Here is a 103,846-nt window from a genome sequence, read left to right as displayed (position 1 = left end):
ATATATATAGGTAGATAGACAGATAGATATAATTTTTTCCTACCCACCTAAAATGTAATCCTACCTAACTACTGTAACTCACAGTGCCAAAAGCTGAACCCTTGATCTGAGATGACTAGGGGAACCTTATGAAGTATTTAGGTATTCTGCTTGTATATCACACGCCACTAAGGAAAAGTGTGGCCAGTCAGAGTGCGCGATTCCTAAAGGCAGGGCTAAATTGTAACTGTACACCAGGTAATCAAAATGGGTAAAGCAAAGAAAGCAGCCAAACAAAGAGAATACTAAACAGAGAGCTTTTATGTTTGAATTTGGCGCCCTCTGATGACATCATTTTGTACAGCCACACCTCCTGGAAGAAGCTGTTTTATCTCTGGATAAATATGTAAATCGTTGGGGCACAGGTACATACAGGGAAAAAAACAATGAGTCTATTGTCAGGGTCCAGGTACCGAACCCCGACAAAGCCACTCACCTGAGTATCCGCTTCCAGCATCACTGCTTCTAAGCGCGCGTCCTCAACAAACTTTATGCGTCCCCGAATGGAGACGATGGGGAACGCGCTTGGGTGACGTCACCCACGGAGGCGGGGCATCCACCGAGCGGCAAGTGATCAGTGCTCCCATTTATTGTGCCGAGTACCGCTGTTTAGTTTGTTGTATCCTATCCTCCTATATTCTCGTGTACCGAACCTGGCTATTCCCTTGACTCCACTGACCTCCAGAATCCTGACCTTGGCTTCTAAACAGCTCTCTCTGATTTCCTGTGTACCGACCCTGGCTATTGATTCTGGACTACGCTGATTTCCGTGACCCTGACCCCGGCTAACGTGTACTGGACTACGCTGCATTTGGTGATCCTGACCCTGTTTATGCTCTTTCAACTGGGGTTTTCCTGCATACCGGACTCCTCCATCTCCCAAACCTTACATCTATACATCCTCCATACTGCAGAGCAGCATTTTATCTGGGCTAGTCAGCAATATGTAAAAGTTATTTGTCCTGGAAAACATTGATGATGTGGTCACCCTAATGACCCCACACCCTTGTGTATTGCTTTCAGCTAGCCCCATATTGTATATTTATCCCACCATCCGCCTCCCCTTCAGTACTGATTTATGTGATGCCCCCAGCTTGTGAATTAATGCTCCCAGACTCTTGAACCCAGATTGCATCCACAGGACCTGCCCAACACCCATATTGGAAGCAAACAGCCTCCCTGTGCCATGCTCCTCCCAACTTACACATCCATGCTATCACACACACATTCATTCATTTGCTCATCCACAAACATGCATTCACTCATTCATATACTCATTCACAGATATTCATTCACCCATACAAATATACTAATTCATTCTTAGATATTCACTAATTCACAGATACGCATTCCCTCATTCACAGATACTCATTCATTCCCTCAATCACACATACTCGTTGCTATGTGCAAAAGAGACCATCAAAAAGGTTGGTGAGCTTACGTTCTGTTTAGTTTAGACCCTGAGTAGTGAAGAATTTGTATGTTAGTAAGTGTTCAGATGAGCTAGGCTTTTGTTTATAGGGAAATTGTGTTCTGTATAAGCCTGTTAAATTCTGCATACTTGGATTACAAATAAATTGTGGTTGATCACCTCACCGAGACTGTGGCTTTACTATCCTAGAGGACCGTGCTGTTTGGTGCCCTGTGTGGGTGCAGGATCACAATATATATATCCTTGTGGGAAGTTGGGATAAAAATTGTGATTTAGAATGGGATGTTGCAACACATATTTTCAGCCAGTTGGTCCTCAGTAATAGTGGAGTTGCTTTTTCAACTTAAATTAGATGCTCATTGTCCAAGATTACAAAGACAGAAAAAAAACAGACAAAACCATCTCCAAAGCAACTACAACACAGTATTAAGTTTGAGCAAAGTATCAGATTTGGGAAAAAAACATATATGAGAATAGCATCTGACCTTATCCATTTGGATCACCATTTGGCTGCCTCACTAAAACAAAATGTGGGCTACCTGCAGAATGGCTGAATATACATTACAGCTTTTAGAATATTGCTTCACACATTTTGTTTGGATGTTTAGAGAAATACACATACTCTTCTACACAAAATTAAACACCTTATATGGAGTCCCTTGAACCAGTAGTTCCCCATCATCTTCCACAATAGCCGTCAGATTTCTAGAACAGTCCACTTCGTACTCATAATGGCAAAGATAATTGAAATGGTTTGACTGTATCACATCCATTAAAAAAATCTGTTCATTGTTAAATTAATTATTGCCTTGACTCCTCTGATGTCAACAAGCCAGAAAAAAACCCACAGTTTTAAATTATTTCTTGTTTACATATCAATTATGCTTTGTTTTACAGGATTGAACATTCTCTTCAATGTGTCCTCACTATATACAGTATGTATATATGTGTGTATGTATATATAAATATATATATATATATATATATATATATAATATATATATATATATATATATATATATATATATATATACTTAATTTTTAAATACATAATATTCACTTAGCTCTTTGAAGTAAAGACCATGATTGAAATATGATTTTAAAAAAACAGCTGAACTGGCAGTTAGTTTTCATTCTTTAATATTAGACCCTGCTGCCAATATATATTAATATTAAACCCTGTTGACAATATATATTAATATTAGACCCTGCTTAAAATATATATATATAAAATATTAGACCCTGCTGACAATACATATTATATATAAAAATTGGACCCTACACACATTAACACACAGCTGCCGCCGGGTCCGTCCTCCTTCGAGACGCACGTCCCCGGCGAGTTTGAGGGATCGTGACGGGGCGCGCGCCTCTACGTCAAGAGAGCCGTTCGCGCATGCATATTCATGTCACTCTTAAAGGGACATATATCATTTTTCCTCCTCCCCCTAATTAGGAGGGTAGGAGGATCTGTATTGTTGGAGGGATATTTAAACCCTCATTTGGCACTACACCCTTGCCTGTGTTAGTGCCTTTTTGCCTACACTAGCATTTATCTCTCTGGTATTGACTCCTGCTTGAACCTGACTTCCGTTGTTTTGCTGCCTGCCCTGACCATTGCTTGTGACCCCGACGACTCTATTGCCTGACCCCTTGGATACCATTATTATTTTTTATTTTACTGTTCCTGTGTTTCACCTACTCATTACTCTCAGTGGTGAACGGTCTGTATGTCCTGTGCCCTGGTGGCAGTGCGTCCTCTCTCCACCAGGAGGCGCCTATTCTGCAGCGCGGTTCCAGAACCCGTACCTCGGTCGTGACAGGTTAAGATCAATTAAGCAACACATGGAAACAGCACTGCAGGTATTGATCAACTGAATAAGACATACAAACCCTGTATTTGCAGGTATGCATAAATAATGTATGGAAACATAGAATACGGGGGGTTGGGGGGCCATGGCCCCCTCTGCCCCCCCCCACCGACAAGACTGCAGGAGATTGGTATGTTCCATCACCATGACACAAACCATATACTCATTATAAGGTAACATTAGTGTGGAATGTATGGAAACTGCATCCTTACAGGGATTTTCAGAATGTTATAAGGACACACTTGTCTGAAGGAGTCCCACATTTTAGAGAATATTCTATTGATTTGTTTCAAACTGCACTACAGGATATTTAAGAATAGGCACGCTGAACTATCAGTTCATTATCAGTTCACTAATCACCTTGATTTTAGTTAAACGTAGTTGATTTTGTTAGCGACTACTCTCACAGACAAATCCAAAGCAGATAACATTTCATATAGTTGGCCAATTATTCCCCGATCATTACCCCCTACATGTACCACCAGGATATCTGGCTACTTCCCACCCTGGTTCATCTAGAAACCAATTACAATACATTTTGCCACACAAGCCTCAGATTCCCATCTAACTAATCACTACCTATGAGCCAGGAACACCCAGCTGCCCGTTTTGTGGTCTGGCCTCTGCCTTGCCGGCTGGCCAAAAGTACATAGACGTGCCCACAGATACATACTAAAATGTCTGAAACAGCTACAGAGAAACAAAACTATAACTATAACAACCATTCCCAATGAGTAAATGCAGCCTAACATAGGCATTAAAATTAGATTACTGCAAATATCTGAGAGAACCCTAACATGTTGACATCCCAACTAGACATCCCAATCTGGAAGTAATGGGAACCAAATTCCTTCTCTGATAAACCAAACCATCTGAGGCACCTCTGAAGAAGGGAAAGGAACAGAAAATAGTACAATGATGTTCCATCAGCATGAATCACAAAGGAACCATCTTCCACTGGCTGCATCCACAAATGCCTGTGAAAACATGCCACTGGACACAACTCACAATCAGGCAAAAGTTACCTATTAGCCCATCTTATCTCCACTTTTGTGGTGGCTGCAATGACCTGCAAAGCCGTGCCCTGGCTCCTTTTACTTTTATGTCGATGCCCTGACCCAATCTCCATTGAACAGGATCCCTCGCTGAGGTACCAGATGAACCTGTCAACCCAACCAAGACCAGGGAGCCACTGAAGATGTTCCCTTTCTATTGCTTGCATCCTTGCGTGACCCATGCAAACAAGGAGGGGTACGGAAATGGAGTACCCCAAATCTAAGAATCCAAATGCCCTGTTGTCTGCATAAAAGGAGATAGGAAAGGAAGAGTAAGCATAGTTGGAAAAAGACTAAATTGTGGCCATCCACCCCGATTGCACCATTCTAGACTGACCAGTCACAAGTGTTTCCCCCTGAAAGTCTGCCGCAGCCTGTTTTCTGCACCAAACACGAGTGCTCATCCTGGCAAATGGGGAGGGGAAGGAAGAGGAAGCAGAGAAAAGAATGGGGAGAAAACACAGAGGAATAGGGGGGCAAATGGAGGATAGATGCCTGGGAACAACAACTGGAGCTCTGGCAGATCCACTGTACTGCTTGTCTACCTAGAACACCTTCCTGGCACAGAAACTGAAATTATCAGGAGGTCTGGGCACCCTCCAGCTGGGGGTTCTAAAGGGAGTAGGAAAATGTAAAGACTTGCCAGTGAGCTGCACAAGTAATAATTCAGGATTCTGATTAATCCTTCTATGCATTTGGATGAAAAAAAGGTAAACTATAGTGTGACGCTTAGCTGTCATATCCCTGGAGTGTACCTTTGCTTTCTGTGGCAACAACCTATTGATACCTGATTTTGTGTCACATTTCTATAAAATAAATTATACATGAGTTATTGCAATAGTAATAGGATAATATATTTTTAGTTTTTATTCTTATTTGTGTGTATGTATGTGTAGGTCTTTGTGTGTGAGCATGGAGTGTGTTAGAATGAATGTGTACGTGTGTGTTAGTAAGTATGAGTAAGTGTGTGTAATTTGTGGGCTTTTACATGTGAGTGCCAAAGTGTATGTTAGAGATGGGGCAAGGGACACAGAAGGCACAGACAAGTTGTTTGGGGGCAATGATGGCACAGACCAGCTGTTGGGGGCCCTGGGGCAATTTTCCCACCAGGGCCCTGTGTTTTCTAGTTAGGCCCCTGCATATACCCTATTTCCCCATGTATAAGATGCTCCCATGTATAAGACGCACTTTAATTTTGGGGCCCGCAAATTACACTTCTATCATGCCCAGGTTCCAGGATGAGTGTGATGTTAGCTGTGCTGGAATCTGGGTATGCCTGGGCATGATAAGAGTGTTATTTCTGTTATGTATATTTAATATAGTAATCACACTCCTGTCATGCACAAGCAGCCAACACATGCACATCACTTTCAGCCGCCCTGTGCCCTGCCCCTCTACTTACACATCCATGCTATCACACATATTCATTCCCCCATTCACGCAGACTCATACACCGTCCTCCACCCTTACCTGAACTGCAGATCTTCCGGTGCCGCTCGCAGACTTTGTTTTCCTCTGTGTTGTTGGAGTGAACTCCTCTTGTCCCGGCCAGGGCAGCAGGAGCAGGAACGGAACGGAGTACATTCACGTGACTCCACTGGATTCTTGTGTCTCCTGGACAGAACAAGAGATGCTGCTGAGCAACACAGAGGAAAGCAGAAGAAAAAATCTACAACCACGGTATAAGACGCACCCTGTTTTTACACCCCAAAAAAAGGTGTGTCTTATACATGGGGAAATACGGTACTTGTGCATGCTGTGGTCCTATTTTTATTTTTTTCACTCCTATATTTACTATTGTGCCTCTGGTTTATGGATTTGTACATATCATATCTGAACATACTTTTTGTGTAATACAGTGTATCAAAAATATGAAAGCCCAAATAAACATAAAAAATTGAAAAGCAAACCCGGGTGCCAATTATCTCCTTGACCTCTGTGCCGGCCACTTATGCTGAAAAAACTGTTTGGTGCTCTTTGGTGGCAATTTACAGTGGAGTTTTATCCTTTCAGAACTATAGAAACCTAGTGTTAAACATCTTATGATAAAGCAGTTACCATGGGTGAATTATAGATGTTTTGTAGAAAGAATAAATATTGTTTGAGATCTGAGGAGAAATCATTAGAATGGTATACTGGCAGTATCTGTATATATGTATCTATGTTTTTAATATCTATTGTCCTATTTTTAAGCAAATCCTAAGCAACAGTAGAATTAATAAATGTCAAGTAATTTAAATGTATATATGAAATAGAATTTTAGTAATAAGTGTCAGCTCTTGTTAAACCTGATATCTATTGAAATGTTCAAGGTTTTTCACTTTGTGGCTTCAATACTTGTTCTGCATTATATTCTGAAAGATCTGCTATAGATGTAATAATAATGCTGACATTAAAATGTCAAATGTTAAACAAAAGCTCTTTACACATTGATTCCTTAGGACTGATATATGTTGATAGTAAAAATAATGTTTTATAATTTCATTGTTCTGATAATCCATGTCTGTAAACTAGAATTAATGTTAATTCTTACAATGCTTTTATATGATGTTTAATTTGTCTATGTAAGGTGCACATTTCTTGTATAATTTATTCGTGTGGTATATTGTTTTTCTGTAAAGTTTGTACAGGGCTGCATAATGATATAGTGGAAGTTTATGGGTGCAAGGGCCATTTAAGCAATGCAACACCTACGGATCCCAGTCAGGTTTGTTATATCTGTGGTATCTGCTAGAAACTGTACACTGACTTCCACTGGCCAGCATTGTCAGCACCTTCCATCTCCTTTTGCTTGCTTACCTCATAAGGTATTTCCTGAAAAGGCATTGTGGAGCATTCCATTGTCATGTTGTTTTTTCTTGCCACTCCTTTTACTTTTAATTAAGGTCTATTCACTAAGATGTCAAGTGGTCAGGGCTTATTTTATTTCCCCCACCGCATCGTGCAAGCTTGAGAGGTCCAATGCAAGAATTCATTTATGAGTTCGATGTTTATACATATATGTAATCACAATGTTTCCTTTTTTAGGCTGTTGAACTCACTGCCTTCAAAACATCAGGTATGTTCTATTTAACTGGAGTTAATTTTTTTTTTTAAATGTTAGACTGTAAAATGCAATTATTGTTGCCCCTTAACCATCATTCTTAACCAATCCCTTATCACAACTCCAGTATGGTGAGGTTTGGAACAGGTGGTGTTTTTTTTAAAGAAATCCCCATACTAAAATGTTTTCATAGCTGGAGAGGAAGAAGTATAGAACTGATGTGAGGTATGCTGTACAACAATCAATGTCTGGCTCAGTATATAGTGATTGGAGTTATGCTGTACCACTGCTTTGATGAAGTCATTGATACATTTGCAATTTATTTTTGCATAATGATCACTGTGGACTTGTGTTCTTTTGGGTTTTGTTATTATAGAAAGCTGTATTATCTGTCAATGTTATTTTGTTAAACGTATTTAATTTATTCAATACATTTTTATTTTAAAGTGGGGGTGCCACATATAGGATCCAGCAAATACCGTAGGTATGCCCTTGCACCGTCCACCCCTGTGCCAGGCTGAATATTTTCCCTTTAAATCCAATTCAACCCTGGGCAGAGAATTGTCCAAAGACTATGTCACCGCTCCCATGGCTTACTTTCATTTAATGGTCCTGGCTCAGCCAGTTAAACAGGCTTCCTTGAGTCTTTGGTGCTCAGGGAAGCTGAAACTCCAATGCGCGTGCATGCATGCATGCAAGTAGTGCATGTTGAAACACTTAGACCAGGATAAGTGGAGCGTCTGTACTTTGACTGTGCATGTGCAAGCTACGCAGGCTGCACAGTTACGCTCAGGCAGTGTAGTAACACCACTTATTGCAGGGGTGTCCACGTTTTTTCTGCAGTGGGCCACTTCATCAGAATTGTATACGTGCGAGGGCCGCACTAATTTTTCACTGTGAGAAAATATGGCCTTTAATAAAATATGCAGATTAAAATAAAGTAAATGCCACAAAACCTTTACTTTTCCTCTCACTGATTTCTGGGCCTAGAAAGTGTTGTGACTACAAATTCAGGATAATTAAAAATGAAATAGTTCTATTTATTCTAGGGGTGCACCAAAATGAAAAATCTGGACCAAAACATTCACGGTTCACTTAGCCAAAACTGAAAATGATCCCCCATCTTTAAAAATAATAATAAAAACTCACATTTTTAATAAAAGTAGGTAACACACCACAATTGGACAACAAAAATTAGCAATCACACTCCTATCATGCCAAGTCAGCCAGTACATGCTGGTACAGGGTGGCTGTAAGTGACGTGCAGACCCCATACTGCTGGCAGCATCAATACACAAGGGGGGCAGCTAGCTAGGTTTCAGCATGTACTGGCTGACTTGGCATGATAGGAGTGTGATTGCTAACAGCAATCACAGTCCCATCATGCCTAGGATCCAGCACTTACACATCCATGCTATCACACACACACTCATTCATATACTCATTCATTCACAGATTCATTCCCTCAATCACGCATACTCATTCAAACTCCCTCCCCACCCCCTTACATGAACTGCAGCTCCTCGATGCCGCTCACAGACTTCAGCAGGGGGCACGGCCTCCCTCTGCGTTCTCTGGTACTGAACAGAGGAAGCAGGACTGGAGCAGAGTCATGTGATGTCACGTGAACTCTGTGGAGTTCCGCTTCCTCTGTCCAGTACAAAAGACCCTCCCACAGGTAAGTAGCAGGGCTCTTGTTGTAGCAGGGTTTGAGGTGCGGGCCGCACCTCGAGGTCTCGCGGGCCGCATATGGCCTGTGGGCCGCATGTTGGACGCCCCTGACTTATTGAATACGAAGAGTGTGCACTGTATAGGTAGGCAAAGGTCATGTGGGCTTCTTGCTATAAGGCAGTTCCCGTCTACAGTCTCAATGAGCCTTTGTACTTCCTAATTTTAGTTCTTGTTTGCAGTGACAGTAACATTTTTTTAGATTGAGTTTCTGTATTCATATATTTATGTATGTAAAATTATTTGTGCAATATTGTTGTATTTTATAATTGCTGCCCATGTTATTTAATTTTTAGCAGGATCAGGCCAGGTTAACAATTTTTTAGAGTGAATAAGGCAAGGATTGCCAAATGTAGAGGATAACACTATCTTTATGAGTTAAATGTGATGTGTGGTTATTAGCATGCATGTGATAATAGTAATTAAGTTAGAACACTAAACCTATACAGTCCCAAATTATTTGAAGGTAATGGTATTAGCAAAATGCTACTAGCCGAGAGTAAGTCACTTGCCTGTACTTGTAGTTTTGAAAATGATTACATCTAACAGCTAAACCAATTAGTGATTCAAACAATTCAAAGAGTATTAAAACGGAAATTATATACAAAACGTCATCTCTGAAAAATGTTTTATAAAAGGCCCACTGATTCAGAGTTCCAGGCTTTAAAAGGTGTTTGAATATATCAAATTTTTAATCTATTTAGTACAACAAAGAGCATAGAGTGAAAACTGGTTGTCATTTAAATACTACACAATAAACAAAAGACTTTGCATATCTCATACCTGATCATCCTTGTACACCATGAAAATCCACTATGAATGAAAAACAGTGTATTAATGGTTAGAGCTCAGTGAAATTCTGAATATAATTTTCTTTTAAGGATAAGCACTCAACATAATATTCCAAGCTCCGCAATCACTGTGAAAGAGCTTCCCTCTATTGAACTTGTAAATTAAAATATTTCAGGGACAGGTAGTTCCAGGAAGTTTCCTGTGTGTATTCTAATTAATGCAAACAGCAACCAAATTTTAATTAGTAATGACAGCTCACCAGTGCTAATTTAATTAACTTGCAACACTGGGAAATGGGATTCATGCAAAAAAAATATCAGTAAGCTGTTAAAATAGAAGGCTTTTTTGGGAGAGGGGAGGTTGTGTGGATTTTTTTTTCAGCCTTGCCAGGGTGAATGTACTTTTCGCTCTATCTGAGGCCTCTAACCTAGCAGCACATAATCAACGGTGCATTGTGGTGGCTGTTGTAAGTGGTTAATTGAGAACCCAGGCATTAACATGGCATTAAAATCCAACAGGACCTTTTTGAATGCTAAATTCACTGCATAGCTTGGTACTTGATTCAGATTATTAAATATATTTATGAGGGGATGGCCTGGAGGTTGGTAGTAATAGGGGTGGAATTCACCTGCAGCAGGCTGCATCAATTTATTAGTTTGGCAGGACTTTTCCATCCCTGTGGTATTGTATATTTTGTTATGCTAATTTAACTTCTCATGTCTATTTTACCATTGGTTGTAAACCTGTGATACCATGCAGTTTAATTATGATGCTGTCAGAAGATGAGGACAGAAACTTTTGATCACTTACATACCATTGTTACTAGACTTGGACACCAGCTAAGTCTTTGTGTTCCTCTTCTGGAAAAAAAAAAATCTTAATTGGTGTACGTTCTTCATTTTCGTTTTTTTTCTCCTTTTTTGCTGTTTTTTAGCAGGGGTTAATAGGGGGTTAATGCGGTAAAAATACGCAGCAGATTTGACGCTAGGATTTTAAAAGTCCTTGGCGTCTTGAGTTAAAAGTCTGTAAGAGCGACTATTGGTCGCTGGCAGAGGCCTCCTCCTGCATCAACCAATGAAGGGCAGCTGCTCTTCATTGGTTGATGCCAGACGAGCCCCCTGGTGGGGACCAATAGAGTCGCTCTTACGGACTTTTAACTCAAGACGCCAAAGCCATTAGTCTCTGCAGGCTAAATTGCTCCAAGCTGTACCATGCCCTGTGCTTTGCCAGGTACAGCTTGGAGCAACTTGGCCTGGGGAGACTATTGGTCTCTCTGCTCCAGGAGTTAAAGGTCCATACGAACGGCAGCAGGCGTCAGGAGTTACAGGTCCATACAAACGACTCTATTGGTCGCCGGCAGGGGCCTCCTCCAGCATATACCTATATAGGTATAGGATGTCATACTATATACTATATTATAAAAGTCATGACTTCAGTGACTACTTTCACATCGATCTTATATAAACTATAAATGTAGAGCATGGAGTTCTGAGTTCAGTCATCTCAAAACATTGCAATAGCCAAATGATAAACAGTTAAGTCACTGCTTGTTTCTGGGCAAATACTAACAATTATGTAACACCTGAACCCAAATGCAGATAATACCGAAAACATTTGAACCTCTTACTATGCTTGCATAAATTGCCTGCATTTGTACAGTTGCAGACAGAAGACAAATGTACCATTGAAAGCTTTATCCAAGACTTTCTAAAAGGAGAGCCATGCATGCTTTATTTTTGTCTTTATTTTTATTAAATTATTGAAGCCCCCATTGTTGATTTATCAAATTGTAATGTACCATACTAGTTTTCCTCCATATTCAGTAAATATCGAGACTATGATATATTTACTGAAATATCACCATGGCCTGATTTATGTGGAAATAAGTAGAATCTGAATCACAAAAAATGGTCTATTTCAGGGGGATTTGCCTCCCATGTGGCCAAAAAAACCCAAAGCAATTATGTATCTAAAACATTATTTAGTATGAAAAACATCAAAAAAAATGTAGGAAAAATTAAGAAACAAAGTTTCCTCAGTTTCACCTATAAACAAACTATACGTAGGAAAAAACAAAAAAAACAAAATGTCTTTAGCTAGTTGTCCTGATTTTGGAAACGCCTCATACGCCAAGTATTTTCATGTGTTTTTGGTTATTACAAGGCTTAAATGACATGCATCACTGTTTCCAATTTTTTTTAAAAAATTGATATACTGGGAGTTGAGCCCAATAGCGACCAGAAAAGGCAAACCTGCTGAACAAAAGTATGTATATTTTGAAAGTTGACACACTTTTTATTTAATCACTTCAGCACCAAACTGTGCCTAACACTGCATTAAAAATAGTTTCCATTTATATATACACAGTATTTCAGTAGATTTATTTCCTGGGGTACGTGCAAGTACAACTCAACCTTCAAGTACAGGAATACTCCACATGCATGTTTTATTGACATTGCAGGGTTGAAATTGGAACCTGCGCATTTCAGGTTTTAAACTTGGAATTTTGACAGATTACTTTGTTAGGTCCATTTTAGACACATATTGGCACATTCGATTCAACATAAAAAATCACAATGTAGATATGTAAAACTATAAGTTCTTGATTTATATTCCGCAATATCTCATAGTTACGTTAAGATATCTCAAACCTGGAATTTTGACAGATCACTCTACTGGGCCCATGTCTCATGTGAGACACAGTAGAGGTCCCATATGTCAATTCAACCCTATAAAACTATATATTCCCTAAAATCACACCACTTCAAAATTTCAAAGGCACTCCATTTGTCTTTCTGGGTGTCAGAATCACAGAATTTTGAGGTTTTTGTTCTTCCTTTTCACATGCCAAGCATATTTTGGGAAAGTTGCTCCACGTTGGGCTATCTGGAACAAGGAAAAAAAGAAAACAAAAATATAATCTCACAATTCTCCTGAGCACACATGTATGTAAGATCTCAGTGTTACATGGTCACAAGAAACCCCTAAATCATGAGTGTGTAAAGTAGTAATTTTTTTCTGCAGTTGAACCAGGATACACACCTCATGCTTTTGGGGGTAACACTAAACATCAAAATAACCCCCCATAAACTATATATTTCCAAAACAGCACAAGGACCTCAAGGACCTTCTGGCCACTGCTGGATTTTTTACATTTATTTGTATCCAGTCCATTAACGCACTACATTAACCACTAATTACAGCAATTGTGGCATTGAAGTTGTTAACGCTGCATGGTTGCTCTCATAGGGCATTTCATCATTACAGAAATATTACTGTTTTGACACCGCACAAGCAAAAGAGGTCGCTCACGTTCTACCACCTGTACTTCTAAGACTATAAGTGATTTAACAGCCAACATTTAACATCTTGAAGAACAAAAAATCTCATAGCTTTATAACTGCCCTCTACTGACACATGTGGGATGGAAAAAGCTGTCCTGCATCCCATAAAAACAGACAATTGTGCTTCTTTTATACAGGGCCTCTTCTACACCTGCTCCCAGATTCACACCATTGTCAAATCTATTTCCTCCAACATGTCGTTTACTAAAACAAAAGCTTCAGGCCTAGTGTAGTGTTTTCTTTAGTGAAAGACTACTGATTGTAACACAATGTGTAATTTCCTGATGTTGTAGTTTATGAGGTGAAAATGATGGAATTGGCCACATGGAGAATGAAAGTTATGATATTTGAAGTGGCAGTTCTGCTGAAAGTGGAACAATCTCTTAAGGTACTCATTTCATGAGGTTGTAAGGGACAAAAAAACTAAAATAAATAAAGACTTTACCAACAAACAACAAACATTTAATTGTAACCATTCATACCTTTGTAACAAATATAGACAACTATATACAAGTTCTTGGCACCTCATTCCAAATGCTTAAAAAAAAACAAAACAAGATACATCACATGCCATTGGTAAACATCAAAATAAAATAAACCTTTAAATTGAAAACCCAAAGACTGAAAACAGTCTGGATGAATTGGGAGTAATCTAAATGTCGCTTCAATATCTACTTTAACCAGCAAGGCATCTTTCCCAATAACTCTGACCCACTTTAAAGCATCATCAAATGATGCATAATGCACTGAAAATGTATCCCTGGCTATTTCATTATTTAGAGAACCACCTTGAGGAAAAGATAGATGATGTATTAATCTAAAAGAACCTGGTTCATTTTTAGGTACGAAGCCCAGAGGGGATAGATGAAAACATGAAAAGGTGGTTTCATTAAAAGGCCCTTCAACCCTACCAAATTCAACTCTTTATTAATTTTAGCTTTACAACATCCTTATTATTATTTAAGATTTTTAATTATCAACCCAAACAAAACTTTCACTTTTATAAAACAGAACACTTTCCAAAAAAACGTGACAAATTATCTTAGCCATCTGTTTGTTTGGGTACCTGTCTAAAGAGGGGAGCAGTTTTGCTATTCTATTTGTTCCTACGAAAACATCTAAACGCCGGATGACTCCCAGCACATACTGTACATTTATGCCTAAACTTACATGAATTAGGTCATTTACATTGTGACTCATTAAAAGCCCAACAAATACCTTTCTGTCTAGGCTGCTAAGCAACACTACCCACAGATCTAAAACTGTTAACATGCCTCTGTGGTAACATAATACACATCCTTCATACCCCATGTAACATTTTTATGTACAGATAATGTCAGTCTCATCATAGTTAAACCACAGCCATAAAATTTTTATACACCTCTATCACCAGTGGCGTCGGCAGGGGGGGGCCATGGCCCCCCTACAGCATGCTGTGCACCCCCGTGTGCCCCCTCAATTGAAACGCCGTCTTTTTTTTTTTTATATATAGGCGCGGAGCCTCAGGGCCGTCTTTAATGCCTGCAGCATCCGCGGTGGGCCGGCCGAACTGGCCGGCCGATGTGGCTGTGACTCTTGAAGCAGTGGTTAGACACGCTGGCCGCTTTAAAATCATTAAGCGCCCAGCGTGCCTGCACAGTGCCGCACAGTGTCCTGTTCCGTGTGACTCCGCCCCCTTGAGCGGCACGTCACATCGTCAATGTGATGGGCCGCTCAAGGGGGCGGAGTCACACGGAACAGTTCCTCGTGACAGGTAGAAGAGCACGTTGGAGGATAGCAGCAGTTAAGGATGGCAGCAAAAACGTAAGTATTAAAAAAATTTAAAAGTTGGGGTAATAGGAGAAAGGGGAGCCATATTAACCTATACACAAAGGTGAGGGGTGGGTGGCTGGGTTCAATATACATGGGTCAGTTATTAACAATGCAAAGGGGGGCATCAATACACAAGGGAGGGGGGCTGGCTGGGGACATCACATAAATCAATACACAAGGGTGTTGGGGCATAATGCACAAAGGGGGCTGGCTGGGGGCACAAATCCACATGGGGCAATACACAAGGGGCATAATATACAAAGGGGGCTGGCTGGGGGCACACATCCACATGGGGCAATACCCAAGGGTGTGGGGGGAAATACATTAAAACCAAAGGGGGGCTGGCTGGGGCATCAATACACAAGGGGGAAAAACAAACAAACAGAAAACCAGTGTGGGAAGCATTTTGGATGTGGGTGTCAGCGTGGCAGAGCCTGTCCTGGTGTGTGTGTGTTTGGGGGGTAGGTGTGGCAGAGCCTGTCCTGGTGTGTGTGTTTGGCTGTCTGTGTGGCAGAGCCTGTCCTGGTGTGTGTGTGTGTGTGTGTGTGTGTTTGGGTGTCGGTGTGGCAGAGCCTGTCCTGGTGTGTGTGTGTGTGTGTTGGTGTTGATTTGGCAGGGCCTGTTCTGGTGTGTGTGTTTGGCTGTCTGTGTTGCAGGGCCTGTCCTGGTGTGTGTGTGTTTGGGGGTAGGTGTGGCAGAGCCTGTCCTGGTGTGTGTGTCTGGGTGTCGGTGTGGCAGAGCCTGTCCTGGTGTGTGTGTGTTTGGGTTTCGGTGTGGCAGAGCCTGTCCTGGTGTGTGTCTGGGTGTCAGTGTGGCAGAGCCTGTCCTGGTATCTGTGTGGCAGAGCCTGTCCTGGTGTGTGTGTTTGGGTGTCAGTGTGGCACAGCCTGTCCTGGTGTGTGTTTGGGTGTCGGTGTTGCAGAGCCTCTACCGGTGTCAGGGCGGGCTGTTTGGGGACAAAATTGGCTCACGCTGGGCTGTTTGGTGACAAAGTTGGCTCACTCTCGACTGTAATTTGTTAATGTTATCTTGGTGCTGGCCAGGTTCTATGTGGGCAGTGTGAACACCAGGTGAGCTGCATCCTGTGAGCTATGCCTGTAATTTAGGGGGTTTTATCTATACCGTTAATGCTTAGTTGTTATGTGATTTCCAGTTGATCTGTACCTGCAAAGCTGAGTTTCTGTTATTCTGTTGATCTGTATCTGCTATGCTATGCTTCCATACATTATTTATGTAAACCTGCAGGGTTTGTATTTCTTATTCAGTTGATCTATACATGCACGTGCTGTTTATATGTGTTGTTTATTTAATCTATACCTGAACTACAGGGTGTAAGTAAATGAGCGGTATGGTTTAGTGAATGAGGGGACAAAGGGATGATTACATTGAGGACCTCTCAATGTCACAGTGCAGTCAGAAGGACTGACTCTCACTGTCTTCCCCTGATCTGCAGTCAGTGTGGCAAATATATTTTTCTTGGTGTGGTAGCGGAGGGAGTGATTGCATGCAAGGGAGCATTGAGCGGGCCCAAGGAAATGCTTGGGTCCAATTTTTTCACTATAAAATATATTGGCAACAGGGTCTAATATTTATATATATATATATATTGGCAGCAGGGGCAAATATTTATATATATATTGGCAGCAGGGGCAAATATTTATATATGTTTTGGCAGCAGGGGCTAATATTTATATATATTGGCAGCAGGGTTTAATATTTATATATATTGGCAGCAGGGTCTAATATTAATATATATCGGCAGCAGGGTATAATATAAGTATATATCCGCAGCAGGGGCTAATATTAATATATATCCGCAGCAGGGGCTAATATTAATATATATCAGAAGCAGGGTGTAATATTTCTATATATCTGCAGCAGGGGCTAATATTTATATATATATTTCATATATATTTCAAATATAAATCATATTTCAATCACTTCAAAGAGATAAGTACATATGATGTAGTTAAAAATGCACGTTATATATATATATATATAGTATATGTACCGTTTTATAATTGGCCCCCCTACTTTGGTCCCTGGCCCCCCATGTGCCCCCCCTAAATATGAAAGCTAGAGACGCCACTGTCTATCACTGCATCTAGATGCTGTAAAAGACCCGCGCTCCTCTCTTTGTTTTTCACAATACACGCTAGCAAAAATACAGATAGCCTGCAACCAATTACTAAAAGATCTAAAAACTGGTCTATGTCTTTCTTCCTCCTTCTCATGGTTTATAATAATTCCTTAGAAGGTAGCAATAAAGACAATATATGTAAATACTCGTCATACCAAATTTCTTCTTTGACAGTCTTACTTAAATGAAAACAGTGAGACCTCGCAAGACATTATTTCTTTCATACAAGCTGCACTAGCAATATTAGACCTTTAACCAGCATTAAAATCATTATTCACCCAAGCCTGAGCTGGATTCTGGTATTGCATACGTCTCAAAACACCAACAAGCACTGTAACCGCACCATTTAACTTCTTCATATTAAAATCAGCATACTCGCCAACATCTTCACCAGTTCCACCTTCTGCTCTCAACAAATCCTCCTGATTACCGTCCTGCAGCTGTACAGACCCTGGAACAGCCTGTGCACAACGCCTGTCCAGCCTGTTCAGCTGCCTGCTGCAGCCCTCTCCCGCATCCAGTAAAGGCTTTCTCTGCTTGATGTCTCCTTCACCTTGTAGCGGGCCTTTTTTCCTTCTGTGCAGTCCTCACAACCCTTCTTCCAGGTTTGTCCCTCACTTCTGACATCACGCAGTAAAAAGCGCTAGCGCCAGAACATTCTTAGCTTACATAATCTTTCAATTTTTTTTATTTTTATATAACTCCTGACCTTTATATAACCCTTTTCTTATTCTCTTTATATAGACATTTGACCTCAACTTGCCCCCACAACCTCATATCACCCTGCCCTAAAGGTGCAGGTTTTTCATCCCATAAAAACGCAAGAAAAATACAAGGCAGATGACCAAAATCAGGGCAAATATCTAAATACATTTTGTATTTGTTTTTTCTTATGTATAGTTTTTCTAGGTGAAGCTGTGCAAACGTTGTTTCTTAATTTTCCCCACATTGTTTAGATGTTTTTCATACTATGATGGTTTAGAGTGAAATGCAATTCAGCAGCAGTTTGTGTGCTAAAGATTTTTTTCCTCCTGTGCTGGTTGGCACTAAAAGTTTAGCATTTATATATATAGAACTCATTATAAATCACAACCATTAGTAAACATATTCACCTAAGGAAACACTGCAACATCCAATTCAAAGCAGTTTGCATTTTTGCTGTATTGTTGAATACATAAATAGTTTTTGCATACACATATGTGCATATACTGTATATATATTTTTTTCTATTGGATATTATATAATGTATATATTTCATTTTTCAATGGTAAATAACAAAAAGCTGTGGGGAAATCGGTTAAATTATGTACTGGTCACATTCCAGTATGTCCTTAATGTTACGTTTTTTTGATGTTCTAGAGTATTTTGGTGTGTAATGCTTTGTTAATATCCTGGTCTTTTCACCCTCCATTGAAGACAAAATTGGGAAAAAGTCTCTAAGAATTAGATATTTAAAGATTTATATCTCAATAAACTGAGACTTAACTTTTATATTGAACAGAGTTAAATAAATGATCTTGCTTTGGATAAAAATGATTCAGTCTCTTTAGTGTGAGTTGTAATCCAACCTTAAAAATAAATAACTGAGTTGCAAATTAGCATTGTGAAAGTTTTCCAGCACTTGGAACAACTTGTCCTCAAATTCCTTCACTAACTTCTTTGACATTATTATAAGAGGTATTTCAACTGATGTCCTTCTACAAAGGCCCTAAAAGGAGCATTTTCATGAGCACTAGAAGACGAACAGAACCACCCTAGAATAGAATTAACATCAGGTGTTAATTGTTAAAAGGCAAATATAACTAGCATGTGTGATTTGTGTGAAGTGTATAGTTTCACAGCAGTTTTGAAAATGCATAAGCAAATGGGGTTTGCAGATAAAATTCATATAAATGGCAATGTCCCAAAAAGATTTAACAAAACAGAAAAAAAATTATTTGTCTCACTGTTAAAAAACAAAATACTGTCTGCGCTTCTCACCCTAATAAAGTTGGCAACAAATATATAAACATAATATAAATGAGAGGTTTTGGTTATATGAATTGGCCAAAGCATAATTAAGCTCACCCGCCACGTCAAGGCACACTCTCAATAGGGTGAGAACCTACTCTCACCTCCTACATAGTGGGCACACAAAGCAGTTTATACTGCTACCAAAACCAAATTAATGTGTTGGGGGAGGTGCAATTAAACCTCCTCCCATTTAACCCCTGGACAGCAAGCTGCAACCAGACTAATGAGGAGCCAACAACCTCAAATATGTGCAAACAGGGAAAAGAAAAAATGTCGGTGCGCTAAGCTAGTCTCAGGCTCAAATAATACAAATGTATAATATGAGGCCTACCAAACAGTGTGAGCATGCTGCAAATACAGTGTTGGCTGTACAATGTATACAAAAAACAAAATACTGTCTGCGCTTCTCACCCTAATAAAGTTGGCAACAAATATATAAACATAATATAAATGAGAGGTTTTGGTTATATGAATTGGCCAAAGCATAATTAAGCTCACCCGCCACGTCAAGGCACACTCTCAATAGGGTGAGAACCTACTCTCACCTCCTACATAGTGGGCACACAAAGCAGTTTATACTGCTACCAAAACCAAATTAATGTGTTGGGGGAGATGCAATTAAACCTCCTCCCATTTAACCCCTGGACAGCAAGCTGCAACCAGACTAATGAGGAACCAACAACCTCAAATATGTGCAAACAGGGAAAAGAAAAAATGTCGGTGCGCTAAGCTAGTCTCAGGCTCAAATAATACAAATGTATAATATGAGGCCTACCAAACAGTGTGAGCATGCTGCAAATACAGTGTTGGCTGTACAATGTATACAAAAAACAAAATAATGTATTGCTGACTAAGAAGATTTTGCTAAGCATTGGCAAGTAAATTAACATTATTGTGTTTTTTTTCTTCTCCATAGTATTCTGAATCAACCCAAACATCTCATTCATAGCATCTACAAGCAAAAGCATGAAAGTAGGAGCAATTACATACTATCAAAAGGAGCAGGTTATATATTGCAATGTGAATAGTAAGGAGATAATGTTTCATCTTAGGTCATTTTCTCTAGTTGCTTAGATGTGTTCAATACATATATAACAGAGAGGGAGAGATTTTGCATTTTTAATTTTATTACTGCATTATTGTATAGCATATTTTCTTTTTTGTCTGTACATATTCTGGTCAGTGATCATTATATAATGTATTTGCTTGAATTTAAGACAAGGTTTTGCTCTGAAATGCTCTGAGAAATACCCCTGATCTTATAGTCACTTTAATTTTATAATTTGACCTCAAATTGTGGTCTGACTTTAAGACTAAGATCCAGATCCCCGCTGCGCTGCAGGTGATCTGGATCATCCTCTCTGGCGCAGACAACCTCCTTTGCTGCCCAACACTTCAGCCAGGGCTTCTATGTCAGAGCATCGGCATAACATCACCTTTCAGTGCTCAGTCATAGAAGCCAAGTGGAAGTGCAGGGCAGAAGCAGAGGTTGTCTGCGCACATAGCGCCAGAGAGGATCCCAACCTCCGCTTCTGCCTGGCACTTCCGCTGGGCATTCTATGATGGAGCACATGACTTTCTAGCGCTCAGTCATAGAAGCCCCAGCGGAAGTGCCAGGTAGCAGCGGAGGCTGTCTACTAAGATCGCGCAGAGACGTTCACCGGGTGCCCCAACTAGACACTAGGGAGTCTGAAGCATGGGGAACAAGTCTGGGGATGCATTGATAAGTCTGGGGGGGCAGGGTGGCATATCGGGGGCCTGGCAGAGTGGCATAAAGGGGAGTATAAGGCATATCTGAGGGGGCAGTGTGGCATATCAGGGAGACGTCCACCCACTGCCATAGAAGAGGATCCAGGTCTTCTGCAGCGCTGCGGAGGATCTGGATCTTAGCCTATTTGCTCTGAAAAAAACCTTGTCTTATGTTCGAGCAAATACGGTATTATATAAAATGCTTTTTGTATCTTTTCAGTTGCATATTCATTGAACCGTGATGTAAATGCATAAAATGTCAAACTGTTTATTTTCCATTTGTAGTTGCGGTATGTGCACCTATGGGCATGGTGTGTTATATACATTATATGATCATGTTAAATATATCCCTTTATGAAGGATTTACCAGTAAAATTACATGTAAAATTTAAATAATTACTACATTGATGTGGGCAATTATTTTTTTTTCAATAATTGATACAATGGTATTAAAACATTTCAAATTATGTAATGTTTTCTGAAAATAAATTAGCAAGTCTTGACACACTTGTGGTAACTTTACACCGTGATTGGATCCTTTGGTTTTCTTTTAGTATTGGACAAAGCACATAAAACTGGCAAGTGTTCGTAATATATCATAATATATCGTTGTCTGGCATGAATGATAGGGCTATTATCTGGGTCAATTCAGGCTATCTTTCCCGGTCCCTTACAACGGTTAAAGATCAGGTCTTTTGGTCTTTGTCTTGCTTATGACCAATGTTCCCTCTAATTTTTTAGGTGGTGTGCGCAGAAAATTTTTCCCAGAGCCAAAATTTTGTGTGCACAATATGCTTCTGCAAATGTTACATTTAAATTGTTATTCTATATTTTTGGTACAGCTCGCTCATGGTTAATAACACTACATTATAGTGTGATCATATAGTATGTCCATTTTGCTCTGTCACACAGTCCATATAAAGCGAAGTTGGTGGAGCTGAAAAAATCACATTGCAAGCTATAAAATTCCACCCCTTTTGACTCTACTTCCATTGTCTATTGTAAAGGTGAAATTCTCACTGCATAAGTAAATTATGAGCGAATCACGAGTGGAGGCTCCAGGCCGCATAAAGGATTAAAAAAAAAAATAAAGATTATTTAAAAACAAAACAAAAAAAAACACTTTTATTAAAATTAGACAAAAAAATCAATAACAATATTAATATATATATATAATTGTTAACAGCAATCACACTCCTATCATGCCCAGGTTCTAGCATGTACTGGTTGCCTGGGCATGATAGGAGTGTGATTGCTGTTAGCAATCATATATATATATATATATATTAATATAGTTTTTAATACAATTTTGGCACTTACCTCTATGTCTGGTGGTCCTGCCCAAAGCTTCAATCCTTGTGGAAGCAAATCAATACGCTCTGTAAAAGGACAGCCAGCAAAATAATGCCCACAGATACATGGTACTTATTATTGCCAGACATGTTCACAAATGAACATCTTTAGTACCTTAACAAGTGTATTTTTACCTACATGGGCTTTTTGTGTAATTGACATGTATGTATGTGCATATGTATGATAAACTCACTAAGGGCTTTTCAGAAGAATATCTTGTTTCTGTCTCATGTAATATTTGGTTTGGCATATATAGGGGAAAATGTGTTTTCTTTTTGCATTTGTTCTTAGGTGACATGATGTACAGTTTGTCTTAAACTGCACAATTCTGAATTGCTTCATTTAACCTGTAAACAGGGGAAAAAATATGTTCCCACGCCGGGTAATCAAAAGGTCAAGGGACACAGTGTGTTAAACTCTAAGTTCAAAATAATAAGGTCCCATTATAGTAATAGATTGGTGAATAGATTTCACAATGGGTATAGCATGTGTTTGCTTGTTTAAGAGTTAATTTCTGTTAGTGCTTGTTGATCCTGGAAATGGCTGGCCTTTTAAATAGGCTTCACAAAGTGAAGCATTTAATTGACTGACACCTCCGCTTATCACTTCCATTAGTACTGAGTGGGGTTAAAATAAATTAATCACTAATGAGATGCCTTTAATGTAATAACACCTAAAAAGACACTTCAATATAGATAAATATAAATAGCCAATACATTTAATGATTTAATTACGGTAGGTGAATAGATGCACCTTCTTAGTATTGTAGATGTGATCCAAGGCTGCTTGAACATTAGGGTATGACCAAATGTAACTGATAGTGTCGTAAACATTGTCGGACCTCCACAAACATGAATAGCTGGATAATCTCTTTAGAAAATGGCTGAATATTTACACCACATCTATCTTTAAGACATATTTACATTTTTGTCCAGCTGTCTGCTCAAGTTCTTATTATATGTGGGGAGAATCACACACACAATCTAAAGGCACCAGGGCTGGCCCAGGACACTGCTGCCAGCGGCCAAGAATGAAATGCTGCTCCCCATACCAAAACCTCGCCCACATCCATTATGCTATTCATGATTAATATAGTCACTTTCACACCCCATTCAGGGGTAGAACTATTACAGTTGTAAGGGGCTGGCTGTTCTGGGGTTGCCAGGCAGTCCTGAAGGTCCCACTTGGGGAGACAAAGTCTCTCCATTTGTTCCAGGTACACCCTCTCCCCAATTGGAGAAACGGGGGAGAGGTTGTCCCAGTGGCTAAACCCATTTGCAGAAATGCACCAGGATGCCAAGTTCACGGATAACTGGAAGACGACAGAATAAAGAAGCAAGAGGCAAGAATAATGCAGAGAGGTGCAGAAACGCTTCTCTTTCTCCACAGATCTATACTGAAAGGACATGCCTTGGGGTGGCAAATTGCTTTCCCTGTCAAAAAGCTTCCTGGGTCCCATGGACCCACCGCAACCCATGTAAAGGCCTGTTCGGAAAGACACTGTATTTTTGTAATGTTAAGTGCTTTGTTGTATATGCTATGCAATTTTAGTTTGAGCATAATCTAAATTATTGTGTTGGTATGGGTTCAAAAAGTTGTTTCACAGACCACCAGATGGCCCTAGAAAAGCACCATCTTTGATGCTATTTATCCATCTAAGAAACTATTAAATATATTCACAGTAAATAAATGAAAAGGACATTTTAGTATATTTAATATAGACTTTATTTTGCATGGTTTGCAATCAACATGTGGGAGTGTTTGACTTTTGTGCAATATATTCATTCACATTTCAAAAATGATCTATCTCTAACCTTTTGTACATTAAACCAGACATAAAAACACTTAACATATTCTAGACTTTAAACTCATATGAGCAAGGACCTCCTAAACGTTTTTTCTATAACTCCAAACTGTTATCTGAACAGCCATGGAATAACAGTAAACATAGAACTAATGGCTGCACGACTGTGCATGGCAAGATCTTTAACCCCTTAATGACAAAGCCCGTACATGTGCAGGCTCAAAATGCACTGTTTTCAATGGGTTTAGGGACCCATTGTCCTTAAGAGGTTAAATACACTCCCTGGCCACTTTACACCTTGCTAGTATCGGGTTGGACCCCCTTTTTGGGTTCAGAATTGCCTGCATTCTAAGTGGCATACTTTCTACAAGGTGCCGGAAACTTTCTTTAGAGATTTAGGTCCATATGGACATGATGGCATCACGCAGTTGCTGCAGATTTGTCGGCTGCACATCCATGATGTGAATCTCCCTTTCCACCACATCCCAAAGGTGCTCTATTGGATTGAGATCTGGTGACCTTGGAGGCCATTGGAGTACAGTGAACTCATTGTCGGGTTCAGAAAACCAGTTTGAGGTGATAAGAGCTTTGTGACATGATGCATTATCCTGCTGGAAGTAGCCATCAGAAGATGGGTAGACTGTGGTCATAAAGGGATGGATATGGCCAGCAGCAATATTCAGGTAGGCTGTTGTGTTTAAACGATGCTCAATTGGTAGTAAGGGGCCCAAAGTGTGCTAAAGAAATGTCCCCCACACCATTACACCCCCAGCTTGAACTGTTGATACAAGGCAGGATGGATCCATGCTTTCATGTTGTTCATACCAAAGTCTGAACCTGCCATCTGAATGGTGCAGCTAGAATCGAGACTCATCAGATCAAGCAATGTTCTTTCAGTCTTCAATTGTCCAATTTTGGTGAGCCTATGCGAATTGCAGCCTCAGTTTCCTGTTCTTAACTGACAGGAGTGGCACCCGGTGTGGTCTTCTGCTGCTGTAGCCCATCTGCTTCAAGGTTTGAGGTGTTGTGCATTCAGAGATGGTATTGTGCATACTTTGATTGTAACAAGTAGTTGACTTACTGTTGCCTTTCTGTCATCTCAGACCAGTCTGCCCATTCTCATCTGACCTCTGACATCAACAAGACATTTTCATCCACACAACTGCCGCTCACTGGATATTTTCTCTTTTTTGAACCATTCTCAGTAAACCCTAGATATGGTTGTACATGAAAATCCCAGTAGATCAGCAGTGAATACTCAGACCAGCCCGTCTGGCACCAACAACCATGCCACGTTCAAAGTCACTTAAATCCCCTTTCTTCCCCATTCTGATGCTCAGTTTGAACTTCAGTATGCTCTCTTGACCACGTATACATGCCTAAATGCATTGAGTTGCTGCCATGTGATTGGCTGATTCAACAGATGTACCTAAAAAAGTGACCAGTGAGTGTATTTGTAGACTGTTATTTTCTTTATTTATTTTCACTTTGCTTTAAAGCTCATGTTATACTTTTATACAGAGAATAACTGAAAATGCAGTACAAGGGGCTTGTGACCAGAAGTTATGTTAGGTTATAAAAGAGGGAGCTTTGCTGACTTCATACCTCTTTGGTTGAATCTGCCACAGTGAATTGTTTCCCTCCAGTCCCCATAGTTTTTATTTGTCCCGTGTCATGATGATCAGAGCTGGATAGGGTACCTGAGGACTGGCATCAGTGCAGAACCTAGTTGTCTGAGGTTTGGGTTTCACTAACACAAGTAGATAAGAGCAGGGAACACCGTGCAGAGAAGGTTATCGCAGTGCTGTGCCTTTGTCAGTACATTCAGGGACCCCTGACACTCATTAAGATCACATCAGTAACTTTAAGCTAAGAAGTTTAACACCTGTTAACGTCTGGATGTAGTACCTCATGGTGTTTGGGTATGGAACCCAGTGGCAGGGACCAGATATAGGGATAGAAAGTCAGAGACATCTAAACGGAATGAGTAGGCAAGCTGTAGTCAGGAACAGTTCTGAGGTTGAGGTGGGCAGCAGGTAGCAAGGTCCAAAGAAGAGCAGAGGTCTGGTAATTTAGGACTCTGATGACACTGTGATGTCAGAGGGGGCGTTTCTTATGGCATCTGTCATATTGGATGGTGGAACGCAAGCTTTCGCCGGTGGAACTCATGCATCCACCATCTTGGCAGAAGGAGCGCATGCGTCTGCTGCTCTGGAGGACTTGGAGCTGTTGGAGTTTGGCGTTGAGGCCATCTGGCCGTGCGGTATGGAAGTGAGGGCTCCTGCGTGGGTCCTGAAAGTGCCAAGTAGGGTATGACCTTGAGTGTTGTAGGCCCGAGGTCCATGACAATACCTTAAACATGATCATTTCTCAGGGGAATTTACTAAGTAAAGACCAACTTGTCCACATGGCACAGCATTGCCAGGGTCCCTTATACAAAAGCCCCATACAATCTCAATCCATGACTTCTGGTTTTACAAGACACATGGCTCTTGTCACAATTGAGATGCCACAAAAATAAGAAAGTTGGATGCGAATCAGTTCAGTGCCATATGTCTACAATTTCTATTTTTCACTGTCTGAAAATATAAAAAGGCAGACGTAAATAAAGGTAAATAAAAAGGAAGCTAATTAACACCTTGACAGAAAACACACTCTGTAAAGAGTCATTGTGCAAGGAGGAAAAGATTCAGCTGGATTTATGACATTCATGCATGATAAACAATGGATGACTGAAATCATCAAAAGGTGTTCACAACTGTGCCTTTTCCTAGTTGAATAGCTGTATGTGTATGCCTTTGATGCTGTTTAATTTATGCAGGAAGGCAGGAAGTATCTATGTTTGTATGTATCTGAGCATGAATGTCTATGTATAAATCCATGTGAGCATGTAAGTGTACATGAACATGGATGTCTTATCCCCTAAATAAGGAGGACTAAGGTCTAGTGTATTATTTTTTAATACAAAAGAGCAATTTGTATGCTCACCATTAAATGCTCTGTGAGACCCATGTTAGTGTTCTGGATAACCAAGGTGCCTCTGAAATAGATAGAGAATGATACAACAGGTAGTTATAAAATAGCCAAGTTTAAAACATTAGAATCATAAAAACTGATGACCTCAAAGCCTTTATCAAAGTTTGCAGTAGTATTTTGTGTGTGTTTTTTTTACACACATTCTACATTAGTTATGAATTTACAGCTCCTGGTATATGCCGCAGTCAAACACCCAAATATGTGCTCAGCAACATCTCCTGGGTACAGGAGTACACCCCCATGCATGGGTTTGTCAGGGGCTGAAAGGCCACATGGAAAGTGTGCAAATTATTTCAAATTGGAATTTTGACATGTGGTTATTTGAGACATCTTTGAAGCTGGCCCATCCAGCTTAGCCAATCAAACCATGTTTGTATGAAAACTAGACACTCCATGGTATTTCAAATGCTGGTATTTTTTTCTGGTTATTTTTGTTTCGACATCATTTTCTGCCCATGTCCTATTTTTGGGACATTTTTTGACCTGGCCAATTCGATTTACCCCATCAAATTATATATTTTTTCAAACTCATGGGCATTTAAAACGCCAGTATTTTAACTCTTTCCATGCAAGGATTTTTGTGAAGACATAGCGCTAATTGTAGAACATTTTTTCTATACATTTCGTTGGACCTGGATGGTACCCCTGATGGTAATATCAGTGGGAAATTATTTTTACATGTTAACAAATTTCTTTAACTATTTGTTGTATTTATTTATTTTACTAATCACATTGTGATTAGTAAGCTGGGCTCCATTGGCTGGCATGCTTGAATGCAGTACCTGTAGAGACCCTCTTGAGAATTTGTTTATTTTTTTTAATGGGCGCCGTCATCTTGCAAGAGTCAATATTCCTAGCCCAAACTTCTCCTTATATAGAAAAATGAAAAGGAAAAAGAAATTGGGAAGAAAATAGGAGCTTTGGTTTCCCTTGAAATTTAATGTTGCTTGTGTTAAGTAAAGTTAAACGTTTACGGATAGCAAGTTATATTTGGCCCAAGCTTCATGTAGTACTAAGCTCCAAAAGCATTAAAATTAATGTGTAATGTCTGTATACAGTCCAGACAGTGCTATTTAGATGAGATTAGATTCTACTAAGATCTTTAGACTCAGCACTCTACAAAAGATGTGAGAGAGGCAGTTGCATCTTCAAATTCTTGCTGTATTTTGGAAATCACTTGTGGGTAATCAAAAATCTCGCTGGAGCAACATAGGGCCTCGAGGCTTCTCGAGGCTCTATATGATGTCTCTAACCTACACCTTCAGCTTCTCTATGCTGTTTCCGCCGGCAGGTGCAGGCCAATCTATCCACCGATGGACATGAGCATCTATCTTACTCCAGCCACCATGTAAAGTCCTGTTTTCATGATATAGATGAATTAATGAAAAAGGCTCAACAAGTGTAGGAGTTAAAGACGAGCACCACTCTTAAAATCTTTACAGAAGCTGATTTCATACTGATGATATAAATACAGGTGTAGGTATAAGCAATACTTGAGAATTACACAGGGGATAACTCATAACCTTTTCAACCACCACCACCAATTAAAACAATTCACCACATTAAAACTTTTTTTTGTTGTATTACCCCTAGCACCATATTTCAGCAGGGTAAGGGCCAATGAGAACAACCTGGGATTGGGAAAATGAACAATCAATAATGTCTTAAATTATGTGATTAGGGGCCATCTTGCAGAATGGCCTGTAAGCAAAAGAAAAAAGGTCACAATATCTGTTATACGTTGTCTCATATTTTAAACCAGCAATTATGCAAATATTAAATCATGATAATGATTTTTATACTGATTAGTGAGTCTTATATAGTGCAGCTGTAATTTATTCATAGTTTACCTTCTACAATATATTTGTAAACTTAATTTAAGGTGCACGTTCCACTAATCAATTGCAAGTTGTTTCCTTTCTTTATTTTGCAGTCACTCACTAAATTCCGCTTTCTTAAAATTGCTTTTAGACAGTAGTTGAGTCACCATTAACACATATTAAGGTTTCGATGGCATTAAATTTAGATGGAGGAGAGGATATATATAGAGAAGGGTCTAAGAGTCTGAGTCCATCATCATCAACTGGTTTTATTTCATCACTTATCAAAATGTAGTCAAATATTATAATTAGTTGATACGTATTATTCAGGAATACATTATTTAACACTGTGGCGGACTTGTATCTCTTTGTTAAATCTTTGTGTGAAATTAGCATTTATATGAATATCCACTTCCCACACCATTTACGTAGAAATTTTAAAAATATCCACGCATGTGAATTGTGTTTGTCCTTTAGAGATTAACATCTGATAGTTGGTTGATTGTACTAGTGCTCCTGTAAGTGCTCCTGCAAGTGCCTTTAAAGAAGGACATTATTTGAAATGCCATCTGTAACCATGCCAAAGATGCTTAGTGAAGCAATTCCAGTACAAACTGTTCTCCAAAACCAAGTAAACCTAAAGAGACAACACCAGGAGAAGACCAATATAGCAAGCTAACATCCTTATGAAGTAGAACAGCATCTGCATTCACAATTCAAGTGCAAAGCAGGAACGCCCTCCTCTAGTAGGCAAAAGCACAAAAAATTACTGGCAAAGTGCGGCCTTTGTGCAGAATGTGGATTCAGACTTTTTGTCTGACTTTTGTTTACTCTAATTGTATGTAGATGAATGTGACATGAGCTTATAAAAAGAGAAAGGGACTCAAGTTGAGTCTTTCCTACTGATATAGCATAGTTATGCCCCAAACTATCAAAGGTTTCATGATGAAGACAAGAACAGCCAAAAGTAAATATTCTGAGTTGTGCATCCATCAGTAAATGTTCAGATCCACCACGTTTTATAACTAAATGTTTAATTGAAAAAAAGAAATGTTCAATTGAAAGAAAGCCCTGAAGCCATAAGCGCAAGGGCAGCATGACTAGGGATCTAAGCAAGCTGTAGCCAGGCCATTCATACTATGCTGATATCCTCCATGTGAGCAGGAAAGCATAGGGTTAAGTAATGAGGGACAATGTATGGAACCGTATTTTTCCTCATTTGGGCATTAGTGTCTATGGCTGAACAAAAGGGTTCTTGTACTAGTTCAATGACTTGATATTGTTTTCCAAATCTCTAAGATTTCATGTACCTATGGATTTTACAACTACATTTTAGATGTTTTGGCAAAAACCTTTTATGTCATGACAGCAGGAGGGTCTTGCCAGAAAATGTAAAAAAGATCGGTTTAGCAGCAGGGGAAAGGAAACGTTCTACTTTTTCTACATGGTGGATTAATTGAAAGAAATGCTACTACAGCACAATGCTAGATCATGGCATACTGTATATTACCCTCTCTTCATGGCACAGCACAGTCAGGATGGATGGCTGAACTTATAGGGATTGTGACAGCACAAGCTTATGGTTTGGAGTTTGGGTTTGTGTCCTCTTATGGGTAGAGGCAGTCATAATAGCCTCTTCACGACACAGCACTGTCAGGATGGACGGCTGAACTTATAGGGATTGTGCCAGCACAAGATTATGATGTGTCCTGGTAGAGACACTTCTAATACTCACTGGTGGATGTGAGGGCATAGTGCTGCCCCCATATTATGCCCTCATGGGTAAGGAGAATGTCATAAGTATTATTTTATTTTGTGTCCGAGTGGTTATGTGCATAAATGTATGAAGTGAAGGTAGAAGGAAGGAAGTTGAGGATTCCACTATTACCAAACCCACAACATTAGCTACATGATCAAAAATAAAACCAGCAGGCATTGTTAGCAACGGGCATTTTAAAATCTGTTTATAGCCTTTGCAATTCATGGGCTTAAAATGGCAAAATCTAATAATGGCAAAAGTCTAAATAAAGGTTCATTTAAGGCACGGTCAGTATTGGCTAGGATTAATCCTTTGTAAAGTTGTGGCAATTGGAATCATTGAGGTTGATTTAATGTCCCAACTAAAATGAAATATGCAACAACAGTTGTAAGAACACCAAAGTAAGCAATTTGATGACCTGGCTAAACAGCAAGCAACAGCCGTACATCTAACAATATGAAGCACAGAAACTGCCCCATTCAAAGCACTGATAATCCTGAAAGCTATTCAATAAGGTGTGCAGCTTGTACAATGACTAACATGGATACATTTTTGCATGTGTACGTCAGCCCATTAAAACTTTTAGTCTAACCTTGCTAGAGCCAAGGTAAATGTAGACACTATAAGAGAAATTATGAAACATACTGCATTTGCGCACTAATGCAAAAATAAACTGCAGCAAGGACATTTGATCAGAACATACGCTGTGAGCAGTGAAAACTCCTTAACAACCAATGAGATGAAAGGAAAATGAGGTTGATTACAGAATGAGTATGGGAACTCTGAAAACCCTTTAACTGGCCATCTAGAAGTTATTATAGAGCTGGCAGAGAATACATTTGGGAACTTAGCCAATTGCTGTAATCAATGTTATTTTTTTCATCTCATTGGTGGTTAATTGGTTTTACCATTCTCACAGTGTGGTGATATAGTTGTTTCTGACTAGCATGTTGTACTTTACAATGCCTATATGATGCCATAAATGTAAAGTTGGATCTAATAATGTGTGTTTTGAGGGGTGGCAATCTCCTCATAAATTAGGCAGGGATATCTCCCTAGTACTATACAGGAGACCAAGCTGTATAACACCTGCTGGGATATCTGATCACTACTACTGCTGGCCGATCACATGCATTGTCATTGCCAATGCAAGTGAATGGGGACTTGCTTGGTGATTAAAATATGATCAGTCCAGGGGGATCAGAGGGAAGAGAGTGAAAAACAACATTTCTCCCTCTTCCCACAAAGGAAAATAATAATAATAATAACAAAGTGATATTTTTTTATGCAGAATAAAATAAATAAACATACGTTACATAAAATGCACACAATATCCCTAAAGGGATTTCTATCAATATTGCACTGAGAATAGTGCAAAGAAACTAAAATAGAATAATAATAAAAAAACTTATATCCTATTGCCCTAGCACTACATGTAAAAAGTATAACCCCCCAACTCCCGTTCACTGCCACCAAACCCCTTAAAAATACTACCCTATAGGGTACTTTGTATAAGGGATTGATGTGGTCCTCTAGAACATAAATTCTAGAACTGTATATATTTATATGTATTTATCATTTACCATATGATAGATGGTCATGAAACTGTAAGATAGATTTTGTCCTAATAATAATGTTTGTTGATTTGTATGTGCACAGTCCTATTTTTGGACACAGTTTTCCAGTGCCCCATGGTATTCGTTGTAGTTGTCTCCCAGCTCTTAATAACCTTTACGACCTCCTCTTCCACAGAAAACGTCTTTCACTTCTTGCAACACAGAAGAAGAGCGAGAGATGGCTACTATGGAGGGTTTGATAACAGGTACTGTGTATATTTTGCAACCTACAACATATTACTGAATGGCAGAGAAGCTGTACTGCTTCATGTAAACATATCAAAGATCAAAAACCTCAGTAAAAATATTCAGCAAAGCAACTATACTTTTAATTAAAACATTGTAAACTTAGCATTAGCCCGACTCTAACCAATACAAATGAAAAGAAAAATAACATTACATTTAGTTTTTAGCTTACTGAGTGCAAAGGGATGTTAATGATCTACCATTATATCTTCCACATACACTGTATTTTTTGTTGTTGCTGTTTTTTCCCACCATAAACTTTGAGACATTTTTTATTGACAAGAACAAAAACATAAGCAGATATGGTAATCATGTTAAAATGTCTTGACATATATAATATCACTCGGTTAAGATCCACAGCTGTATTAAAATAAATCTGAAATTTCCAATACTATAGGTTAAGTACACCATCAACTCCTCTTTTTACTTATTTTTTTACTTGACAGGCAGCATTATTAAAAGTCACTCTTTGAAAAGTCACCATTTTTGGATTGCCGTCAGCAAGCAATCTCTTCAGGCTATAGTCAGTTCTCAACGAGGCCACTCAAGCACGCTTGGCGTGAAGCATTTCAATTAATAAGTTGTTGCATGGAACTTCCCCGCTAAGGTGTTTGTGGTAAAGGTACTCTTCTGCTTGCATACTGATGGATCGAATTTCAGTTAACCTCAACAAGAGCAGGCGGTACTTGTCTGTACATTGAGGGTAGTGGCACATTGTGTATTCAAGGAGGGCAGAGTTGACTTTTTCTTGGGCGCTCTTGGCTAGGTTGTGGTTTTCAAGAAACTTTTCATCTGTTGGTAAAAAACAGAAACAGTAATTAGCCTATCGACGGTACAACAGAGGCATTACATGAGCCAATACGTGGCATGAATTTATGAATTAAATAGTACAGATTGTTTATCTGGAAAGCCGTTAGTTTGATCTCATTAAATCTACTTTTCTGTTTCTTCGAAGACCACATGATTTCTTTACTTAGTCACCAAATCGAAACAAATATTTTTGATCAACTATACTCAGGTCATTTTTATTAGAAAAAAACATTATTATTGAAAAATTTTTGGAAAAGCATATCAATAGCCCTAACAGTGATAGAAACCGTTTTCTGTGTCTATTTAGATGATCCATGTGGATTGTTAAAAACAAAAATTCTGCACTGACTGGTATACTGGTATAAATACTGGTGACGGCCCAAGTATGCTTACCTAGAAATCAAATGGGAGCTAAAAGGAGGGCTGAGCAAGATATTGGCCTCAATGAGAAGATATTATTGTGGAAATGGTAGGGAACCAATTGCCTCCAGCTGAGATCAAAGGACTGTATTTGAGCCAAATAGACCCTAGTTTCATTATTATGCAAGTATAGATACAGTGATGTGTACCATGCTAAAGAAATACATACCCTTGTGGAACTAACAGAGAACAATGAACAAGAATGTTTTAAAAATAATCCGTGACATAGTATTTCATAACAATTGATTATATGATAACACCACTATGGTAGGACCATACATGATTTTATGTCAGGGATCTCTCACACTGCCCTAAAGAGCTACATGCACAACAGCTGCTGTGGAACTACGAGTTCCATGATGATCATCCTGTGATTTCTACAAATATATAACAATATCTCTCAAGTAACATCTTAGGGTCTTCATAGGGATGGCTGAGCATTATTAGGGTTGTGATTACATGGCAACTGGGGAGCGCTACCTCTTTGTTGCAGGAAACCATATAAATTAAATCAATAAACTATAACAGATTGTTTTTCATGCGCTGGCATGCACCACTTTGTATAATTCATATAATGAGCAACCATAACCCAACGAAGGAAGGATAAAAAGCCTACATGCAAATTGTAACTAAGACAAGAGGAACACAGTACAAACACAATACACAGTGTCAAGGTAGCTGAACACTGAAACAAAAGTAACACATTAGTACATTCTGAAATATAAAAAACACTGTGAAAGTTGTCATCTGTAATTGAATGGGGAAATTTGTCAGAATAGATTGATCATTTATTTGAAATATTTCTTGATGAGACTAAGCAAGGCACGGCCTTTTTTTTCAAATTGTAAGCACAGAAATAAGCAACGTCCTCTTTTAGTGGAATCACATGCAAATTCCTGCATAATTACATCCTTAAGAATTAATTTATGTAACTATATACCCAAATCTATGTAAGGAATTGGTTAAAATCTGAATGCATTGCTTATATGCCTTATATGTCTCTTTTCTGTATATTTGACTCTCTACTATCAAACTCAGGCTGTCCTGAAGTGTACCTCGTCCTCATGTTTACTGCCCCACCCTTACATTGCAGGCTTTTGATAAATAAAAGCCAAACATCTTTATATTTCCTGAGGTTAATTCATAATAACCATAAAGACATTGCATTGATGAATTTCAATATAATACACAGGGCCCCTGATCAGCAGTCGTTTTCTAACTCACCTGATTCCCAGAGAGGCCCTATTCAAAATTTAATTGAATATGTGAATAATCTTTTCATTCTGTCAAGCCACAAAGAATGTTGGCTAAACAAAATTGATTCGTTTCATACAGAGGCAGCAAAGCAGTTGGTCGTGTCACAAAGGAACCCATCAGACATACAGACGTGCCTCGGATTATTTCATTGCCCTCAAGTGTTCTCCTCATTCAGAACTGCTTTTGTTTAGGTGAAGCTGTTAATAACTTGGAAATGGTTAGGGGAATGTGCTAGATTATAAAAGCCATTTCCCCCTTTTGCAGTGGTAGCACAGTGAATGCCAGGCATGAAATCGAATGACAGGTCAACCCATTAAGGCTCTATTAAGTCCTTCTACAGAATGGATGCTTACCTGAGCTATCTTCATAAATATTGCTGTTTTGAGAAGCGCCAATATTAATTAAAACACTTTACCTGCTCAGGAAAGAAATCTATTTAGCAGCACAAATAGGAGCCTCTCTAGTCAATGCCTCTGCTTTGTGTGGTAAATGTGGGAATTCTCTCGATCAAAGCAATTGTATCGTGAAGGTGAGATGAAGCCCAGCTTTGTACAGCTGAGCCTACATCTACAGATTAACGTGCAAAGAAGGTGAGGGGAGAAACATTTCAGTTCTATGTAATATTTATGCTACACAGACCTGTATCTTTCTATGCAAAGAATTACAATAGGGCATGGGAAGAAAAAATATGGAGCCATGTAGGACAGATAATTGCATTTGGAATGGAGACTAATGAGCAATAATATCTTTATAAAGGGGGCAAAGCACCTTTTGGGGCTACATTTAAGATCCAAAAAATGAGCACATAAATGACACACACACCAGTCGATACAAGTAAAATACACAAAGGGTTTCTGAAAATGGCCCCAAATGCTGAAATCAGAGTATCCCAATGGGTTACTGCCTTCCACCCAACCATTTGTGTCGTTTTCATGCTCTCACACACAATTACACATCCATTATTCCAGACACACACAATTACACATCCATGCTCACATGCTTTCGCCCTTCCAGTTTGGATGGGTCCTTTCTAAGCAATTTTTAACTGGTATGAGGAGGCAGGAACAAGGGGTCGCAGGGGTAGCATAGGGCCCCTAAGAGGCACAGGCCCCTGCTGTGACTGCTATAACCCCTTTAGTTACGCCACTGATTGGACGTATAGTTTGTCATAAATAATTCTGTAATTATCCATAATTATTATTTTTGTATACTAAATTAGCATTAGATCTAATAAAGAAATGTGATTATAAAATTCATTTTTATTTCATTATTCATTCTAAAAATTAAATTTAGATCATTAACATATGCCAAATTTAGCACCCATTGCAGTACCACATCCTTGTAAATAATAAGAAGGATGATAATCTTGAAAAACAAAATAATTGTGGCATAAAATAAATTCTATACAAAATAAAACTTTGCATGCTTGCAAATTAGAAAAATATCTTAAAACATATTAAACTGCTTATACTGCTTTTTGATGTGGTATTGAGGAGTAAAGGAACCTACCTAAGGAGTTACCCAAATATACTCACCTTTTTTCTAGTTTTCTAGATATTCCAAAAAATTATTTGTATCCTTTAAATATCCCTTTAGTTTACATACCATTTGTTGACCCTATCCCAAAATTGATAGAACATCCTTGGGAAGATTACTGTTGATTTATGTAATTTGGGTAGGTGATAAAATGTGGCTAATGTATGATATAAATAAACTAGATATTGACCTTTTCATTTAATAAATCCTGATGTATTTGCTTGGATCTTTTAATTTAACATATTTTTCATAATCACGTAAATGATGCTCTACTTCAGTAATACATTTTTTCCTATTTAGTGGCTTTTATTTCTGCAGTACTCTGATCAAAGTCAGGGCTGTCTTTAAATATAATGGACCCTGTTCAAAGCTCTGTTGTTGGACTCATAAATATGTTTTGCATGGACAGTACATAGTAACATAGTAACAGTAGATGCGAACCATTCGGCCCATTCACTCTGCTCAACCTCTGAATTCTTCCCTTGGCCTTATCTAGCTTAGCCTTAGCATATCCCCTAATTGCTTAAATACCTCCACATCTGCAGCCACATTGGCTTAAATTCAAACACACATACCACTCAAATGAATGCACTCAGTATTCTCAAAGAAACACACACCCAAGATATACACACATATATCACACATCTTGACCACACTCAACCACACACACATTGTCTCTCAGTCACATACACCGATCAGCCATAACATCATGACCACCTGCCTGAAAATTGTGTACGTCCCCCTTTTGCCACCAAAACAGCCCTGACCCGTCAAGTCATAAAGTCCACTAGACTTCTAAAGGTGTGCTGTGGTACACTCACTGGGCCATCCACGTGATGTGAAAGAAAACGTGATTCGTCAGAACAGGCCACCTTCTTCCATTGGTCCCATTCTATATTACAATCTGTCAGTCTCAAAAATTAAGGTAACAAAACAGTTACATTTCGAACAGTTACATCTCTAAACTGTTTCGAATGTTTACAGCCAATTACTTTAGCTGGGGTTGAAGAGATATTGCATCCTTTCACATTTCATTTATGTACCAGTTCCACTGTAAAGGCACAATTCTTATACTTAACTGCAGAAGAATATATCATTCTGGAAGCATTTTGCCTCTTTGTTATAACTCAGGAATTTAATGAACCAACTCATAAAAGTTGTAACTATGAACCCACACACAAATTACACTTCAAGGGATAAGTCATTTTCTTGACTGTCAGCTGAATCACTGAGCTCTGACTAATTGGCCTTTTATGAAGTGATCCAGGAAGCTTCAAATAGATCATAAGTACCTCACTACATTCAGGCTCACTGGAATGTTACAGAATGATGCTCTTAATTCAGTCCACGCGGCTTAATAAAAATACAGCTGCAATGTGTCATGTGCCATGAAAGTGTTGAGGAGCTAAACCCAAATTTATGAGCATCAACTCATAAGTATTGTTCCATACATAATAACTACTTATGTCCCTTGCAATTTTTACATTATGTGAAAGTATACATCTACTTTAGTAAGCAGTTAAAATGCATAAGAATGACAACTTTGACAATGTGGGTCAGCAGCATGTTTTTGAAGGGAACATCCCATAGAGGAACAATACATTACAGGCTTATAACACTGGGAGCACACGAGTACATAAACTTGCGCAACCAACAGACATTTTCAACCCATCGGTTGAAGAAGAATTCGTAGTTTTCTTTTTTTGGAGGGTGGGCTTTTTAAAAAAAAAAATATATATATATATATATATATATATATATATATATATATATATATATTTGAACTTGCATGGCCTTGCCCGAAATTCACCTAATATGTGGGCATGTGAAAAGAGTAGAGTCAAATGAGTTAGCTGCAATGGGTGGTGGACATGGGTGCAGCAATGTGCAAAAAAAACCTCCATTCAACACCAAGACAAGTGGTGAATAATGTAAACATACACACTATAAAAATCCAAAAACAGGAAATAACACTAATTAATGGGATTTATTAATCACAACATGCACTGTGAAAAAAAGAGAAATAAGAAAAGTAATAAGAATAGAAAATGGCATAACTAATTTTGGAGACCATGGGGACCATCCAGTCTACTGATCCACCCGACTTCTTCTTGTTTGATCATTTTTCTTAGCACTCACCACCCCAACTTTTACTTATTTACAGAAGTGAGCCCAGTTCACTAAATTCTTTCCTATACAATATAATAATTATACTTTTGCAGCATTATAAGAACTATACGATTTGCTTTTGACAGATTTGGGGCATTACCTTTTCACTTCCTATTGAAACTGTACCTTTGCCCCTCAAAACACCAGTTACATTGTTACAGCTGCAGTTAACTGAACTGAAGAGACAAACTGCAAAAAGCAAAACATTTATGTTGTTCTAATTAACTGTAATCTTGGAGAGAGAACCACCAAAGATGGCCATATGAACAGAAATCAGCTGACTGAGATAACCACTCGGAAAACACAGGTCCAGTATGTGTAAGACTAAATATGTATCTTAAGCGACCAAATTATTTTTACTTAGCAGTTTGAATTTTGAGAAACCTCCATGTGCTTATGGACATACATGGATTTTTCTCTGCTTGTCATGCCCTGAGAGCATAAGAAAAGTAGGACAAAAGGAAACACACTACTGTGAAGCTATCTCTGAGCCTGTGGTGAGATACCCTTCTTTTCAATGGAAGATTGATAAGAGCTTCTCTATCGATGCAAAGTGAACATTGTTGCCAACGCTTAACACCCAACCAGTCTGGTCAATAACACAAATTCTATGTGTCCCAGAAAGTACATTGCATTTTATCAAAATCCAAACTGCAGTGTCAGATTAAACAGTTATTTTTATGTTATTTAACATAATATAAAATTAATAAAAAAGTCAAGAGGGATTGTTCCAATGTATTTGTGCAAGTATGTTTTTTTCATCTTGCAAACAAAGTAGCTGAGGACAGGGAAAGTGGTAAATACATATGGAGGATTCTGTAGAATCCCTCCATGCATATGCAAGGGGAACCACATGTAAATTCAAAGGGTTAACTCAGCTTTCCCTGTTTTAAAGAGGCTCAAAAACCACATCTAGAAGAGAAGATCCGCCATGTTTACGACCCATTCCTGTCCCAAAATATATTCACAGTATATGAATGTATAGAAAAAATGTGCAAACAATGGATGCAGTCGATACGGAAATGCCATTTAATGTACCATATTTGCTCGATTTTAAGACGACCCTGATTATAAGACGACCCCCCAAATCTGAATATTAATTTAGGAAAAAAAGAAAAAGCCTGAATATAAGACGACCCTATAGGAAAAAAGTTTTACCAGTAAATGTTAATTCATCTAAACTATTTTTTTTTAATAAAAGCTATGATTGAGAAAAATATTTTGGTTTTATTTCCAACCTACCCCCCAGTAATGCACATCTGCCCCAGAAATGCCTTATACCCCCTATATGCCACTGTGCCCCATGATATGCCTTTTAACCCTCTAAATGCCACTGTGCCCCATGATATGCCTTTTAACCCTATATGTCACTGTGCCCCATGATATGCCTTTTGACCCCCTATGTGCCACTCTGCCTCCAGAAATGCCTTATACCCCTATATGCCACTCTGGCATTTAGAGGGTTAAAATGCATATTATGGGGAAGAGTGGCATATAGGGAGGTTTAAGGCATTCAGAAGGCAGAGTGTGGTATAGAGGGTTAAAAAGGTATTTCTGGAGGCAGAGTGGCATTAAGGGGGTTAAAAGGCATTTCACAGAGCACTCTGCTACCAGAAATGCCTTGTGCCCCCCATTTAACACTCTCCCGCCCCCCCAACCGGTGCTTCTGACTTCCCTGTCATGTAGCCGGGGCAGCGTGTAGATCCCACGCACTTACGCTGCAGCCGGAAGGAGGCGTGGCTAGCAGCGGGGGTTGTCTGCGTCCATCGCGCAGACCTTCCCCGATTGTCAGAGATCAGAGTTCCCCGCACCGGTGGGGCACCGGCACCGGTACGGGGAACTCTGTTCTGTGACAGCCGGGGAAGGTCTGCGCGATGGACGCAGACAACCCCCGCTGCTAGCCACGCCTCCTTCCTGCTGCAGCGGAAGACATCTACACGCTGCCCCAGCTACACACCGGGGACTCAGAAGTACCGGTAAGTGGGGCGGGGGGGAGATAGGAGGATCCAGGTCCCCTGCAGTTGCGGGGGATCTGGATCTTAGTCGTCTCATAGTCAGACCTATTTGAGGTCTGATTATAAGACGACCCCGATTATAAGACGAGGGGTATTTTTCAGAGCATTTGCTCTGAAAAAAACCTTGTCTTATAATCGAGCAAATACGGTACTTCTTAGTCATCAGTCATGATGGAATGTTTCTACTCACTGAAAATCTCTCTTTAGTGATTAAACTCCCTTTTGAATAAATGTGAGAACAATTCCTTTTGCCCGAAACTACTCTACATATTAGTATTTATATCACTATTTGGATAAAGTATACAATCAAAGTTTTATTTTTTTTAACAAAAAATATCGACAAATATTACTTTTATATTTTATATTATTTTGCTGCTTAAAAAAGCGGGTGACCTAAAATGCCCCCCTTAGAGAGTTCTGAAAAATGTTCAGCTCATTACTATCTCTTTTCACTTCTTAGCCTCATCCTCTTCACTCTGTTTTGTCTAAGCAGGAAACAAATGTGTTGAATAGTCTAAGCAGGATTTATCGGAGACTCTGCGGTGATGAGAAATCTCTCGTTCCCGTGGAGTGACAGTTTTAATGCAGCCCGTATGACGTACATTCTAATGGTTATGGCAGGACCTTATTCCAAAACTCACTGTCAACAGTGGTGTTATGCTGAAAGGTATCTTTATTTCCTCTTGAGTATGGATTTAGGATTAAGTGTTATAAACATGGTCTATTTTGGAACAAAAATTCACATTTGAATTCCCACAGAAACAAAATGCTACACATACAGACATGTATGAACACGGTGATATGGTTCCCAATAAGTTACAAAAGAAAACACTTAACTGATACTCAGCATACACTGCTTTCATTATTTTTTATTATTAAAGGGCCGCTTACAGCTCAGCCCATTTACACTATGGAGGCCTCCAAAGAATGTTTTCAAAGGAGCTGAGCACCTTTATGACACGGATCACTGGATCCCAGGGCAGCATATCATGTCTATATCATGTCTATATCATGTCTATATCATGTGACACAGCTTGTTGCATAAAGATAGCATATGAATTTTTTTCACACCAGATTCATTATTTTCTAGATATTTGAATAGGATGTAAGACTTTTATTTATCTTACTGAAGCCAGGGTTAATAAAATGAGAGCAAAACACATTCCTTCACATCTCCTATAATCATGCAAAATCCTAAGGTATATATAGTTAAGATGGCTGTTGTCAGAAGAATACACATAGACAGATTTCCGTACAATCTAACCAGGCTTATTTAATAATTTAAAAAATAGATCATTAGCACACATTATAAATATTTATGAATATTAACCAAAGCACACACAATCCTGCTAAACACGAAGGGCAGTGCATTAGTGGCCCCCAGCAATTAAGACATTAATCCTTTGAGTGTCATGAAATGTTAGGTATGCACTGGGCAACAATGTTACAGTGTTTTAAGTGTGGAGAAGTTACCATGGAAACAAACAGAATATTCCTGCTGATTGTTTCACATTTACTCATTACAAATATTAATCTTGGAACTCAAACAGTTAAAAAAACTGATTGTATGATTTTGTCTTCAGTTTCTGCGGAACTGGTCTATCTCTTTTTTTTTTAATGTTGTTTTCATGTTCTTGACAAATTACAAGTTGATGCCTCAAGCCTTTCTTTGTGTTAATTAACATTTAGTGAGTGAGCTATCTTACAGTGTCTGCAGACTAAGTTTAGACTCCACTATGTAATCGGCTCTCTGTCCTCCCACCGAATAATGGAGATAAATCCACAGCAGAGTTTTTTTCCTCACTAAACTTTATTTTCTTGGTTGGAATGCCCTCCTATTAAAATATCTTTGTTAGTATAATGAAACAAATTCATTATACTGTATTTCAAGCAAATTCACAGGATACAGCTTGATGATAAATAATATAGAATGTATTAACTATTATTAGCGCTTGACTAGGGATGACCCTAGGGATGATACCGTATATCAAGCAAATTTACAAGATACAGCTTGATGATAAATAATATAGAATGTATTAACTATTATTAGCGCTGGACTAGGGATGACCCTAGGGATGATACCGTATATCAAGCAAATTTACAAGATACAGCTTGATGATAAATAATATAGAATGTATTAACTTTTATTAGTTCTGGACTAAGGATGACCACAGCACTTTAAGGCCAGCAGCTCCAGGGTGGGTATGTGTGGTTGAACATTACATTTTTCCAGACATGTTTAGGTATTTCAAGAATTAGTTACTTTTAATGTCTAGATCCAGTTTATATTTTGTTATGCTCCTAGCTAGCTTACCCACCTCTTAGTTATTACAGTATATGCAACCTTTTTTCGGATATACAAAAGTTTGTTTATGCATAGAATCACACAAGAGACCAATCGCTCTTCACATTGAAAGTTCTCAGTTTTTCAGATCCATCTTGTACTCACCCAGACTGAAAAGTATAAGAAATTTGAGACAAACAAACTCCTGTCTGTCTACCTGTAGAGAGTGTAAAAGTAGAACCAACTCTTGTGCTCTCAGAACCAAGTTATTTAGAGTAGATCCAGCCTGAGAGGAAATGCTCGACATATCAATCTGAAAAGGGAGAAAAAAAAAAACAAATTAGTTTTTCTGACATCCATTTTCCCAAACAAAATTCTGCACTTTTTGCTCGTGTCGATTTTGGTTCTGCCCATGCTGATTTAGGTTCCATCAGGCTTCCAAGAAGGTTAAAAAAATAAATTTTGGAGGCGTTTAGAGGTTAATAGCACCCACTGTGTTCATTTTTATACACATAAACTCCAAAACATGTTACATATATGAAAAATCCAGACACATCAGTATGTATTCGTCCATTCAGGGACTCACAGTCAGAAGAAAGAGGCCACGAAAATGTTAAATATTGGATATTGCTAAAGGTTCAGTAATAGTACAAAAACAATGATCCACTACCATAAATCAATGGGAATCCTGAGCAGCTATTTAGCCTAAAGAATTCTTCACCAACAGGAAGAAAAATAAAAAGACACATAGCTGAATAAGAAACTGCAGCTCTGCAGCTTCACTCCAGTTCTCTGACAATTGTTCTCATTGATTGGCTGTGCATGCACACTGGAGTCTGAATGGACACCCGCCCATAGTGTTCACAGAGCCAGCGCTGGAGCTGACTCCAACTAATTCAATCAGATGCATGTTCAACCAAACACAAAGAGCTGCAGGGTTCTAGGGAGGCTAATTACCAAAATGAAAAAAAAGATTTGTATTGTTTTATATTCACTTAGCCTTAGTACAACTTGATCGCTTCACTGCAATGGTTGAGTGAGCGTGAGCCCAGAGTGTCTGCTTTATACTACCTGTGACCCCAGCAATTGGTGGCATAGAACAAGAGAGAGGAGAGAGGAAGATCGGCCAGGGTGGACAAAAATATTTAGCACAAGAGGCCTATGCCACCAATTTTAGCAAGTGCTTCCTGACATTTTACTGTATTGATGGCTGAATTCCTAGTTTATCTGCTGTCCTGGTATTTGATTTGTTTTTTAAATCTATCCTTAAATAGTTTTTTTAAGTATGCCTTTTGTATTTATTTCACATTATTTGGGACTCTGAAAATATGTGTACTTCCTTACGAATGGTTGCACAACTGGTTATGGGGGTGTCAGCGGCTGTGCCCCATGCTTGCCATTCTCTCGCTGCTAGCCTGCTGAAGCTTATCAGTTCTGGATAGTTTGAATTAGTATCTAAAAGTATTTAACATAACAGTAAGAGCAAATATGTTGAAATGAGTGTTAAGAAATTAACTAAACAAAATATACTTTTTTATCATTGTTAATATAGATTATATGTATGAGAAACTATTTTTACAATAAACTACTGCTTTTCACATGTAAAATCTGCTTGCCGTGGAAGTGGCCGTTAGTTACCTACTACTTTCTGCAGCCAGTTCTCACAGATCTTTCTGTAAATACAGACGGGGGATGTATCTTCTCCTGAGAAACACGCTGCTCCTCACCACACTGTCCCCCCTATTGAGTGCTGGTGAAAGGCTTGACAAAGCCCTCCCTGCCTGTGTTTGTGGACACTTTGTATCTATCTGCAAGATCATTGTTTGTGCATTTTGTGTCAAAACAATTCTGAAACCTAGTGAAAAAACCAAACTAAACAAGATGCATCTGCTTTAGATCTGCCCATGTGCACCCAGCATTTACAGTAGTCTGCCTTGGGAACTAAGGGTGATGTCATTTATCAATCCTCTGATGCCTTGGTGTCACTGTTGTATCATAAGCAAGGAAATCTTATGAATTTGAAGGGGTATAGTGTTGATCATAATGCATTGGGATGATGGAAACTTTAACAGCACCCTCTTGATACATGTATTGAACAGATGTAGCACACAACATATCACAGGGTAGGCAGACAGAGGAATGGCAAAATCACTCTTTTGCACCCCTAGTATCCTACTATTGTGGCAGAAAACTCCCATTACCCCATCATCACTCTGTCTGAGGGTGATGGAAGTTGTAGTCCACAAAAGCACCTACAGATATGCAGCCACACTTCACTACTTAAATGCAATATTAGGGATTGTTATATCATCTGAATGTCACTATACGTTATATACATAGTTGAGACTTATAAGCCCAGTTTGCGATGAGAGGTAAGTGGGGGTGGCATGTATGTATATGTGTTTGTATGTATGTATGTATGTATGTATGTGGTTATGGATGTGTAATTGTGTGTGTGAGTATGGATGTGTACTTGTGTGTGTGAGCATGTGTGTTTCATTATGCACGTGTGTAAGCATGGATGTGTAATTGTGTGCGTGTCTGAGCATGGATGTCTAATTATGTGCCTGTGAGCATGGATGTGTACGGGTGCGAGCATGGATGTGTAATTGTGTGTAAGCATATATGTCTACATGTGTGTTAGTTAATATCTATATAATTTGTGGAAGTGTGTTTACATATGTTGTATGTTGGAAGGAGGCAAGGGGAAAAGAAGGCATTGACAAGTTGTTTGGGGGCGATGATGGCACAGACCAGCTGTGTTGGGGGGTTGGGCAGCTAGCCAATTAATACATAAACGGTGGTTTTAAATATAATGTTGATATATATATCACTCTTGGGGGTAAGTGAGGTTACCATTAAGCCCCCTTCTTTGAACTATTGCCTTTAAAAAAGTTCACAAGCCTGTCCAAACCATGCAGAAGGAAAACAGGCTTATACTATATTAGTATTTGCTTATATTTTACCTCTTGGCCAGTAACTAAGAGGATACTGTTCTCCTTGCTGTGTTGCATTTGCCTGTAGATATGATCAAACACCAACAGTTCACTCCAGCAATTCTGCAGTAAAATCATCTGATCACTGACCTGTTGAACAAAAAGATGTCATTTAACAAACAATGTAACAGTACATTTTGTACTGTGTATTCATTACAACATAAGACTCTCTGAATGAAGTATATCAAAGAGTAAGCCATATTACTTGTTCGCTACCTCTGGTATCAAACATAGTCATCGTCATTGATCATTATATCAGGGAAATCTGAGCAGTGGTTCACTGAGAAATACATCTGATTCACTTAGCTGTCAGTTGGCAGCCTGAGTCTCTGTACAGCCATGCTAGTCATTTAACTAGTAGACATTGGGAGTATGCAGATTTAGGGGTCTTGTTGCCTAGGGAAAGGACAAAGGTCAGACCCCGGGCTGACATCATACCTGCTGCTGGAGACAGAAAAGGGTACAGGGGCATTGCTACCTGGGGCAACCTCCAATCTTAACCAGGGCAGTAGCTTCAATAGGGCATGTGTGCTCATTAACTTGAATTACATTCTCACGTAGCAGCAGTTCCCATGATTGACCCATCATTTCATTGGCATGTTGGCTTAGTAGGAAGGATAAAATACCATTTAATTTAAAGAACCCAGTGATACGGTCTAATATGGTCTAAAGCAAAAACCCGGTTTAAAAATCCTGTCTTCATAGTGGAGATCTTTCCTTTAATTCATTTTGTTGCTAGTCCCTGGAGCCTTTCCTGTTTCGTGATGTCTTTTTTCAAGAACTGCTTCCCAAAACTATACCGAATATTCCAGGTGTGGTCTAACCAATTGTATATGAAGAGGGAATATAAGGAAAGGGTGAAAGTCCTGCTTCACAAAATAGAGATGAATGGGTGGAATATACTTTATAAGCTCACAGGGTATGGTTAGGCTAAGTCAGCTCTGACTTTTACACAAGATCAATAATTTGGCTATAGGCAGTTAATGAAAAAAATGAGATAGACAAATTATTTCTTTTTGTGTGTCCAGATCTTACATTTCTGGCTTATCAAGTTGTTATGTCTTGGTGGAATAATCATTTCACAAAATGAATTATTATTATTATTATGGAATAGTCACTGCAATAATGTGTTAATTAAATATTGTGTAAATGTGTAAAGCTACAACATTTTACTTAAGGGAGATTTCTTATTATTATAAGAGTGTGCTGTAAGCAGAAGAGCCTGTTTACAGCACACTCTTATAATAATAAGAAATCTCCTTTTTCATGCCCCTTACTTCTATACTATCACTGCTGTCAGTTACAATAAGGTTCTTTTGCAATGTATTGTCCTATAAAATATTAAACTGATAACCTTGTCAAGTAAGAATGAAGTATTTAACAATTTGACAATTTGCCTATATAGAATGAGAATAATAAACCCTGTATCTGAATCAATAGACATTTGTCCTTTGCCACAAGGTTTTCAGAGCATAATTTAAGAATATGATTCAAATTGTTTTGTTAACCAATAATAGCTTTAATACAATTGTATCCAATTTCTTTTTAGTATTCATTACATATTGTACATAATATTTATATAGGGATTAGATTGCTGTAATAGATGCCAACAGCTGTTTTGAGACTTTAACTCTTACGATGCTCAGCTACTTAAGGTTGGACAATAATCCTAGGAGTTTCAGTTTCGCCATTGAGGGAATGATTACCAATGATCAACAGAAAATACCAATAATGCCTTTTATGGAGTTTTAACATGTGGTTGGTGTACAAGTACCATAGAATAACACTGGTTTTAACAGTCTTCATCTCTTCACATCTAAGTAAATTTTCTATTTAGTGAGTCACGTTTCCAAATAAAACATAACATAGGGCTATATGACATGCTGGAACTGCTGGAGCACTACTACCACAGCACACCAAATGGGAGGAGATATATGAACCATATGAGAAAACTATGGATGGATATGAGACCTACATCAACACTAAGTGAGAAACAGCTTTTAACCAATCTTCAACATAGTGAACTTGAGAATGACCAACTACACAGTACAACCCATATCCGAGGAGTCCCATAGATGCAAGGAAACCCAGAACAAAAACAAACCTTGCAACTGACACCAGAAGCTGAAACCTCACTACCAAACCTGCCATTACAGAGCACAGCAGTTGAAATGAGGCATAAGATCATGGATAAACTTGCTACAGTCAACCCTCAAGGTTGAATACCAAGGCTCAGTGGAGAAGGACAATCGCCGAGTATACTAAAAGATGCCAATAGATGCCTCACAACCATCTCTACTACCACCATAATTTAGACCCAGTTTCCCAAGTTTAAATGGGAAAGGTTTGCAGAATAGCAGGGCTAAGGTCCTTTGGGACTTCCAGATTCAGACGACAAGCAGGTACTGGCCAATCAACCCGACATTGTGGTGATAGACAAGGACCTGAAGACAGTAGTGGTGATAGATGTAGCGATGCCAAGTGACAGCAGATGTAGATTGTCCCCTCTTTCCAGCTATAACAGCTTCCACTCTTCTGGGAAGGCTTTCCACAAGACTTAGGAGCGTTTCTGTTGGAATTTGTGCGGTCAGGCACTTATGTTGGACAAGAAGGCTAGGCTCGCAATCTCTGTTCCAGTTCATCCCAAAAGTGTTCAATGGGATTGAGGTCACACATTGCACAGTGCCCTGTCCTCCCTAATTTGACACCAATATTATCAATGAATTGTTGTTTTGCTGGTAGCATTAACGTGGTAAACCCAATTCAGGTACAAAACACTAAAGCACACCGTGTGCAAGCATAGTCAAATCGCTAATTTTGTCACCAATATTTTTAACGAGTTATTGTTTTGTCCACACTCCACACACACTCCAAGTCCTATTAGTCTGTAACTGCTGCTACTGACAAATTAAAATGGCATCAGCAATATCTAATTCTTGTCCCTTCCCCCTGTAAATGCTGATTGGCCATCACTTTGGAGTGATAAAAGTAAGGAAAAACTTCCACAGATTGTTGGACTCATCTATCACAGCCATAACCATCAATGAGACCAACCCCATTTTTTGGCTACTTCTATATCAGTTGTTGATATATACCTTCCTACACAATGTCCCTCCCACCAGTGCCAAAACGGCTTGTAATGGTGGCTAAACATGGCAACTGGAATTTTGACATTTGTTCCTGCTTGTTTTGTCCTGAACCCTCCTGGTTGTCGGATAAACACCAAACGTACGTATGTGCAAATCCAAATGCACAAATCTAACATACACTCATTCTCTCCCTCACCCCCTTACAGCTCTACCTCTCGCAGCACTCCTCTCACAGCTCTACATGTCTCCCCCTATATTGTCCTTGCTCCCTCCACTCTCTCTTACCTCACATGGTGCCCTGTCTTCTGAGCTCCCGCAGTTGCAGCTCAGAAGAGTTAAAAGTACAATTTTCAGTGTCAGTGGTATGGTAAGCTAAGTGTTGAATTATTATGCTAATCACTATTTGTTGCAAACTACTTGACCCAACTCATCACATGCACTGTTTACAAAACAACATTTACATTTCTTTCAGAGAAGGCAATTAAAACGCATTCATCTCAATGGTGTGTGGGATTGTAGATTAAATGTCACATACAGGAACATCTCAATGACATTTCAAATGATGCAAATACTTTAAATAAACATTTTTTTAAATGTAGTTCAGGTAACCACAAGTATTTTTCCTTTTCAATTCTAGAGTGTATCCATAGGGGTCTAGAACAGGGAGCTCTTTCTGTAATCTATGCCGTCGTGTCTCATTCTGGACCTTCACTCTTGGCACAAGGAAATATGTGGAATATGATTTAAGCTGTTTTTTTTAATAAATATATGGGAGCTTTTAGGGTAAATCAATGTTTATTAAGGTTTTCAGTTTTATGGGAAAAGGCAGGGGGAAGGGTACAGAAAATCAAAGGAATCGGGGGGAGGGGGGGAGGAACGAGTAGGTACAGCTGACACTGCGCACATACAGTTATCACATCGACAGTACATGAGTACAATGGAAAATGATCACAGCATGGAAATATAGCGGTAAAAACAGCACGGCAGGAACAGGGTGCTCCAGAGCAGTAGGACACATGGTTACAAACCCCGTCCTCGCAAGGACAGAGCGCATGAAAAAGGGGGGTGCGTAGACCCTCCAGCATTCGTCACCCAGAGAAGGGGGGGGCCGGGCGTTCCGCCCACGCGCCAGTAGGAACAGGGGTGTTAAGGCGAGGCAAGGAAGCGTCAACATCCCCCGTGCAACCTCGAATGAGCTCAGCGTGATAACCCGCACGGACACCCCCAGCACCTAACCTCAGAGGCAGAGCCCTAAACCCGTAGAGAAGGAGAGCAGCAAGGGTATGAGAGAGAAGGGAAGAAGCGAAAACAGAAAGGACAATCAAACAGACAAAAAAAAAAAAAAAAAAAAAGGTGGGGGGGGTAAGCTCAGGAGGGAGTGACCACGCCTCGGAAGGAGGTAACCTGGAGGCCGCCGCTCGGGAGGGCGCGCCGTCAAGCAATGGGCGAAGTTGGGGGCTAGCGAGCAATTGCAACCAGTGAAACCAAATGCGATGATGTTTTTCAGATCTGTCCGTGGCAGAATAAATCAGTTCCTCGAGAACTCGGGTCCGCTCCACCCGTTGGACCCACTCCCGAATCGTAGGGGGGGAAGAGGCACCCCAATGCAAGGGGATAAGGGCTTTCGCAGCTGTCAGAAGGTATCGGGCCACTGAATTTTTATACCACGAAACCGGGTAGGGCATGTGGAGAAGGAGTAGGAATTCCGGCGAAAAGGGAATGTCCCTGTCGGAGAGGGATCGAACATGGGAATGGACGGCCGACCAGTAGGGAGCTATGCGGGGACAGGACCACCACAGATGAAGCAGAGAGCAGGGAGATGCACCACACCGCCAGCACTCATCCCTCCCATCAGGACAGAACCGGGCCGTGGTCGACGGGGGCCTATACCACAGGGCCATCAGCTTGTAGGACATCTCCTGGTCCCTGTTGTTTAGGGAGCATCGGTGAGTGAGCACGCAAATCTTTTCCCACTGTTGCTCGGTGAGGGTGAGTTGCAATGAGGTCTCCCACTTGCCCTCGTGAGGTGGGGGGGAGGGATAAACGGCCGAGAGGAGGAGGCCATAGAGGAGCGAAACGCCATGGGGCGGGGGCGAGGTCAGGGTGCACAGCGCTTCAAACCTGGTGAGGTCCCTAAGGACCTGGTGCCTCCGGCCCAGGGAACGAAAGAAATTGCCCAGCTGGGCATAGCGGAAGCGCGCGAGGGCCGTGGGAGGGGCCGGGCCCACCAGAGCCTCCAAGGGCTGTAGACCCGATGGAGAGAGATATGCACGGATGCCCAGCGTCCCCCTGGCGGCCACCTCAGGGAAGACATCGCCTCCCATGCCCGGAGGGAAGTCGGGATTGTCGCGTATCGGAGTAAGGGGAGACGGGAGAGAAGAGACAGAGGTGCCCCGCAGCACCGAGTGCCACACGCTGAGCGTCGCCCGCATGAAGGGGTGAGGAGCCGCCCGCTGGCGGGCGCACTGCGCCTCCAGCCAGGGTAGAGAACTAAGCGACGAGCCCAGCATGCCGCCCTCCACCTCCAACCACCGCTTCCCACCAGAACCACAAGCCCACTCCACTATCCGCAAGAGATGGCATGCCCGGTAGTACGTACGTGGGCACGGCAAAGCCAGGCCACCCCTCGACTTGGGCAGGATCAAGACAGTGTATCTGATGCGGGGGGAGCGGGGGCCCCATATGAAACGAAGAAAGGCGGAGCGGACAGAAGCGAAGAAGGAGGGGGGAATGTGTATGGGCAGAGCTTGAAACAAGTAGAGGAGTCTGGGCATCACGTTCATCTTAATAGTGTTGACCCTACCTAACCATGTGACAGTGAGCCGGGACCATCTGCGGAAGTCGGACTGTATAGCGGAAAGGAGTGGCAGGAAATTGTAGGCGTACAGCCGGGAGTGGTCGGGGGAGATCCACACTCCCAAGTATTTCAATTTAGTATCGCACCACGCGAAGGGGAAAGCCGTGCGCAGGGAGGCACCGACATCATCCGGCACATTAACACCCAGGAGCTCAGATTTAGACATGTTGACCTTGAAGTTGGAAAGGTCACCGTATGTCGCGAGCTCTCGCAGGACCGAGGGCAGGGAGACGCGGGCTGGGCTAACGCAAAAAGGAGGTCATCTGCATATCCCAAGACCTTATGGTGGGATCGTCCCACCTGGAGACCCGAGATGTCCGGATTCTGGCGTATCGCCTGTAAGAGGGGTTCCAGTGATAAGGCAAACAGCATCGGCGAGAGGGGGCAACCCTGACGGGTCCCGTTGCGAATAGGGAAGGGATCAGAAAGGATGCCGTTGATGCGAAGCCGCGCAGAGGGGACAGAGTAGAGAGATTGTATCCAGGTCAAGAAGCCCGCTCCAAAGCCCATGTGGCGGAGGGTGGCCAACATATACGACCAATCCACCCTATCGAAGGCATTTTCGGCGTCGGTGGATAGGAAAATGGATTGGGCGGCAGAGGACCGCGCATAATGGAGTAGATTAAGAGCGCGGATGGTCCCATCCCTAGCCTCACGGCCCGGGATAAAGCCAGACTGGTCGGGGTGGACGAGGGAAGGCAGGAGGGGCTTCAGCCGGTTCGCCAAGATTTTGGCAAAGAGCTTAAGGTCCGCATTGAGGAGGGAAATAGGGCGGTAACTACCGCAACAGGCGGGGTCCTTTCCCTCCTTAGGGATAAGGGAGATGGTTGCCGCCAGCATATGGGGGTGCACTCGCCCTCCCCCCAAGATGGAGTTAAATGCCTCCACGAACCGCGGGCCCAACAGGTCACGAAAGCGCGAATAGTATCGCAGGGGAAAACCGTCCGGCCCTGGGCACTTCCCGGATTGGGAGGATTTGATAGCTAAAGTGTATTCCGGGAGAGAGATGGGGGTCTCCAATGCGGCCGCCACATCCGGAGTCAGTTTGGTGCAAGCTGTGCGGGCAAGGTAGTCACGAAGACGGGCATCCCAGGAGGGGGACGCACGCCCGCGGGAAGGGAGATTGTAGAGGCCAGTGAAATAATCAAGAAAGCTGCGAGTGATGTTGGAGTGGAGAGAATGCAGACGGCCATCCGCGGACCGAACCTTAGGGATGAAGGTGAGTGGGCGCGCACGGCGAAGGGCCCTGGCCAGGTGTTTGCCGGGTTTGTCGCCGTGTTCATGGAAGAGGGCCCGAAAACGTTGGTATGCCCTATGGTGTTTGCGGTTCAGGAGGACAGCCAATTGGCCCCGGAGTAGCGTAAGGCGCTGTAGGAGCTCCCCTGACGCGGTGGACTTGTGGGCCTGTTCCGCTACCGCTATCTGCTCACAAAGGGAGGCAAGCTCCCTACTCTCTGCCTTTTTTCGCTGGGAACAGAGACGAATCAGTAGCCCCCGGAGCACGCTTTTGTGCGCTTCCCAGACCGTAAGGTGGGGCGTATCAGCAACTAGGTTTTCGGCAAAGTAAAGGGAAATGGCCGAGGTTATTTCATCACATATCGCAGCATCGGAGAGGAGGGGGTCATTCAGGCGCCACGTCCTCTCCGAGAGGCGTAGGAGGGGAGAGTCCAAGGTCATGATCACAGGGGCATGGTCTGACCACGTTGTCAGACCAATGCTAGCGCGGCGCAGTAGAGCAGTGTGCTGGTAAGGAAGAAAGAAGTAGTCGATTCGGGAGTAGGAGCCATGGGGTGCGGAGAAGAAAGTAAAGTCCCTCGTACTAGGGTGGAGGGCCCTCCAACAGTCGACAAGGCGATGGTGGGAGAGAAGGGAATTGATTTTGCGCGGGACATGCGACGAGGACCGAGCGAGGCCGGTCGAGACGTCAAGGGCCGGGTGAAGGGCCACGTTAAAGTCCCCCCCTAACACAAGGACGCCCTCACTAAACTCTTGCAAGCGCGATAGGTAGGTCTTCAGGGCCACATGCTGGCTTCGATTAGGGAGGTATAAGTTAGCGAAAGTGTATAGTTGATTGGCGACGTGTCCTTTGAGGAATATAAAGCGGCCCTCCGGGTCCGTCTGGGAGGCAAGCTCCTGAAACGGGACCGATCTGGAGAGTAGGATGGCGACACCCTTCGTCCTGGCACCCGTGGTATTGCTAAAGGCCCCCCTCGGGTAATAGAGGTCAGTTAGCCTAGGAGCGCGACCTTCCTGAAAGTGCGTCTCCTGGATGAACGCAACGTCAATTTTCTCCCTCCGGAGATCGCGGAGCAAGTGGGACCTTTTCTCAGGGATGTTAAGGCCTCGCGCATTAAGGGTCAAAAAGGCGAGTGGCCTCGTACCGGACATGGCGAAAGGGGGAGAGAAAAAAAGGGGGAGAGAAGAAAAAAAAAAAAAAGCAAAAAAAAAAAAAAAAAAAAAAATTAGGGGGGGGGAGGGGGAGGAGCTAGGATGGGACGGTCAGTGGAGGAAAAGAGGAGACGGGCAGGAAGGAAACAGGGGGGAAACGGAGGGGGAAAACAAACACTTAGTACGCCAGTCGAAGTGGGAAAAGAAAAAACTGCCGTATAGGGGATCGGCAGAAGACCCACTCGCCAAAAAGGACGTACGGTGTGGGGTCGTGAAACCTGGCAACAGAGCCGAACTACGTAGAACGGTGACGAAAGGAAAACTATGACAACCAGTCTGACCGCCGCTGCCCGCGCGAAGCAGCAGCAGCAATCCCGCAACGATGGGGCACGCCTACAAGAGGGAGTAGCACCGTGGAGAGCACAGGGCGTGCGCACCGCAACGGTAGACGAGGACGCGATAAGAGGGAAGCGGATGCCATGATGACCCCGGCACCGGGGCGCGAAAGAGCGGGGGCGTGGAGGTGCCAGAGCACATGCATGCGCGACAGTGTCCGCCACAACTGCAGGACCTAGGACACGGCAGAGCAGTACGTAAGAACGATGATGATAAGGTCCCTAAGTAGAGCATCGGGGCGGGGGCCGTGGCCGTGCAACACATCTAGTATAACACAGTATAACCCTTAAACAGCAACCGGAACAACCGCGTTTGCGCTGAGAACGCGTTTGCGGTGGAGAACAGGGCTCCGTATACAACAGAGGACATAACATTGCACAAGAGCTGACAACATAGCATGTAACAGTGCATAAGAGCTGTAGCATGTATAAAGATCGAGTAGAAGGATGCGTCAGTGAACATGGCGCTTCGTCGTACATATAAAAAAAAAAAAAAAAAAAAAATAAAAAGGAGAGGTCATGCGTATGTAGAGCAGTATCCGCGGCGACGAGGTCGGTCAAGTGGCCAACACCACATAGTGTGCGCCCGGAAGGTCGAAGGTCACCGATGTAGAGGAGGTGCTGGTCAGAGGTGCGCTGGGTGAGCTGAAGGGTGTGATGGTGAGCCGCGGAGGTGTCCTCCAGAGATAGCACCCTGCGCTCCAGAGCCGTGAAATCGGCGCGTAGCGCAGACACCTCATCCCTGACCACCTGCTTCAGCTCCAAGATAAGGGTTGAAAAGTCATTCTTCCATGGCGCCGATGAGAAGAGCTGGAGAACCTCCGGCGCAGGAGACTGTGGAGGGAGAGTTAGAGCCTGCAGATCCGCGTCGTGGGATGGTGAGCTAGTGGAGGAGTCGGCCTCGTGGTCGTCCGAGGCCTGAGAGGTAAGGTCGGCCGGTGTTCGAAAATATTCCCTCAGGGAAGACGAAGCCGGTTGGGAGCGGGTCCCCGGGGTGGAGGGGTCCGAGCTGGGCTTTTTGGTGCGGCCCATCGTCAGGGTAGCATATGATGGCTAGTAAAAAAGGGCGAGCAGCGGCGGAGCAGAGGATTCAAGCAGCCATCTTCTCCGGCAGCCGGCCACGCCCCTTTTCCGGGAGCTTTTAATTAGCAGTCATTGATATACTAATATGTTAAATATATGTGATCTATTGTGATTTTCTTTGTTGTGGATTAGGAAAGTTATAGCGCAACATTTGGATCCATATGATATCATTGTTGTACCAATAGCTGGTATCCTTGGAATAAACAAATCCCAAGAGATGGATACTACATTTTTGTAAACTGTTTCCTCCAAACGGTTTTAGTTTGTATCCTTGGAATAATCAAACCCCAAGAAATGAATTCACATTATGACACAAAATGTTCCTTATTGTGGGTACACTGAACTAGTAATTATATGTATGCTTATGCAATAAGATTTTTTAATAAATATATCTCACCCTAAATCTTTTGTCATGTGGTTGTGAATGGAAAATTCTAACTTGTTTAGTCTGTATTATTAGCCAGTGGGATGTAATTAGTAACTCCATACTTTTCCCTCAATAGGTTCATAAATAGATTTTTACATTTTTTTGTACAATATAATGATACATTAACTTTTTTCAATAGGATTGTTTTGCCTAAAATCTGTTTCATTGTTCATCATTAATTTACATCTGTTGTAATGAATTGCACTGATTTGTTGTTTCATTAAGTACACCTAGTATTTATTTGCACTTTTTGCACAATGTATTAAGTGAAGGTGTGAAACATGTTAAGGTTCTCCTACAATCTTACAATCTTACAATTATCGAGTGAATGCTACTTATATTTCCATTTTGTATCAAAATGGTAATTTATCCAAAAGGTTCTTCTAAAGAACATATTTCAATGTTTGAGGAACAGCATCTTGTGATATGGGTTAACAAACCAGTTTTGAGTTTTTTTAGATTTCCTTGATCTAAGAAGGGTTGCCAGATCAGCCATTTTTTAGAGCAACACATATACATTGCATATGTTGCTGCCCATCACATAAAAAGTGGACTGGTATCTAATTTGAGATTTAATTGTTACGCCACTGTTGTCCTAACTAACGAAATTTCTTCTTAATAATGACTAATTATTTACAATTATAATAACTAACAATTTACCCTACAGGTCAGCATTGCTTTTATTGCATCAGTAATGAAGAGATAACATCTTATACTCATACAGTGTTTTTCTCCTTAATTTCATGCCTAAACAAGTTAAGAGCCTGTTTAGATGCAATATGAGAATGGTCATTCCCAGAGTTCACTTTGCCTCGATTCTGGGGTAATCAGGCATGTGTATATATAGGAACTGAGGAAGATCAACCAATGCAACAGGTGCAGAACTGAGGACCATTGATAAAGCATCAGTGATTGTACATAAAGGAAGAACCTAACACCATCATGTACCTCAACCCAAAGGAATCAATTTAATTAATTAACTTCATGCTTATGTCTACTCAGCAATGCCTCTACAGAGTTGCATTGTGGATGTTGGTCTTCCATGCAACTCACTGTCCAAGAATCATAAAAAGTGATGTTACTGTAGAATTTAGGGCTTGTTAACGAAGAAGGCAAAGAAGCAAAGCTAAGCAGATTGTAAATAAAACCAAAAGCAACAAACTTTACTATACACAAACACAACACTATAGCACGTTACTGCATTCTGTACATTTCCCTGGAATATGTCCCTTTAAATAATAACTAACCTACATATACATTGATCACTACTTGTTTTTTAAGTTTTGAAACACACACACAAACAATTTTGATCCTGCGGTTTGTTTGTAACACTCCATTTGTTCATTAAATTATTTTAAATAAATGTTATTTGTTTTATCCGATTAATCGATTATTCGATAAAATAATTGGCCAGCTAATGGATTATGAAAATAATCGTTAGTTGTAACCCTACTGTATTATACACAATGTGTGCAGAATGAAAGCACAAATTGTAAGTGACTATAGGCAATCTCCTTCTTAAGTCAATATTTTAATACTCAATGCATTTACTTACAAAAGAAGTAATATTCAAATGCAAAGAGCATTTGGAAATTGATTTTTTTTAAGAAAACTAAAATCTGAGAACCCTTCATGATTAAGCAAGGTATCATATTGCCATTGGCACAAACACCTCATAAATTCCTTGTTCTGCTCATAGATGATCTAGATGCAAGACATAGGGCCCTCACTTCCACAGTCCAGCATAAAGCAATAAATTGCAGAGCGCCCTGTCACCTACAAGAAGCATGGGTTGGGTAGAGGTCTAGGCAGCTGAGCAGATTAATGTCTCAGGAAAAACATTTTGTATCAGAACTGTTAGGTGGACTGACACACAATTCATTCAGACTTCAGGAGGAACTGAAGCTGATTAATTTTCCTTCTGATGAACACAGTGACATGAAACTATATGGAAATTCAGCCCTTGAAAAACTGACCTATACTGGGATACAGAGTGCAGTACAGTGATTGATGGGTTAAATTTCCATGTCTAGTTATGATGAAGCATATAGATGGTTTGAAGGATAGACATTCAACTCTAATTTTAAGTTTTCATAGAAACAACCAATGGCATTAATAAACCAGTTTCCACCAGGCTGTCTGTTAAAGCATATCATATTTTTTTGTTTTATATTTTGTGGTAGTGACAGTATTTAAAAATGTAACTCTGCTGGTCAACATGGCACTACTTAGATTGGAAATTCAGGACCATGGATAGTTTAAAATGTACATTCAATATAGAACTTTACAAAATCTATCTCAATTGCAAATACTCAGAATACTATTATATACAGATGCCTAATTAAGGATTGATGCCAAAGTACTTAGAGTTTCCAATAGAGGTACTTGGCCAAAACAAAATGTTGGGGGCTCATCACAAAAGATAGATAGGTAGTAGACAAGGTAAAGATGCTATTATCTAATGTAATAAAGAAAATACAGAACCCATTTTACTTATATGTCTTATTTCAATGCATTAGGTAAATCAGTATCAATGATTTAAATCAGATGTATTCTTAAAATCTGGGTTTTTATTATTTCTAATGGGACTTAGTACCAAATATTTTATTTTACATTGGAACAGGATTCAGGAAGGAGGCTCTCTTTCCAAGTAATTACTAAGTGGAAGTGCCACGCATACCAAAAACACTGAGCTAGAAGGCTGAAAAGAATTATTGAAAACAATTTTTGGTTTTTTTATAATGATCCACTTAATTAATTTTTTTCTAGATTAACTCATTAAAACCTTCATGATGTTCCATGCTGTCATGAGAAGAGTGACCCAAAAAAACAGCATGAAACATCATGAAGCAAGTAATGGTATGAGCTCCCATATACTACGCTCCCTGGAGGTTCCTCATGCAGAGGACTGCCTTGGCCGCCATTAACCCTGCAAGTGCTGGAACTCTCACGTAATAACACAAGACTTCCATGAATGGATGGATACCTCACGTTTTAAATGAACATGAGGATCCATTCCATTGGTTGGGGATCAGCAGCCTCAACAAAAGGGCAAAAACAGTAAAAGTGTATGGGGATGTTCCATAAAAAAACACCTTTGCACGAAAGGTATTTCTTTCAGAGAAGCAGCTGAATACATTTTGACCAGGTTTTATCAAAATCAAGGCACCTCCATTAATATATTTTGTGGTATTTTGGTCAACTGAACTGGTTTGGGGATCATTTTTATTAAAAAAAATATTTGAAAAAAAATGGCGTTTTTTCCCAAAGATTTTAATTATTTTAGTGCATTATTCATATTAAATGTTGGACTACTCTAAAACTGGCATCAAAAGAAAGCTCTGTCTGTCCTTGAAAAAAAAAATACATAATTTGTGTGCATGTATGAAAAATTAAAAAAGGAGAATCATGGTTAAGGAAGCATAGCGTAAAAATGCTATAAAGTCTCAGGTTTTTAGGCACAATACAACCTCAGTAAAGAAGGGGTGAAATCAAGCCATCCCAAAGGCTTATTGTCCCTATGGCATGTCTTTTATTAGGAGAATGCCTAAAAAAATTGTTAGGCTTTGTTACGCATTTTTTTTTAATTGCTCACCTGGCATTTCTCCAAAAGGTGCCAATACTGCTAGCACCTGGCATTCAAAAGGTTATTCTACACGTTTTGGGATAATTTGTTCCATCACCCAGGCAACTAGTAGTGGTAAGAATGATATAAGCACAAGATATGTGCCACAGAGCTGTGTACCATGTGTCAATACACCGCGTTAGTCAAAAAGCAAACTCAGGGAAGTAAGCTTGTATTTCTGTGCAAAGCATCTATGCCTGGTATATATATATATATATATATATATATATATATATATATATATATAGCTAAATACAAATCGGAAGTATAAGATAGGGAATGCGCATTATTTTTAAGAACCTGTCGGTGAAACAGAATGATAAATAGCATAAATCTCTAGATTTTAGAAAATAAAAGTTCAACTTCATGTAGGGAATTTCTTGACTTTTTGAAAGGAAAGGTTTAGGCAGAGCTTGAAGCTTTCCCTTTACAGCCTTTGAGCACCTTATGAATGTTTTACCAAGAAACATGACATTCCCAACATATTGATATCTCTAAAAATCAATCATAGTTTAAAGATCAAAAACTGTCTGAAACTTAGGATACTCATCGCCTGCTAGTGGTTTCTGTAGCATCAGCCATACAATTTTATGAAAAGCAGAAAACGTAAGTTTATGCAAGTTGGTTAATGAGTGCCTCCTTCTTCCCCCACTTTGTGAGGAAGGGGGTCAATAAAATATACTCCTGCCTCCTCATCACCCCAGTGGGCTGAGGGTTAGAAATCTAATAAAATAACTTATTGGTGACACAGAACACGCCTGTGCCCCTCTTCCTGTGCCTAGTGGGATGGGGTTAATGATGTTAATTTTTGGGGCGGTATAAGCCTCTGTGTAATGGAGGGGGTTAACAGTAAAAATAATATATATATATATATATACATATATATATATATATATATATATATGTATATCCATCTGGGTAGGATGGAAGAAGGGCCATCCAGTGCACTACTGGATCCCAGGAAGATGGAAAGACATCCAGCAATTATCATTGGAGACCTTGGCCCTCATTTTCAGTTAAAGGAACAGGGCTACTCCAAAAATAAAATTAAAAACCCAGAAGCTTAAGAAAAGAAGATATGCAAAAATGGCCACTAGCATGTTTGTATACCCCTGTGCACCAGTGGCCCCATGTGGTTAAAGGATGCATTGCATCCTCCTTTGATTATAGTTGAATTCCTCCTTATTGTATTGGTAGGGAATGGAGGGTAACTGTAGTCTATATGATTTTGTTTAACCCCCTTCATCCCATTGGAAAATGATGAAGCCTCCATGATTCCTTTTAGTGATTATTTTTATCAACCCTCTACCCACCGCACATGGGGTGCACAAGGGACACAAGGACATTGCAGACTCCAATGTCTCTTTGTCCAAGGATGATTAGTTTTGAACAGAAAATACCACATCTGCCGGTGGTAGACAAAAATGCTGCAACTCCTTATTCTTGTTTCAAATTTAATATGTCACCAATAGTTTCAAAAATACAAAATGATAAGTCACAAAGAGGAAGTTGAGTGAATGCTACTTAATATTTACACAGTAGATAGTAACACAGTAATTTAAATTTAAAAAGGCACAAGACCATCAAGTTCAATCCTGCAGTTTATTGAGAAGCAAAAACCAATTTCACCTCAAAAAGAAAAGAAAATCTGTATTCTCATGGATCAACAAGCTATAACTAAGCGTGCCAATATAACCAGTTATATTCCTGTATATTCTTCTTTGCTAAAAAATCATCAAGCAATTATTCATACTGTAAATAACCCAGTTTGCTGCTTAAGGTGAAACTTTCTTTCTTCAAGTCTGAATGGATAAAATCTAGTCCTTTTGTCCTATTAATGAACAAGTAATGACAGAGTGGCCGGATAATGATAACATATCCCTGCTAAGACACCTTTTCTACAGTGTAAAGAAATATGTCTCCAACACACCTCTTGCTGAATACCCTCATCCACACATTACAGAATTGTTCTTAGATGACATATTTATTAGTTGTTGGCATTAAAGTGCCAGGGCTTAATTTTCCCTGCCGCTCCAGTCCTGTTGACCATCTCCATAAATCAAGATTTGCATCTAACACCTACCAGAAAATCTTGACTGCTTAATGTAAGTATATATTGGTCATTACAGAGTCTTCTACATTATGCATATTTTTCCAATGTTATTCTTTTGAATATTTAATTTTTATATTGTAAACCATTTTGATTTTCATTTTTTGCAAAACTGAAACAGAGGCGTAATCTTCTTTTCCACTAACTATAATAATGACATCAATGTTGTCTGTGTGTAGATGCCATTTGGAGCTAGGGCTTCACAAGTGTTCAGACTCCAAAACCAAACATGCTAATGAATAGCACTTGTGACCACATTTCTACATTGACTTACAAAGTTACCAGCAGGGTCTGTCACACAGAGCAGGCTCATTCTGTTCCCAGACCCTGTCCATATGGTCACCTGGTTATAAGTGTTTACCATCTGCTTTCTATACTGGAACTCAAACGGAAAGAGAAAGGTGTCAAGTGGACCACATAATGAACTCTTCAGTTTCTATTTGAACACAGAAACCATAAGAATAAACTAATTACATAATGTGCTTGCTGAGCTTCTTTCAATACAGAGTGTTGTACCAAAAGACATATTTAATCTATCATGCTATTGTTGTTTGTATATAAATCAGCAGATCCCAGAGTCAATTTAAATGAGTTATCCAACAAAATAAAAAGGATAAGTAATATATTGTCATAAGAAAGATGTACAAGCAATAAAAGCAAAAAAGAGAGACTGGCAAACCTCAGGTCCCATAAGGAGTACGATTGATTTTGTGATGCCCATTGCCTGCCTGAGAACCTTATAGGTTTTAAAAACCTAGTAAGCAAGCAAGCATTTGAATCTTAAATATTCATCCCAATAAAACACTGCACAACACTACTAAGAGGGTGGAAAGGGAACCTCATTGTAAGGGCGTCTGAAATTAAAAGGTAAAAATGTTTGAAGGAGACAATAACGTGCATTACACAAATAACCCCAAAATGGTATTCCTGGTATCATTGGTACAACAATGATTTAAAGATACAAATTGTTTTGTGGTAGAACAATGGCTATAGATGATGCAAGTGAGGCTACAACCCATTTGACAACAGGTCAGGCAGATCTGCAATTCCTGATTAAAATTTTTCTTGATAGGCTAGTGTAAGCGAGCAAGCTTTCAACATTCAGCCAAAGGGACAAACCCAGCCAAGTGGCACCATAATACTGCTGGGCAGAATATGTGACGGGCTATATACCTAGTGTTCACAATCCATGTCCTTTCAAACAAACACAAGCACAGGAGTCCACAATATCCTGAGTGTTGGTATACCTATCGTCTAACACTATTATTACCCTAGACGTTCCCGTGGCTATATGTGGAAATGGATTTAATAGTATGATTAACATCACAAAGGATGAGGATACATATTTCCTAAAATTAAGAAATCAGGTAACTCTTTAATCAAACATGTTTTAAATTCTGGAAATTATGGTGGATGTCTTTGTGTATGTAATTGATTGGCGTTCTTGTCAACTGATGTTGTCGCTGTTGTGAGTACAATAGGACAACATTTGCTTTGCGCGGCTAGCAGTGAATCCGGCAGCTTGGCTGTTTAGATTGCCCCAGGACGCACTCTTGTGTGGAGTATTTGCACTAGGGGCTGTCTCTCATCGCATCTGGGTACAGACAGGAGTTCTTCAAGTGTGTGAAAAACACGGGATGAACTTATGTTATTCTATTTTTGATGGGACAATGCAAAGAGCCGCAGTGGCTAGAGCTCTTTGGGTTTGCACTTACATTGCTCTGAGGAGCTCTTACTAAACTGTTTCCTACTGAGATCTACAATAATTGTTTTCCGTCTAAGTCTGCCTTCTTCATGCCTGTTATAAAATTGAAGCGTGTGAGCAAATTATTTTCAACGTTCTTTATAATATTGCAAAGGAACGCTTAGATTTGCGAAAATTTAATTTTCAGACATTTCAGTCATGTTCTCCCTTCAATGTTGGGGAATAAAACATAAATACAAGATTTATACCTTTTAATAATTGTCCACTGATTGTGACAATTTGTTAAGAACATCTAACTGGTAACCAGTAAATATGATGATAAATATAAGGTATATTTTCGTTCAGTGGAGACACTATGTCAATTCTATGCGTAACTGTGTGAGAGATTTTTTTGATTACTGTTTATGGATGTCCAAAATATAGTAAATTCTGAGACCAATTTTGGGAGCAATAACACTTACCGTATATTAATGTGCCTCCAGTTTGACCTTTAATGCAAGGTACCCATCCATGCTGTAATTCCTTCACTTTCAAGGTACAATGTGAGCTATAACCTCTGATTGACAAAAAGGTCTGCGTATGATTTATCCATAAATCCCACAGTGCAATGTCATAAAATTTCAGATTAAAGCGGGACCTTTCAATTCATTAAAAAGTCTCGGCAACTTACTAGACACAGTGAGTTTACTAAGGTACATAGTTAATGAACAAGTATTATGTTATTCTTGTACAACAGGTCTGAGCAGACTATGTGAATTCTAAAATTCTTTGTAATTAATGAGGAAACGGGTTAAGCATTGTACATTCATCAGGTTGAAAAAAGCACAAAGAGTTTATAAAGCTGAAATCTTCTACTTCAATCAAAAAGGAGGCACAAAAATGTAAATGGAAATTGCCACAACGGGTAAAATTCCTTCCTTCAATCAGATTTTTCCCCTGGATCAACGTTACCTAGTTGATAGTTATAACTCTAAATACCAATGCACCCAAACACTGTTAACCACATCCACCAAAACCACTTCACATGATGCATTCTACCTCTTAATTGTACTGATTGACATTTCCAGTTAGATGATGCTCTGTTGTTGTCTGTAAAATTAAATGGCTGAAAATATCAGTAGACAGGTTTTTGAAGTATCCTTAAATATTCATGTATATGGTTATAATACCCCAATCTAGTTGGGGAAAATCCAGGTAGATCATACCCACTGTATCCCTCTAGTCTACTTTGTGGCATACAGTTTCATAAAATAATAATAATAAATTAAGATGACTTATTACTCATACACAATATTAAACACTGCTAGTGATATTTTTGCATTGAGCAGTTTTCTTGGGTGACACCTCTTAGCAATCCCACTATGGATGTTAGGCTTACTGGACTGTAATTTCCAGGCTTAGAACATGTTCCTTATTTTATGTGAGACATTGTAGAAACCATTAAAAAAAACAATGCAAACAGTTGGGCCATATAGACATGGGCATCTATGGCTATATTTTGAGGCAGGTGCAAAGGCAAAGAAGGGATACATTCTGTGCCGGCTTTTGGTCCTAGATGCCCTTACCCCAACAAAATTACTAAACTTAATAAAGTCTCCGAAAGAGACTGGCCCTTCTAATTGTTTGTTCCACCATACCTATCTTTCTCTTATTTGAAAAAACTCAGTTAACATGAGTAGGCAACAAGCCAAACACTATATCTATGCAAAGTAGACCTTAGAAAGCTTTTATTGCCATGTGGCCCCTTCCCATACAGTGGCAGAATACATCTTAGTGAGCCACCCAGCTCTAGTCCATACCAAGCTCAATAACTTCAAATGCAGATCACGCATTTGGGATTTTAATTTTCTAGCAAATAATGCATTTATAGAAAAACTGTATCTAAAAATGTTCTAAGGCATCCTTTGCGACAAACATATTGACTTAAACAATAAAAAATGATGGCTAAATTCCCCTAATATCTTAAAAGAAAACGAAGATAAAACGATAAAGATATCAACTCTCTATGTTAGTAAAAAATACATATTTTTCTTATTTATAATACTCATTGTCAACACAGTTATATACACAAAGATCACATAGGTACTCCTGCTATTTTTATTTAATTTTTTAACTGCAAAGTAACAAAATTACTGCAAAGAAATTGACAGAGACTGAAAGCATTGATTACAGCACAGCCAAGGACACATTCCCATTTATAACCCCATAGTTAAAAGACTTAAAGAGGAAAAAATAAATCAGTAGCTTTCTGAATGTGAAAAAGTTTCATTGCTGACCTTCTTTTTCAGAAATTTATTTTAAGCATGTAAAAAACAATTTATCCTTTTTTCGTTGTAGTTTAACAATGATCTGTAATAAACATCAGCGTGCAGTCAAATTCAGATTTATTTCTCTGTGTCAGTGTTAGATTTCTCTAGCCAGGGCTAGATCCACCATAATGTAAAACTGGCTTAAAGCTAGTTTTTCCAGTGGCACCAGAAGAGAAAAAGGAATGGCGATGGCTTATTAGCGGATTATTATCAGTGTATGGCCATAAAAAAAGAGACAACCTCAGTTCAATTTCTGAAGGCTAACATCTGACTTTTAAAATTACAAAGACCACAAGTGGACCCTTTGGATTGGCACCAATCACATCTTCTGATGGCCATACCTGGGAACTTCCTAGGTGACTCAAAACAGGATAGACACACGCAAGGGAGCCCCAACTATTTTTGTTATGCAATGTAACCTTAATTTTTCTTTTCCTCACATGTACTCTCATTCCACCCCCCCAAAAAAAATGAACACTTTCAATGTATATATATATCCATTTTATCTTACACCTTTGCACAATAAAGTAGATATTTTATTTATACTGCACAACACTATATCGCTGCTCTTTCAAAATATTACCTTGCCCTGTGTAATTTTCACATAAAACAAAAACAGATGAGTTAAATGGTTTAAGGTTACATAGAGCTTCATAAAAGTATTTTTTCTATGATATCATTATGGAGTAATTATTTTCCCTCGCAGTTATTGTTTGTCAATAATGCACACTGGTTAAATAAAAGCAGAATGTGGCAATATATCAAGGTTCACTATATAAAGCCTAAAAGTGCAGGGACTTGATGCCGGATCCCTACTGACAATACGTAATGTTCCTGTACATGAACACTATTGATTGGTTCTGGCTAACATCCACAATTTCCCAACCTTCAGTTATATCTGATGGGTGATAGCAAAGTTCTAACATCCGGCCCTCGCTTGTGATAATAAATCCTAAATCATCAAATTATCAGCCTCCTTGTTTTATGTCTGTCTGTCTCTGCCAACTGGTGTGCATCTTATTACAACTGAAGGGGTCTCAAGCTGCACGTTGAACTCCCTAAGTACAACTTTATTTCTCAATGGTATTTTCCATATTCATATATTCAGACCCTGCAACACAAAGCAACTATCTAATGTATATGATGATCTATTATTATGAATGGCTGAATTATACATGTTTGGTTTTTTTTCAAGTTAGTTACAGGAGTCCCATAATCTGAATAGGATATAACCAGGAGATTTATTAAAGGGATACAATCCCCAGAAATAATTTTATTAACCTATTCAACATTAAACACAACTTGTAGTAAGTCCTTATTATATCAATATGGATGGCTGATTTCATAGAACTGATATTTTCTTTAGAAATTGCTGGACAATGGTGCAATGAGGCAGGCGACACACCCAGGTGCCCCAGAAACGCTTACATTTACCGGCAGCTTGTGGCCAGTTTAAAACTGTAATATTACGGTACATTTTCAATTCTTGTATGAGAAAATAAGTAAAAAATGTTGAAATGTAAAACTGTAATATTAAGCTAGGAGCTAAATAAATACATCTCCGGCTTCAAAATCAGCACATGTAAGATCATTTGATTCCATGCAAGGGCGACAAGCTGGCGCACTTCTGCTCAAGGACAGAAAACAACTTGCTTCTCAATCACTTTGTCTGGCTGTAGATATCTCAGAAATACCTCCTAGATGCCTCGTTTTAAGCACGAGTGTCAATTTTTAGGCACTGACCTGCCAAGCTGCTCCACTATCTCAGCCCTAGGTCTGACCCAAGGCAGCACCACAGCCACCTGCCACAACTTACCTGCGCAGCAGCCATCTTCAATGCGGCGCGTCATATGATGTCATATGCCGGCGCTATGCATCAGAGTGAGATCACTAGGGAGCCTGTGTCGACTAGGCACAATGCTCCATAGTGTATATAGGCCCATGGAGTGGTGGCAGATCCATCTGGCGGCATGCTGGAGAACCGGAATTTGCTTTCAGAAACAGGTTCAATATTTTTATTTTGATCACTATAAGCGCATGAATCACTTTTTTGTATTTTTTGCTCCCAGTTATGTGGCAGAGGGACTTCCACCACCTGGAACTGCCGATTTACATCTATGTACTGCCAAGCTTTACATCTATGTACTAGTAGGCAGTGAGAATTATGGGCCGGTTAGGGGATCAGAGGATCTCCTCTGACAGTACATTGAGCTGTGTAATCTACTGAACAATTCTCTTTTGCACCACACACCTCAGTCACAGCTACCATTTGTCCACCTCATGATGCACTGAATGCTGCAATATGATCTCATATCAAGACATCAAGACATTGCAAAGTGCCCTGCCCTGTCTCTAACCACACCCTCAACAGAGATGTCAAACTTTGAACAGTTGACATGTTGGGGGTATAAAATTGGGGAACAGCTACTGCTGCTTCCAGGGAAGACTTTTTTAGGAGGCCAATAAGAGTAATTTCATAGAGACCTATAGGTGATAATATTAATAATGTTACAGTACTGTATGGTTAGGGGTGTGGGAGTCTTGGCACAATGTGTGAGTGGTGGTGGTATCATAGTCGTGTGTATGGGTACTGGTTAGAACTAGATAACATCCATTAAAGTATGTCATCTGCCATGTGTAGTTTATTTGAACAGTGTGCTAGGGTACTAAATGCAATTTAATGTTGAATAACAAAAACTCTATTGCAGTTTAGTTAATCTTGTCCTGCTGTTGTTGTACATTTCAAAAGTGGGCAAGGCAAAGCAATATCACATTGGTGACCACAAAATGGCTGATGTAGTCACGATATGTTTTATCAATCAACGAACCACTGGAACACATATACATAAGGGAAAAATAATAAAACCAATAATGGTGCAATATAGTAAACCAATATGATATTTTATGTTATATGAATTTCATATCACATAAAATATCATATAGGTTTACTATATTGTACCATTATTGTTTTTATTATTTTTCCCTTATATACATGCGCTCCAATGGTTCATTGGTTGTTTTTTGGTAGCTGCAGTCATCTGGGAAGTATTTTTATATTTTTGTTTATTTCATATTCGCTTCACCACATCAAATTTATGTTTTTTCTTTTCATTCACGATATGTTTTATGCCTGCAAATATCTAGGTATCATTGCCTGTATTACAACTGGTCCCTATCACTTATTTTTCCCTTAGATGGAAAATAAAGTGTTCTAACCAGTATAGTAAAATATTTATTTCACAATGTTTCACCCAAAACAACAGAAATATAGGTCTATAAATGAACCTCCTTTCTGCAACTAGTATATTATCAATGAGGTTGATGGTTTGCAGTTAGTAGCTTTCCTCACTGCAATTTAGAGGTTAAATATCTAAATTAGCAACCTTCTTCTACTGTCAATGCTGATGACTTCAAGAAATGCTCAGTCGTCTCTCAAAAGCTCAGAGAGAGTTAAGTGTGGTTTAGAAGCGCCTTCTGGGAACAGAGTGTAGCGTACTTTGTATTATGCTCAAAATAAACTCACATTGTTCCATAAAGGAAAAGATACAATAATACTCAGATGGCAAGGTGCTGTGACATCAACTTATTTAACAGTCTCCGCATGCAAATCTCCATCTGTTCATCTCTCATTTGTATGTAATGGAGCAAAATCTCTCGCTCTCTCTATATCTCTCTCTTTTAGCCGACTGTCATCAACATTTCTTACTGTTTCTAATAGAATGGTTTCATTGTATTCTACAATAGAGATAACTAATGATATAGTAGTATCAATTTAAAGGTTTACTGTCCTATACAGACCCACCAATGAACTATGCATATAAAAGAACTTTGTAAATACCTTAATATCAATTCTTTAATGTGTAGAATCCTGTGCAGCTAAACATTTTTATTTATAGACACTCACTCAAGCCAACACTGGAGCTGGTTTGTGGTGAGTATACTGCATGTGTGCTTTGGCTAGCAGTAGATGTATGCGGCCAAACAGGTCTCCTGCAAACTTAAGAAGGCCAGGAAAGGAGTGAAATGCATGGAGGTGTGATTCTGCAGAATTCCTTCATTCATTTGATAGGAGGCGCAAACAGTTCACAGACAGTTAAAAGAGTCATTGTGGTCAATGTGTAAAAAAAAACTTTTTAAGGGAATACTATAATGGGTTATTAATTTAGAAATAAATGATGGGTCTTTAAAACGTAGTTAGGCACCGATTACACAAAACAAATCCATTACCTCTCATACCTATCCTATGTTAGGTAAGCTAGGTAAATCTTATGATATATTCAATGGCATAATGAAAACAGGTAACGGAGGTTTGGCACACTTATAACATAATTAATTTAATAATTTAAAGTTGATATAAATAAAAACAGTAATAAATATTAGAACTATGCAAACTGTATATAAAGACAACATAAAAAAGTAATACCTCCAGCTCCTTGAAGTAAATGCAGCTCCGTGCCCATTCTACTATAGAGAAGAGGGTCTGGTCAGCCATTTTACACATCAAACCAAACATGCTAAGCTTCTCGTGACGATTTTTGCTCTGTTCTTGCTGCAGACATGATACTATCCGGGCCTTCACTTGAGGCTCATCAGGTTCTAGTTGTAGCAGCTTAAGGATCACTTCGGGAATGTCTGGTGGGGAGCTGTTTGTGTAGGCCTCAGGGTACACATAACCTCCCACTGCATTTGGATCATGCATGTGTGTATAGTAGTCTGGGTATTCTGATTTAATGGTACGATTTGGAAATGAAGAGTAATGATAGCCAGACAGTTGTGCATGGTTAGGCATAGTCATTCCCGGTGGGGAAGGTCCATACGACCCTCGGTCATACTCTACAGGTGTCATAGGGGTAGGGTTAGGAGGAAGGCTCTTGGTTGCTGGGTGGATAGTGTGGATGTTGTTAGAGATGGTGTAGTCATGCTGAGCTGGAGACACTATTTGTGGGACAGTCTCCAGTTTTATGCCATTAGCCCGGATTAGTGCTTTCTTCTGTTGTTTCAAGGCACGGTCTCGCTTGTACATGGGTCCAAACTTGTTACGTCCTCCTCTCATGCGGTCAGCACGCACAGCTGGAAAAGGCAGCAGGACAAGGCATGTGTTACAAATTTTCAACCCATGAGCTTATAGCATTAAACTTACAGTCCATAGAATAACCAGTAATATCTGTAATTTCAGTAATGTCTTATTCGTAAATTATAAAACTATCAATGAAATACATTTCTTCAAGAATGCCACTATGTGACACAAACCTTAGCTTAGTAGATTCTGGTTTATGACATTATTTTTTATCCACTGTACAACTTTACAGTGGACAACTAAGCAAGGAACCAAGGACAACTAATGCCAAAAGACAAAGACTGGTACATCCAGGGCCGGCCCTATAATGGGGCAGACTGGGGCAATTGCCCCAGGCGGCACTTTAGAAGGGGCGGCACTTTGCCGCCCCAAGCGCTTTTTTTTTTTTTTTTTTTTGAAGCGGAGGAGAGAGAGAGGGGCACCGAGTGGTTTTCGCTTACCCGCTCGGCGCCCCTCTCTCTCTCTCCTCTGCGGCGAGTCTCCCTGTTCGGTCCCGGTGCCGGCTTGTAATGCAGAGCGCCGGAAGTGACGTCAATTTCCGGCGCTCAGCATTACAAGCCGGCACCGTGGCAGAGCAGGGAGACTCGCCGCAGGACTGTTTAAAGGTAAGTACCGGGGGGGGATCGTAGATTATGGCGTCGGCGAAGTTTAAAATGCCGCCCCCCCCCCGGCGTCGGCGGGGGGGGGGCGGCGTTTTAAACTTCGCCCCAGGCGGCGTTAAGTCTTCGGCCGGCCCTGGGTACATCCACACACATACACATATTATTATATTTTGTACAAACCATGTATTTCCCCTTTCTAAAATAGAATACACTTATAACAAATGGGCTTGAAAGATAAAAGTAAGAAGCATTTCCCTTACACTAACATCCTTCTATCATTTCAAATACTTCCTTTATACAATTTCACCCTTGTTTACTTGTTCTTTCACTAAAACCTTCCTTATTTCTTTAGTTTCCCTCCATCTCTCAAATCTCTTTGGGAGCATGCCTATTGAGGACAGCAACAAAAAGTGATAAGAGGGGCCCAGGTTTGACTTGGTTTGTGGATATCCATGGCTTGCAACTTGCAGCTCATGGGCAGGCCGGCTTTAGGTGTTCAGGCACCCTGTCTTTGCCCTCAAAGTCCCTTTGTCCCCTTCTTCACTGTACAAAACCTCTCATTTACTCCCTCATGTAGTTCAGGTATAGATTAAATAAACAACACAGTTAAACATGGCATTGCAGGTACAGATCAACTGAATTAGACATACAAACCCTGTATTTCCATGTATAGATTAAATAAATAATCCATAAATAGCATTACAGGTACAGAGCAACTGAAAAATCACACACAAGCTCAGCATTGAAGGTATAGATCAAATAAATAATACAGGAAAAACATAAAACTTCAGATACAGATCACAGGTCACAAAACCCAAAGGCCAGCCCTGGCACCCAGGTTGCATCCACAGGATCTGCCCAGCACCCAGATTGGACACATATGACTTGCCATCTTTGGCCCAAATAACCTCCCTGTGCCATCTTCGCCCTAAACAGCCTGCATGTATCATATTTGCTCCAAACAGCCTGCCTGTGCCATCATTGCTCTAAACAGCATCCCTGTGCTTCTTTGGCCCAAATAGCCTGCTGTGCTATATTTTATTCCAAACAGCTTCCCTGTACCATTTTTCTGCAAGCCTCTTTGTGCCACCTTTACCCCAAACAACCTCCTTTTGCCATGCTTGGCTTCCATGCTCCCTAATTACCGTGCACTAGCAACTGATGCAGAGGGCCAGGATATGACGTTGTATCCCGGTGCTCTGCAACGATTGCTGGCACATAGTGCTTAGAGGTCACCAAAGCAGAGGTCTGGAGTGACAGACCTTCTGCTTCGAAGACAGGATGGCAGATGGAAGATACAAGATGAAAGAGGAGAAAGGTAAGAGATGGGGAGAAAAGGGGTAGGAGACAGAGTGGAGGTGTTGCTGTATGTGCAAGTGTGACCAAGTATGTTTGTGTGTATGGGCAAGCATCCATGTGTATGGATAAGCATCCATGTGTATGGATGTGTGTGTATAGGCAGACGTGCGTGAGGGCAGTATATTTGTGTGTATATAGGTAGTGCATATATGTGTCTATGGGCAGGCATGTGTAAGGACAGTGTATGTGTATATTCGTGTTTGTAAGCAGGCGTGTGTAAGTGTATATGTATGTTTATGAGCAGGGCAGTGGATGTGTGTGTGTAAGGGCAGTGTATGTATATGTGTGTATATAGGCAGTGGACATGTGAGTGTATGGGCAGGAGTATGTACGGGCAGTGTATATGGGCAGTGAATATGTGTGTGTATGGGCAGGCATTTGTATGGGGAGTGTATGTGTATATATTTGTGTATTAGCAGGCGTTTGTAAGGGCAGTGTATATGTATATGTGTGTATGTATGTGTATATCTATGTGTATATCTATGTGTATGGGCATCCACTGTGCAACATCATATCCTTGCCTGTCAGACTCAAAGCACCTAGCCCTTCCCCTGCTCTCCCTTACATGTATATGCATATACATACTTCTGTTTCTGTTGATTAATCCTCATCTCACATCATGTTTTCTTTTTTGGAGGGGAGAAGGGACCCCAGTGCATTGCTTTGCCCGCCCTGGACAATGCTGTTAAGAGGGCCCTCATCTCAAAAATTGGTAGGGGTAGGAAATCAACCCACCTATTGTCCCCATGCTCCATTTGATTCTGCTAATGCTTCACCCATTGGGCAGGGATAATATTTTGTGATGTATTGTGGACCCCATGTAGGTGGAGTTTTATACCTTTATTTTTTAAAACTATATCTTACCCCCACTATTGCCAGCCTTTTAAACATACATGGAATCAAGCTAATTTTGTTTTCCTTTAGTTGCGTCAGAATTATTAATATTTTTTCTTCCACTCTGTCCAGTGCAGCCCAGTTCCATTCACTCCCAGTCCCTTACTGCCAATAAAATACATTTACAATAATACAGTAATATCCAATAGTTAATCAGATTATTACACAATCGTTATTACACAAAGTAAAAACAATTGTGTAAATATGTGATGTAGAAGATTTACTTGTTTAAAAAAAACTTTTGTAAAATACTTTTGCAACAAATATTTTCTGGCTGGCATTTTGCTGCTATCAATGCAAAACTTAATTCTTATTATTATTATTATTATTATTATTATTATTATTATGTGTTTCCATTTGTTTACAGTAATTGAGAAGACATCAAAGTGGATTGTGCATTAACGAGAAAGAAAACTGGGACTCTTATTGTCCATAAAGTATTTTAAATGTCATAATTGCAAACAATATAGAATTCCAATAAAGAACTAGCTTTGCATGCATGTTCAAGCACAACAGCTCACATAATGTGTTTGTAGTTTTTCATTATGTACTTCACAAACTGAATATGCATTGTTGTGCTATTGTAGAATTTTCTTCATGAAAAATCACTTCAAGTAAAAACGTTACAAAGCCTGAATCTTGTGCTTAGAGACTTTATGGATATTTTTAATTTTCAAGGTCACACTATGGTCTTCATTTAAAGACTATTACAGAACTAAAATAATGCATGGAATAAATGGGGGAAATAGGAATTGGCTATCTATGGTTTGACTGTATACATTGAACAAGTATGTTTCTGGATGTTTATTATGGTGTCGTTTAAAGGTGCCTTATTGCTGCTAGAAGGTTTTCCTGGCCTGTGCCAAATATTCCTAGGCTGAGGAAAACTGCATTAAATGATAGCAGGTAACATATTTGAGGGTGTCTTCTAATGGGAGTATTGAACTGGTAGTCAATGGAACTGGGCTGCACAGAGCATTGGTGAAATAATAGAATAATTACTCAAGCCTATAGTTAAGTCGCTTGATAAAGACCTCATCGTGAGGTCGAAACGTTGTTGTCCTTCTCCTTCAATAAATCTGCCTGATGGAACCCTTGAGTGCCTGGAGCCTTTTGATTTACTGGGGAGCTGGCCCTTCCTGGCACAGCTAAGCACCTGAGTTCCTGTGGGGTGTGTGTGCAGATTCCTGATTTTGGTGATACTCTATAGTTAAGTCGCTGACCTCCCCAAAAAGGAAGAATGTATATTTAATTGTGTGCGTACTTTAATATGCATTCTTCAAAAACAAAAGAAAAATGTCCTACTTACCTGAGGTAGTAGCTTCACGCAGTCCTTCTCCGGAGTCTGGCATAGAGGATGAGGAAAGGTGCAAAAAGAATCTCCCATGCATTTACAAAAGGAACCTCATTGACATTTAAAGGGACCGCTCAGTTATCACATGCATTACAGTGCATATAATGACTGGTGTGTCACTTTAATAAATGTAGAAATGTGTGCAGCAATATGTCTTTCTCTCTGTATCAACATATACAATGGTGTAGCGTAGTCTAAGCATTGCCCTAAAAGATCAGATATTAAGTGATTACACAGTAATACTCAGGTCAAAGTGGTGGGACAGTATCTTGGTTCTACATTAGCCCTCTGGGTGCCTGGGGGTAGCAAAATATTTTCCCCTCATAGGAGGAGGTCATTTTTTGTATTTTGTTTCATTTAGGTTACAATATTAATTAAATAACGAATAATTCAAATACTTTTGTTTTTACCTTCCAACCGCATTCCTACATTCAGACACTTCTGAAAGCGACAGTAAGGACATCTCTTCCTTTGAGTTTTGTCTATTTTACAGCTCTGATTCTCTGTGCAGGTGTAACGCTTGTTATTTTGGACAGTTCTTTTAAAAAATCCCTAAAAGGCACAACAAGGTAAATTACTGTGAGTTTTTCCCAAAGACTTATTACAGCTTATTTTATAAACAAATCTTCCAAAAAACAACCATAATAAGAACAAGAAACTAAAGAGGAAGAAAACACACAATCAAAGTAACAACTTACTGAGTTTGCTATGGAGCTTCTATGTTTGCACAATAATGATAATAAACCATATATACTATATGCAGTATGTCTGTGTGTGTATATATCTATATATATAGATATCTATATCTATATATATATATATATATAACATCCAAAAATAGTTACCGGCACTCCAGGGACTTCTTTAAATAATCACTCGAGAAACTGCAGTTTTCTAATCAACGTTTCAGTCTGTTTATTAGACTTTCATCAGGAAGTCCCTGGAGTGCCGGTAACTATTTTTGGATGTTTTATGTTTTGCTGTTGCAGCTACCTGGCACCGGGCTAAAAAAGTGGAGATTGGTGTGCAATTGTTAATTTTGGACTACATATACTGCATATAGTATATATGGTTTATATATATATATATATATATATATATACACACAAGATTGTAAACTTGCGAGCAGGGCTCTCTCCACCTAACGTATCGGTTTGTCCTTGTCTTGTCATAGTCCTTGCATATATGTATTGTAAGAAACGCTGCATAAATTGTTGGCGCTATATAAATAAACAATAATAATTAATTAGATATATATATATATATATATATATATTAAAATGCTTTGCAAGTAAAATTATTGCATTTCTGTTCATTGTTCTTGCCATATTTATAACAAAAACCAATCCTTGTACATGTATAATGTGAACCTCCTTTGACACTCTATATGAACAGTATATTCAGAGTCAAATTATTCTAACGGCAGTCTGGCATATAGCACTTAATATATATATATATATATATATATATATATATATATATATATATATATATATATATATATATATATATACCATGCATTAAATTAATTTGCTTTTAACATCATCAAACCCACTTGTTATTTGTTGAAATTGATTTACATGTATTATTATTTTTCTATGTGTTATATTTTATAAATATGATGCAAGGTATAGAGTTTGTGTAGCTTGTCTATACAGCTATACAATCATACAAAGCGTCCTTATTAATCTAATGGTAAAGGTTTTCCTGTTGCTTCTTGCAATCAACAGTGTAGCAGATATTTTTTTTTTAAATTCTCTTCAAACAAAAGCATTTATTGTCCGCCATGTGAAAGAAGCAAACTCCCCCACTCCCTGTTGTAGAACATTACATCTACAGCACAAACCTTGTATAGCAATGCAGAAACATTATAACATCATGCAAAACCCAGTAAACATAACAATAAACTAACATTCTTTACAGAAAATGATTCAGGTTAAACATGATTAACAAGTCTATGCATACTGGAGACAGAATTCAGCATATGATCATTTGTGTTACATTTATTATGTCTTATGGTTATTTAAAAAATAGTTTGTATACCATGTCACGCTGACAAAATATGGGTTCTCATATAAAAATCAAAACTCCTGCGGCCAAACTGCACAGGAAAGGGGTACAGTACTAATAATCAATTAAATATCTAACAAAAAAAATGTATAATGATATACAAAAACCGAAGTACACCCTAAAGGGCATATTTGATTTTTTTAGGGTGCGCTCCCCTTATTGTTTTGTGCATATTTGCAGGTTCTGACCAAACCTTTGGGTGCACACCCTATCTGCCGCACAGGTGCCTCATTCATTAATGGTGTCCAGAGGAGGCTTCAAATTGCAAATTGCATGAGAGTCACAGTGTGTTAAAAGGCAGTGCAGTCCCAATGATTCACCATATTGGCATGTAAAATTAGATAGGACTCCCCAAAACTGGGGTATTTTGACATAGTGGTGAGCAAAAGCAATATATGGCCATATTTCCTCAATATTTATGCCTCACATGGGTGCTTTTAAATACTATTTGATGGATGCACGCTAATTTCTTGCTCTGTTGTGCATATAAATATAACTGCCAGCTAAGAAAATAAGGCAAAAAAAAGATATGGCATTTTAACTAACATGTTAAGGTGAGGGGAACTCTTGAAAACCCCCGCAGTAATGCCACTGTAGCTCTTACTGCTTCTAGAAGATGATATGAGGCCAACAGGGACAGGACCTCTTAATCTGTCCAAGGCACCAAGAGCCCTTGTTTGACAAAGCCAAATTCTATCCTGTTCCTGCTATATGCTGGGTCTATTCCAGAATCCAGCAGCTATGGAAATATTAGGACCTCTCCACTGGCCTGGAACCAGAATATTAGCAGAAGGAGCAAAGTTTCCATGCTGTTGTTTTTTAATACTTCATTGTAATAGAAAATATAAATAAAATGCTTCACAGAAAAAAATTGAAAAAACCTTGTTTGCTTCACTTTGCAAAAATGGATAGTGTTAATATTTACTTTCGCGGCATATTGTCTTAAATTCATTAATTTACGACAATGCCCGTACATGTACTCAGATGATAGTTCTTGTGACAATTCCTTGTACACTTTAGTAAAGAGGATCCCCTAGTGTTAGACATTTGAGGCATATTTAACAGCAAATCACTTCCCTACCCACGACTTATCAGTACAACATATTGTGTTATTTACATATATTATCCACTAATATATTGTTGGATTAGAATTAGTGTTCTTATCATTGCAGCATTATTGCTATTTTCCTGTTATGATGAATGATAATTATTAATTGACTGATAAACACTTCAGTGATTAAAGCTCATAGCCTCTGATTTGCTTGCAACAATAGTTACCGTCTTTTTAGTTAGCTTCATAATTGTGCCTGAAAAGAATGTGGGAATTCCATACACAAATGATTAATTTACCTTTTCATAAGGGTACTTCTCTATTCCACCCTTACTTCACCAGCTAAACTGTCCTATGTAAAGCACAGGATTTAAGGTAACAGATTTGAATGAAAAATGCTTAATTTGGAGCAATAGTAAAAATCAAATTACTGTGATATAAATATATAATTCTTCCCCAGAATGGCTCTTATTTAGTTTTGTTTAACATCACCAATAGATACAGGCATCCAGTAATTGGATTAATCATAGGGGATTCAAAATGCTCAGTATATGAATTTGCATCCTATCTTTTAATTTTGTGTATCCATTATTTATATAATCTACATTTGTCCTTGGGTAAATAAACAGTGTTTCCTAGTTTACAAAAAAGTGCTAGTTCTTTTTTAATATGTCATTATATTCTGTAGGTTCATGGCATCAAGACGTACTAGAAACTATTTACAAAATAGAATTATTTTTACATTTAATTTGAGGCAATCAATTAGCCAATCACAAAAGAAACCGTTTTTTTCAGGGAACATACTCCTACTTCCTTTTTTGCTGCAATTATATATATTGGGCTATTGTTGCCCAAAATGTAACAAGAGGAAAGCACGTTTCAGCTTAAGAACAAAGCATAGAAATATTTTTTTTCATCCCTCTCCCAAAATAATGTCACAAGAGAATGAATGAAGTCTGACAGTATGTAGCTGTTTATTTAATGGCATGGATTTGCCCAGTGTTATCAGTAAGTGGCCCTTACCTTACAGCTCTCGCAGGTGAGCAACCCATAATGATACCCCGACACTTTGTCCCCGCACACCGGACACAGCTCATCCAGATCTTCATCGTAGTTGTAATCCATCACCTGGGACTGACTCCCTGCAGAGGAGAATGTAGATCAGACACCAGCAGCGATCGCACAAGCTGCATACAGCCCGGGCAATGCGTTTAACCCACATGCAGCTTCTGTATCCAAACTGATCGTTTGCATCATCCAAGAGTCATCAGTAACAATAATACTAAAAAACATGTTATTCTACTACATGGACAATTAAACTAAACCCCAATAACAGGACTGTCCATCTAACAGCACAGGCCAAGGTGCGCAGCAATGTGCTATGTGTTATTCTGCATTATGTAGAATGAACACCTTCCCAGTCTATAAAATAATCGGATAATTCGTGTTTATGGCTATGTATTTGCCACCATATAGAAGCCATCATATAGAAGCATACGCTAGTTACAAATAGGGTATTTGTCGGAGAGTCTCTTAATATATATTATCTTAGTTTAACCCAATTAATAACACATAGACGATTATTATTATTATTTATAGATTCACAAATAAATAACAGAAATAAATAATTTACAAATAAATAACAGAAATAACTTTTTAGTACTAGAAAAATTGTGTATATTCCAGGCATAATGTGCCCGAAAATAAATTTTTTTTTATGGAATTAATGTGCAAACCATTATGAAGGACTGCAGAGCAATTCGTACTAAATAATAACTAAATAATATTATCTTTAAACGGTAATTTCATGCTTCCTAATAACAAATTACACACACACACATACATATATACATATATATATATATATATATATATTTCCAATTAAAATAGAAAATTACAAACTGCAATTATAAAATGAGGGATGTTTTACTAAGTAAACCAATAATATTATCTGTATAAAAGAAGATTGTTAGATGTAATAGCAATAAAAGCAAATATGACATGTAATAATAGCAAATTAACGCTCGGTAAATGTTGTCAGTGCAATAATGTAAATGCTTGTTTCTTATTTATATGAATATGGGAAGCATCATAATGTAATATTGTCTGAAAATGGAAAATTATAAATCGATCATTTGACTTGCATGTATTAGAAAGAGAGTTGCCTTATTTACATAGATACCTACATTCATAAATACATTGCGGGGTATAATAGGTAGCTAGATGCTTGTATGTGCCCCTAGATAGATAATAGACTTATACATGTGTATAGATAGATAGATAGATAGATAGATAGATAGATAGATAGATAGATAGATAGATAGAGATATATATAATATAGATGTATCTATATATATATATATATATATATATGTACACAAACACACACATACTACTAATCTAATAATGCCTATATATATTTATAATTGCAGTTTGTGATTTTGCATTGATATATATATATATATATCAATACAAAATCACAAACTGCAATTATAAAATGAAGGATGTGTTACTAAGTAAACCAATAATATTACCTGTATAAAAAAAGAACTAAAGGTATATAGAAGTGTGTATATATATATATATATATATATATATATATATATATTACTGAATGTCTAGATCTATCTGTTTATGCATAGATAGATGGATGAGCTGGGTAAAATGCTGCATCTTACCACTATATAGTTGCAGCTTATTATCCTCGCCAGCACCGCAGTTCGGTTCTCCCTTAGAAAGCATGTAACGGTTCCTGACCCAGGTCCTTCTTTTTGCTGCTGTTTCAGTTGCTGGGGATGCAATGAGGCACAAGCTCACCACCTTCTTCCCTAACACCCTAAGGACACTAGGCGCACCATGTGTATCACACTTTCAGCTTCCTATTTACTCCCTCTTTCGACTCACATAGGAGGAGAAGAGTTTAATGGATATGTGAAGCAGCCAGTCAGTGTTTAATCCACGCCTACCCCGCAGGCTTTTTAAATAGCGGACCTCATATATCACCTATGAAAAAGAGGATGGGCTCCAGTCTGTTTGGGATTGGCTACAAGTTCATCCTGTCGTTGGCCGAAAAGCTTGTGATTTATGAGAAAGAATAGAAGCTTAATACAAATGTTAAACCGTAATTCTCTCCTGTATATATATATGAGGACGATATATCTATCTATCGATATATATGTGTATATGTATATATATATATATATATATATATATATATATATATATATATATATACACAGACATATCGATAGATAGATAGATAGATAGATAGATAGATAGATAGATAGATAGATGATAGAAAGAAAAGACGAGGTGCACCATATAGATGGATAGATAGATATGCATTTAGATGAGGCACATATGCTACTTTCAATAGCTCTAAGTATTATTATATAAAATTCTTATTTAGATTGGAATAGTAAGTTTAACTCAAGTCACTCATGCCAGACTACACGACAGGATCTATAAAATCTTACTGCTACTATGGATTTATTGGGCATATTATTAGCAATTAATCATATTTTGAAAAAAATATTTATTCTAAATATATATCCTTAAAAATAAAACCTTTTGTTTACTGTCATCTATGTTGTTTTTTTTTAAACCAAGCTAGAATTACATTATTGTCTAAATGTCTTTTATCTATAGGTTATTTAATTTTCACAAATCTAGCTTCCATGCTTATCATAAAATCTATTGCTGGCCAATTTTCCTAATGTTATTGATTAAGATTATCTATCTATCTATCTATCTATCTATCTATCTATCATACATGCTATTATCCACATTATGACTTGTATCGAAAAAGAGTTAACAAAATCTGCTTAAAGAAACTGATACAAATTGTACATATTCTTATAGTTATACAATAAAATAAAAATAATAATCCCGTTTTAATTGTACTTATCCCATAACACTCTCCTATCTAATAACTGGAGTTTATTTCGCTGTAGAAGTGTTAATATTTCTGTTCCATTAATTTCACTACAAATATTTCCCAATACTCAAACTAAAACAATGGCTTATTTCCACCTGTAGCCTTTTAATGTTCAGTTGACAAAATCAGATTGTTTGAAAATGGATAGCTAGATAGACAGACAGACACAACGTGATGGTCTGTTTCAATAAAAAGAAAACACAGCTTTTTTTTAATTGTCAAAATTAAATAATGAAATCTGATTCCACATATGTATATATATGTGTATATATCTATATATATATATACATATATATATATATAATTATCAGATACATATGTGGAATCAGATTTCATTATTTAATGTTGTCAATTATATATATATATATATATATATATATATATATATATATATATTATATATAATTTTTTTTTACATATGTATATACATATATAAAATTACCATACATACACATATACATTACATATATTTACACACATATATACAGTAGTTTGAACTAGCCGTATTAGTCCAGGTTTTTTTTTTGCATTCTTACACATATATATATACATATATATGTATTCTGCAAAATATGATGGCGCTATTTAAATCAATAAATAAAAAAGAAAAACATATATACCATATCATTTGTATCATTTGAAGATATAGGATAATGTTTTTCAAGTTAAGGTGTACCACGTGATCTTGCAGCTCAAATTAAGCTGCATGAACGTTCATGCAAGTCATTTATAGCCCTTAAATACCCATTATTTTGTCGTATGTGAATCTAGCCTAAGAGGCTTGAAAGGTTTATTTAAATTTAATTGAGAGTAAATGGGAAAAAAAATCTTTCCTTTAAAAAAGATCTTGCCCTTCTGTTACTTTCATTCTTCCTTTCTATTGCTTTCAACATTCGCACAATATGGTTAGGAAAGTTTTATTCAGGAGCAATCTGTACCAAAAAAAAGCGATATAAAATAAAGGAGGATGTGGGTGAGATTTTTAATATGTCAAAACAAAAGCTTAGAAATTAAAGATAAAAAAGTGAATGAATACACAGACCTTGTGTTGGCTTTCTGGTGATTTGTCCTTTTCAGAACAGAGAGAAAAAACTTAAAAGATCCCAGGCTGTTCACTATAGAAATAGATTTTAAATGCGAAAGTAGAGATAAAACCGAGGCAAACCAGTTACTTTCACCAGTCCAGATCCAGCCCTAGGGAGAACTGGGACAGACCATGCACAGGATTTAACACATGGCTTTACCATACAAAATAGTTGCTGCAAGATCCCGAATTCATTTTTTGTGTTCACTTGTGTTTAAAAAGATTATATAGTACTTTCTATGGGAATATATGGCCAACGAAAGAGAAAAAACACATTCAAGCCCAAGAGATCTTTCATCTGGACAAATATTTTCCCAGAACTAAGGTAAGTGTTGATATATTTGGAAATAATTCCAAAATTAAATATCCATTTTCTACTTAAATCATTTCTGCAAATACATGCAAAAGCGAACACCAGTTCATATATATTGGAGAGCATAGAAACATTTAGAAATGTATCTAAATGTTTCTATTTATTATTGTGTGGAACCATCGATTTAACGCACCGTGTCTTGGGGTAAACTATGAAAATGTTTGTAAATTAGGAACTATAGGTTTTCTTTTAAACGTAACGATTTCTAGTGAAAACGCTTGGTTTTTAGACAGAAAAAATATTTATTTTAGGAATCAATATTTATTTGTTTTGTTTTTTTACAAAAGAGTAAATATTCTAAAATAATTATTTTCATAGCATGAATAATTAAAATATATTAAGCATTTTATCCGTGTAGGCTATGAATTATGAAGTCATAGTTAAACCATAGGTAATTTAAGAGAAGTGACCGGATTTATTAATAAAATAAATAAATAAATAAATACCCCTTCCCAAAGTTTATGCCCACATGATTTTTTTTTTTTTAAAGTGGTAAAATAGGGAAACTTATTTATTATTAGACTGAAACATATTTGAAATGAAGTTGCTTTTTTTCTTTGCAAAACACAGGTGCAGAATTTGGCAAGAGTAAATGCGAAGCGAAGTAAGCGCAGGGGAGTCACTCTTCAAAGATTAGAAAAATTGACACAGTGCCCAAAATTCTGGATTAAAAATGTTTAAATTCTCATGTTCTAGTCTCCTTCATCTCACGTTTCCCCTTCTAAGTATTGAGAGACGTTGAAAGCTGCTTGAAAACAAATAAAATCTACTATCATTAAAACATGTCCTGGACCACCTGCTATTACCTGATTTATTTAGGTAATCCAATATATATCTATATATATATATATATATATATATATATATATATAGATATATAATAATGAAGAAATGGCAGTCAGGATCTTGGATCTAAAAACCCTTATTAATTCAACGGCGGACCTACGACATACTTCCGTGGTTATTTATGTAGAGTATATAGAATAATATATACACAATTATATATATATATTTATATTAGAAACTATTAACTAAGTATTATTTATGTTCAAATTACAAGTAGCACCTGGGGAATTATTATTTCCCTTTTTAGCTTTTTTTTTTTTAACTCAAGCGTGACTTTGCAGGAGCATCGTAAATGAATTAATATATAAAATATATGTAATACACAAATACACAATGTAGATTAAACGTTTCACTTGTTTGTTATTTGTTCAGTTCTTATCCCGACAAAGATTAAAATAAAACTGTTCAGGATTTAATATGTAGCTGTTTGCTATGTGATGGGGAGACAAAGAATGACCAGTGGGTGGATGAATAGATAGATATATAGCTAGATGGATAGATGGATAGATAGATAGATAGATAGATAGATAGATAGATAGATAGATAGATAGATACACTTAAAAATAGCCAGATCATTTAATAAGGCAACACAAACTGTCAAACATGCATTAAATCTTTAACTAAACAACAGGGAATACCATTTCAGTTATTTCATGTTGGATAATATGGAGGGGATGTACCCTAATTAAATATTTCAGTCGTTTTTATTTAAATGGAGCTTCAAGAACACCAGTAATGTTTGTTCTTATCTAACTTGATTAGAAATGTAATGTAATCATACATTTGAATGTATTTCTTTTTCTAAATGTACATGACTTTACAAATGAATGCTTAGAAGCTCTTGAACAAAAACTCCATTCCTTTGAAGGGTAATTCAGACAATGTAAAATGTATCATATGCTGAATTTAAATGTTTAGATAAGCACATTTACAATAATCACATAAAATATTTACTATTATATTTATATATCTTAATAACACATAATATATCACATTAAAATGTAATGGACAGTGAGCTTTGAGTTCCCATGAGAAAAAAGCCCTGTACATTTTGGTTTTTATTATTATTGTCTCCAGAATACAAATGTTATTTGTGCAAAAAAAAAAAAAAGCTTTTGGATACTCAACTGAAAGGATCGTGGATAGAAAGAAAATTACAACTAACTATTAGCATATCTCATTTTATTCATACAAAACAATGCAGAGTATTTTAAGGAAACCTTTTAAGTTTCAATGCAATAACATATGGGTACCTATATTGTGTCACATGACAATTAAGTGTTCCTGGCGCAAACTATAAAAAAAGGAAAATACAATTGAATCAAATAATAATTTCAAGAATTGGAACTATTCCATTTAGCATTTCCATTAATGTTAATAAATATTTCTCTAATGTGCAGTATGTTAGTTAATAGATAGATCTCTCAGTGTATATATTTTTTATTTAAATGTTGAAACCAATATGAATTTAATCAAGATGTGTAATATTATTCCTCCAGGAAAAGTACATTTGTCTGTGTAAAAAATATGCAGTAGGTACAAATGTTTTAAGCAGGTGTGAAAAAATCTGTAAAGTAAGAATGCTTTCAAAAATAGAGATGTTAATAGTTTATTTTTATCATTTAACAAAATGCAGAGTGAACAGAAGAAAAGTTTAAATCAACTCAATATTTGGTTTGACCACCCTTTGCCTTCAAGACAGCATAAATTTTTCTTGGTACACTTGCACAAAGTCAAGGATTTTGTAGACATATAGTTAGGTGTATGATAAAACAATTATACCAACCAGGTGCTAATTATCATCAATTTATCATCAATTTAATATGTAGGTTGAAACACAATCATTAATTTAACAGAAACAGCTGTGTAGAAGGAATGAAACCGAGTGAGGAACAGCCAAATTCACTAATAAGGTGAGGTTTGCCGAACAGAGTTTAATATCAAAAGGCATACACCATGGCAAGACAGAGCACATCAACAAGACACAAGGTAGTTAAACTGCATCAGAAAGGTTCAAGGCAGACAGCCATTTCCAGATGTTCTTTCCGATTTCTTTTGAAGAAGCACAAAGAAACGGGCAATACTGAGGACTATAGATGCAGTGATCAGCCGAGCAAATTTAGTGCAGCAGATGAAAGACTCATCATGCTTGTTTCCCTTTGCAATCTGAAGATGTCCATCAGTGCCATCAGCTCAGCATTGGCAGAAAACAGTGGGACCCTGTACACTCATCTACTGTCCGGAGGAGTCTGGTCAGAAGAGGTCTTCATGAAGACTGATTAATCAAAATTTCAAATATCTGGCTATACCAGAAGGTAGTTTGTTCGTCGAAAGTATGGAGAGAGATACAAGAATGAATAGTGAAGCATGGTGATGGTTTCTTTTTTTGTTTGGGGCTGCATTTCTGCAAATAGTCCCCTCAATGCTGAGAAGCACATGCAGATACTTATACATTGGCCCGAATCTATTCTGCAGCATGACAACGACCCCAAACATACAGCCAAAGTAATTAAAAACTATATTCAGTGTAAAGAAGAACAAGGAGTCTTGAACATGATGGTATGGCCCCACAGAGCCCTGATTTCAACATCATCGAGAGAAGCAACTGAGGCTGCCTAAACCACAGAACTGTGGTTAGTTCTCCAAGATGTTTGGAACAGCCTACCTGCCAAGTTCCTAAAAAAAACTGTGTGCAAGTGAACCTAGAAGATTTAACACTATGGTCACACTAAATATTGAGCTGATTTTGATTTTTCTTTATGCATTTTGCATTTACTTAAATGATTAAATTGAATGATTAACATATCTTTGAAAGCATTCTTACTTGTGCACAGTACTGTATATAAATGAGTATATATACAGAGGTGTCCCTGGAGTATTCAGCACCCAGGGTGGATCCTGTATGTGGCACTCCCCACACTCCCCACAACCTGCACGTGCCACCTCTGCCCCTGAAGCAGCCGATCTATGCCACATCTGCCCCTAAACGAGCCTGCCTGTGCCACCTCTGCCCCTGAAACAACCTGCGACCTCTGCCCCTTTAGCAGCCTATCTTTGCCATCTCTGCTTCCCTAAATAGCCTGCCTGTGCCACCCCTCCTCCCTAAACAGCCTGCATGTGCCACCTCTGCCCCTTCACACTTATACATTAATTCATTCTTTTTTTCACTCACTCACCTACGCATCCATTCATTCACCCATTCATCATCCCATACCCCCCTTACCTCACCTGCAGATTTATCTGGTCCGGGGGCCAACCGAGCAGCTCTTACTGCTGTGGTGCCCGCACACTGTATGAGGAAACACTCTTTTCCCACCCAGGAAAAGCCATTTACCTGGGTGGGAAAAGAGAGTTTCCTCACTCAGTGTGCGGGCACCTGAGAGGTAAGCTCCAGGCCCGCGTTAGACATCTGCGCAGCTCCAGAGTTGCTCGGCTGGCCCACCAGGAAATCTCCCGGTAAGCTAGGCCGACCCAATACATATAACAAATAGAGGATTTTGATATTTTCCAATCCTTACCAGTAAAACATTAAGTCACATAGAATCAAGATAAAGATTTAAGAGGCTTTTTCACTTTCTATGACAGCAACCTGTCATTTACTATTTTTTTGAGTCATATGACAATTACGTGTATGCGTCAATTAGGGGTAGGGTATTTAACAGTACTAGGAACAATGTTACTAAGGGTTAATTTAGTTTAAAATGTGAAATTTAACACTTTGAATATATTTGTACTTAAATATACCCTACAGGTCAGCTCGTTGCAATATATTGTGCTTACTGATATACATTAGAATATCATTAATGGGTGTGCTGTCACGCTCTACCCAGGCTGCGGAGCTGCATGTCTTTTGTTTCCCTGTCTTGCTGTGGTCCATTTATGGATTTCTGTATGTTCTGTCCTGAACCTCTGATTCCTTGATTCCAGTCTTGCTCTTTGCTTCAGCTCTGTTTCCTTTATAAGGTGTGCCCCACCCATGTGTTCTGTTTGTTTCAGTCTGCAGTCTTAAGGTATGTCTCAGTGCTATGTGTTTGGATTTCATGTTTGGTTTGTTTAGTACCTCTGTAGGCAGGGATTAGCGTTAGGACCCACCGTCATTAGAGTACTTTGGCATAGTGGTGGGCTAAGCATACTATGGCCATAAGATGTGACGGAATCTCCAATTGTTATCTTGTAGTCCTAGGCTAGTCCTGTGGTTTCTGTGTATTCTTGTCATGTGTTGCCTGGTAAGGTTTGTCAGCTCTGTGCCTTGTTGTCCTGTCCTGTATCCCCGGTAGAGGGGTGTCCTGTCTTGTAACCCCAGTAGAGGGGTGTCCTGTCTTGTAACCCCGGTAGAGTGGTGTCCTGTCTTGTATCCCCGGTAGAGGGGTGTCCTGTCTTGTAACCCCGGTAGAGGGGTGTCCTGTCTTGTAACCCCGGTAGAGTGGTGTCCTGTCTTGTATCCCCGGTAGAGGGGTGTCCTGTCTTGTAACCCCGGTAGATGGGTGTCCTGTCTTGTAACCCCGGTAGAGTGGTGTCCTGTCTTGTTCCCTGTTGTGCCCTGTATTATGTATATCTTGTCTGGTTATGGTTCTTGCTTGGTCTCTCTGTCTCTTGCTCGCTCTGTCCCCCTTGCTTGTTATGTTTCAGCTATATCCTTTGCTTAGCTTCCATACTCCCAGCCTGCAGCATCCTGCATGTTATTCTAGTGGTATGTTTCATGCCTGCTCCAGGGTGCCTGCAGGATATCACTTCTTTCATTTTGGACTACATCTGCTGCTATGTCAGGGTGCTGGTATGTGGCTGCACAACCCTAGGTGCTCAACACCCGGGTGAGTGCAGTCGCCCTGCACCAGGCCCTGTCCAACTCCGCTACTGCACTGTGACTCCTGCACACAATCTTTGGGTGCACTGAGTCAATGCAGTCATCTGTATGTACCCGGTTTCGTGACATGTGCAAGTTTAAAATGGTATTCGTATGTCTTTTGTTTCCATTTATCCTCCATGTTTTGCATATATTATAGGTGCATATATTTTGACATCATGTTTCTTTACTTTATTTCGCTCCTTTTGTTAAATGACTGCTTCTCTGTGATTAGAAGCTAATTTGTTCTGGCAGCCTTTGTAAGGTTGGAGGGTGAGGATGAGCGATAAAATCAGGATGGAATATGAATGGGTATATTAATTCCATCTTTTGTCATAACCAACTCCTCTCGGATAAAAATACTCTCTTTAAAATAACTACACTAAAAATATGTTATGCTATAAATTCTGAATTTGACAGTTCCTTTCTGCAACCGTGTTATTCACTAAACAAGCAACAATTTTTCTAATGAAATCTCATCTTATCACACCAACTTTCTCTTTAAGAAAATGCAGTTATGGTATTGTCATCTCTATATAAAAGGAGACATAATTCCAAAAAGCAATGCACATTTTATTTGGGTCAGTGCTGGATTATTAATCATAAATCCCTCTAAATTTATATACATATATGCATACACACAGCTACTTTTACATCATACACTTACATTTACATACACACACCACTCCAACACTTACACATACATTCACACACACACACATCTAACACTCTAACACCTTACAGTATAGAATAATATTTTCCATATTTATTGATTCTGCATAGTTTTTTAATAATTTGTTTAGACTTAACAAAGTTGAGTTTAATGATGTGTGGTTCAGCAGCCTTCTGTCTTAGCTCCTCCTTTTAAGTTTGCCAGTCCCAATCAATTGTTTTATACAGTAAAATCCATTACATGTTATCATTAGACATGCTCAACTATAAAATCTAGGATTTGGAAAAGCTCTACTTTAATCTATAAATAGGTTTGTTTCTAGCTGTTTTAGCTTTATTTCGTTACTTATTTGATGAAATATGATTTCCTTTTTTGAAAAGCTACTGCAATCTCTATGCGGGGTTGAATGCGTTCAAGTCGCAGCAGTTGCCTAAAACAAATTTCTGTGCTTCATTCCAATTCCTTAGAAAAAGCCCCACATAACACTCCAGGGGAAACGAGCAGCAGAACTGCAGAAAAGAGCAGTCAGAATGAGGGGAGAAGGTTGAGGATGGCAGAGGACATGATGGTATTACAAAGAGTAAAATGGGTAACTTAACTGGGTACAGAACTCAACGATGGAAAGGAAGAAAGTGAAGGGCTGAAGAGCAAGAGAGTTATTGGGTTGATGTTCCACTCATGCTTGCCCTTTTTTGAGTTGATTCCAAAAAAATTGTCTTTTCCAAGGAAATGACCATTGAACTACAATAGTTTGACTTGTCCCTGTAAACAATAAAGTATACTGAGCACTAATGCCTACACCTCATATTTCTGTTAGGGACGCAAGCCTTTCTCATCATTGTTTTCTACCTCCAAATGTTTGTTGCTGTGTTACCAGCCTATTCCTTTACACAAGGGTGGACAAAATAAGGCCCGGGCAGGACATGGAATTTTAATTTCCACTCAAGATGTTACTCTTAGACAATGGAGGACTAGTCTGTAATAAAATGCTATTTTATTTTTCATTAACCTAAAAATAAAAGCCTACACTTTTATCCTTCTGGGTTTGCAAGAGCCATAGAAATACACCCCTGCATAAGGTCACTGAATCAGAAGGAAACATCTGTTAAGAAAGATATATGGCACACAGAGGATTTTCCTCAATAGCTGTCAAAGATATAGCCCATGCACAAAATAAATATTTTTCTTAATTGAACACAGTCACAACACAAGCATAAGCAATTTGAAGCCAGGATTGATTGTGGCTGACTCCATGACAGGTTTCATCACTTCTTCCACATACATGAGAGATTTATTTTATTTGCATTCAAGCATCTCTCCATTTTAGAATGAGTGCAATTACTTTTCAACTTTTAACAGTGATGTGGTTAAAGATGCTCCTTTAGAACATTTCATTCACGGCTGGAGACAAATCAAGACACTGGCAGCATTCTAATTAAAATGAAGAAGTTAAAAAGAATGAAAAAACGTTGTAGTAGAGAGATACATAAAATAGGAAAGGCATAAGGGGAAAGTGTGTAGAGTTTGGTGAAAAATTTACATAGCATAAGTGGGAGTGTGTAGGATAAAATAAGCCTATCTATACCAGCTGCTGCTATGAAATCCATTTTTAATAGATCATAAAAAGGGTTAAAGAAATATATATGCAGTATATCAGATTTCAAGGCCCAGATACTCCCAGGTACTTCAGAATAGCACATTGTCAACATCTTTTGGATGAGCAGTGTTGGTGATTCTTGATGTCTGAAGTTAGAAAACAAAGGAGGTTCACTGCCTTTAATGGCTATCAATCCATTTCAAAGCAAGACCAAAGGGAAGTTAAAAGATACAAAAGAGCCAAGTAAAATATCACCAATTAATAATATTTTAGGGAAACAAATGCCCCATATATTTTGTTTTTATTAATATATTATTTATCTAGAACAATAAAAACATTCTAAAAAAAGGCATTGTGGGAATTCTACAAGGAATTTTACAATGAAGCAACATAGGCCTGTGTTGTTGAGGACTAAAATCCTAACGCTGTCACAGATTATGTGAACGATTATTATGATCATATAGTGTTCATCAAAATGCCATTGGTGAATTTGCGACTAAAGAAAAGCTGACCCCCCACATTCCTCATATGCATTAAACTATTACTCTACTTTAATTGTAAAGGGAGATGTCCCCAAATGTTTTTATTAATGATGTCAGATTAAAAATATTTTTTTTTTTTATTTTTTTTTTTAAACAGTTCTAGTTTTTGCAGAATATAAAGTTTTCATGCAGGTTAGCAAATTTGTTTGTGATTCAGCTCTGTTATACTAGCCCAATCTACTAGACTTTTGGAAAAGAATAGAATAGTTTGGTTTTATTCACCAAGATGGGTACTCTGACTAATGGAAGTCTATGGATTAACGGATTTATTCTTGCTATAAAGAATCAGCTCAGTGGGGTCTTTGAGCAGATAAAGTCATCCAAAATATCACATGGTTGACAACAATTGTAGCCTTCAGGTCTCCACATAAAGGAAGTTTATTCTAAAAATAAAACTTGCTTATAGCACTGTATATAGCACTGGTTAAAAAAAAAAGACTCTAATGGTATCCAAGTATAAGGCTAGAACTTGGAGCTATGGTAACATCTTGTGTTATGGCAATGGGCGAGCGTATACCTTTTGAGTTGGTCAAACATAGCCAATTGTTAAATTTACAAATAGAATGGAATTCTAATTAAAGTCAGAATTTTTGAGCCAAATGCAATAAACAAAGTTTGCTTTTCGGTTATTCTCTCATTAGTTACTCTACTGTAAATAATTTTCCTCTTTCTGTTTTCACCCTCTATTCTTATTAAAAATACACTGTTTCATCAATAAATCACTAAATGTCTATTGGTAACTCCTTCACATTTTCTCGCCTTTAAGCATCCACTCAAATAAAGCACAATGCTATTCCAGCTCAGTTGTTAATTAATAAAGAATAATTACTTATCCCCTTTATTTCTAGTCACCTTTCCAGTAACTCAACTTCAGTCTGCACAAACCGCCACTACTTGGCTCCTTCACATTTATTCTCCACCATTCAGAACACCGTAGATGACCCTGGGTTGGTTTTCAGTGTTGTATATGACCCACTGCTGTTCTCTCTCATTACCTGTAGCCTCTTATATTGTGCCACATACTACATCTATAATCAATCACCACCTTTTCTCACACCTGTTTTATAAAAATACTTGAAAACCTACCCAATCAACTTCAAATATAAGGTTGTGGCCTGTGTCTGACCATCTTTACTGTTGTCTGTTGCCTGTTGGGTCATATCCTTTTCTTAATATAAAGTTTGCAGATCTGTTTTGGAAAGTAGCTCTGTCTATCTCTAAAATTTGGGAATACTTTTTTTTTTTATCTGCTAGCAATACCTCATATATTCAATATGAACAGAAGATGGAAGTGTGTAGTTATCTAAAGATCATGTTTTCTCTATTTCACTTCTATAAGTACAATAAGTATACGAAAAGCCCCAAGGACATTTGATAAACTCTTGACTAGTTATCCAACATCACTTACCTGGTGTCGACAGTAGGGCTAGCCTCTGACATTGATCATACAGGAATCGGGACATCAGGTGTATGGTAGGTTGTATTTATCTCATTGGCCACCTACAAGCACAATAGTAGATACCATCTTACTATAACATTTATATATTACAGGCTTGTCAAAAGTTAGTCACCTGATTATTAGTTCCATTATTAAGGGCCTAACCCAGCTTTTCCTGCTGGAAGTGCTGAGTTGAACCTGTATAATGAATATTTAATATTTAATATGGAGGCAGTTTTGACTAATTTAACTCCTCGCTACTGTATGCAGGGCTACCAGGAGACATTCAAAGAAGAAGCATTTCAGAATTCATAGTGATATCAGGGGTTTAAGAGTTAAAAACTCTCCTAAATATACCTCTGATATTCACCCTTCAACTACTGCTTACCATTATGTATATATATATATATATATATATATATATATATATATATATTGTTTTATTACATCTCTTTAATTTAGTGTGTATATATATATAAAACATGTAGTCTAACTAGAAAAAAACCTTACAGGAAACTTATGTTGAGTTTCCCACGCTCGCAGTGCAGAACATGAAGAATACATAGAAGTTTGCTCACCCTATGGACAATAAATGAATCTCAATCTCAAATGATGTATACAGAGATAATTGAGGACAGATACATAGATGATAAACGGACATGTCAAAGAGAAAAACAATAGAATTCCCAATTATGCATATCATGTTTATGTGTTGTATTTGTTAATTTTTTTGACAGACACTTGTAATAAGATGCATTCATAAATGATAACAGAAAATATCACATACATTATGCAAGAATGCATGACCATAACCTTGCTCAACGTCTTAATACAGAGTTTTTAGGCGTTATCAAGCTGGACTCCTTTTCAACAAGAAGAAAAGCATGCAATTTGCATTGATCTGGGATGAACTGAAACCATCAGCAACAGTTAAACTATCCTTGACTTGTGTTGTATATTTAAAAATGTACTTGCAGTTGTAAAGAAGGGGAAATGTTAAGCTTTAGTGGGCAATGACAGACTAAAACTGGAATGAGTATTCTGCTCCTTACATTCTGTACCCAAATTTTCAACGTGTATTCATTCTAATTTATTTTGACCATGACTCTACAGTGTGATGCGATCACCTTGATGATCCTGAACAAGCTATTAAAACACTCAGGTACCTGCAATTTTTTTGGTCTTGCTTTGTGCTGTTTTTTTCCAGATCCTAGTTATAGAGAGTGCAGCACCTACTTCAATATGGCAAAATAAAAACAAATCAATAGGTGAAACACTGGCAATCCAGTCGGACAATGCGTGACTAATAATTAACAATTCCTTTAATTCTATTATTAAAAATTCAAAAAATATAGAACAAAAAAGAACATTAGTACAAAAGAAGTCAAACCAGCCACCAGAACTGAAGTCTGCTTTAAAGAGGCTTTTTTTTCTTATTTTGTACTATTTATCATCTTTTTTTTGTTATATATTTTTGAATTTAAAAATACGGATCAAAAATCCAAATAAAGGAATTATTAATGACCGTTTTAGTCACGCGTCGTCACCTTTTGATTTGCTTTATAGTTGGAGTGGATGCTCCACTCGAGCTTGAGCACCCGTGAGAGATTGTTTCGTCCGCCATACAGCTTACTAACATATGGTCTGAGCTGAGGTTCAGCTTCTTCTATCCGAAGTAAACGAGTCCAAAACGAGACGTATAATCAGAGCACCGCCGTATAACAAAAATAGAGCAATTAAAAAAAATGAAGTTGTATTTCAATAATGTTTTTTCCCAGTTGTTAAACAGCTAGTACTGTATTGTACAGTTCAATTAAGCCTCAAAGTGGTATCTTTGGTGAAAATTGGAAGGTAAAGTGTTATATTCTAAAGCAGAAAATTTCTCTCCATTTATACCAGATGGCATCCATTCTTACTTTTATGCGCATTGATAAATGTGTACCTTTAAATATATGAATATATATATATAATAAAAACATGCTGCATTGATAGCTGTATAGTATTAGTAAAACTTTCTTCAGTGCTACTCAACCTACTGTTAAAGAATGTTTACTTACTCACTAAAGAAACAGTCTGAATGTGAGTTGAATGGTTCAGCTCCCCCATAACCATGCATCATTAAAGTTCTGCTTTAGTGAGCATCTCTTGCGTGAAGGACAGAACTGGCCTAGTATAATGCATAGTTAATACAGAGAGTGGTCTCAATAATTTAATTACGCATTATGCAGGGCTAGTTTAGACCTACCCTACAAATTTAGCCAAATTATGCTTAAATGCAAAGATAAATAATCTTTGTGCCCGCGAGAAGAAGCCTCCCCCGTGTCTCTGCCCATATTTTTCTTTCTTTTTTTGTTTGTATTTGTGTCTTTCCCAAGCTTTCTGAGCTCTGATGGTTTCATTTTTAACTCTATTATAACATATGTAAGCCTCATTGTTTTATTTATATATATATATATATATATATATATATATATATATCTGTAATATGAGCAGATTAATTAATCATTTAAACAATTATGATATTTCTTTTGGAAAAGTACTAAAACTAATGTTTACGAATCTATAATAACACGTGTGTGTGTGTGTGTGTATATATATATATATATATATATATATATATATATAATGTATGTATGTATAAATATATATTTCAGAGATTTAGGGATGATAGCTTTTCTGCTAGGCTCTATTTTTATTAATATATACCTGAATATTTATCAGCTTTTTTTTTATTTAGAAAAACAGTCCTAAACAGAATGCTTTTTAAATAATTTCGAAACAAGACAGACATTACAATTTATTTATATTGCAAAATGAAAAGCAATATTAAGATGGAATATTGGTTATCATCGATAATTAAGGTTTGTACCCTTGTTACTCAGTTATTCCTATACTACCCAAAACTAAAAGATACTAATTGTATAAAAGTCTGACATGTACTGAGACAACATTTACAATATAAAGGCTACAGTTACAAATGTAAGATTTCTCTTAACTTATACTTTTAGAGTAAGCGCAATTTGATTTTTTTTTTCTTTTAGGTGCAAATTAAAATAAAGGAAAATTGAAATATATGTTAGATAAGCACATTTACTCACTCAGATGTGGCTCTCTTTGGGTAGGAGTTTAAAGTATTTCCAGCCAGAAGACGTTTGTTATCACTATTAAAATGAAACTCCCAAGCGTTGAACCTTGAAAATAATATTTTACTGCGATCGTCCCACCCTGCGGAAAAAAATAAAATAAAAAAATACTAAAATAAAAAAGCAAAAAAAGAGATTTTGGGACACACCTTATTTTTAATATATGTAACTTGCCTTAAGCTGTAGTCAATTGTAATAACAAAAGAGGGAAACTATTTAAATTACTAGTCTCATTGGCCTTAAGGAACACGTGATCACAAAATGTTAGTATTTAAATTATCTTACATGCAGGAAAAGACTCCCAATGTACCTCCCTCAACCAAATCAACCATCCCCACAGCTCATGCACACAGGAATCTATAAAGATTTCTTGAGGAAACGAGAACAACGAGAAGCCATTTTCATTCAATTACTAATTACTTCAAGACAGTGAATGAAATAATATCATGTACAGTTCTGCACAGAATTCTGCACCACAGATCTTGAAATGTTTCTAAGAAAGGTGTAATAGCTACACAATTATTGAAATACATACATATATACAGTATCTCACAAAAGTGAGTACACCCCTCACATTTTGGTAAATATTTTATTATATCTTTTCATGTGACAACACTGAAGAACTGACACTCTGCTACAATGTAAAGTAGTGAGCGTACAGCCTGTGTAAGTGTAAATTTACTGTCCCCTCAAAATAACTCATAGCCACACAGGTATTAAAGTCTAAACCTTGGCAACAAAAGCGAGTATACCCCTAAGTGGAAATGTCCAAATTGGGCCCAAAGTATCAATATTTTGTGTGGCCACCATTATTTTCCAGCACTGCCTTAACCCTCTTGGGCATGGTGTTCACCAGAGCTTCACAGGTTGCCACTGGAGTCCTCTTCCACTCCTCCATGACGACATCACGGAGCTGGTGGATGTAAGAGACCTTGCGCTCCCCCACCTTCCGTGTAAGGATGCCCCACAGATGCTCAATAGGGTTTAGGTCTGGAGACATTATTGGCCAGTACATCACCTATACGCTTAGCTTCTTTAGCAAGGCAGTGGTCGTCTTGGAGGTGTGTTTGGGGTCGTTCTCTTGTTAGAATCCTGCCCTGCGGCCCAGTCTTCAAAGGGAGGGGATCATGGTCTTCTTCAGTATGTCACAGTACATGTTGGCATTCATGGTTCCCTCAATGAACTGTAGCTCTCCAATGCCGGCAGCACTCATACAGACCATGACACTCCCACCATCATGCTTGACTGTAGGCAAGACACACTTGTCTTTGTTCTTCTCACCTGGTTGCCCCCACACACGCTTGACACCATCTGAACCAAATAAGTTTATCTTGGTCTCATCGGACCACAAGACATGGTTCCAGTAATTCATGTCCTTAGTCTGCTTGTCTTCAGCAAACTGTTTGCAGGCTTTCTTGTGCATCATCTTTAGAAGAGGCTTCCTCCTGGGACGCCATGCAGACCAGTTTGATGCAGTGTGCGTCGTATGGTCTCAGCACTGGCAGGCTGACCCCCCATCCCTTCAACCTCTGCAGTAATGCTGGCAGCACTCATATGTCTATTTCCCAAAGACAACCTCTGGATATGACGCTGAGCACGTGCACTCAACTTCTTTGGTCGACAATGGCAAGGTCTGTTCATGAGGTGCCTTGTTGAACTTCCAGTGACCAGTATGAGAGAGCGATAACACCAAATTTAAAACACTAACGCATCACATGACACCGAGGAGGGAAAATGGCTAATTGGGCCCAATTTGGACATTTCCACTTAGGGGTGTACTCCCTTTTGTTGCTAAGAAGTACGTTTTTTGTTTAAGTATATTCTCATCCAGATGGAGGGATGAAAGTTAAAATAAGTCTTTGTTATAGGTGTCATCACAATCTTGGATCCCATATGCATTTATCTAATTATTTTTGGTTATTGCTGGCACAGATCTCCATACAGTAAGCTCCATTGTGGTGTCTCTTGGTCAAGAGAATTTGATTACCATGTATTAGCTGGCTTTTCCTTGTTTACTTGTGGCTCAATAATCAAGGCCCAGGGTCTGGCTTGGCCCTATCTTAGGTTGTGTCATCATTTTGCTCCGCTCATTCACCTTTAGTACTTTTAAAAAATGCCATTACAAGCCCTGCAGAGGACATAAAGGAGTTCATTGTACACATCTTTGTGTCAGATGTGGCATAGATCACAGCTCTTCCACTTGACCACCAGGCAACCCACCCAGTCATAAAAAAAATATAGCGGCTTGGATAAAGGAAGATTTATTCAAAATCATTATTATTATTATTGGTGATTGTATCTGGCTCTGTGACTTTGTTATGTATGTATTTTTGACATTTAGTCTACAAGATATAAATGACCACGTTGTCTTTATTTTTCAGCCTATAATTGAAAAGTGGAAGCCATGTTGATTAAGATGAAAAATGTTCATATTCAGCACGAACATTGGACTAAATTTTAGTTATTGCTCTGAATCTACCAGTTTACCCTTTAATTCCTGCTTTAACTTCACATATCTGGCCTCAGGTGTGCTTTTTTGTATATTTGATAACATCATTTCTTGTATCTGTGTGTCCACAAAGCATGTGCTTAGGAACATGTTCTTAAAGGAAGCCATTTTACATGTCCTCAGTATAGAGCACTGCCCCTTGGAAATGGGATGGGGCTGCACTAATCCGAATGTATGGAATGTTTTTTTCTCTGTTACTGTAGATAGGTTTGCATACAGGGTTTTCTTTTCCTTGAAAATGCAAAAACTGGCAATTGAGTTTGGAAGATTCTAACAGGCTGGGTGGCCAGTAGGAAGTTAGGCCAAGGTGTAACGCAGCTGTGGTCAATCAAACTTTTAAAATCTTTTGTGGAAGACATCTGTACTGGCTTTACAGAAATACAGCTACTTTTAGGAACAGAAGTTTCAAGTAAATAAAGTGGATACAGATAGAAAATGAAATATGGAGAGCTGTATGGTCACCATACCAACCATATGTTAGCTGTATAAGCATGATTTCTTAACCAAGTTTATACATGCCTTATAATGCTAGGGCACAATTTATATGTGGTGCTCAGCAACATGTAACAGTTACATGAGCCCTGGAAAAAAATGCTGATATGGCAATGCCAAGACAGTGGGGAAGTGTATTGTCAGTACACCAGCAGCTGCAATATTGTATTTGAAGGGGCCTGTGTTCAAATGTAAAGTTACATGTTTAACATGAAATGCTATTGTTAGCATTGTTTTTCAAATAATAATTTTTTTCTTTGTGCATTAAATAAAATGTTGTAAAGAGTGACGCGTATCACTGTACAAAAATGCACCGTGTTTTATATTGTTGCATTTTATCTGCAGATCTAGAGGCTGCCATTGTTCGAATGTGTTCTTTTGATAACATTCCCCAATCAAAATCTACACTGTCCCTTTGCCCTTAGACTTCTATTAGTCAGAGGGTCTCTCTGAGTGAGCAAGTCAAGTGAGTGTACTGTTCTGTACTACAAGGCAATATGGTTAAGACACAGTCGGGGTTATGTATAAAAAAATATTCTGGTGCATTGGCAAAAAAATTGTCTTATCTCTATGGCAACCAAGGGAATGGTCCAATAATCAAGAAGATTTTTTATTGGTTGCTCTAGTGATAATCCTCAGTGTTTGTTGAGTAGATCAGGCTAACCGACTTAAAATCTAAAATAACAATCTAACATAAATACTTAAAACCTATTATCCTATTAGTAATAATAGTAACAAAAACTGTGGTAAAAACCATTCCCTTGCTTGCAAATGTCGTATATATGCGTGATGGGGAGGCATTTTCACGGCTGGGGATGTGATGTAAATCGTTGGGAGGAAACTACATTTTAGGGCAGTTTTCATGAGAAAGCGAGGTATCTGAACAACAGTAACCTTCCACTTTTAGCCCTAGGGTGATGGTGACAACTTTCAGGAGGACCGGCCAAATTACCCAGTAATACAGTTTCCCAAAACACTTTAAAAGAGAAATATGTGAATCTATTTGTAAAACACACAACATTTTTATGGTTTCTTGCTTCAGAAACTAGGAACAGCCAAGGGGAAAATAATCTGTGAAATATGCTACAGTAATGCATTGTGGCTTTGTCAGAATACAGCCAGTTGACTCTATTAAAGAGTGGAAGTATTATCCTTAATGTCTAAAAGAAACATTGTGCCATTAGAATAAAATAAAGCTCTATATTAGACATTGGAAGCACACAAGAGGGTGACTTTTGTAATATCATTTTTGACATTGATATTTGTGCTGATACATTTGTTTCCTTTTGCTGCTACAATGGAGGGAAGGATTGTGACACAATGTACCCTTTTCTAAATAAATATTAAAGACCAGGCATTAGAATAACCTATCAATTCTTAGGATTATTGCAGTTGCAGCCTCATTTGGAATGGTTATTTATTGTTGTTCTCAAGATAGATTTATTGATAGGGGGTTGAAATAGCTATTAGTTAGACATGTTATTTAGGCCATTATTTGACCACTTGCAAGAAATGTCTTGGTCATGTTTCCAGTATATGGAAAAAAAGCAGAATGTCACACGTAGTTCTAGCCACAAAGTAACAGTGATTAGGTGGCACATGTCATGTCTCCACGGGAGATGATTGGTGCAGCAGAAAGCTTATTGTGACTTTTGGTTTCTATGGAAACAAACAGTAGAATATTGTATGAAAGGTCCTCTCAGTGTTAGTGAGAAGAGCCTTGAAAAATTTCTCAGGTTACCGAAAGAAAGAAAAAAAGGGCAGCACAGACATCAGAACAGGGATGTATCTTCCTGCGGAACAGACTCCAGCAACCAAATCTCACCCCAGTGGGCAAATCCATTGCAATCCCACTCTTCAGTCTGGGTACAAGAAAATTTTGCCTATGAGATTATAAAGACAGCGCAAGGCAGTCAGCTGAATAGGTAAATAGTTACGCACGGTAGTAGTACTGTGGTTTTTTCCACTGTACTGTCTCAGCCCAATGATTTATCACTATCCCAGTAAAGAAGGTACAGACACCTTTGCAGCAACTGTCTTGAGAGCTGGAGGAGGTCAAAATAAAAATAGCAATACGTGTACTTTTTGAGTGCCCAAGGGACAAAATGTTCCCCTTAACTAACTAGTCATTAATTACATTGTATTTTTTTGGGTAATACTAAACCTGAAATGTTGTTGGGGTTTGGGTCAGCAATGGCATGTCAAATTCATTTTATTATGTAACAAACTATAATGCACTGTGTATTCGGACACCTTTCTATCAGAACCAACATTACATTTTTCAGAAATTTGAGCTACAGTAACTCATCTGTTGTATTTTATCACATGGGCCAGCCTTCACCCTGTGATGGACCCTGTAGAGACGGATGGTCTCTGCTGTCAATAGTTCCAGCAATCTCCTATGGTCCCCTCGGTATACTCCAGACTTCCAGTAACCAAGTAGTTGCACTCCACGATGAAGTGTCCCTTGTCCCCAAATCACAGACACGGCCTTAGGCATGAACAAGTAAGAATCTGCTTTATTGTACACCAAACACCAACTTTATACATGAGACCATCTTGATAAGAACAGGGTAAACAATACATAAATACATTAGCTTAAACACTTTAACTGGCAACCAATCACAGTGCAGGGGGTGTGGTCATGGGCAGCCCACGTCCCTGTAAATTGGGGACCAATTAAAAGAGGAGCTACCCTCCCTACCATATATGGATATCCGGGGGTGTGGCTGTAGTGACCAATAGGGAAGGTGCCTACCTAGCAGACTCCTACAACCTTGCCACAGATGCTCTTGTGGCACACCCCATAGTTGCATATGAGCCTTGGCCGCCGGTTTATCTCTTTCCTTCTGTGGACCACTTTTGATAGGTACTGACCATTGCAGATTGGGAACACTCCACAAGGACTGCAGTTTTGGAGATGCTCTGACCCAATTGTCTAGCCATCACAATTTGACTCTTGTTACTGAAATCCTTAAAGCTGTCCATTTTCCTGCTTCTAACACATCAGCTTTTAGGAGAAATGTTACATAGTTAGGCTGAAAAAAGACATGCGTCTATCAACTTCAGCCTTTCCCATCTGTTAATCTGTAAATTTTTTGGCTGTTGATCCAAAAGAAGGCAATAAAACCCAGTTGTGGATCTTTCCAATCTTGTACAAACTAGGGAAAACATTTCTTCTTGACCCCAGAATAGCAGTCAGATCTCTCCTTGGATCAAGAAGCTGTTTCCCCATAATTTAAAAATTATATCCCTGAATATTATGTTTTTGCAAGTATTCATCCAACTGTTTCTGTACAGACTCTGATAAAACTACCTCTGCAGGCAGAAAATTCTACATTCCAATTCCACAAATGTTCACTTGCTGCCTCATATAGCTCACGCATTGACAGGTGCCATGATAACAAGATTATCAGTGTTATTCACTGATTGGTGTATATCCATAATATTTAATCAATGTATTGTTTTGTATTTTTTTAAGAAGATAAGATACGACACATATATGGATTGATTCACTGAACATATTTAAACATCTCACTTGAGATGGGACCCCAAATAATCAGAAAGGAATGATCTCAACTCGTGCAGAAAAAAAGGATGGGAGATGGTATATGAAAAAAAAAATACCGTATTTGCTCGATTATAAGACGAGGTTTTTTTCAGAGCAAATGCTCTGAAAAATACCCCTCGTCTTATAATCGGGGTCGTCTTATAATCAGACCTCAAATAGGTTTGACTATGAGACGACTAAGATCCAGATCCCCCGCAGCTGCAGGGGACCTGGATCCGCCTGTCTCCCACCCACCCCGCCCCACTTACCGGTACTTCTGAGTCC

At 38.7% G+C, this 103,846-nt stretch overlaps 1 protein-coding gene across 1 annotated transcript; it reads right to left on the bottom strand.

The window, feature by feature from the left end:
- Window positions 1-33,196: 33,196 nt before the first annotated feature.
- Window positions 33,197-79,668, bottom strand: LOC149287601 (steroidogenic factor 1-like). The gene is made up of 6 exons (XM_089492627.1): window positions 79,558-79,668; window positions 75,824-75,965; window positions 70,551-71,197; window positions 46,110-46,229; window positions 43,309-43,456; window positions 33,197-33,444 (listed from the first exon to the last, which is right to left on the bottom strand). The coding sequence occupies exons 1-6, from the start codon at window positions 79,657-79,659 to the stop codon at window positions 33,197-33,199; spliced, it is 1,407 nt and encodes a 468-aa protein (XP_089348753.1). The 5' UTR covers window positions 79,660-79,668.
- Between the last annotated feature and the right edge of the window lie 24,178 nt (window positions 79,669-103,846).

This window comes from Sceloporus occidentalis, unplaced genomic scaffold (genome assembly GCF_023333645.1).
Source record: "Sceloporus occidentalis isolate IW3139 unplaced genomic scaffold, rSceOcc1.0.p SCAF_58, whole genome shotgun sequence".
NCBI lineage: Eukaryota > Metazoa > Chordata > Lepidosauria > Squamata > Phrynosomatidae > Sceloporus > Sceloporus occidentalis.
The sequence above is the reverse complement of the archived record's forward strand: the minus strand, read 5'-3'. Positions and strand labels throughout refer to the sequence as shown.

Bases quoted from the DNA above. Each gene is read 5' to 3' on its own strand.
- LOC149287601 (XM_089492627.1), bottom strand. From the start codon at position 79,659: ATGGATTACAACTACGATGAAGATCTGGATGAGCTGTGTCCGGTGTGC. The intron at 75,966-79,557 runs GTAAGGGCCACT...TGTGCCTTTTAG, and splicing joins TCACCTGCGAGAGCTGTAAG to GGATTTTTTAAAAGAACTGT. The intron at 33,445-43,308 runs GTGAGTACAAGA...TTTTACCAACAG, and splicing joins TCTTATACTTTTCAGTCTGG to ATGAAAAGTTTCTTGAAAAC.